This window comes from Amphiura filiformis, chromosome 14 (assembly GCF_039555335.1).
Source record: "Amphiura filiformis chromosome 14, Afil_fr2py, whole genome shotgun sequence".
Taxonomy (NCBI): domain Eukaryota; kingdom Metazoa; phylum Echinodermata; class Ophiuroidea; order Amphilepidida; family Amphiuridae; genus Amphiura; species Amphiura filiformis.
This window is the reverse complement of record NC_092641.1, coordinates 60,552,980-60,697,158: the sequence shown is the minus strand read 5'-3', so window position 1 is coordinate 60,697,158 and position 144,179 is coordinate 60,552,980. Positions and strand designations below refer to the sequence as shown.

Here is a 144,179-nt window from a genome sequence, read left to right as displayed (position 1 = left end):
TGAAACTTCTGAGGATAAATAAAATCAGCAAAAACCAGAGCAGTGGAAATGAATTCAACAATATTTTTGTTTTTTTAGATCCAATTGACGCTTTCATCTCCTAACTTAACCAAAATTTTGGTATCCGGTGAAAGCTTATATTTTTCTCTAATGACTGAAATTCTAGAACTGAAATTTGTTTCGTTTATGCAGTATGAACAAGAAACACAGAAGTTGTGTATATTCCTATGGGTTACTGCTATACACTGGAGCCATTTCACTCAAAACTTAGAATAAGAGTGTTTGGATGATGGGCCTCAAAGGTATATATTTTGTCGTCAAAATGCAGGGAAGAACTGTGGTTGTACATGCTTTTGAATAGGGATTTAGGGTTAGGGTTTAAATAACAAGAAACAAGTTATAGGCAAAATATTACATTCTTGAACATGAGAGGATGTACCTTCTGTTTACTGTTGCATCAGCATACTTTTCGTGAAATAACATGATTGTGCGACCGAACCTAGACCTTGCCTAGCGACGACCATATTCGAAGTGTGATTGGTCATTTCTCAAAAGCTGTGCTTGCTCCGTAAGCGTGTGGTCTTGCGTAGTACGCTGGGTGCAAATATATGTGCGCAGTGCGCACCCAAGTTGGTTCTCATGATTGAGAATTAGATATTTTACCGAGTGTAATGCTGGTTTTATACTTTCTGCCGCTTGCTGCTGAGCGGCGTGACGCTTCATCATGCTGCTTGCACTTTTCTGCAAGCGGAGCGGTATACCGCTGAGTGGCAGCGGCATGACTATGAAAGCCAATGTTGCCGCTCAGCACCGCTCCAAAATCGTATTTTGTTCTCATCGTCAGAGCGGCACCGCCCAAGTTGACTTGAATCAACAACTCCCAGCGGTGCTGCCGCCGCGGCAAAGCGGTGAAGTGATCGATATATCGGCTTCCCGCTGGTGCGACTGCGTAGTAAAACAAAATCATCTTCAGAGCGGCAAAGCGGCAGAAAAGTATGAAACCAGCATTAGAGATGTCAGCCTCTTACACACTATTGCAATATATTACTCCTATACTTTTACATTGTCTGCAAAATGGTCTATATTACATAGTTCTGAGGTAGAAAACATTGTGTTATATTTGGACCACCCACCTTTAATAATGAGTTTTGCCAAATAAACTAAACATATTATTAGTGCAGGGATAAATTAACTTTTCATAACTGGCTGTCTACCCATATCAATTACAGCAAATCATCCATGATTAATCACAACCACACCTAATAAAAATATTCACTAACGAGATCAAGTTAGAAGTATTACCCAAGTCATAAGCCTGTAGTATTATTAGCATTAATCCCTTGTGATATATATATTACTTCTGATATCTCATCATAATTGTTGGAATAATTTAGCTTCAAATCTGTGTTAGTAAAGTGCTAAATCATTACACATACCGTAGTTCTATATTGAGATTCCTTCAAAATACCTCATTAATGATATTATGAGCAAGGGGAAACATTAGAATGAGTTCATTATCTGCAGTGATAATGATAACATACATGTAATGCAACTGTTCAAACCCAGGGAAAAACTTTGAGAGAAGGAACACAACATCACCTCATGTAAGTTGTGCTATCTACTGCCATCTATTGTCCATCATAAAGTTACACACTACCTCCTTGATAACTCCCTCTTCTGTTTAGCAACCCATTTATAGGAAATGGTATTGGCTCTGTACATTGAAATATGATGAAATCCACAATTTTGACATTAAGAAAGTCAAAATTATTATTTTATACAAGAACATGTCCCTCATTCCTCAACACTTTCTTAACACAAACCCATTTCTTGAAAGCGGGACCACTGGCAACCCCACATCAAAATTATTGTGTCACTAGTACCACCTCATCCTGGATATCCCGAAACTGCACAAATGGGGTCCCCCAGCCTACTGTTAGGAAACCTAGGTATGTTTAATACAGGAATAGGATGTAGTACTTCCTCACAATATTCCGTTCTGTTTCATGTTCATAACTATTCTTATCAAAATTAGCAAGTTTAAACAACTTTCTAAAAATGTCTGTGCTGCAAGTCAAATATTCTGGCACTTATTTCCCTTAGCATGCTTACAGCTGGAAGTCCTTTAAGAACTACCTGTCACATTATCCAATTAGGAATAAATTAATACAAGTCATTGTGCAAAATATGTAGGCCTATAGTTAAAGGAAAACAGAGGAAGAGAATATAGGCCTTATAATGAATTGACAGGTCTACAGGGCATGGTATTGACTTGCATATTCTTGTTTTAATGGTTAAAAATTTGTGGATTTGAATAGAATAAAATTCTACATAGTGCCTAAAATTTTCCGGGAGGGCGAGTTAGCGCAGCGGTAGTTCCCTCGCTTTGCACCACTTTGCGGCCCAAGGACTCATGTGCATTTGGTTTATCCCGATTCCATGCTCGCTCTTGCAGGTTTTCTCCGGGATCTCCGGTTTCCTCCTGTATCGCAAAAATCGGTGATTAGTTGTTTGGTTATCAAAACTTCCTTCACCCAATGGAATTTGGGAGCTGCACAGATAATTGGTGGATGTTACAATCTAAATGCGGATAGGTGTGTGCCGCTCGGCAGCAACCTAGTTGATGCGATCTGATTGTGACGATTCACCATTGCAGCGAAATTACGGCGCTTTGAGTCCTCTAAGATCTGGAGAAAGGCGCTTTATAAATCCAAATCCAAATCCAAAATTTATTTATTATTATTTATTTATTAAAAAAGTTTGCTTGCTCTTAAAAGTCAAAAATGGAAGTTCACCAGCACAAAATGTGATGGTAAATAATGATTTCTAAGGTTTGTCAGGCTCATTTTTTTAAATATATTACAGTTGTGGTGAACAAATAAACAGGCAAAACACTTTGCCAATTATATGAACATTCAAATATTGAAAGAAAAAACTCACAAGTCCCCATTTGTTCATATTTTGGGGTTGGTCGAAAAGGGTAATACAATGATTTTTTAGGCAGATCATGACTTAAAAACTATTAACACGTCCCCATTGGCCAATCAGACATCGCTGTCTTTGGATGGGAGCAGTTGAGATTTCAAAAAGGGGCTAAGAAGCAGACTAGTAACATCACCATGTTGAATTTGAAATCAATCGGCAAAGTCATTAATTAAACTAGGCTTCCTATGACATAATATCAGTCTCCACAAACCAAAATGATTCCTTCACAATTAATCTCCATCACAATCACTTCTGACAGGTTTAACTTTGACTGACACTAGGATCCACTACATGCTCATCTATCAGGGGCACAGTTCTTTAACCCCAATACATTTGTACATTTATTGAATGACCTTTGACAATTTGGGTACAAAAACTCATACCCTGTATCTTGAAGTCAAACTTTGCACTATGATTAGGTAATTGAGGTTATTGGACTATGCCATTGGGATGAGGCTATTGTGGTCCATAGTGTGAGTGATACTGACACAGTAAATTTCTATGAATAGGTCATTTAGCTGTTGGTACCATCGATATATCGATATTAATCAATAAATCAATTATCCAATAATATTGATATCACAGACATCACTTCCTGAAGAAAATCAAAATATCTATATGTTGCCGATAATGGGTAAAAAGTTACAAAAAATTAGCGAAAAAGGACTGAAATTGAGCTCCGTAAGTCGCTGGAAGGTGGATGACGCATTTGTGAGTCCAAATGGTATAATGCTCCATAAGTAGCGGGAAGGTGGCTGGTGCATTTGTAAGTCCAAACGGCATGATGCATCCTGTTACATAGGCATGGCTTGAATTTATGGATGAATGTAGACGATAATTAGTAAAATTGGGAGGAAAATCAATTTATCAATTTGACCAATAAATCGATTTTCTGAAATCCTGACATCAACAGTCCTTACCTGTTGGTACAATGTATTCTGCAAGTTCAAGTTGTTGGTGTTATTGTTTTGCCTTTGGTGTCACTGACCTTTCTGTAAGAATTTGGGACATTTAAACCTGAAGAAATTTAAACATGATGCAGATCATTGGGGTACATTTTGATACCCACTGTTATAGGCTTACATGTCTATATCAAGTACTCAAAACAGGGTCATGTTCCAGAAATGAGTTCACAAGATCTGTCATGATGCATGACATAATACATCTTCATGTCTAAGAACATACTGACAGTATGCCATCAATTAAGTTTTAATTGTTTAATTTTAATAATGACAACTGAACAAGTGCATGTGTGCATCCCATTTGTCCCTCAGGATGTTACTAGTGCTGCAGTTACACAATTTATTGGCAATATGCCATTCTATGAGACCTATCCACATCTGTGGCCTATCCAAAAGAGTGAGAAGAGTGAAAATAACTCCCAAAAGAATGAAAATCACTAGTACAATGTAAGAGTGAAAGGTATGATTAACATTAAGAGAGTGCACTTATTCCCAGACATCTGCCTCACCTAATGCCTTTTTAAGGACAGTTCTTGTTTACATTGCTAGTGACCATCAAATCCCTCATCACTTTCTTCATCTCTCTTTCTTCTTCTCCCTGTAACCATTTTATACCAACCAGGCATCAGTAGGGTGATGATTGTTTTCATATTAGAGTATGGGTCATTTACACAAAGGACCAAGTTCAAGTATCGGTTTCTTGTCCAGTTTTGTTTTAAAAGGATTTGATCTGATTTGTAAAGAAAACAAATCTGCTGAGTTTCAAAGTGTTGACAAAATAAGGGATAATGGACAAGTTACTGACTCTCAAACTTTGGGTCTGCAAGAGATTGCCTAGATCATTCTTTTCTACAGTCACTCCAGGCCTATATGATGGTTGAGGTGTATAAGATGGCAGGGGTGTAGCAAGTGGGGACAGGGTGGACAAAGTCCATGGGCCCAAGGGTTCAGGGGCCCGAGCAAAGGCGAAAATGATAAGTGCTGATAAAGGAGATGCACTGCTCCTTGACCATGGGGGCCCGAGGCTCTTACTACGCCCCTGGAAGATGGCATGATGACTTAAAAGCGTATAGAGGTGCTATTTGAGCAAGGGATGCACAAGACTGACGGAAATGGAAGATCATGAAACAGCCTAGGTGAGGTGAGGTAAAGGACCTACCAAACTGAGTACTTGTCAACTTTGCTCCCAGGACAATAGCCAATACTGATTGCCCTACCTTTATTGACCTTTCCATGTTTGAAATGTAAAATTCTCAGCAAATAAATCTAGATCTAAATTTAATACACTGCAATTATTTGTGACACAAATCTAGCCATGTAAACATGGTAAACAAGTCCCAAACAACTTTGTTTCCACCCACTTCCATGTCACACAACAATTCATATTACACACATGGTCCATTCACATTAGCACATAAAAGGCTGACTGAAAGTAGTCTCAAAATTAGACAATGTTTATTTTCTTTCAATGTTTTTGTAATTTTAAAGGGGAAAACTTGTTTACTTGATCTTCCAATCTGTGCGCAAGACTGGTTGGTCGTTCAGATTTTTTCAAATTTCATGGCCAAAACATCGCCAATAGTCAACAAATGGGCAACATAACATCATAGGACTTCTTCTGATGAAGATGTAGATGTGCCACACATTAATATTCAAAGTTAGTTGAATTTGTTGTGTGGAAAGTCAGTTTTATGAAAACAGCCAAAACATTTTTGGAAATAGCCAAAATATGTTACAGATAAATAAGCCTATGCTATGCATAAATATTTGTGCTTTTCAATATAATTTAGAAGTTTGAAGAAACTGTTCTAAAACTTCTGAAAATGTTATAAAAAAAAACATTTTCTAGAATTTCCAATATTTGTGTCAGTGTTCTTTTGTACAGTAAAAAATTGTCCAAGATTTTCAAGATTAGGTTCAGTCAGGAAAGGACAAGCAAACATTTTACCACCTCTATTTCAGATCCAGCAGAAGTTCTGCAGCTTTCAAGTTGGACTAATAAAATTTGAAGTATTTTCATGATTTTTCCACCCCTGATACTGACGCAAAAGTGGGCATATTATTTCCGCCCACCACTATGCCCTTAATGCAAGGGTCGTCAGGGGTAGCAGGTGCTGGTTGCATTTCTAGTTTTGCATTCCAATCATATTGTGCACAAATTACTTGTTATCATCTAAATTTAGCTAATATCAGGAGAGATGATGATGAATTACGGATCATGGACTCTCAGTTTCTAATCTGAGAAAATCTTAGAACTGACCCTTAATACTGTTGTTACTCATTATGCATATTATTAAATACCTTGCATGATTTTTGTGTCAAATTTGGTATCAAATTGTTTCACAACTTTTTCAACATTACTAAAATTGTTGTCAAAAGCAGCTACAACGCTAAATGGGTTTCATATTTACCTAACACACATTTGGTGAATTTCAGGTATTTTAATCACTTAATCCTGTTATCTTGAAAATTGTATTCATTAAGGAATTATTGTTAATTTTAAATTAAATATTTATCAATAGTAGTATAATATTATTTTCAAGGTATGTAGCCATTGACCATAAAAAATGGTTCGCTTGTAAAGAAACCTGTCTTTATAAATTAGTAACATCAGTTTAGACCTATTTCTTTAGGTACAAAACGAAAAATAAAGAACACAACCTTCACTAAATATATGCTCAATAAAAAGATGAAGCCACATAAATATAATGTATATTAGGCCCTTTAAAATTGATTCTTAGTTTCCTGTTTCCCGCCGGCGTCCAAAGTAGAGAATTGCAAAATATTTAATTATTTAATTTATATTTTGGATTTTCTCTTTTAAAATAACTTTTAATGACTCCCATTTGCTACTTTCTGACTTTGATCATATCAACTATAATGAAGAAATAACAAAGAACATAACTGTACCATTACTTATGTATAAAATCAAACATGTGAGTTGTACTTGTAAAATAATTAAATGCATGTTTCCTGTCAAAACAGGTTGATGTAGGTTGCGGCAGCTTGTTTTAAAATAAAGAAAATAATAGATAATTAATAATTAAAAGCACCTCATCCCTTGTTTTCAACCATGAAACAGGAAACTATGAATCAATTGTAAAGGACCTTATGTAGGTCCCAACATGTTCATTTCAAAACCTACAACATACCAACAGCACTTGGCCCAGTAATCTCCTTTGTTGTTCATAACAACCAAATGCAAACACAATTCAACTCCAATCAAGCAACATTAAATACATGTACCCCAAATGACCTATACAACAACAAAATGAGACACAAATCTATTGCAAGCCAATCATGTCAAAAGTGACACTAACTCCCTCAAAGACTACCTTATGGGGAAGGAATTGTTTAGGAAATTTAAGCACAAAAATGCATGTTTTTTAATAGCACCAAGTACCATATTCATTCAAATAAGCGCCCAGGGCACTTAAAGTCATTTGGGTGGGCGCTTGTTTTTTACCTAGTGACCTAATCTTTTCGTAAGGGGCGTTTATTAGAGACACATTTACGTATGTTATAAAAGGGTCTTGAGACGTTCTAGTACCTTTTCTGATGCAGAAAATGTATCTGTCACTTCAACATTAATGGTACCCTTTAGAAAATTAGCAAATTGAAAATAAGCTGGGTGGGTGCTTATTGGGGCATGGGCGCATATTGGAACGAATACGGTAGTCTAAATTATAAAGTTCAAAGATAATGTAGATTCATTCTGTGGACAGACAATTGTAAACAATGTCTGGTTTATCACTCACAAAATATATCCCTTTTGGGGAAATATTCATCTGGGAACTTCAGAAATCGTTCAAAACACATTTATTAGCATGCACAGAGACATTGTACCAGTGAACATGCATTATGAAATTGAGACAAACAATCTGTCTTGTCATTTTATTACTACTAGTTCTAAATGAATTCCCATTGGAGTAAATTATTTTAAATAGAACTTATCAGGAAAAATGCCAAAACATAGAAATGTCTTGAGAGACAATGTAAGTTAATTCAATAAAGTGCAATGTTTCAGGCCAAGCACATGGAGGGGTTTAAAATATGCTAGAAGGCCCTATATCTGTAAATAGCTGCCAGGTGTCATGTCTGTACAATATAGGCCTACAATGCAGAAATTGACAAATGTCTAGAAGGCAGCTATAACAGATAGGACCTTCTCTCCCCTCCATTTCATTTAGATTCAAGTACAAAATTGGCATATTTGTGTAGTACAGACATCGCTCAATCTCCAGAGTCATTCCGCACAGATGAACAAGCCTGAAGAATTGGTATTTTCCACAGCTATTATATTCTTTAAAATGTAGCACTACTTTCAGACTCATAATAGTACACTATCCAGAGAAGCTGCATCAGTTTTGCATTCGGTCCAGTCCTTCGGGCTGGCCTAGCGGCCTCTCACTCCAGGTTCCTAGGGGGCCCGTAAAATAAAGAAAACATTTCTTAATGAGCCCATTAAAGCAAAGAAAGGAGACCTCAGAGGGCCCGTAAATAGGGGACCCCAACGTTCATTTACCCCCGGGCCCGCAATGGCTCTCGGCAGCACTGCAGGCCCCATACCCTTATAATCCACGAGAAAGGAAGTGGCTAAACCTCGATGCACCTCACTATTGGCGCTAGCATGCCTCTCCTCATGTAACACGCCTACTTTTTCGGGCACCACAATCCTGGAGATTTAGTTCTAATAGGACCCAATCCAAAGGAAGAAGGTGGGAAAGGGATATAAATGGGAAAATATATGGATAAAGATTATTAAGTTCATCAAATGTAGTTCAATTATGGGCATGGTTGTCTGGAGATGATTTAAAACTCTTCTGCAGACATAGGAAAACGAAGTTAAAATGTGTGTTCTGTCTGTGTCTCAATCATTCCAATACTATGTAATTGAGGCAGACAAACCATCTCATCACCTGTCACATTAAATAGATTTAACATCTATGGTCTGCTTGCTATGTTTCACTTGAATGTAACTTATTATTTTGTTCAAATTCTTTCATTGCCTGATGTTTTTTCCAGTGTAGTAACTGGATTCCTTGCCCCAATAATATACATAACTTTTGTTACTAGTGTGTTATTAGTTTTTGAGAAAAATGCAAAAATAGTCACAAATTTATCAAGGGGTGTAGTACCACCTTAGACTTAAGATAATTTATAAAATAAATTTCTTATTTCTGGGAGATGTTACAAATGACAAGAAGTAACTGGTTGGTGCTGTTCAAGTACACTTAACAAAACCCCTTCAATTCAACTTCAAAGCAGGTGGTGGATGACGGGCATTCCCTAAATTCAGTAAATTTTCATCGTCAACCGTGTAATTGAATGGGATTATTTTGAAATTTTAAAACGCTTGAAATATCACAAACAAATAGGCCTATGTTGATAAATAATACAAGCTAAAACCGTTGGGGTTCGATAATGAACCCCACAAAACTAACCGAGTATATGGAAAATGCCATACGGCCGGGCGGTTTCACGAGTTGTCGGCTCGATCATGTCATCCACCGCCTGCTTCAAAGATAGTTTTATTCTGTCCAGTAAATGTGCAATATCTGGGTCATTTGCCCAGGCCATTACAAAATATATTGCAACTGTTGCATGACTAAAATTATTTAAATTAGACCATTACATTGGCTCCCAAATGGAGCCAAGAAAATTACTTGGATGAGGCATTGATTAAAACTACATGTATCATGGACAAAATGGCTGTAATTTTGCTACTTTTGACTGGGGGAATCCATCCCATCCCCATGTCTGCCATTGGCACTATCACTGATTGTGTACCGTAATCTCCTTCACAACATTAACAGTGTATCATATGTGACATGTCATGTCAAAAGGAGACACTTTTGGGCAGGTTATCAATTTTGAGGTTTTTACATATCTTAAATATACAGATATTTTGCTCCACAACCCTGTTTTCCCCAATGAAATCGGACATTCCTAAGCGAAGATATTGAGTTTGTAAGTTATGGTATTATAAAATTGGAAATTGAGATATCGGCCTTTAAAAATACTATTGACAATGTTGAGAGTAGGAATTACATTGAAAAATGTCTCGAAAAATACAAGATGCCAGTTAAATCCTGGTCTGAAACTATCCGCAATATTTTTAACATTAATAACATCACAAATTCAAGCAACAAACCCAAATTGTGAAAAAATCACCCCGGCAGATTTTACGATCCTGCCTAAAAGTGTCTCCTTTTGACATGACACGTCACATATGTGCCAATATCAAGGTTCAATGACTTTGAAAACATCCTTCCAGTTCCCCTATCACACATCAGAGATAAATGCATGGATTTATCTCATCTTCAAATGCTTCCTTAGCTTAAGACAGACATCATTAGATTGCAGTCAGTTCTGTGCTAGTAGACTTCAAGCATGTATTTCAAGGAGCCAAATGTAAAATGTTTCTTGAAAATATTGTTGCCAATTTGACTATGTTGTTACCAATGGGGATTAGCAGTGTGTTAGCTAAGGAGGGGGATGGGAGGGAATACAAGTCTTTGTAGGTTTCCTCTTCCCAATGTGTGCACCTCTTCACTCTTTTCCCAACAATTATGTATGTATAATGTGTAATAATCCCTTTACAATGTACCAGTGGTGTAGCCATCACTTTTTCAGAGGGTGGGGGAAGACAGCTTTTAAGGGAGGCAAAGTTTGATGAAAATAAAATCTTAAATATCAGGGCACCCAGCATCATGCTTCAATAAAATCATGATAAAAAATTACATTGTAATGGGTATATGCTTTGAAAATACAAACAGAACAATATCCTTGTTGGAAAGCCCCTCCCCTCTTTCTTCCCTACACAGCGAGCAGTGAGTACACACATCGCCTACCAAGCCTACTCCGTGCGGGCACCAACAATTTTTGTTGGAGGGCATTGGGATGGCAAAGTGAATTGAAGAGCGTGGCAACTGGTAAAAATCTGAACATTTTTGACATAAAAAAAAAGTGAAAATCGCCCAGACGTTATTTTGAAGAGGAACATTAGGGGATTAGAACAAGATATGCATCCCCCAACACACTCCCACACACACCCCCACCCGGACACCACCACTCCTGTTTGAGTAGTCCCCTATACGTAATACACCTACCTTGTTGTTCTTATTGTAGCGATTCAGCTGATACACACACCATCCTCCTGGTATCTTGCCCAGTCTCGGATGAACCACACAAGTCGACATGATGCAGAGAAATTGTTTATAATATGATATTCCCGATAAATATGATCCAAAATATCACAAAATATTAATATCCACCATAAATAATCCACATTAGGCAAGAATGCATTGTCTAATTAGTAATTAGTCCAGGCGTTGATCCACACTGTACCCGTATTCTTCAGTTTTATTCCAGGAGATTCGAGAGACTAAGTAGTGAATGCTAGAAATTCAAATTGTGATCACAACAAAATCGTCTATTAGTGTATGCACTGCATTGGTATTACTTCCTTTAGAGCAGCATTGTACTGTAATGCAGACTTAGAATTCCTCAACTCAGCTTTCTGAACAGTTCCGAGCACACTTAGTCACTGCATGACTATTGCTTCATGGTCACTGCAAATGTCCATCTAAAAAGTAAACACACATTACTTGTGTCTTCTTTACAAGTGAGTTGTGATGCTACCAGTAACTTTCAAAAGCTCTCAGAGTCACAACAACCTCCAACAACTAAAATGAGCACACAGTAGTAAACTTCCTCCAGACCGGTGTTGAATTCCTCAAAATTATACCAGTGATACAGAGCTACCACCAAACTTAAGTCAGCATGTGGAACAGCCCACACAGCTATAAATAAAATCTCCCTAAGTACCGCCTCTGTTACCAAAAGTTACTCAACTAAAAACTAAAGTGAATATCCCACTCCTATGACTAAACTCCAGTTACAACAATGTCACACCAAAGTATAATTGGCCAGCATCTGGTCCACTTCAGATTCAAATGATGCATAGAATATCACAGTTTCTGTGTATCCTTACAATATATTATATCCAGATTACCACGCCTTATCTAATCTGTATTAAGCTGTATCAAAAAATCTCTTTTGGTATCAAATCCTCCCCAAACAGTGTCGGCTTAATAACCACTTCAACAAGATTAGTAATACAGTCATCATATTTACACTGCATCAAAGTCTGCTTTTAGTCACTTTTCACGGTTTGATTGAATTGCCCATAATACACAGTTTCATTATGACGCTTGTGTTAAAATGATTTTCAAAAAGCCGATGCAAGCTACGCTGCAGCAGTTATGAAAATCACTGACCTATACTAGCAACACTCTTATCAGATATTTATTTCCATAGATTAATAATCCCATCGAAGCGTGTTAACACTTGAGAAAACATTGTTTAATATGTCCCTGATAAAACTGTATCTCTTTTGCTGTGGATGATTTATAAATAAACTCTTTGGGTTGGTTTCTTGTAGCATGGCTAGTGATCAGGCTTCCTAAGCCATCATGTTTAAGCCCAATTAGTCCTATACCAGTGCATCCAATTACACATCGACATCACCTAGAAAGATAAGTCAATAAAATGAATCCACATTGGTAGGGCTACCTTGCAGACTTAGGGAGCCTGACCATTAGCCAAGCTCTGAGAAATCAGACCAATGAGTACATAAAACCATGTTGTGATCTTACAAAAACATCTCCATATAGTCTGCTCCTTTCGGCAAGGAGAAAAATCTTGAATGTTATCAGTCTTCATGAAAATGATGCATCCTCATAACATTCCGAACTTGGGAGTCTTTGTGACAAGGTTTCTGAATTTCAATTCAAAACCATACACAAGTAATGCGACCTCTTAAAAACATCTTCCAGTCTGAAGTCATGTTTACACAGTCGGACATAAGTGACTTATAACCGGTAATAAGTGACTTCAGTAACAGTGACATATTCTCGGTAATAAGTGACTTATGTCCGACCGATTGAACACGACTTGAGCTGCGTAGCATGGAAATCAATACAAATTACACACATTCAATTCCAATGCAACGTCCATGCTGTGATCTACAGAAAGAAATCATTCATCGCATTCTACTTAAATCCACTCCGATTTGCAGATCACTCTACCTTTCCGTTCCACTCTAGCGCTCCCCTTACTCCCCTATGGAAGAAGTAGACTAGACAAAGTGATTCCAAGCGAACAAAACTGTGTCCTGTTTGTGGAGGGTTCATCGGAAGCGATGAGACAATGCGGACAGCCCGCTCTCACTGCTAGGCAAGGATAATACACTAGCCTCAATTAGGGCACTATGGGTTATTACACACAAACAAAAACCAGTCATGTATCAAGGTTCAAATCTATAATTTACACCCTTTTAATTAAGCTCCAACAAAGTTTAGACACTTATTCCACTTAACCAAGCAATTAGGGTGTGTAGCAACAAACTTGAAAAACTCCAGAGATAACGGGTTAGGTCAAACTAATACTTTTATTTCTACCGAAAAAAAAAAAAATTTCAATAAAGATTCCGTTCAGCAATTTAGATGAGCAATTAACCTCCATTCAAACCTATTAAAATGTTTTCTAAAGTGAATTCAGAAAAACAGGTCAACAGTCATGATACAACAAAGTTAAAAGTCAATTCCATTATTATTGCATTCACAAGTTCATCTGAATTCAAAGAGTGGAACCTTCACTACAAAGACTTGATCGACTGATAAAAATGAGTGACTGTATAAAATGCAATCAAGATAGTAGTATCGTATTCCTAAATGAATGTTAAGAATAGAATCTATGCTTTCCCTATGAGCTCAGGTTCTTTTGCTTCTCTTGTGCCACGGTAAAACCAGAGCTGCCTAATTTGGAGCTTAATTGGTCAAACCTTCCCCAAACTATTCCAGTTCTTCAGACAAATTCCAATAAGAGCTATGAATAGAATACAGACTTTCACAACCAGCTCAAGTTCTTGCTGCAATCACAGGACACAGTTGATCCAATACAAAAGATGCACTGATCAAACCTCCCTTTAGAACTATTCCAGTAGGCCTTATGTAGCTCATCAAGCCACATTCCAATTAAAAAACTAAGAATAGAATGCTAGCTTTCAAAACAAGCTCATGTTTAATAAAGTTCTTGCTGCTATCACTGCACACAATTGCACAAAATAAGAAGCTAGAACATAGCCTATAGTATTCTACCACCACATCAACCAACTATTCCAACTCCTCTCAGATGAACAAAACACTATGATTGAAGAGATTCCAGGCTATGAATATAGTCCATGTTTTTCACAAGTTTCAAGTTCAAACTGAAGTGTTGCCAACTTGCAATATTAAACAATAGCTGCATAAATTTGCAGCTTAATTAAACTCCATCAAACCTTGTCCAGCTATTCCTGTCTCTCCATCCAATTAAACACCAAGAATAGGATCCAGGTTTCCCAATCAAGTTTCAAGTTCACCAGGTCTCCTCACATACAAACTGGTGCCAGAGAGGAAACTTGCATTACACATCACCTCCTCCTAGTTCCTCAATTGCATTTGAAGTTGAATGGTGATCAAAGTCGATGACTGATTAGTGGCAGGTTGACAGCGCCAATTGATGTTTGTTTGCCCGTAATGTAAATCCCTGGCTATTGGTTGTGATCCAGGACTTAACACCTACATAGGTGAAGAACAACTCATTGATCATAGAACCGCACTGGCAATGGGGTGTAGAAACTAAACCTATCTTCAACACAATTTATTCATTTGATGAAATATTTACTATCCCAATCCAAACAAAACCTACAATTGCCAATTAATCAAAACAATAAATCTGACACTGAGTGATTAGACAGACACCTTAAATAACGAGCTGGTATTATGCATCACGCATGGAGTGACTTTGTTAACAGACAAAAAAAAAACCAGACAAACTATTAAACACTGAAAATGAAAAGAACTGAAAAGAATATTAACTCCATTGAGACTGCCTTTTAAGGAGAGCGAGAGCAGTCACTCTCTACTGCACTCCTTAAATCTGATATACATTTGTAGGATAGTGATTTTTAGCTCTCCTTAGTTGACCATTCTTTCCTTACATTCTATTGTAAATGCTCTAAACAGCTCTCCTGGAAGGCTCCAGAAGAGCTATTTAATGCTCTCCTACAAATTCCAAAAGACAGTCCCTGCGGGGTTGGATTTTCTGATCTCAACAGACAGAATCCTTCTTTCCTCAAAATATTTGACGCACTTCAAACAGTGAATATGGCATTACTTGATAATGACAAAATAGCTGACCGATTGCATATTATTGGGAAGAACTGAATTCTGGGTGGATCAAAGAAAACGAACATACATGTAAGTTGTTGCAATTTTCCTAACATTCTGCCCAGCCATTTACTTCAATAATCCAGATTTTAAATTTATCCAAAATAGAAATATCACCAAGATTAAATTATTGTTAACCAAATTCTAATTCACATTCCAACTAAAATGGTAAAACATTTTATCAGATGTATAATGGCCAAATCAATGTATCCAAGCAAATAAGCTTCTAATGATGATTCCATCAAAATGATATCAAATTCACAATTGGCTAAATTTTCACCCATGATCAACCCCAGGATGTTCAACCAATGCATCCACTGGAAAACCAATTTATCACACAAAACTGCTCCAAGGCTTAGCATGTTGGTTCTTACATGAATACAGCATGTCACAGTGTTTTCTCCGAAACGAAGTAAACTTGTACTTTCCAAACGCGTGCATCATCTGAACGACATTATTTGTAACTGAGCTGAATAAATTTGACACTCGAAAATCCTCACTCTCGAAAATCCGCACTTGATACTCGAAAATCCTCACTCAATACTCGAAAATCCTCCCGGTGAAAATCCTCACTCGAAACTCGAAATCCTCACTCGAAACTTAAAATTCAAAACTCGAAAATCATCACTCAATCAATACTCAAAACTCCTCACTCAAAACTTGAAAATCCTCACTCGAAACTAGGAGATAAGCAACACAGGCTTGAATCATCCACACAACATTTTTACAATGCTACTGACTATGTTGTTGACTTCACTATGCTTCACCAGCTCTCAACACCGTCACTTAACTCAGTGAATTAGACGTGAACTTTTGAAAGTGTAAACCTACATTTGGTTTAATTCAGTTTGCAAAGTGACATACAGGTTATGTCAGCAGCCTAATGCATGCAAAAGGCAACAAAATTGACACAATGTGCAGATAGAATTGAAGATGTGAAGACCACTCTCCTACTTTAAGTTCAAATTTTCCTTTTAAATGCCAAGCAATCCCTGGATACAGCATTTCTGAAGTCACACAAACCATGATGATGTATGATTGAAGCTTGTAGCAGAACTCATAAATTGATGTCGAAGAAATATATTGCAATAGTCTATCACAGCATTCCAATTACAGTCGGATTGTTTTTGGAATTAGTCAAACTTAATTGCGATGAAAACATGTGAGGAATGGTCACACTATTCTGCATGTGCAATTATACAAACGCTACGGATCGCTTACTGTTACACAGACTGAATATATATCGGTAGATGTAGGAGTTGGGAGTCGGTTGACTTCATGCGAGGAGTTTGGGTAGTAATCAATAGCACCCCGGGAGTCCACCTCGAGGGGTCCTGACGATATTAGAACTTTGTATACGGTTTAGTGTTGATACAAATACGAACCACCAAGTTTACACCAAAAATTATAGGTAATACCAGACACGTACAATGTACTACAATCCATATAGTCTGCTGCTACAATGTATTGATGATGGCCTCATAAAAATAACTTTTCTGCTCAAAAACTAATAAAAGTACACTTTTTGTCAAAATTTGCATAAAATTTGAGAGCCTTTTATTTTGCTTTTCAAAAATGGAAAGAGCACATAAATTCAACTATCACAAGTTACCTCAAGAACATGCTAGTCCAGAACTCGACATGTTAGACATCAAAACAATGAAATAAATACACTCAAAATATGCAACACACAAAATAATGTCCTTCCAAAATTCCTCAGAAGTATCCAACAAGAGCGACTACAAAATCCATACAGAAAATCACCTCGTGTTATTTTCAAGACCGGCTGCAGGAAAGTGGCAAATAGTGAATTTACCTAATCCAATTTGTGTGCAAGTCCATATTTTATTTTCCCTTCTTTATTATTTTCTATAAATCTAACCAAATCCAATTTGTTTTGATTTTTTTCCTTTCACAGTACACCCAATCCAATAAGCCTGAACACTGAATTAATAGCAGTTTCAAATCGTACATAAAGGAAGCTGGTCTCGTATGCTGTACCTTATCAATCAGTTTCCTATCCAATCATTGGGCTATTCAATCTGAAATCCACACTACCCCTGTGGAAGATTTTGGAAACATGTTCCACAGAGGGAGTATGAATTTTAAATGGAATTAGCACTGTAGGAAGCTCCATTTGAAACTCACCCTCCCTCTGTGGAAGATGCAGTTTTGAATCTTTCTCAGAGGGTTTATGAAATTCAAATGGAGCTGCCTAATGTGCTAATTCCATTTAAAATTCATACTCCCTCTGAGGAGCATATTTCCAAAATCTTCGACAGGGGTAGTGTGGATTTCAACTGGAATAGCCCATTGCGATACAACCAATATTTGAGTCCAGTTTAAAGCCATTGATCTGAACAGGAATGTTGAAAGATAAAATCTATAGCATACCTTACTGATGCTAATCAGCTTATGAAAATGATATCAACGTCTTGACGAAGAAAATATATACAGTATACAAATATGGGATATGATATGACTAATGAGGACACTCCTCCAGGCAGATTATTTAATGTGTTATAGGATCAGGAACTTTGTCAACGTAAATAACAAGAGACACTGAGGATCTTCATATGGAAGGAAGACTTTGTGACTAATTGTTGTCGGCCAACTTCTGCAATTAGCAAAATGGACTGGAAATGACAAATCCATATTGGTAATGTAGATGTCTGTCTGCGTAACAAATGGGTTTACGACTTTACGCTCTACAGATGAGTGATAAAATGTTGTCAACTCTTGCGGGGGGGGGGGGACTTGACAATTAATTACCCAATGTCCAATAACATAGACACTGAGGATGTCAGCATGGAAGGAAGACTTTGTGACTAATTGTTGTCCATCTTCTGCAATTAGTGAAAAAGACTGGAAATGACAAATCCATCTTAAATGTGACGTGTCATGTCAAAAGGAGACACTTTTGGGCAGGATCGTAAATGGAGAAATAGCCAAAAAATCAGCCGGGGTGATTTTTTCCCAATTGGGTTTGTTGCGAATTTGTGATGTTATTAATGTTAAAAATATTATGTGATAGTTTCAGACCGGAATATAACTGGCGTCTTGTATTTTTTGAGACATTTTTTTTGTAATTCCCACTCTCAACATTGTCAATAATATTTTTAAAGGCCGATATCTCAATTTCCAATTTTATAATACCATAACTTACGAACTCAATATCTTCGCTTAGGAATGTTTGATTTCATTGGGGAAAACGGCGTTGTGGAGCAAAATATCTCTCTATTTAAGACATGTAAAAACCTCAGAATTGATAACCTGCCCAAAAGTGTCTCCTTTTGACATGACACGTCACAAATGTAGATGTCTGTTTTTGTAACAAATTATTATCTTTCATGGGTTTACTCCTTACAGACGGGTGATAAAATGTTGTCAACTCTTGGGGGAGGGGGACCTTGACAACTGATCACACAATGTCCAAAGACAGAGACAATGAGACTTTGTGACTATTAAATTGTTGTCAGCCATCTTCTGCAATTATCCGGATGTATGTTTTCATAACACATTTTAACTCATCTCTCATGGTTTACTCCCTACAGATGAGTGATAATATGTTGTCAACTCTTGGGGGGGACTTGACCATTGATCACCCAATGTCCAATAACATGAAGATAGCATGGGAGGAAGACTTTGTGACTTATTGTTGTACATCTTCTGCAATTAGCGAAAAATACTGGAAATGACAAATCTCCATCTTGTAGATGTCTGTCTCCATAACATATTATAACTCATCTCTCATGGTTTACTCCTTACAGCCCTACAGATGATACCTGATCAAATGTTGTCAACTCTTGGGGGACTTGATACAATTGATCATGACAGACACTAAGGATGTTAGCATGGAAGGAAGACCACAGTGACTGACTGTTGTACATGTACATCTTCTGCAATTAGCGAAAAAGACCAGAGATGGCAAATATCCATCCACTGTACTTGTGGATGTCGCCCTCATCTGTCACAGGTGATGCTACATTTTTGCAGAAAAGTACAAATCCCACAACTTAAAGTTAAAATGATCAGCCAATCCACTATTTTACAATGCATCGAGTGGAAGCATCTCTTCCAGGGTTCGATTTACTTTGAAAAACTTGCATAGTATGTAAAATATTGCTATATAAGCTGATATTTGTGTAGCAGGTTGTCCAAATTGGGGAGCATTTTGCTCCATGACAAGTTAAATCGAACCCTGATCTCTTCCCGGTATATATAACATGTAGATCTACATTTGCAGAAAAGTACAAATCCCACAACTTAAAGTTAAAATGATCAGCCAATCCACTATTTTACAATGCATCGAGTGGAAGCATCTCTTCCAGGGTTCGATTTACTTTGAAAAACTTGCATAGTATGTAAAATATTGCTATACAAGCTGATATTTGTGTAGCAGGTTGTCCAAATTGGGGAGCATTTTGCTCCATGACACAAGTTAAATCGAACCCTGATCTCTTCCCGGTATATATAACATGTAGATCTACAAGCTCATCACCAGCACTTGAAGCATTAGAATCTACTCAAGTTGTGTGAACAAGTGATACACTTGACCCCTTTTTACATCCCCCTGGTAAAAAGACCTTCAGTTCAATTCCCAAAGTGCAGGCACTCTAATTAGCCAGATTAGATTTTGTGGTAACTTCAATATGAATAAAACAAACTGATTTCCATTATAATGATCCCATCTGACACCATAAGAGCTAAATCCTTTGTCTCACATCTAGGCTGAAACTACACATTTCAAGTCCATAACCCGGGTCCATAACTAGGACTTCATTTAAAGATCTTGGATGATCTGCATCAGTGTTAATGGTAACAATGGTAACTGTATGTAAACTCAATTTCATTATTATTCCACACAAACTGACACCTGGGCATGATAACTAAACCTTTCTCTCCCATCTTGTTTGAAACTGTACAACTTTTCTAATAAACTACAACTCCACTTTTCACCCTGCCTAGCCAAGATTCAAAGCCAGGACTCATCTTTCACGATTCCCTGCTGCGATCCAACTGGTGTGTTTTATCCAATTCCAGTCAATTTGCTTGAGGCGTACATAGCTTTATTTTAACCATACAATCCCCCAATCAGGTCATAAGGCCATCTTTTACCACAGCAAGGATGGTGCCTCTATTAGATATTTCCATACAACATCCACTTTTTCAGACTGGGACTTGGAGACCATTGACTCACTTCTAGTGCATTATGTAAGCGCTTGATTAGCTCCTTCAGGGAGTTTTATTTTTAAACATTTCTTGCATATTTTCTCTTGGCATTTTGTGAATGTTGTTTACTGCATTTAGGCCTCATATCCCATGCTAAATTGGTAATTTGGGATGAGAAAACACCTCGGATGCAAATTATTTACAGAAATGTGATGCATCCACCAACTTCTGTTTGCATTAATTATTGTTTTCTTTTGTGTAACTTGTGTTAATTATTGTTAATCAATTTTCATTGCTTCTTTTGAAATTTTTTCTAAAATGTAGGCCTTTTTCTTTCTGCTTCATCTTTACCATTAACAGCAGTCTGTGACCCTCACAGACTAAAGGTCTGTTCATACTACGCCGCAATTGCAGTGCGGTGTGATGCTTTGCCGATATATCGATTACTTTTTGCCGCAACTCAACACAACGCATTTCTAAATTAAAATGTATTAGCAATGCAGTAGTTTGCAGTACGTCAACGCACCGCAAAGCAATTGTGGCGTAGTATGCAGGGCCGTCGCTAGAGGGGGGGGGGGGTGTGACACCCCCCCATACACAATTTTGTCGGCAAAATTTGACTGCCGTCGGCAAAACCATGTGACTGTCGGCAAATGTAGTCAAAGCTATGTGTGATTGTCGGCAAATTGTGAGCGCCATATAACAGATTAATGTGTTACGAAATTGTGTTGTTGTAACGTAATAGACATACTGTGAATGGTATAGTAGTTACTAGTTAAATACATTTTTTTGACTCTACCACCCCCCCACTTTTAAGATTTCTGAGCGCCGTCCTGCTTCTTTGAGCGATTTCCTACTAGTGGTCCAATGCCATTTGGTCCAGACCCATAGTCCTATCTCATTTGGCCCATGTCCCATTAAGTCCATGTCCCACTTGGTCCAATTCCCAAGATTTAGTCCACTTCATCCAATTTCCACTACGTCCAATTTCCACTTGATCCTGCAATTCCCACTTGGTCCATGTCCCATTTAGTCCATGCCCTACTTGTTCCATGATGCCCCACTTAATCCATGTCCCACTTAGTCCATGTCCCACTTAGTCCATGTTCTACTTGTACCATGTCCCTAGTCCATATCCCACTTGGTCCATGTTCCAATCCCAGCCAATGGGTGAAACCAAAGTTTATTGATGACCCTTTCATGAAAATCTGAAGGGGCCATTAGATGGGGCAGGTCAAGCACAAAGGCAAAACCGGGGGTCACTCCCATTCTGGCCTGTACACCATCCGCGATAATGAAAAGCAGCGTAAAAGGGTCGTTTTTGGTGGGTAGGCACGATCTGCAGCGTATCGCGTTTAGGGTGTCAAAAACACTGGAAAAAATGGTAGCAAATTTGCAATTCCGCGGAAATGAAAATTGCGGAAATGAAATTTAGGGTATGAAATTTGATGTTAGGCCAATTACAATTGATCCTTAGTTTCCTGTTTCCCTCGCGCGTCCAAAATCAAGAATGGACAAATATTTAATTATTTTATTTTTATTTAGGTATTTTCATCTTTTAATTGACTTTGTAATTATTTTTATTTGCTAATATCTGTTTTTGATCATCTCAACTTGATTATGAATATAAAACAAGAACATTGTAGGGTCCCCTACTAATATTACTGTTAAAAATCAATTATAAAGGTAAAATAATTAAATCCGTAGTCTTAGTCAAAATGATCAAATGGACTGTTGATAATAGCCACGACCACATTTTCAAAATAAAGAAAGTAATAGATAATTAATAATTAATAATTAAAAGTCGCCTCGTCCTTTATTTTCAAACTTGAAACAGGAAACTAAGAATTAATTGTGAAGGGCCTTAGGAATGAAATCCCTGTTTAGGGTGTCGTTTTAGCCAAGGGTTAAATCCTTGTTTAGGGTGCTTTTCAAAAGTTGATTATCGCGGATGGTGTACAGGCCACAATGGGAGTGACCCCCGGCAAAACCTGTGTCACCATGGTGTCGCATTGGTATAGAGTAGGCCAGTAGATTTGCAGGTAAGCTTGATAATTATGCTATAGAGCCTACTTGGTACATGTACTGTTGTTTTAAACTGATGCATTTCTTGTCTTTATTGATAATAATGTGACTGACCCCAAAGTAACATTGAAATTAAAATGTGTTCAGTTGAGAAATGTTCATCACCTAGGCCATAAGTGTAGGGACAGTTTTAATATGGTTATGTATAGGCCTATAGATCCCCTCCAAAGGGTAGGGTTGGTCAGTCTGATTATTTTTATTAGCAATTTCCAAAATTAGGGTACAAATGTAGGTATTCTTTTATACACTAAATTTTCCAGATTAGGATTGGTCTGATGAGGAAAATCAAACAACTTTTTATTTGGCCTTTTAATAGTGCTGTGTGCCCCTGGTTCTTGATGATGATTTGACAGATTCATGTCATTACCCTACTGCAGCCAACTTTCTTTGCCCCAATTTTCAACCACTAGGATCCACAACATGCTCATCTATCAGGGGCACAGTTCTTAAACCTCAATACATTTGTATATTCATTGAATGACCTTTGAAAATTTGGGGACAAAAACCCACACTCTGCAACTTGAGGTCAAATTTTGGGCTATGATTGTTTAATTGAGGTTATTGAATTATGGCATTGGAATGAGGCTATTGTAGTCCATAGTGATGTCCAACTGGATTTGTAGCAATATTAATAAGTCTGCTTCAATGAAATGACAGAACTGTAAACACAGAAACCAATTTGTTTGGATATTAGTAATACATGTAACAAATTTTGATAAGATTGAGAAAATAGTTTTGACATGTGAAAAATCCCCACAGGAAAAACACTGACAGATTGTAAACTCAGTACAAAATGTGAACCTGTTCACGCTGGAGGCAAAATGCAAAATAATTGGAAACTTTGGGCATCATTTTCCCCAAAGTTTGATTGAAATTTGAAAACAAGATTTGTGAAATTAGCCTTTCACATGAACTTTCTAAGCTAAGGTCAATAGTCTATATGAAATTCAACTGGGAATGCATTGTGGTACTCTGCAGCAAATTTACACATTTCACTTTTTTGGGCTGCAAATTTATATGATTTTGTCTCAGGGTGTAGCCAGTGTTTCCGAGGGTGGGTAAAGAGGGGGCAATGGGGGAGCCAACTTTTAAAGCCAAGGGTTTGACGAAAATGATCAAAAAGTCAAAAAAGGGCTAAAATCTTACAAATCAGGGCGGCCAGCATCCCACAGGGGGGAAAAGGGGGAAAAGACTTCTTTCAGGGGGGAAGCTGCCCCCTTCACACCAGCAATGCCACTGTTTTGTCTAGATTGTCCATTTATTTGGCTTCTCAACAGATTAAGGTGCTTGTTGCATTGTTTGCCAGCTTTTTATGCATTTTGTTGACTTAAAATTGTAGAATTCTGAAATTCATAGCTCTATTTTACCTCAAGGTGTGGAGTATGAGTTTTTGTACCCAACAACACATTCAAAGATCATTGCACAGACATGCACGTTTGAGACCCTTAAATGATGTCAGCTGACAGTTGATATGAGTTCCCTTTGATTTAGCGAGAAGCTCAATACAGATTTATGACAGCAATGATCAGATCAGTTTCCTTAACGAGGCAACGAGCCAACAACTGTGTGACTAAATTAATGAGGCCAGCAGCCAATATCTTGTCATAGAGGTTAACAAGGTTTATATGATTCATGGGATGGCTGGAAAGTGTTCAATGTTGTGTTTACATACAGTTTCAGATTGATGAGTGTTATAAAAGTTAACCATTTTTGTCATATATGCTAAGAACGATGAGTGCACGCCCGTAGCCAGGATTTACGGGGAGTTCCACTAAAAACTTAAAGTGAACCTTTTCAAAAAAGGATAATTTGACAAATTCCCCCAAAAAGACCTTTTGTGAATTTAAAAGAGCAGAATATTTTTTACAGAAATTTTTTTTTCAGATTAACATTTTAGGGAGTGTTTGGTGTGTCGCAGCCCCTAGCTACCGTTTTGCATGAGTTTATTTCTATAGTGGCGCTTTGATAAAATAAATATCTATGTCCAGTATACAAAGAGGACACTTTTTAGGGATTTGTGGGGCAAGGGAGGACACGTTGCAGTGGGCGCCGTCTTTAAGGGGCGCTGAATCAACCAAATCAGCGCTCAAATTGATTCTGTGCCTTCTCCAAGCAGTGAAAGGCAAAATTGAAGCATGCATTATTGCATTATAAGTCATTAAAACGACTTTTTTCATACTGAAATTTAACTTGATGATAACCCTTTAGTATTTGTACACATTTTTGCGTACCTCGCATGCAATTTGTTCTGGAATTATTGGGAGGGGGCACCATTCTGTATCCTTGTCCCGATGCACCACAACCCCTAGCTACGCCACTGCATAAAACCAACATCATTACCAGAGATGCATTTGCAGGATTTTAAGCCGAAAAAATTCCAAAAGTTTCTTAGTCCATCTAAATCAGATGAGAACTCCAATTTGACTACAAACATTACTTACTGTGTGTTTTTCAGTGGCGTTAACCACTGCAGCTAGCTTCTAACTTGACAACGTCATCAGGCCAAACTGGTGTATTTCCAAAATATTGTTTTCAAAATCTGCAAGATATTAAAGAAAACAACATGTCAGTAAAAGCTTTGAAATGCAAAATTTCATATTTAATACACAAAAACTATTATTCAGTGCCAATCTACATGATCTAATAACAAAAGGAAAATTACAAAATTAAAGAAGACTTGAATCATATTTTGTATGGTTGGTGGCATGTGGAATGGATACTGTTTGGGTTAGAGTTTTGGCACATTTTTAGCATCTTTTTTGTCCGGGGAGGCAATTTCTCTTTTAAAACCTTGGTTTAATTTTCCGCCAGACACAGATACTCTGCATCAATGATTTCTTGTAGACACTGTATTTAAAGCACAAACTTGCTAACTTTTCTGGAATTCAATCTGAATTTTCCTGTTCATCATCATCCTGCAGTGATGATGCATAAACTGAGATGCTCCTGAGATATAATAAAGCTCAACTTTCAAAGTGATAGTAGTACACTCAATTATCAGATCTGTCAAAGGCAATTGTATCCTATACATGTACATGTAGCTCAGAAATTGAATTGGGCAGGAAAATTATGGCACCCAATAATTTGCAGAGATCATAAAATTCGAGCTTTGTGTGCATCCATGAATCTGAGTATACATTTGCCTAATGCCAAGGCCCATTTAATAAGCCTTTTCGAAGTATGGCCTACACAAAAGGAGGGCAGTCTCCAATCTGGGTAAAACCCGGCAAATTCAAAAGACTTTACCCACTTCGTGCAGCCCCATCCTATTGTGTTCGCCAAAAAGGCTAACGCTAGACCCACTTGTGAAAGATGTTCCACAAGATAAGGAGACTTGAACATTATGCTACCTATGTTATGTTGAATTTGAAAACCAGATCAACATCATGAAAATACACTTCAAGATCATTTTTCCTATTTTACCTTTTCAATCATTTCTTTTTATACAAATACAGCAAAAATGTAATGGAATTTATCTCAAATCAAATCAAATTTCCCTAAGGCTACCTGTATCCACAGTGTTGCAAATTAAGGTGGACAAATTCGGTGAGGATTTATCCAATTATCGGTTTAAAAGAGGGTGGGATACCAATTAACCAATCACAGTACTACTGGCAAGGAATTTATGGCAAATTGTGGCACTGCACTCAAACTTTCAAAACTTTTGAAAAGTTGTGTGCTTGCTCCATCTGGTTCAGCCTACAGTTTGTCCACTCTGAAGTACACAGCCCGGTGGGTTCAGTTTGTATTTAAAGGTAGGACGTATGACCGTTCCAGGATTTGAAAATGACCCCTATTTCGCGGGGAATCGAGGACATTTGCAGCAATTTTACCCCCTATTTTGTGCAAAATCAAGGAGAATTTGCCCTCAAATACCTCCCCTATTTTTATCATTTTGAGGACGCATTTTCATTTCACCCCCTTATCACTAGGAATCAAGGACATTTTTCGGAAATAAATACCCCTATTTTACCATTTCAAGGACACTTTTGACTTTTCCCCCTATTTCACGGGGACATGAGGACAATAACGAAAACTGTAGCGGTAAAACGCGGATGAAAGTCCTAGAAATACACCCTATTTTTCATTTCAAGGACAATTTTGCTCCAAAACACCCCTAATTTGAAAAATCGCGAACAATTTTGTCCTCGAAAATTCCGCGGACATTTCTTGAAAAGTACCCCTAATTGGAACGATCATGCGTACACATTGTCAGTGAAGACTGAACCCACCGGGGTACACAGTGACAACGCACGCATATGCAGCACGTTAACAGTGCGTAGTGCTGCGTCTCTGCTGCAGGTATGCATGCCTTCGAAATCGGCACAATGTGTGCGTCTGCGTCAGTACTTTATACTTCAGAGTAGACTGACTGTAAGTGCATTTCCAAGGTTTTTATCATGAGTTTCAAGCAAAATACTTATGTCAAGATTTCAGATAGTGGTTCAAAGTTGTAAAACAAAGTGGTGCTGTAACCATGTTGCCATGGTTACCCTTAATTTCAAGTCTGAATAAAATATCTAAACTGAGCTTGACTACAATCCATTCAAATTAAATAGCATATTGCTAATTTATATGTTCACTTGAATTTTTCAAATCATATACTACTGCCACCATAGAATCTGAAGTCACTATGCTGCCACCTGAAAAATCTAGACAAAGTCATCTATGCAAATCATATAAATCTCGAGCTGGTTTACAATTTTTACCCTCAACCTCACTTTGCAAATATCACCTCTGTGATCAGCAATGGCAGAAATACTTTTTTTACACCGGCCTTTACAGAAGGCCACTTGATCTGAATATCTCAAATTATTTGCACCAATATCTGATGCTACGCAATTGCTAGGATTTGAAACTTATCAAATTTTAAAAACTCAAATGCCAGGGTCAGAATTTTGCCGAGAATCTGAGAATCGATTCTCGCAAAGATTCTTGTAAACAGATTTGCGTGAATCAAAGTTGATTTTTGCAAACTTTTGTAGTTTACACAGAAGTTGATTTGGAAGAATCAATGATTCTCACAAATTTATTCTTCAAGAATACTGTTTAATGAAATTCTAACCCTGAATGCTTATGAGATTCTCTTGGTCAGGCTGACGTCACATGGGGAAAAGCCTTGTAAATCCTGTGTGCGCATGTGCAGTACTCCCTTCCTCGAGCTGGTTGCTATGTGTGCGCTTGTGCAAAGGGGACAAAGAGGACAATGTTCCCGGATGTCTGACCAAGTGAATACACATGTACTGGCTTGCTCTATCCGTACTCCATGCTACACCAGACACAAAAAGAACCTTGTCAGTTATATTCATCCTTGCTGTTCAATAACTTGATAATTTTGGATTATTCTGAAATATGCATTTTGTTAATTGGACTTTGCTATCTCATTTGACACCCTGTTCGTGAAAAAGCGAACAGAATTGACCAAGATATGCGCCTCCAAAGCCTCAAACCCCAAAATCAAAAGTTGCATTTTCAACGATTTTCAATGGGAACGCATCGTTGTATTGCACACAAGCACCACGGGCCAATCTTTGTGTGTAACAGGCACAATTGAATCGTTAAAATTGCAACTTTTCATTTTGGGGTTTGAGAGTTTGAGGCGCATATCTTGGTCAATTCTTGCTCAATGTTCACGAACAGGGTGTCAAATGAGAAAGAAAAGTCCATTTAACAAAATGTATAACTGACAAGTTTCTTTTTGTGTCTGGTGTATATCATACCACAGATATTGGAACTGTGATCATACTATCACAACAAACCAGTACACATCCCAGCACTCTGTGACATCATGATGCATCACAGCACATGCTGGGCAATCGGAGTACGTCAGTGCTCGAAAATCATCAGGACATGTTGCGTTTCCCTTCATGTCCAACTGTGGTGCTGAAATATTAGTAATGTGATGAGTTTGTGGTAATTACAGAAACTCTGCAACAAGCACGCATAAGCGATACACAAGTATGAAAACTACTTGTTGATTTTCTAATTCTGATACGTATCCTGGAAGATATCTTATGTTTGTTTGTTTACTTGTTTGAATGATTCTAAACCAAGACATATGACAATCGTTTTTTCACATTATAGGCCATGGTTAAATTTACACAGAAAGTTTTTTGTTATGAAAAATGGTTGACAATCGCATCACCGCAACTGGCAGGCAGAGCGTCGGCACCGTGTGTACGTAATGCGCACTACAGCATTGCGCACATAGAGTTTGATCGGGGACGCACACCAGTCAATAGTTAGTTTCCATGACCGGGCATAGTTCATTTTGATGAAATTCTCCCAAATACAGGCCAAAGTTAAAACAATGCTCCCACTTTCAACCAATCAGATGACAGGAATCTATATGAGTTATATAAACCCTATAAAAAATAGCTCCTAATATGGGATCTATGATTTGTATAAACTCCTGAATACATGAATCATAGCAATCCTATTAGTGAAATGTAAGTAATAATGTTGAGTTGTCATTACTGGATTTAATTCAATTGGCTCAAAATTATCTCTAATACTTGTACTTTTTCAAATAAAAACTGCTTTAAAATCATCACCAGCATGCTTGCTCACATGTTAACTGTTAAAACATGAATTTTGAGAGGCCTATTATGTAAGTGAGATCTAGATACAGACATAATACCTCAAGCATAAATCCTAGAGGATGTACGCTTTAGCTTAAAAGCATTCATCACAACTGACAAATGAGTCAAGAGGCTGGTCTTACATGTAGTTATCATGCGATCCGATATGATGGTGGAATCTAGAACTGGCCCAGTTCCCTCCGATCGCAATGTCATAATTGCTAGTGTGGAGCGCAAAGTTAGAGCATCAGCGATTCAGCGTCTCTGGCTTGATACTTGACTAGTATGGTCATGGCTCTAAATTAGAGCTATAGGTGGAATCCAGCACTACTTTTCAGGTTTTGCCCCTTCAAGACACAGGGTTCAAAACTAGAGCTAATTGCGCATACACATATACGCGACCTTAGCAATAGCTAATTAACTAGGCCTATGGCTAATTAGCCCAGCTATCTAGCATGCATGCATGTATTAAGGCATATAAACAGCCAGCAGTAGTATAATATGCTGATTTTACTGAGAGGTCTTTTTTGAAATGCACTGTAATTTGAAATTGACCATAGGGACAATGGGAGCAAGGTTAATTTGTAAGCGCACCTATAGCATATGTGAGTTCAAAAGGTCCAGCAGTTTGGTGTAATTCATTGGAATATACATGAATAACTACAACAGAAGTTTGTAGTATCATATAATTAGACCAAGTAAAATAAAAACATGTTTCAAGTCCGGTTTTTGTAAAAAGGAGGAAGAGGGGCTTTGTTCTGAGGATATAGGCCGGCCCTCTCATTTTCATAAAACCTTCCAAAAGTGTTTCTTGTATATTAGCAAGGCTTAAGAAATATTTCTGCTTCCAAGATATATTTTTGAAAAGTTATAACTGAATAAATATATAATTGAAGAAACCTCAAAAGGAAGCGGGTGGGTACGTGAAACATGTTTATTTTTTTATTTGGCCTTATAATTATTAATTATATTACATAATTATTTTCCATAGTTGTGAAATCATTTTGTTAACCAAAAATTATTCAATATTCATGTAAATATTTCTGTGCAACTTTGGTCATGCGCTATTAGAGTGCGACTTCCTAAGGTATTTTTCTACATACCGAAGTAATATCTGCATGACCTTTGACCCCAATGACCTTGGACCCCAATGGATGAATACAATGTGTAATGTTATCATGCTATATTATAATTTGTGGAATGACTTAGCATTTTTAGTAACAGAACAGAAAATCAGCATCAGCCATAATGACCTTCATATGACCTTTGACCTCAAGGCTAATGCATGCGTCAAGTGACATCATCTTGCTGTGTAATTTGTGTAAGGAGTAGCAGTTTTAGGAAAAAATAACAGGAAATAACATTTTCGGCCATAATGACCTTTCCATAACCTTTGACCTTGAGTTGGTCACATGACATTTGTGCCACCAGCTATTGGTCCTGATGACCAAGTAACATTGTTGTACCATATATATTTGCGACAGCAGCAGCATTTTAGGGTATTTGGTCATATACCGAAGTATCCCTTAATGACCTTTGACCCCAATTCTGAACATTAACTTTTAGACACTGGGTATAGCTGATGCATGTACCCAAGTGCCATCATCGTGCTGTATAATTTGTGGAAGAAGTAGCATTTTTAGTGAAATCACGTTTTTGGCCATTGACAGGAAGTGGATGACCTTTGACCTGAAGTTGATCATGTTTCATTTGTCCCCCACCCAATGGTCCTAATGACCAACTATGGTCAACATGGCTCAAAGCATATGGCTACGGTGGCTCATTATAAGATTGACAGAAAGAAAGAAAGAAAGAAAGAAAGAAAGAAACAAAGAACTTGACAGAAACAGACCTTAGCAATTTTGCAAATTGCTAAGGAACAATTTTGCAAATTGCTAAGGAACAATTTTGCAAATTGCTAAGGAATAACCAGGAGTACTACTGTGCAATAATTGGCCCCAACGGTTGAAACTGAAAATGTATCTGGTTCCTTCGAACTTCACATCTAAAAGTTTATGATCAGGGTTAACTTTTTGTTGGAATTAATTTATCCTCTGCTAATCCCATTATGCTCTTGCCTTCCTTTCCCTTCTTTTCCTCCCTCATCTTTTCCTTTCTCCTCTCTTTCTCTTCCTGTCTCTCTCTCCCTCCTTCCGCTTTCATTTTCCCTTCCCTTCCCCTTCTCTTTCTCCCTCTCCTCCCTTTCCCTGTTTCCTCTCCTTCCCCTTCTCTTTCTCTCCCTCCTCCCCCTTTTTCTCTCTCTCTCCCTCTTCCCTTTTCTTTTCCCTCCTTTCCTCCCCTTTCCCTTCTCTTTCCTCTCTTCTGCCCCTTTTCCTTCTCTTTCTCCCTCTCCTTCCCTTTCTCTTCTTTTTCTGCCTCTCCTTCCCCTTCTTTCTCTCTTTTCTCCCCTTCTTCTTGTCCCCATTTTTCCGCTTCTCCGTCCCCATTTTAGGTGTCCTGCCCCCGAGCCAATACTTAAGTTGAGCTTAATGTCCAGACACAATTTACCCAGGCACACAAGTATAATACCATCAGTTTGTCAACTTATTGTAAATTACAAAGTCTCAAGATTATATGATCCATATGAACATGAAACACAGCAGCACCAACACACATCATTAAAGCTTTGTGAACAGCTGAAGATAGGAGACTGGTCTATATCACAAACAAATCAAATCAAAGAAATAAACAAGTATCAGAAGGTCCTGAGAATCAAAAGATCACTGAAGTTTACATTCCAACTGTCAGCCTCATCCCCAACATGCTACATTCCTTGTTAAAACTGACATGGGTATTACAAGTTCATTTTGATGCAATCAGATATCACACAAGATGTTTGGTGTGATCCTGCATTTCAATAGCAATATTATGTTTTATTTTGACATGACTGCATTTTGTCAATTAGATTGTTCAAATTGTACCTATTTGTCACAATGGCAGTGACATACCAATCAGTGTCAGAAAACCCTATTTTACTTTAGCAAAATACAATATGCCCAGCATCTGCCCTGATATTAAACACGAACCATCCGGGACTGGAACAATCTTCCAGAAGATCCAGCTGGGTACCTATCCCTCGACGCCTTCAAGTCAGTGGTGAGGGATCGTCCACAGAAGTAACTCTTCCTCTCATCTGGTTTTTACTTGCACTTGAAGGCCCTATAATATTTTGCACCAGTCTTCAGTTCCTGTCGTCTACGAGCCGACACATGCGTCACAAACGCAGTGCGTCTATAGTCGCACATGCGATGTTTGCATTTTAAAGGAAAAAGAACTAGAGCTAATTGCGCATACACATATACGCGACCTTAGCAATAGCTAATTAACTAGGCCTATGGCTAATTAGCCCAGCTAGCTATCTAGAATGTATGGATGTATTAAGGCATAAACAGCCAGCAGTAGTATAATATGCTGATTTTACTGAGAGGTCTTTTTTGAAATGCACTGTAATTTGAAATTGACCATAGGGACAATGGGAGCAAGGTTAATTTGTTAGCTCACCTATAGCATGTGAGTTCAAAAGGTCCAGCAGTTTGGTGTAATTCATTGGAATATACATGTATAACCAGAACAGGAGTTTGTAGTATCATATAATTAGGCCAAGTAAAATAAAAAACATGTTTCAAGTCCGGGTTTTGTAAAAAAGGAGGAAGAGGGGGCTTTTTATTTTATATTTTCATGGCAAAATCGGTATGAATACCCATAATTTAAGCTGTTTTAGCATACACAATAATGCCTGGAAAAAGGAGGAGGCCTCTTTTTATTTTTGTTCTGAGGATAAAGGCCGGCTCCTCTAATTTTCATAAAACCTTCCAAAAGTGTTTCTTGTATATTAGCAAGGCTATAGAAATATTTCTGCTTCTTAGATATATTTTTTTTAAAGTTATAACTGAATATGATTGAAGAAACCTCAAAAAAGGAAGCGGGTGGGTACATGAAACATGTTTATTTTTTTTATTTGGCCTTATAATTATTAATTATATTACATAATTATTTTCCATAGTTGTGAAATTATTTTGTTAACCAAAATTATTCAATATTCATGTAAATATTTCTGTGCAACTTTGGTCATGTGCTATTAGAGTGCGACTTTCTAAGGTATTTTTCTACATACCGGAAGTAATATCTGCATGACATTTGACCCCAATGACCTTTGACCCCAATGGATGAATACAATGTGTAATGTTATCATACTAAATTATAATTTGTGGAATGACTTAGCATTTTTAGTAACAAAACAGAAAATCACATCAGCCATAATTACCTTCGTATGACCTATGACCTCAAGGCTAATGCATGTGTCAAGTGACATCATCTTGCTGTGTAATTCGTGTAAGGAGTAGCAGTTTTAGTAAAAATAACAGGAAATAACATTTTCGGCCATAATGACCTTTCCATAACCTTTGACCTTGAGTTGGTCACGTGACATTTGTGCCACCAGCTATTGGTCCTGATGACCAAGTAACATTGTTGTACCATATATATTTGCGACAACAGCAGCATTTTATGGTATTTGGTCATATACCGGAAGTATCCCCTTAATGACCTTTGACCCCAATTCTGGACAATAACTTTTAGACACTGGGTATAGCTGATGCATGTACCCAAGTGCCATCATCGTGCTGTATAATTTGTGGAAGAAGTAGCATTTTAGTGAAATCACGTTTTTGGCCATTGACCGGAAGTGGATGACCTTTGACCTGAAGTTGACCATGTTTCATTTGTCCCCCCACCCAATGGTCCTAATGACCAACTTTGGTCAACATGGCTCAAAGCATATGGCTAGGGTTGCTCATTATAAGATTGACAGAAAGAAAGAAAGAAAGAAAGAAAGAAAGAAAGAAACAAAGAACTTGACAGAAACAGACCTTAGCAATTTTGCAAATTGCTAAGGAAGAAGAAGAAGAGTGGGTCAGCGCCTCATCGCAGTAGGGACACTTTGCAATTTGAAAGGTACTGCCATGCCAATTCTGGCCTTAAATTTGCTGTTGAGTTAAATGTATCATTTAGCGTCAACCATCCAGTAATGTATTTACCTAGCTGGGGGGTTTACACCCCCCAGCTAGGTATTGTAATCGTTCGGGTTCTTCCGCTGGCAACAAACCACTGTAATCTTCCCGGTTTCTTCCGCTGGCAACTAAGTGAAATTGCACATGTTTTTTACCTAGCTGGGGGGTTTACACCCTCCAGCTAGGTATTGTAATCGTTCGGGTTCTTCCGCTGGAAACAAACCATTACCCTTTGAGTATGAAACCCTGACTTGATGCTATGTAAGAATTATTTGACTTGTGAAGATATGGTTTGGCCTTTTTGAATCATTGTTTTTAGCTGCGGGTGTTAGCTGCGGGTAGATTTGTTTGTCGCATGGCTATGATACTTGGTGAGGGGAGGGCCTATACCGCCCCATACTGGAAAAAGAGTTTCATTCCGAAATTTGGGCAAATGAGGGAAATTGAGGAAGTTAAGGGAAATTGAAGAGAATTAAGGAAATTGGGATTTTTTTGAAGAGAATGAAGGAAATAGAAATTTTTGTTCTTTTTTTCCGAATTTTTTTTTTTTGAAATTGTTTTTTCCGAAAATTTTTTTTCGAAATTTTTTTTAGAAATTTTTTTTTCGAAATTTTTTTTTTGAATTTTTTTTTTTCCGAAATTTTTTTTTTTTAATTTTTTTTTTTTGAAATTTTTTTTCCGAAATTTTTTTTTTGAAATTTTTTTGTTCGAAAATTTTTTTTTTTTTCCTAATTTTTTTTTTTTTCCCAAATTTTTTTTTTTTCAAATTTTTTTCCGAAATTTTTTTTTTTCCGAATTTTTTTTTCCCAATTTTTTTTATCAAACTCAGTGACAATAAACTTGATGAGAAGAGTAACATTTTGGAATATTTTGCATGGATCAGGTCAAAGGTCAGCTGGGGTCAAATCTTCGAATTTCAATATCTGGACATCTGTAAGGGTACGGGGCTCAATCTCGGCGACAACCTCATGACCAGGGGAACATGTTGGAACATTTTTCAGGGGGCAGGTCAAAGGTCAGCTGGGGTCAAATCTACGAATTTCAATACTGGACATCTGAAAGTGTTCGGGGCTCAATCTCGGTGACAACCTCATGACCTGTGGAACATATTGGAACATTTTGCACGGGTCAGCTCAAAAGACATCATTCTGGGGCCAAATCTTAGAATTATGTTATCTGGACATCTGTAAGAGGTACAGGGCTCAAACTCGGTGACAACTCATGACCAGGGGTGAATTATGGAACATCTTGCAGGGGTCTGGTCAAAGGTCATCTGGGTCAAATCTTAGAATTGCATTTTCTGGACATCTGTGAGGAGTAACGGACTCAAAACTCGGTGACAACAAGCCTCATGACAGGGGAACATTTTTGGAACATTTTGCAGGGGTCAGATACCTCCACAACACCAACATGCCCCAGCTAGGTTTGTGGTCTATGACCACCATTTGCCTCTAGTTCAAATTCAAACCCGACACCTTCAGGCCAAAGCCACAGATATGTCACTGTCTGTTTCATATATAGATCCAAAGAGGAAATCCCAAGTTTGAAACAGTTATGCTCAAGGAAATAGAACCACAAATGGTGTAAAAATAGTCAATTCTGTCTAAATATTACCCTATGACTAGTACAATCATGCTGTGATGTTTGTTTTATTCAATTATTAAAAACACACACACATACATAAAAGACAAACATTTAATAGTTCAATTCATTAGCAAACATATTAATCATCATACAGTTAAATTAACAGTTTACATACAGTTGAACTACACCTTGACAGGTTCAGGCTGTTTAAAAGGGAGATTACTTGTAATTCAAACCCTCATCTACAAGTTTAAAGGACTTCCCTCAAAAACCAGCACTATACATCATTACATGTAGTATTTAAATAGACACACGCCAAAACGTTATTATTTAACCCTAACCTGACTGAAACGACACTAAGTTTACTATGAAAACCACTGCGCAAGCATGCATTCAAACGTGATGCAATGACGCAATCAGCCTAAGTCATATATATATACCCACAGAATCGCTGGCCCGGCCAGCAAGGCAGCAAAACCCCCATGCCTACAGGCCAGTGATCTTTTGTGTGGCATGCGAAGGGTCCGAGGTTCGTATGTTCATCTTCTCTCCTTTTTCTTTCTTCTTTCCCTTTCAACAGCAAAAAAACCCATGGGTTTGGTTAGGGACACGCCGAGTTGTTCCACATGAAAAAAATGGAATCTATATACTCTCTATACATAATACACTTGAATATATTTGAATGTAATTTATGTTTATTTTAAAGTCACTTGTGTGATCCTGCAAATACAAAGTCCAAAATCTACATTGCCATTAATTTCATTTCAAATTTTGATGCATACCCCAGGTTTGAGACACCCATCAGACATATTGCTCATACATCACAGACTCAATATTGCATGATAGCACCCTGTCATACCAACACGTCCCTCATGACCCCACCATGCCCCACAAAAGTCAAAAGGTCGTCACGGATGCCAAATTATGTTTGAATCTACAAAACATGGACTTGACATCGAAGATACAGGTAGGTATGTCCCTACATGAGTCATAGGATAGGAATGAGTGAAAAATGGGTGTCAAAACTGAATGGTAACAAGACCATTGGGATATATGGATGCCTTGGGACATATCAATAATACTGACAGACAGACAGAAAGACAGACAGTTAAAAATAAACATAAAATATGATAGGATCTATACAGGTTAGGGTGTGAGTCATGTATGCCCTAGAACTAGAATCCGGCCTAGAATGGTATCCCAACATTCTAGCTCTGTTGCTCTCAGAATACCATCAAGCAGGCATGAGAATACACTTTCATGAAAAAATCTGGAAATTGTTTTTAAAAAGCTGGAAAAGTGCATAAAATTTGACTAAAAATACCTACAAATCAGGGTCAGAATTTCGGCGTGAATCAGACAATCGATTCTCGCAAAGATTCTCATAAACAGATTAGCGTGAATCCAAGTTGATTCCCAAGAGAAGTTGATTTTGAGAATCAAATGATTCCGCAAATTTATTATGTGTGAAATGAAATTCTGACCCTGCAAATGGACTAAAAATAATTAAAATTGTGGGAATTTTGACATCACAAAAGTCTGGTTCCACTTCCAGTTCTGATCAAGGTAAAAACACCAGACACAAACTACCAGTCAGTCTGCTGGTACATGAATGTAATGTTGTGGGGAAATACTCGAGATCAACAGGCAGACAGACACACTTGGCATAGATGGGTTAGTTTTGGCGTGCCGTGGCTGCTCCTACCCGGGGGGGCTGAAGAGAATTCAATTTCGCCGCCCCTTCCTTAACAGCCCGAAAAGGTTGACCAAATGTTTTTTTATACTTTTTCAAATTTTTTCCGCCCTTTTTTCTTTGCTAATTCTTTTTGCTGCCCCTTCTTCTTCTGCAGCCCCTTCGTTTTAGACGCCCCCTGCTTTTACCCCGGGGGGCTCGTGCCCCCAAAGCCTCCAAAAAATATGCGCATGTTAATACACACCTGTTGAGTCAAGTAATGGCGAAACTATTTCAGATCTTGGTCATCATCAACTATTCCTTCCCCTCTCATATGAAGAAACAGGTAGCATTATGGTGATGTCTTATGAATGGCATGTGCACAAACAAGACGTCAATGACACTGTGAGTGATCAGGTGTATCACACAATATGTAAATAAACTAAACAGGTAGATGGAGTCACCTATTCCAACCACAGGAACCACTAGAGCAACTTGGGGTAGCCATGACATCACTTTCAACTCTTGGAGACCTGCTTGCCTGGTTTTAATCTCATGTTTTGATACTTGACAAACAAATAAGGGCTCCAAAAACATCAGCTCATAATTTTAATACAGAAGCCACAAGTTGGTTGCTTCAAAACCTAATACCCACATCCCACTGCTTTAATATCCCATTCTACATGTACCGGCTCAGCTTCTGAGACAAATGAGTCCTAAATAAAGTTATAATCTTCAAACCATGACCTACCCTCTCTGAGGTGTTCTAAACAGGTCAGTGAATTGACTGGATGGTGATCCCAGAACTCTTGCAATCAGAGGACTTGCCCCATGATCATAAGAAGGGGCAGTCACAGGCACAGCCCAAGCAACACCGGTGCTCCAAATTTAGGAGGGATCAATTTGCACATTAATTTTAAAATGTTTATTGTTCAACCTTGTTGTCTATATTCCCTGCAGTCAGCGTTGAATGTAGCTGGCATCGTGGAGCAAAATGCTACTCAATTTTGATTATTTATAGACTTAAACAGTGAAGTGTGTAAATGTAACAAATATCAAGTAGTGCAAGCTGATAATGCTATGCATAAAAAATTTCTTACATCCAATGCTGCCTCCAGTATGAACATATAATTGTGGCTCATGAAGTATTGAGGCCCTCTATTTCAGTTTCAAAAGAGATGGCAGCAAGCATATTACAGTTTGTTGAATGATGCAAAAAAAATAAAATGAAATGAAATAAGAACAAAAATAAATTAACTCACCCCACAATTTTGAAGTAAAACAATGTTTGAAGTTTTCAACATTTGAAAATAACTTCAATGAAAACTTGGAACACAAACAGGATTTCAGAAAAAGGCTGCAGATTATTGATGTGGGAGTTTGTTATCCATGCTATAAATATTATGAAACCATAATAATACTAGATGAATATTTGTACACATGAGTCACTGTAGTATTTTATTGACTGACAAACCTCAAATTATCATAATTATGATGGAAAAATGAAAGGGATAGCCCACACAAAGACTTCCCAAAACAAGTTGAAGTGGGCTAGGCTATTTACATTTAGATAATCAGTGGCCAATTGACTTTAAGCCTATACATTGGTAAACACAGCATTCATATTATACTGCTTCATTTTACCAGGCAGACATGGTATTGTTGTTCAAAGCCACCAAACTATAGATTTTCAATATCTAAATCAATATATTGTTGAAAAATAACACTTTGGTGTTTAACATAATTATCATACTCTTTGAAAACTTGCTTGATTTATATTGTTGTTTAAATGAGTTATGTAGAAGCCTACATTTTACAAAAGTGTTGTTGTTCCAGCCCTCTTTACAACATAACTCAAGAACCACAGGACCTACAAAAGTAATATCTGTGATATTTGAATTCGCTTGCTATGAAATGATCAATGTAATTTTTGCCAAAGCTCACTATCATTCACAAGATGCTGCGAACTACCAAATCACAGCAGTTTAAAATAGTTGCTAATCTTTAAAAAAAAGTGACTCTCCCAACATGACTTTTTACTGCTTTGTGTATGTAGTTTGTTTGGCTTATAATTGGCAAAAAATAAAATTATTTGGTTTTTGTTACTGCACATGCAAATAAAGTTCCAACTTACGCTCACATAAATTCACAAAGTGCACGTCAGTCACACATTTCGCAAAGCAACTAGTATAATAGGTGCTGTTTGTAAAAATATTTTGCTGCGAACTACCAAATCACAGCAGTTTAAAATAGTTGCTAATCTTTAAAAAAAAGTGACTCTCCCAACATGACTTTTTACTGCTTTGTGTATGTAGTTTGTTTGGCTTATAATTGGCAAAAAATAAAATTATTTGGTTTTTGTTACTGCACATTCAAATAAAGTTCCAACTTACGCTCACATAAATTCACAAAGTGCACGTCAGTCACACATTTCGCAAAGCAACTAGTATAATAGGTGCTGTTTGTAAAAATATTTTTGCCTATAGGCTAGTTTGATCATTACCGCAAATACACATGTAAGAAACTGCATAACTTTTCTGAACAGTTCAAATTGTTAAAAAACTATGCCGTGAAAATATCACGCTTCAGTCAGTGTCAGTTGTACCCCCATTGAGATCATATGATTCTTTTTAAATATAGACAGGTAAGAAATAGATGCACAGATGGTAATTACACAAAGCTTGTAGCCATTCATCAAGAAAGACATCACCACCTTGCACCATCTCCTTTTCGTTCTTTACTACTCCTCATCATGCATCATCATCATCACCACGCATCATCACTGATACCAAACGCACTCCTGCCGACAGCCAGGACATGATGATGAATCTTCACAGTTTAGTAGCTATTAAATGACAACACACTCATAAATATTCATAACAATTAGCCTGATTAGTGACTGCATGAAGTCAATCTGTGAGCAGATTGGAAAGGATGGTGTGATTTGTTTTCATCATACATACAAATGTACAATATATATAAGAGTGTTTGTATAATTTGAAAATGCAGGTTATTGCTATCATGTCAACAACTGGCCTGGCCTAATTCCTCAATAAATATATATTTCAAAAGTTTGCCCAAAAAAGGAAAAAATACATTAAAAAAAAGAGGAAGAAGATTTTAAAGGTTATAACAATATGATGTAAGAATCTGTGTAAAAACACAGGCATGAAAAATGTTAACTTCGTGTAATCTCAGAATCAGGAATATGAACAAAATTTCTAACAAAAATATAATTCCCTGGGAACAATTCTCACAAATTCTTCCTATATAACTTGCTTTATAAATTTTCTTCTCAAATTGCAAATGCATGAATGAAAATAGCCTCCCAGAAAAAAAGCTTCAGATTTTTAGTCATCACCTAAAAGAAATCAAATCTGGATTAGTGGTTAAAACTCACTGATGTTTTTCTAATTCCGTAAAGGTAACTTAGTGGTCATGGTGGTGAACTACATGTAGGGGCCTATGTACTGTAGTGTGGAGGCAGGCAGCTGAGCAACAAATTCACTTGATGATGTGTGACAAGATGAAGACAATCTATGTTGATGCAATCTAGCCCAAGTGCATGTAGATTGTAAAATCATCAAATCTGAGATGATTCAGTATTAAGGGTATAATGGTAACCAGATTCATCATGCTTTAACTATCTATCTTTAAGACACAAAATACCCATATTCTTTAGACATTTGCAGAGATCTTTCAATGCATTTTTCATCTACATGCATAGGCCTATATCCCAATTAAAACCATTACAAATATAATTATATGTTAAATTGCAACAAAAGTTACCATTTGTGTGAATATTTTGAATATGCAGATTGTATCAGTATTAGGAGATGGACATTTCAACATCATGAATATGGGAACAAAAATCACAAACTTCTCCGATAACATCCCCAATTTCGAAGGTCTAGATTGATATCAAGAACTACAGAATTACAGCATTCCTGAATTATTTCAACTATTATACTTATTCAATTATTGTTGTAAAAATTGAAAAATATCTCTCCATAAAACATAAATATTATGTGAACCGTACTGTGCTCGGACCTCCTCTGTACTTGGTACTAGCAAGGAAAGGGTTATGGGAAAAAAAAAAAAAAAAAAATAATGACATGAACATGTAAACTTTATAATTTGTCATGCACATGGTATAGAGTGTTGGCAGAATGTCTCCCAGTCTTGCATATGCTACTCCCACAGATGTAATTTCATACTCAATTTAGTTGGTTTTGGATAAGAAAACATAAGACAGTTATTATTTTGTGCTCCATTTAGAATATGTACCGAAAGTACAATTTTACCAACCCATGAAATGCACACCCACACCTACTATAAACCACACACAAGGGGTAAAGGTATTTTATGAGTTGCGAGTTGCGAAAGTACGAGTTGCGAGTTCTGAGATGCGAGTTGAAAATCTCTGCGAGTTTGCGAGTTGAAATTTGCGAGTTGCCAAGGGCAGTTGCGAGTTGATTTGCGAGTTGGTATTTGTGAGTTGCCAAGGGTAGTTGCGAGTTGATTTGCGAGTTGCCATTTGCGAGTTGAAATTTTGCGAGTTGCGAGTTGAAATTTGCGAGTTGTGAGTTTACATTTGCGAGGTCTTCCGAGTTGCTAATTTGTCAAATTTGTACAGAAATTGTTTTACCCCCTATTGGAACTAGACCTTCATTGCCTGTGCTCTAGTTGTATGCACAACGTTGGACATTACATTGAGAGTTAAAAATACGACCATCATCTATGATTCCCTGCTCAAAGCATACCTCAAGCTCAACCACATTATAGTGTTTGATTATTTTCAATTATATAATGAGATGTAGTGGGGTATCAAATTTTCCAGACAAAGGAATAGAAAAGTTCAAGCATGTGCTACTGTAAACATTGCTTAAATTGATCTGACTAATGTGATGTCAATTCCAAACAGTTTTTTTTCTCAAAATTAGACAAAATATAAATGTTCACCAGTTTTGTTATAAAAGAGAGCAGTCCTGAGAGAGTAGTGAGCTTTTTAAACAGAGGAGAAACAATATCAACACACTCACAAATATGTGAACTAAAGATTCATTTTGATCATGTTGATAGGTGACCTGACTCTATACAAAATATCGGAGTCGGAGATTGATTGCATTAACTGTTATCACTTCAAATTATTTTTTATGAATGGATGTCCTATTGAATTCCTCATCTGTTTAAACAACACCTCTGAACTCGATCCAGCCACCTGAAAATCTAGGTGAAATGTGAACACAGAAAATACATTACAATCAGTTATAACATGTATTTAGCAGGTAGCACAAAGGTTTCATACTGTTACATGTATGTACAATGTAGGATGGGGTATGTGTTACGTATATCATACATGTACATGTGCACCTGTGCAGTCAGGGCCAGATTTACCGATTTAACACATGCACACATTGTAGCTGTGTACACTAAAAAAAACCCAAATTTTAATAAATAAAAATAAATAAATGTTGGTGATTTAATGTGTGCTTCAGCTAGGCATGACCTAATTATTAGCACACTTCAACAATTCCGCTAACATTAGGATATATTAGAATATTTTCGCTTCACCAAGTGCGCAACTGATGCGCAGGTACTGTCAGTGACTTAGATTGTGATTACCCCAGCAGCTCCCCATTTTACACCTGGGTGGAGTAAAGCAATTGGGAATTAAGCTATCTTGTTCAACGACGCAACCCACTGGCCTCAGTGTGGCTTGAACCCGCAACCTTTCGATTATGATGCTCTCACCCGAGGCATGGGGCCACCGTGCTTCCCATACACTAATAGGATTGGTTCAAATTTATCTCTATTTGGAGTCTTTGATATTATGTTCATAACTTTTCATTTTGAACATGGACTCGGACTGAGTCAGGACTTGAGCCGGACTGCAGTTCATATAGTTTACTGGACTCAGACTTGGCACCCTGGTCTGGAGTCCGGACAAAAGGACTCGGACTTGGCTCGACTCAGACGAGGTAGACTGGGCATAAGTCTAGGTAATTTATAACCTGTTTGTGCAAATGTGAGAGAATCAATGATGCATGACACCACTACACTAGAGCTCTTTCCTGTTATAGGCCTATTATATAGGCTATATAGCACAGGCTCTGTGCTGTACTCTGATACCTATGATGATCCAAGATATATTCCACCAATACTAGCCCTTGCTATAAGGTCGGTGCTCGCTTCACTCACAAACAAGATGAACGCAACCCAGCTTGATAGTATACTACTAAAGCAACAGAGCCCGAAAGTAGTGCTACACAATGTGTACTTGTAAAACATCACCACAAAGTCACCTGCAACTTTAACGTTAAAGATATCGGCCTATCAGACATGTATCACAAGGAGAAATATTTTCAAAGCAACTGTCAATACACTCAATTGCATGTAGTCTTTAATTAAATGCCCATTGTGAACAACACTCGCAAATCATCTCGAAACTCTTCTTAGCAACTCGCAAAATTTTAACTCACAACTCGCAAAATTTTAACTCGCAACTCGCAAATGTCAACTCGCAACTCGCAAACCAACTCGCAACTTCCTTTGACAACTCGCAAATTTGAACTCGCAACTCGCAAATTTAACTCGCATCTCGCAACTCGCAAATCTAACTCGCAACTCGCATCTCGCAACTCGCACTCGCAACTCACAACTCGCAACTCGCACTCGCAACTCGCAACTCGCACATTATCCACACCCCACACAAGTTACATCTCCACGGACTTAAAGTCAGGGAGAATGGTTCTATAAATTTAATATCAAAAGGTAACTGCATCAGGTATGAAATAGATGCAGAGTTTTATGACTATTAAAAATGCACATGAAAGTTGAAACACAGTCTGTACAGCACAAGGGTAGACTTTCTTTCATTTCTTTCACCTTGCTAGAATCGATTTGACAGAATTTATGAGAACCTTTACATTCTCCTCCCCCACCCCCCCATAGTGTAGGCTCAAAATATCTACTAGAATCTCTTCAGATTCAAGAAAATCAGTTATACAATGTAATACATGGTAGAATATCTGCGAGAATGGATTCTTGCAAATTCTTTAGGCACTGTAACTTGAGAAAGAAGTAAGAATTTCAAAAGAAAGTATAATGCCATAAAATCAAGAGTTACCGGTACTTATTTGGTCAAAAAAATTGACCATTTTGCCCTTAATTTGAGTGTGTGTGTTTCAAAGGTTTAGAAGCAGGATGTCAAAATTGCTCATTCCTATTGGAATTGCAGGCTTTACCAAAGCAAGCCACACATTTTAAGATTCCACTATGGTGCACTACAATGTGTGATGAAAACCAAAATGGAGCTTATTTCCATAACTTTTTGATGTGAACTGTTATACTTTCTAATCCAATTGAACTTTACCAAGTGAATTTAAGATTTTTCATCATCAGCAATGATGATGGTGATGAATGGGTGCATTTTGCTTCTCCTGCCATATATTTTGTGATCACCTGCCTGTGAGACAGGTGAATCAATGGATGGGGACACTTGCTTCTCTCTTTTTACCAACTGAATCAATAGAGATATTTTGATGCACCATTTATCTATTTTATCCAACACCCGGAATCCAACACCATACATTTTGCTATCAAGAGTGAAAATAAGAGAGCTTGAACCAGGAGCCACTTGGAGTGAGCCAGGGGCCACTTTGGATGAACCAGGGGCCTCTTAATGAAAATAGCACCTGGTTCAACAAATTTAAGTAGGATCCAGGGGCAATTTCCAATTACCAAGAGGCCAATAAAAATAAAGATGTGCAGGCTGGATTAGTTAGATAAGCACTACTTTGCTTTGAATTTGATATATTTGGTTCACTACTCAGGGGGCCAGTTTCATGAGAAAAGTGTCCCCTGGTCAACTAAAATTACGATGGGACCAGGGGCCATTTCAGAGTTTCTGGGGCCAAACGGCTCCCGTCTCCCACGTAATTTCACCCTTGTTTGCTATAGGGACCTATTTGTCTCTTTAAAGATCTGAAGTTATTCATTTCATTTAGGCCTACTATATGAAATCACAGATATTGGAATGTGTTCCAATATCTGTGATGAAATCTTTCTTCTTTAAATTAGCACTATTTGTGGCTCTCTCTGGGTTAGTTCATGAGGGCCACAAACCCATATGGCTTCTTCATATAGCTTCCTACAACTTGTCAAAAATCAAACTAGGCTTTCAACTGTCACTAGAGGGGGCTATGACTGTTTTTTTTACTGCTGAGCTATAATACTGCAACAGTCCCAGAGCTGTCAAATTAAGTTCAATGCACTGCAACAGTTGACATAAAAATAATATTCATTATCAAAATAGAATATTGCTGATCTATTTTATTGGTGCACACATATAATGTTGATATTTATCACAATTTTTTATGAAGTTAAGTTGTTTATAATCTCGGTGCGGTTACCCCCACAAACAAGGCGTAACACATGATCATTCTAGAAACTTAAATGACACCTATGTCGAGCACTTTCAAGGACAAATTGACAAAAATATTCATTGCGCAAAAGCAAGGACATGGGTTTAAAATCGGACAGAAAACTGGCAGAAAACAGGAAAAATCAGCCAGAAACATTGAATTTTACAAGCAAAGGGAAGTTTAGGGGCAAGGCAACTGTGCCATTATGGGATCATTCTGAGGAGTAACACTGCAAGTGAGTGGGGCACCAGTAGCATTTGCTGTCAGTGCAGTCGGTTAATTTCTACCCTGTTATCTATATTAGTTGAATTAATAAAATATACTTTATAACTATTACAATTCTGAACAGTCTGCAGCCAACAATCCATTCACATTCCAAACAAATCCCTGCATGTTATATCACAACATGACACTCCGCAAAAACCAGCATTGCTTCCCAATGTCCATCTTCATCTCTTATTCCATAATTTTGGTCTAATTAGTCTTTCCTACAGCACACATTCAGACAATAAAAACAAAGGGGACAAAAATAGACAATATAAGATTACAAGCAGCTCTCTGGTATTTGTTATCAGAAAGCATGAGTTATTTCTACCCGCTATGATACCTCTAATTGTACCCTTGTGATCATCATTTCTATCACTCAAATCCACCCCTGTCACAGTTCAATCTCTACATAAACCTGTATGCTCATCTGTTGAACTTTGTCTCTTCTTTGTACTGAAACTCATACTTCATACCTTTGAGGTCAATTTTGCAAGTGTGCTTTTAAGTATAGGTCCATGAACTATGCAACGAAAGTGATGTTATTATCATCCAGCAATGATAAGGCTAATTGTACCTCTCCGAACATCTGTCATATTCGCCACAAGATATGGAATTTACATTTGCCCAGTCTCGTTATCGGTATCATTCTGACATTTTGTCCTGCGATGTCGTCTCCCTGGTGATCATGTGGTCTCCTTGACGATACAAGTTGTCTTGTAGGGTTTCACTTTTGAGATGGATATGATAGAGAGGTTGATAAATAAATCTTCAAGTTTATGTACAGGATGATATGATATGATATGGGAGTATTGGATGTCTATGCATTATCATCTTTGTTGTCATAACTGTGATAATTACAGTGCTATCTTCTACTGAACTCGCTGATATGCTTATTATTTATTTGTAATCTTTGGACTTCTCTCGCTCTATTTTCTGCAATGGTGGTGCCATCGGGCGGGGGTGGAATTTCCCCAGTCACAACTCTAGCCCCCACACCCTGTTTCCTCCAGTAAAAACCCAAAATTGAGAAAATTTCTACTTTTTGCAGCAATTTTGCACAAAATTTCTTGATTTTGCCCCCTCCCCCCCCCCTCTGAATTCACTTTTCCCCCAAGTGCCACCCCCCAGAAAAATTCCTGGCATCACCACTGATTTTCTGTCTATCTATCTGTGTGTCCATCTGTCTGTTACTTTCTGTCTGTGTGTCTTGGTGTCTGTCTCTCTCGCTCTTTGTCTAAATGTGTTTGTTGCGCTTCTCTCTTATTTTTTTCCTCCAATAATAGTTAATACAGTACTGATAACTTCATTTCAAAGAGCGTATACATGTATTTTGTACTATTGTGATACTCAATTGAATATTTGCAACATTTACAAGTTCAGCAAAAATTATTGTAATAACTCATACAGTACAAGCTAAAAACATCTTCCCAACCAGAACTAGTGAAACAAAACCGAAAAGAAAAAAGTACCTTTTTATTTTTTCCAACTTGAATCCACAAAGTGCGCATGCAGATACTGTAAAAGTGGAAATTTTTACGCTACATTTATTTTTGCACGTTTCGCGTTCCAAGCTGCTGTCGCGAAAATAACAACGCGCGAATATATTCCTTTGGTGCATAGGTCAATGTAAGAAAACTTAGAATCGTGAATTTAAAAACAAGGGAAACAGTTCAAAATTTGCAAAGCACGAAAAATTAATCTCGCGAAAATTTACAGTATTTTATCAGTGCTGCTGTAAAGCAGATTTGTACTAAGCATGCATGCATGTATGCATGAAGATGAGCAAATTGAGATGAATTTAGGAATTGGGGCAAGGAGGATAATGACAGGGCTTATGGGACTCGTCATTTACATAATTCTGTGTTCAATTACCTGTGAGCATGGCAAAACTTCACATCCTATTTACCTCAGTTCAAATCAACTCATGGTTCATCTTATTGCTGCATAAGCATGCACTACAGTATGTTCAATATCCACGTAATTTTGTGAGAAGATTCCTTGCAGCTTGTTCAATTCCTTCGAATTTGATCGCTCTTTTTTTAGAATTCAATTTCCATAATTGATACAAGAAAGAAATGAAGAGACCATTGGACAATTGCTATCAGAACATGTGACATGTTACTGTTCAATTTTGACCTTCCTTGTATGCAAAAGCATGCATATTTTACAGGCCTTGAAAAAATTGGCAATACAGCTAAGTTGGCGAGAAATTTACATCTCTTGGGAAAAAAAATCACATTTTTCAGGCATGATGCATAAACCCCACAGTCCCCACACACCTACTTGTATAGACCTGCATATGAGGACCTACAACTTTTACATATATCTAACGAGGACCTTGCAAACCCAAAGATAAGCTCCAAGCCGTGGACCCACTGGACTTTTTTTACTATAGAACCATTACCTAATAATTTTACACCAGCAAACTAGACATGGGTTAGGCCTATACATTTTTACATTGTTCACAATGTGGAAGTGGCAATGACTGGTTACAGTCCTGGTTGTCCCTGCTTGGTGTGAAAAACCAGGGATCCCTGGAAAAACACACAATAATGTCCCCCAATGGATGGGAAAATCTACCCCCGTCCCTCACGCACACACCCCAGCACCGCAGAGGCTAAGCACACACACCCTCACGTGTAATCGCCTCCAAACATGGAAACCGTTTTTAGGACTATGCAAACGCTGCCGTCTGAATCCGTGCTTAATTGACATACCAAGGGCGTTTTCCAACATTTTTGTGTGCATTTTGTGTCATTACCTAGCAACTGCGGACGTTTTTATCTCACAAACGATAGAAGACATATTTCGCAAATACATTACACACATGCAAATGCATTCGTTTGCAGACCTCCTTGAACAGAGGACTGTCAACCATTGCAGAGAAGTAAACGGTATAAATGTGAAAAACAAGTGTGTGTCCTCGTTTGCTGGCAAACACCTACGCACCCCGGCTCACTATTTGCTGTTGTTAACTTGCTCACCATCATTTCAATACAATAAAGTTAAACTTGCAATAATAGCATGGCTAAATTTAACAACTACATACCCAGGCAAGTCACAGCCATGTTACAGCTTGCTGAAGGTGTTTACAACTCAAGTATTGCCTACGGGCTAGAATCAAGTTCGTAGAACAAGATTAATGTACACGTAGCTTGCACTTTCATTCTGAACATTGCGTACAATTTGAGAGGACTAATAGAAAACAGCCAAATGAATGCAGGCAAGGTACCCTGTTCTCATAAGGGAGTGCATTTACATTCATCACACATTTCTTCATTACTTTTCTCCTTTGATGACTACGGGGACGACTGCCCTAGATCAAGTTTACCACGATATGACACTCACTTAATTGCGTTAGAAAGCCGATTGCATCTATATGGGCTGTAAGTGGTGCCATGAAAGGGTTTTGCTTGGAATCTTTCTAAAGGATAGACATGGGAAGTTGAGCTAGAATGATAATCCTGGTTTGTGACACTATACTGTGTATACCATATTGGGAGAGAGATAGAATGTGAGATACCAATATAGGGGAATGTAAAGACAGCTCTACAGCCAAGGGAAAGAAGAGAAAAACAGACAGACAGACAGACAGACTGATAGACGAATAGATTTATTCAAAGACAGGGGGGAGAAAGCTATGGAGAAAGAGAATGAGAGAAGGATGAAAACAAAGAGATGAAATGAGAGGAGAGATACAATTCCAGGAGCCAAGAGAGAGAATTCAGAAAGACAGATGGGAAAGAAACAAAGAAAGAGAGAATGAGAGTGAGGATGAAAGGAAGCGATGGGAATGCGAGGAGATATACACTCACAGGAGACTAAGCGTAAGAGAGAAAAAGAGAAACAGACTGACAGACACCCCCACCCACCCAGATAGACAGACAGGCACCCCAACAGACGGAGAACAAGACAATGAGAGAAAGAGATGTCTCAGTCCACAAACTGGGCTAGTTCCAACATCGTACATGTTTTAAAGTTGTCAACACTCACGCCAGGTATGAGAACAGGAGACAGTTCACTGCAAAGGTGAATGCCTCCTTACACATCACACCTTGTGTACAGATGATAAGACCTTTCTCTCTGTGATATAAAATCGCCTTGTGTCTAGCTGACCACAGTCTATAAATAATATATACATCAATATTGCTGTCAAATAAAGATGCGTCTTGACACTCGCTTTTAGTAGTGTCAGAAAAGTTCACTGATCAACTTGAAAACCTCCCCATCTCCTCTATCTTCATCCTCTCTATCCTCATCCTCATCATTGTCTAGAGACCGGATGACCTTTTTACATATTAACACCTCGGTAACTAGCTTCATCTCAGAGCATCCCTGGATGAATAAAGGATACTATTATGCTGAAACACAAGTATATACATTGTATATTTGATGAGCTGATGATACTTTGACTTGTCTTTAAAAGTATGAAATTTTTGGTAACTTTAATTTATACACATACCTCAAAAGAGACATTTTGCAGTTGCATGAAAACAGAGTTACTCAAGTTCGAGACCCTGATGTGGCTTCAAAAATAGCATCAAATTTCTGCATAATTCTTTTCAAATTTCAAACTGTATCCAAACAATTAAATGTTCCAATTTTTCAAAACCCCAGTTTATGTACAGGCTCTTCTTGTAGGCTTATGTTTTGGTTTCTTTTTGGAGGGAGGGCATGGTGATGCAGCAGTTGAAGACTTTGACTCCTAATTGCGAGGTAACTTGAGGTCATGGGTTTGAATCCCCTCGGCGTCAATGTGTTGTGCACTTAGGCAAGGCTCTTCACCAGTATTTGCCTCACCAAACCCCAGTGTACAAATGGCTACCCGCTTTAATCAATGCTGAGAAGGGGAACAGACTCGATGCTTGCTATAGTGTAGTGAGCATGGTGGCCGAGCGGAACGGGCTCCGACTCATATTGGAAGGTTGCGGGTTAGAGCCTCAGCGATACCATCGTGTTGCGCCCTTGAGTAAGGTACTTTATCTCGATTACTCCTCTCCACCCAGGTGTATAAATGGGTACCGGCATTCTTAAATGCTGGGAAGGTAACAGACTCGCTGTAGAGGTGTAGCGATCCCCCTATAGCAACATTACAGTCTGGTCCAATCGCCAATGAAAGAGAGATGGGCACTCCGATCACTGTTTATACAGGATCGTCTCCTTTACCTTTACCTTTAGTGATCCCCCACAGCGACAGGAGTTTGGCCAATAGCTTCAAAAGAGAGATGGACACTTCGGCCTGTCAATATCCACTTATTTACATTTATATTACTTTTTTTTTCTTCTACGAAAACGATAACCCTCCAACTGCACAGCACTGATATGGCCTTATTTATATCTACACGTAGCTCCAATACGACCCAGCTCCTCCAAGAACATACAACATACTATAGATACATAGTGCCTTCAAATCCTTGCTGCACCTCGCACCTTTAATTCCCAATAACACAACGATAACAAACCCAGATAGCACTATTACATTGTATAAATCTCTCAGAAACTTTACCTGGAGTAAGGAAATTAAATTGTTTGTTATGCCGAGTTAGGTAAAGAGCAAAGGCTGTATGTATGCAAGACATCGCCAGTAGCCAGGAAAGATATCTTACCCTTCCCAGAATCCTTTGCAACATGATATATCACCTCATTTCATCAATGAGTCATGACACTTCTATTATATTGTACATGTTCCATTTGTTTTCATGACTGCCTGAACATGGGTCAATTAAGGTCATGAAATAAACATAATTTCAAAATTTGCTAGATTTGGATGTACTGTGTTCATTAAGGTACCTTTTGTAGCTACCGGCCCATGTTGCACTGGATAGCAAATCAGTACAGAAAATTGAAATGAAAGCAGTGCATTGTGGGAAGTCTCAGATATCTTCTCTGGCCCGTAGCACGATGTGGATTAGGTAGATGTCGTGAGGTATATCACACCTTGAGAGGATTTGGGGGGTTCATGCTCTGTCAAATATTAAGCTGTGTCTACCATAGAATGCTCATCTGTATAAACACGGTACATCACGTATGTTGCTTGGTACAGAACGGTTCAATGTAGCACCAACAACGTTTGACACAAATGAGGAAATTAAATTGTTTCTAATGACGAGTTTGCATAAAGAGTATTGTTTGCACACAATATGTAGCCTCAAGCATGTGTACTGATGTTGACATCTACAGCGGGTTTGCAACAATTTTTGATAGGCTAAAGTAAAGGTAATTATAATACAGATGCATGTGTGGAGATGGAGCAGATGCCTTTCAAGAAGCCCAAAATCATATCTCTTGGCCATTTTTATAGTCGCGTTTCCAAGAAAACACCCAATTGGGCCACCAACATGTACTAATAGAGTCTGATATAACGGGTTTTCCCTCCAACTGTGTAATGGGGAACAATATTTACAGGATGGAATACATATGAATAATGTATCTGCAGGGCCTGAAGTAATTAAATTCAGACCAAAAAAACCACTATCAGTGATAAAATAATTCAGATCGGATCGGGCAGAATTTGCCATTTACAAAAGCTGGCTACACCACTCCTGACGTTTATTACATGCACGCAAGCCTCAAAATAAGCAGATCTGGACCAGGAGCCACACATTTGGAAAAAGCAGCTCCTGGTGCTGTGATTAATATCTAGTGAACCAGGAGCCATTTTTAAAGAGCTAAGAGTCATTTAAATTTCAATTGTACACATTAAAATACAAAACCTGCTTTAACTACCACTCTCTATTTTTATTTTTTTTAATGTAGAGCCTGGTTCATATGATTTTGGTGTGGACCAGGAGCCAAAATGTTATGACCATTCAGTAAATGGCTCCTGTGTGCCTGCTTATTTTGAAGCTTGCATGCACGACATATCAGCCTGGCCTTGCAAAAAAAACCTAACTTATAGTCATACACATGTAGTCCAAGGAGTTGAGGTTGTGGACCTTACGCATCTTTACCTGTGACTGAATTCTACAGTGCATAAACCCTAATCATTTCCTCACATCCTCTTCGACCCAATCAACGTATACTGGAGGCTATATTGTATATCGATGCCTTGCATCACGATATCCTTCGGAACCTCGTTGAGTAAACTTATCATAATAAACAATTTCATTTCCTCGTTTATGCGGCAAATGTTTTGTGATGTACTCTACAGTGTGACAAATTATGTGTTATTCTTTGTTTGTAAAAGACAGGTTCAATTTGCAATTACTTTTGAAAATGTGAGGCACAGACTTACACATCTCAGAATGCTGCAGTGTGCTCTTCTTTTGGCATACTAAACATTGCATTACAAGCGAGAGTGTGACACAGCGGTTATGCAGAAGGTACTCCCCTCTGTTGCATGAGGTCCCGCGTTCAATCCGCCAGTCAAATTGAGAAATTGGCCCAGAGAAAATTGTGAAAAAGTAAAGAAATTAATAAGATTTATTGAATTTTTAACAAAATTGCCCAATTGTCCCAGGCTCATTTTTAAGGCTGAAATCATTAGAAGGAACACTGACTAACTGGGAGCGGTGGGAGGGAATGGGAGAGATTGCTTAAAATCAGACTTCCACTCTCCCCACGAACCATGAGAATGTTGGATCCTTTGGTTGGAAATATATTTGAAGATAAAAGAGCCGGCGTGTATTCAACACCTTAGTGAATATGTCATACCTTACTTAGTTACTGGTTCACACTTGGTTTGCACACCTGTTAGCACCCCATTGACTTTGTGTTGTGATCATTTTGATTGTGGTTCGAAACACAGATAGTGTGAACCAGTTACCTGGCAACGATCAATTTTGACGTCAAAATCGACATGTAGTGATGGCGTGGAACTGCACTCCATCACCTCAAAAGTCCAGGTCTAAAGAACATAATAAATTACAGATGTTTTCTCAACATGGTTACCTGGAGTAGTATGTACAGTCTCTGTATGTACTGCTGTAGTCAGATATTTCACCAATCTCAGTGCTCCTTCGCTTCAAGCTATTTGAGAGGCATCACATTTTGTGAACGGGCTAGTTCTAACCTGGAGAAGACTCATAATGTTCACGACCTCTCATGGATGAACTTGCTCCTTTTTGTAACACCAATCATGCAACAAAAATGTAATTTACGAATTTTACTTACCAATAAAATATCCTAGAAAATGGTCCAGTATATTATAGATCCAGTATAAAGTACTTCAGCAAACACCACACAGTTAACACAGTAACATATTATTCTCCATATGCTTATATAATGATATAGATCCGTAAATAATGTAGCACCGTTTATGCTATATAATATTCCTAAGTGTCAGCTTGCTACAGGCATCAAGCGTCAAGCAAATATTATTCCAGGTTTCCGGTATTATTTTCTCTTACAGATTAAGTCAAGTTGATCCCATCACAGTCTGAAAAGATACAAGGTAAAATTATACTGTTATAAACAAGTCACACAATAGACAAGTTAGCATTGGACTTCTAGGCAGTTCACTGTCCTCTTTATGTAATACTCAGGGTTGCCAAAAGATTTTAGTCCGAATCGCGGGTCAAATAATCGAAAAGTCGCCCAATTTTTCTCTTTACCATTGGTTTCTATGGGGCAGGAAACTATCGGAAGTCGCGGGAGCCAATGTTGAAAAGTCGCCCAAATTTTTTCTTTTAAAACCATTGGTTTCTGTGGGACAGGAAATTGTCAAAAGTCGTGGGAAAAATCTTCAAAAGTCGCCCAATTGGGCTACCAAACGCGGGGTTTGGCAACCATGGCTGGTATGTTGTATCAAACTGAAGTGTAGGTGCAAGTATGAGGTCCTTGCTGGGATTAAGCTCTATTGTGATGCTAGTACCAGCTTAAATATTAGAATAGAAATACCAGAGAACATTCAAACAATGGCCTATTATAGTATGAAGGGCTAATATAACAGATACAAATAGCCAAACAATGGAATACAATAACATTCTGGTGGCAGAATTAGTAGAAAACAAATGACCTTACTGATGAACACAAAAGTTTACACTTTCACTGATCTTGAACTTTTTGATCAACCAACTGCGCTTATAATGTAGCACAGAGCTTTAGATATATGTTTTCTGTGGCTGAGACCTAATATGAGTAGATTTATTTCAATGCATTGGAATAGGAATTGAATTTGATTTTGGCCTTTTTTTTCATTTCAATTCACTTCGAAATGTTTATTTTTTCATTTCAATTCAATGCATTGAATCGAAATGGTTTTTTTTTTTGTTCATTTCAATTCAATTCATTGAAACGAAAATGCATACAACATGAATTTTGATTCTGCCATTACACCAGTATTGTCAGCTTATCAGTTACAATAAACTTTCTCCCTAAACTGCTTTTAGCCAAATGCCCGGACGTAAAATGTATCAGTGTTGGTAATAAGAATTGAATTCAAATGCTGTGAATTAGAACTGAAATTGGTTAGCAGTTAATTTCAATGCATTGAATTGAAATTGAATCAAAATAATTTAAACCAGAAGAATTGAATTGAAATTGCATCATAAAATATGAATTGAATCTGAATTGAATTGAAATTCATTTTCTGAATCGAAATAACACTACTCATGAGCTGTATTAAAAAAAAAAAAAAAAAAAAGCGCAGTGATTTATAGTGCGCTACGCTTTGGCACAACGCCTAGAGCGTTGATCCACAAGCCTCAGCACACTTTACATGGATCTTGTGTTACAACTAAATTTCATTGCAATTTTAAACTTCACAGGAATGGGCTGATTGAACATCAAGTTTAAATATTTCAAATGAGTGTAGCTAACAGCAGCATCTTTAACCATGTGATTTGAATTCTGAAGCAGGGCCTTTGTTTTCATTCATCATGCCATTTCTGGAGAAGCATTAAAATATGACAAGAACTGCACAAAATGAAATGCTGATGGGCAAGTTGTGAAGCATTGCAATCGCAACTGGACCGAAGGGCAAAAGGAAAGCATGAGCCTTAAGGTTAGCCACTATTTTAAACTGTTGCAAGTTCGTAGCATCTTGCGAATGGTAGTGAGCTTTGGCAAAAATTGCATTGATCATTTCATAGCGAGTGGGTAGAAGAATTCAAATATCACAGATATACTTTTTGTAGGTGCTGTGGTTCTTGAGGTATGTTGTAAAGAGGGCTGAAACAACAAAACTTTTGTAAAACATACATAATAACTCATTTACAACAATAAATCAAGCAAGTTTTCAAAGTATATGATTTTTCGAATGAACTTTTGCAAAACATCAAAGTGTTATTTTTCAATAATAATATATTAATTTAGATAAAAAAAATCAATTTTTTTTTACTGCTTCGACCAACAATACCTCTTCTACCCTTAATAATTCTTGCATTCCCTGTAGAAAAAAACCCCAAAATGTTACACAAATAACAGTTTTTATGTGATTCAATTCTCTCATTTGCACCCATTGAACCCGGCAATCCTGGGCTAGCAACACACCATCTACCCACTTTTCCCAACGAAATCTTGCAGCTTAGACCTCATGATCATGGTTATTTGCACAATGTCAATAATAGAGTAATTAGGATACATAACATTTCCTGTATTACTCCTGCATTACATATGGATTCACACATCTAGTGAATCTACATACAATATTGCAGACACACATCCCACAAGTCTCCGCAAAAATGTGTGTAATGTCTAGTCCACAAACATGCAGACACACACATCCCTGAAGTATCAGCAAACTATGTGTAATGTCACACTATATAACACTTCTTCTACTCAAGGCATTAGCCAGAGAGACCTGTGTCTTTAGGGTGTCCAAAATGGTTAAAAATACCTTATTCTACAAGATCAGGGTGTCCGCTACCTATTCACTCCATTTATAAAAATCAGAATTTTAGGGTGTCCAAATTGAAAACAGGGCGTCCAAATGACACCTGGACACCCCTCTGGCTAATGCCTTGCTTCTACTTCCATGGCCTGCTTGAATAGCAGAGATGTCTGCAGTCTCCCCCCCATTAAACACTAAGTGTCATCTTACAAAAGAAACATTTCCTGAATGTTTTGATATTGCTGTAAATAGATGGCCTACAGGCTGCAGGCAGACAGTCAGACAAGATAAGACAATGGTCCCACTAGCATACAATTATGGGCATATTGGGACAGATAACAGCAAGAGAGATCCACATCAGACCTGTGTAGTCTTACAGGAATGCAAAGTTGAACCTTGTGCTGTTGTGCACTTGCAAAACAAATGCAGGACTGGACTGGTAGAGCAAAGTCTGTAGAGACAGGTCTCAAAATAAGTTGGGCCCCTGAGCAAAATGTGCACTGGCTCCTGGGTTTCTTGGATGTCCTCAAATTTTTATACGCAACCTGCCTATCAACTTCATAAGACCGGGAATGCAGGAGAATAAAAGCGAGGTGATGCGAGGTGCCCAGTCACTAGGATCCAAAACATTCTCATCTATTAGTGCACAGTTCTTTAACCCCAATCTGTACATTCATTGAATGACCTTTGAAAATTCAAAAAAATACAAAAACTCATCCTCGGCAACTTGAGGTCAAATTTTGCACTATGATTGTTTAATTGAGGTTATTGGACTATGCCATTGGGATGAGGCCATTGTGGTCCATAGTCAGTAAGAACAAGATCTTAGAGAGTAATGGGTGACAGATAAGAGGAGAGAGCGGAGAGCAAGTGTCAAGTTAAGTCCTATTGAAGTAGACCAAAGAAATAATTGATATTGTCTGGTCTCTGTCATAGTGCCTTAATCCATGAAAGGAAAGTTTCCTGTACATGACTACAGAAATATTGCCGCAGAAACTTATGACTAAAATCAATGATGTCTAATACAGGAACACCTAAGACAATGTTAGGATTATTACTGCATTATACTTGTCACAGCAATTCATTTCAAGAAGTTACATGTTCATAATTAAAGGAGTATTTCGTGATCCTAGCATCCTCTATTTATGTCATTTTTCATTAGATATCCACGAAAAAAACCTATTCCCAAAATTTCAGTTGATTACGATTTTGCGTTCGCGAGTTATGCATGATTATGTGTATTACACTGCTCCATAGATAATGCATTGTAATTTTGTTCTGGTGCACCAGAATGAAATTCAAATTTCACGATATCTTTGCTAAACGAATTAATATGCAAGAAATATTTTGTACATAAACATTATGTAGCCAGATATTTCCAGTGATATAAAAATCTCAACTTTTTTTGAGAAAAGTGGGGGGATGAGGCTGTGGATCACGAAATACCCTTTAAGTTTAGAATACCTTTTTCTTGTAGTTCAATACAAGAGGCCCTGAACCGTTTTCTACACAGCATGCCTATCAACTTCGTAAAAATCACCTGGAAGGCCCATTTACTGTACACAAACAAGCTACCACCAAAGTGCTAAGCTCATTGTATTCTTTAGTTTTTTGATGAATAAAAAATGATGAAAGAAATACTAGTAATATTTTTTTTCTTTGTACAAACAGTAAAAGCTACCAAAAGTGAAACAAAATGAGGCACATGAAAATCCTGGGACTTGAGCTCAGGGGGTATAATCTGCATCAATTCTCCTCAAATATCGCATATTCAATTTTTCTGAGGCACATTACTACAAACAAGCACCTGCGGCCATGCGTCTTGAACTCGCCACCCAAATAAGGTGGAGGTGTTGCGCTTCTCTCTTGAAATTTACTGTAACGTTACAACCATATATAAACAACACTTTTTGTTTTGGTTTTTAGCTTAAACTCCCTTCTCAGTGCTGTGTAAAATTCATGATCTAAATTTACAGGATACTGGAGAAGGGTCTTACAAAGTATGCATTTTCTGAAGGGATGGAAAGTTCAAATATGATGAGAACTCATTAGAGGTGAAAAAAATTTGGCTTGAAAGATGAAAGTGAAAAAAGTGAAAAAGTTCATTTTTATATGACATTTTGCACCTGGACAACTTGTAAATAATGTCATATTTGGATTCCTTGTGCATTTTCCTTTCAGGAAATGTAAACTTTTGATGGGGTGAGGTGCATGTAAAATATCATGTTGATTTCAAGCTTGAAAGATGTACATGTAAATATGCTCAAAAAGGTTGCACTACACATGGCCGTATATCAGTTAAAAAGGTTTCACGACACAATGGCCGTATATCAGCCAAAAAAGCAACTTTGGCTTTGGCCTCATTTTCAGAATACAACATCTAAGGCCTTGATATGGTCTGTGGTTATTAGTACATTACAATTAATATCATGTAAAAATTAGAAATTTTGGGGAAAAATGAGGAGTCAAATCAAATGAGTTGAATTGTCAAATGACTAGAATATAATGCACTTACCATCAACATGTACACCTAGGATTCGAGCCCACAACCTTGAGTTTATAGTCCAGTTCCCAGCCCACTGTTCCTAGCCCACTACAAGCACCACTGCACTACTAACCAGAACCATAAGAACTGATTCAGTTCAGTCCTGTCCTAGCTTCTAAACTGCTATCAAATATTGGTCTGCATGCGATTTGCATGACTTGGCTCAAATAACATATCTCAGTCTGAATGTTCAACTGCAAGCAAATATCCGCTAGACCTAAATGGCTAAATCAGACACGTAATGCATGTACACACCGTTGCTCACTGAAGCTCATTGTTTCTTAGCCGTATTCACATGACTAAATTAACCTTAAGATTTTCTTGATTCAATATTTATGGGATGGGAGCATGAATACAGCTTAACCCTAACACAGCCCATGGTTTTTTTGCTATCAGAAGGGAAAGAAGGAACAAAAAAGGGTAGAAGATGAACAAAGAGGTCACTTGGTAAACCATGATTCGAACCTTAGACCTCACGCATGCCAAGCACACTCAATTTATACGATGATAGCATCCTAGCATCACATGGGATGGACGGTTGGTGCACATTGGTTTTCCTTGTACGATATTGTAAGATTTTTTGTGGTTAGATATCAGTAATCGTGTGGACACAACTTTGGACTATTCAGGAATTCCCTCCAAGCAGAGTAGGAAGGACATGGGTACATTACTGATGCTAACTTTAGCCATTCATTGTATGGTTTTAATCTAAAAATAACCAATCAAGTGTCAGCAGCTATCACTCTACAGTGTCTGATGACTTTTCACTTTGATTTTAATCAACCTTCTTCATATAACCCAGATTTGATTTTGCATAAGGCAAAAAAAAAGGTTTGTCTCAAAGCTCACGAGTGGTTTGAAAACAAATGTGAAATGCAATTTTTTTTTTTTTTCCCCACTTTTTTATGGTATTTTGAGAAAAAAAGTCTGATTTTCCCCGAATTTTTCCGGGAAAAACTAAATGAAAAAAAAATCTGCATTTCTTTTTTTGTCAAATTGCGCGATTTTACAAATGCGCGCGCAAGCTTTGAGACAACCTTTTTTTTTGCCTAACCTATGCTCCAGTACTACAATTACAACAGGCCTGGAAAAATGTGGAAGGTGGGAAGCTCCTTACCAGGAAATTTGGAAGTTTGGAGGGAAATTAAGGTCCTTAAACAAAGAAATACATAGGAATTTGGAGGGAAATTTGTCTTTTTGAAGGGAAATTTTGATCATCTTCCAGGGAATTTTTTTATTTTTCCAGCCCTGCAATTACAATACACATCTCAGGGCTTCGTTGGGCGTGTCTGCATACATTGTTCAAGCTGGTAAAGGTGTCCTCGTAAGTAAACCATGCAGACAATGCAGATGTATTGTAGACGCATCAGTGTTAAATTATAGGGAGAGTACGCCTCAGTATACAATGTAGTTAGAATTACGCTGATGCATGAGGTCCCATGTTCGAACCTGAATTTAATTGGCAACATATAGGCCTATAAATTAAATTCCGCTCTCCCGTGGTGCAATTAGAGCTGGGTTATAATACAAACCATGAGACAATGCTGTCCTTAGGAAGGAACGTTAAGCCGTTGGTCATATCGGTGATATTAACAACGGTAAAACATGATTGAATCCCTAAATTACAGCCCTAGCATGCTCCCATAAAGAATTCAGTACAGTTACACTGGCTGCGCATTTATAGAAGTCACATTTAAACATGATTTTAAATGATTCAACTGTACCACATGGAGAATTAAGTGGGCCATGAACATTTTGGGCCAAGTTAAATTGGTCATCATACAACTTATGTCCTATGGGATCTGGCAGCAATAGCAATAACATAAACAACTGATTTCCCCTGTTTGTTGCCAATAAGATTTTCTAGACTAGAAAATTGTAGGAAATACTATTTAGGCCTAAATACTTCAGAGAAAGAATTTGGAATCTTGTCACCAAAATCCTTTATGCACTGTATTACTATTAGGGTCTAATGCCCTTGTTCTTAATTTCATTGAGATGAAATGTTGTCTTTTTACGATAATCTCAAAACAAGTCCAATCAGCTTTAATTCCACTGATTACATTCCACTTATATCACAATGCATAACCCAACTGTACCCTTGGCCTAAGAAAATCATAGGATCCAAATCACGATGTTAGCTAGCAACCTGTCCACCTGTCATTTTGGACATGCCGTTTTATCCTGGGACAGGCAAGATTAATGCCTGTGTGACATATGCTTGAAATTCTAAAAATGATGCTTGAATAAGTTCTGTGAACTCAAAACAAGACCAAACAAATAAATCAAATCAAGACTTATGGCAATATCGTTTTGAACTGACTGAGCCCCAGAAAGGGCAGAGGTCAGGGACAGGTAGGCCTAGGCCTATATATGTTTCCAGGGTCAAATTTTGGACAGGCAGTTTTAGTAAAAAAAACCAATGGGCACTTGTCAAATCCTAGCTAAGACCCTGATCCAAATGCTGCATTTCACAGTTTCACAGCATAATAAATGCTCATGATTTTCGAACATCTGCAGCAAACATCAGAAGATGAGTCTTTCTTCTGCATGATATGATATTGTCAAACTATCAGACTCATGTCTACAATGCAACCCTATGCATCACATCATCTGCCGCTGTTCTCAAGTAATTATAAGATTCAGTAATATTATTTACACAGCAACCAAAATATTCAACCCACAGGAAAAGTACACATCAATTTGTGTTTGTGACATTGTCATGGTAACTGCACAGTGCATTGCACTATAAAATAAAAACTTTTTGACTTTGTGAACTCTGTAATTGTATTCTACTCATACTTCAATCAGTGAAAGTTGTTACTAGCTCCCTGGTTCAATTGCTTGTTATTCTTTCTCAGGGATTACAATATTTTAGGGCAGATTTTAAGGATTAAGAGCAAGAAGGTATTAACTGCAATAGCTGCCAGATGAGATATGTTTAGATGCGTACAATATAGAATGCAGAAATCGTTTAATGTCTATATGGCAGCTATTGCAGATAGTGCCTTCTGGTACTAAACCCTGGATTTGTCAATCACTCTTCTAAATGTGGCCACAGAATCTCACAAGTTTATCCTAAGGACAAAATCCAGTAGTGAACCAGTATATGAACTTTGCATCCTCTTAGTCTATTTTGGGTATCAAAACTCATCCCTACAAACCTAAGGTCAAATGTCAGACTGACACTAGTAACAATGTCAAATATAGGTCAATGAACCAAGACATTTGAAATGATATTAAATATATTTGACACCCAATGAATACACCAAATTACCCACAGGAAGTTGAAGGCTTTTTATATCAATACAATGCCATTTTAATAAGGATTTTTATTCTTATATTTTCCTTTATGGCCTATTGAATGAACATTGTTTTCATATCCTAAGTTTGTTATAAAAAGCAATTGTTACATTGAAGGTCGTGAAAGTTATGAGTCACAATTTTGTTCAAGTGTCTTTTCATTTTAAAATTAACGTATACTGCATAGTACTGAATTATCTTGCAATATTTCAGTTGTCACATTTAGTCTGATATACTTATATGTAGATTCAATTTTGATGAAGTCATTTTGATATTAAATTATTACGATTCATGGACACACAAACTGTATCAATTTTTGTAAGCAAAATTAAATAGGCAAATCTAATAGCAAATTTTCGTACATCATCACAATTATGAAGCATACATCTGAAAAAGATTAACTGTGGAAGTGAATGATTTGGTGCTAAATTTATTTTGCACTTTTTCAAGCCATTAGAAAATTAGCAAAAAGTAAAACTTGTGCAAATTATAATGTTCTTTTATGTATCAATAGATCTATTTTTCCTTAAAAGAAGCAGTTCAAAATCGACACACTGCAAAAGATGACCACATTGAGATCTTATCATCCTCCACTTGGTTTTAGGGAAGACCAGGCAGTCCTCTCAAAATGTAAACAAAGTGTTCTTCTCTGCCACAAACCAGGTGGTGGCCGCATTGCATTCTCTAAATTCAGTAAATTTTCATCGTCAACCGTGTAGGACGAATGGAATTATTTTGAAATTTTAAAACGCTTGAAATATCACAAACAAATAGGCCTATGTTGATAAATAATATAAATACAAGCTAAAACCGTTGGGGTTCGATAATGAACCCCACAAAACTAACCGAGTATATTGGAAAATGCCATACGGCCGGGCGGTTTCACAAGTTGCCGGCTCGATCATGTCATCCGCCGCCTGCCACAAACTGTAGTGCGAACACAAAATGTACATCTTGTCTGTCACAGAGCTTTCCCAATTTTGAGAAACTGTAGTGAGAACACAAAATGTACATCTTGTCTGTCACAGAGCTTTCCCAATTTTGAGAAACTGTAGTGAGAACACAAAATGTACATCTTGTCTGTCACAGAGCTTTCCCAATTTTGAGAAACTGTAGTGAGAACACAAAATGTACATCTTGTCTGTCACAGAGCTTTCCCAATTTTGAGAAACTGTAGTGAGAACACAAAATGTACATCTTGTCTGTCACAGAGCTTTCCCAATTTTGAGAAACTGTAGTGAGAACACAAAATGTACAATTTCATGGACATTTTTGCACCAGGTAATTATATGTTTATTCAGGTGAATGGTTGGGAAAATTAGATGAAGTCTACAGCCGGAGGACAAATACCTACTCATTTGCCTGCCATGTTTCATATTATTTTATCCCATCAAGGGTAGCCCGTACAGACGCTTAATTTTCACAAAATGTAATGTTTTGAATCTTTCACGGTGACACGTTAAGCAAGAATTCATATAGAAATTTTGCAATGTTTTAGGGTCATGTCCAGCAGCTTTACTTAAGAACTTGAAAAATCAGCAAAATAATGTTTCTGCAAAAATGTGAAAGTATGAAAAATCAGAAAAATTACCCTTGCAAAAATTGGTATTTCGGTTAGCCTAAGTAGTGCAGTATATCATCTAGCGGACCAGTTTCAAATGTCGGATCTGTTCCATCTTGTTAAATGCTGTATCGGTGTTACTCTTAGCTCTTGAAATTGAAAATAATTGTAACATTAAAACTGACATGCTCATACATGTATATTTGGTAGAGATGTAGACCATATAAAATATTAATTTAGCTATGTTATTATCAACATGACAGGGTTATATTTTACTGAGACTAACATTGCCGAACATATTAGTATTAAAATACATACAAAAAGAACTTTTCTATGTATTGTAAATGGAAATGTATGTATGTAAATGGAAATGTATGTATGTAAATGGAAATGACCTGATTATGAAAATCACATTGATCCATCTTCAAAGCATCCAATATGCCTGAAGAGATCTCTCTTTGTGCCACCAGTGTTACCATGGTTTTATCTGGAAAAAGAATCCTCTCCTCCAAGGAAGAGGGACACATGACACCCCACCTTAGTAAAGCTCATCTTCTTGTGAACACCAAATTAGAAACTATTGTTCACATTGTCACCTGTTGGGTAGCTTCACCCTTCCATTCCAATCAACTGCCAAGTTCTTGAAAACCAACTGAACACAGTTACTGTGTCCCCTTGACTACAAGAAAACTCTGCCAAAATTGGATTGATATTCAACAAAATGGGCTATCTTGGCAGATGAATAAGCCCATAGGTACAATACATATTGTAAACCAATTGTGCTCAATCAATGCAATTTTAGCTCAAAATTACTACCTCCTGAAACCATTTACCCCTTCCCTAACCTTAACCATGTGTTTCAATACTCCAGGGCACTACAAGGGAAAGGAAGTGGTTCTGTTATGGTTCAATACCAGTCCCCCACCTGAGAATATACACTGGTATTGAAAAACATCGAAAATCTGCCCTTTTTAATGGGAAAATTCACAAAAGATCCACTATTTTCAGTACAAATATAGAAATTGGTCCTATTTACACAATTGTCACAGATCCTAGACAGAACTAGGGTCTATGGAATCATCCAAATCAAGAGTTGGTAATTTGCATGAAGAGTAAAGGCCGGGGCACTCACATGTTAAGGTGGTACGGGTATGTGCGGCGCTCAAGGGTCCTTTTTCAGGCTCTCCGGCAGTTCCTTAAGCCCCACATTTGGATCTGCTCCAGTTCTTTGAGCCTCAAACTCTGACAATTGTAGCTCTTTAAGCTCAAATTTGGAAATAATTTAGAAATTTTTAGCTCAACAGCCTATAATTTGACCCTAATTTCAGTTCTTTCAAGCCCCTATTTTGCCCGAAAATCAGTTCTTAGTTCCCAAAGTTCGGCGCTCCGCGCCGCACACCCCTACCAAAATTTAAGTTGAGTGCCCCCCCGGGAGTAAAGGCAAAGAAGCTTCCCACATTTACAGTACCATCCAAGGGAACGTTAACTTGCCTGCTTTTGGCACAGTCAACATCACCTGGTCCAAATTCCACAATCCACATTGTAACTCCCGGCACTGCAACACCTTCACATGTTCAAAATTGATCAAAACTAACATTTTAGTATCCACAGTACTTACGTTATCAATCATGGTTATTATACTATCCCAATTTATATAGTGGCACTACTCTCCAAGTTTAATATCCAAGATGTATAATTGCAGTAATGACCGTGAACGAGAAAAGAATAAACATTATGACTAATGTGATATTTTAGTCCATTGGTTAAACTGTCCCTTCCTGGTCAGAAGACTCCATAACAAAATGCTAATCTTGGCCGTAATTCTGCGGTTTCCCCCAACTTTCATTTGCCCCCATAACAGGAATCAAATTATGACCTTGTTTGTACAGACTGTGGCCATATGAAAGGGAACAATATATGGTATGGATTCTGGCTATATGAAGGGGACAAAGAGGGGTCATTTCAGGGTAACTTAACAGGTCCCTGGTTTTGTTGAAAAGACTTTGGTCTATGGTTGCATTGGCCAGTAATGATTTTCATCCATTTTTTAAACACACATCAACAGTACAATGTCAAAGCATGTTTTCTCATTAAAATTCATTCAGAAGATCCTATATCTGCTGTAATCTATTCATAAACCTCAATAATACAGGGACTGCCTTTTGAGAGGAGCTAGAGCTATCGCTCTTCTACAGCTCCTCTTAAGTTGCATTTGCAAGAGTGATTAATAGCTCCTCTTAATAACTCATTAAATTCTTTATGCTTAAAATGCCAACAAGTGCAAACAGCTCTTCTAAAGCTCTTCTTGAAGAAACCAGAAGAGCATTTTACAGCTCTTAACATGATTTTCAAAAGGCAGTCCCTGTATACGCGATATGCGATCCAATAATTTTTATTTATTTGCCAAAACGCAAATGCTGAACGCGGTTACTACTTACTAATAATCGAAAGTAACCTCCGCACACCCCCTGTTGTGCTTCAAACAAATTGCAAGAGCGCTGGCTGCCGTATTTGGATTACGTGCTACCATATTTGCACAGATTAGTCCCAAACAAAAATGTTTGGTCGACTCATAACCGGTGCGATCTTACCTTTCCGATGTTGATTAAGATACTTCTTGCATCGATCCCGAGATGCGGAAAACCAATAGTCATTTTGTCCCACATAAATGAATAAATAACAAAACCCCGATCCCCGGTGGACTCACCCAAAAGGTGACGCTACACCATATGATCGCCCCTTATCCGACTTGGGATCCCCTACCGGACCAAACTTGTAGGGGTGGCGGGGTCGGGATAATCAACATCGGAAAGGTAAGATCGCATCGGTTATGAGTCTACCAAACATTTTTGTTTGGGACTAGACTCAGTACACCGGTCGATCTTACCGCTTCCGATGTTGATTAAGATACTTCTTGCATCAACATCTGAAAGATCGATCTAGCAAGTAACCGACGGATGGAGGTACAAGATTGGTCAGCATCTGATCAGGGATCGGGAGCGGTAACGATGGTTTTCGCGAGGTCAGAAATATTTTCCCCAACGGTCGGGAAAACAAAAAGACCACGCGATCACAGACATAAACCTCCTTACTTAATAAGTTTGGTGGTTAAGAATAGCGACACTGGTTCTTACCATGCTGAGTATTCTGTATAGTCTGAAAACCTGGTACCGTACACCACCGTATTATGATCGCCGAACAATGTCCCGGTAAACCTCCCGCCTGCCTCTGATTACTAACGAACGGAAGTATCGTAGAGAAGGGCGAAGGTGGCTTCCGGGACACCGCCTGCTAGATCTCCTCAAGGGACAACCGAACGGTATACCCAAGATGATGAGATAGCTCGTGTCGAGTGGGTCGTGGGGACGCGAAACCTTCGCGATCCCCGGACCCCACCAACACCTGGACCAGCCATTGCGACAGCGGCTGGACCGAAAGGCTCTGTAAGGGTGATGCATGCGGTCGTGAGCCCCTCGCACGGCTTGTGTTCGGCAGAAATAGTGCTGCAGCGCCTTATCGGACACCCCAGCCTATCTTTGGCTTCAGCGAACCTTGCCCAACCCTGGGGATTGGAGAGGGACGAATGTCGGTATGCACCGCGCCCGCTCGAGTCACGAGAACAGAGCGCCGAAACAGTGTCGTTCCAGTGTTTGTGAACACGGAAGCTAACCTCGAGACCGTGTGCAACTCAGCACCGCCGTCCCGAAGCCAACGCCAAACCGGAAAGCCATCTTGAGAGTTACGTATTTAAGCGCCGCTTTTGACGGAAGGTCAAAAGGGTGACCCTTAAAGTAATCTAAGACTGTGTTGGGATCCCTTAGGAGGATCACTTTCCTTTTGGTAGACACTCGCTGAACATACCGTCGAGGCGTAGACTAATAAGGTAACCATCGGTTATGATAGTCGACCCGCCTCGAAACCTCGGTGAATGGAGAGGACAGCTGACTTATAGCTGGCCCCAGTGGCCCGCTGAAGTCTTGCTTGGAACTTTTCTGTCTGAAACTCCGGAACTAGCAGCACAGAGGCTCTGAAGCGGAGAGCTATTTGTCTCATTGCACCAAGCGTAGTATGGAGCCAGACTCTGGCTATACGCACGGAGGGTAGACTTCCGCCTAGCCCCCGGCGATGAGAAAAACAGCTTCTGATGAAAAGTATCCCTCCGCTGCGCGTTCCTGGTAAGGGCCATGCAGCTAACTGCAGGTGCTCTAGTGATAGACTGGTACCTCCGCTCCGGGCATCCGGAGTAGATCTGGTACCTCGTGGAGTGCCAGCGGCCTTGCCGCTAGCAGAATGACAATGCAGTCTTCCCACCCGATCTTGGTCACCACCCTCATGAGTAGTGAGATCGGAGGGACTGCATAAGCTGTCATCCTCCCCAGTCTATGGACAGAGCGCCCACGGTGAATGCTTGGGGGTCCGCGACCCTTGAGCAGTACACCGGCAGTGGATGATTGCGATGAGATGCGAACAGATCTTTCGAGGGTGGTACATCCCTTGAAGATCGCTCTGAGCGACCTGCGGAGCAAGGGACCATTCTGCTGGTCCCGACACCCTTCCTCGTGACAGATTGTGCGCGAGGATGCTGGTGACGCCCGCGATGTGTATCGCTCTCATCGTAATCTGCCTGAACTTGCACCACCCTATCAGGTGTCGTGCATGCAGGCTCAATCGTGGTGGCCCGGAGTCCCCTTGTCTGTTGGGGTAGGCTACCACGGTTGTGTTATCCGTCAGGACAACGGTATGTGATTCCACGATCACCTCCTCGTGAGCGAGGGAGGTTGATGTGAAACTCTGTCTCTATGGCCCCCATAGGCCCGAGACGGAGTCTCCGTGGATGTGGACCCCCAGCCCCGCTTTTGACGCTATGGTCGTCACTACGTGACATACCGGGGGCGCCGGAAACCTGACACCCTGGGTCAAATTGGGCTGATGGGTCCACCACCAGAGTTCTCTCGCGCGATCTCCGACAACGGAACCGCGAGGGATATTGGTGACGACTGGGCCTGCAAGCAGGCTAGAAGGTGTAGTTGGGTAAGCCTAACGTAGAAACGGCAGTACAGCACGAGGTCTACCATACTGGCCATTAGGCCTACCACCTTCATCCATGCCACAGCGGGTTTTGCCCGAGACTCGCCAAGAGTCAGGCACACCGCACCATGTTCGTCACCCGCCGGGTGAGAGCACCGCGAACCCCTCCGTGAGGGTGATCTGGGCCCCTACAAATAGTGGTGTTCTGCGTCGGGACCACGCTGGACTTTTTTGAGCTGATCAAAAATCCAGGGTCCGCACCCACGGACTATCAACCCCATGAGACCCGTAGTCTTCAGTGGAGTGCGTCCCAGATATGAGCCAAACGTCCAGGTAGCAACTGATGTTGACACCCCTGTGCTTCAGGTAATACGCTGCCACCGCTCTGACCAAGAGTGTTAAACACCCTGGGAGAGATGGACAGGCGGATGGCCGGTATCAAAACTGGTAATTTTGATCCTGTACCTAGAAGCGCAGATGCCTCCGATCTTGAGAGGCGATTGGCATATGCAGATAGGCGTCCGAGAGATCTAGCGATGTTGTTCCCATGCCCCTGATGGGGCAGGCTAGCACCGAGGCGAGAGTCCCCATTCTGAACCTCTTGGGCCTGAAGAACGTGTTCAACAGCCTGCGGTTCCGGATGGGGCTCCCGTCGCCGGTCTTCCTTGGAGCCAATGGCTCCAAGATCACCCGTAGAACGGGGGTAGACCGGGACAATCGCCCGCTTCGTGAGAAGCTGTGTGATCCCTGTCAGTAGTGCCCGACGCTGGGGGCCGTCTGACGGCACTACTGTGGACCTCTGAAATGTGCAGACGAATGTGGGGAGACTGGGTTGCCAGTCTGTAACCCCCACTCACCACTGACCATACCCAGGCGCTCAAAGAGATGGTTTCCCACCTCTGGGTGAAAGCCATAAGCGGTCGTCCACTGGGAGATCCCCTGTGGAAAACCGCTGAGCCCCCAGGAATGCTCTGCCTAGCTTCCCTTGGAAGAGCGCTTGCTCTTCTTCGGGCTTGCCAGCTGTTCCTGTGCTACCCTTGCGCCTCCCAGAAATGGGTGCTGCAGAGGTAGTGGGCCCGGGTACTGTTGGTGGTGCACGGCCTGCTGAAGTCGGAGCTCCTACCCATGGTAAGGGCAGTTTCCGACCTCTTCAGAGTGCTCCCGTTGGTAGCTTCTTTGCACGGTCCTCCACCGTAGCGCAGAAGCATCCAAAGAGAAAAAGGACCCTGCCTTTCCATCGCTGAGCGATTGGAGTGGCAGGCCCCTCCCCCCCGGCGCTGAGTGGACACCCTATGGGCTAGGCCCATGGAGCTCTCGTTGAGGCTAGCTGTTAGCACCGCTAATAGGCTCACCTCGCGGAAGAGCTCAGATGCTGTCTGAGCGTGATACGCTTGACGACATCTGGGTCCCTCTCGGATCCCCTCAGGTAGGTCCCGTGGTCCTCCCGCGTTACACGCAGAGGAAGCGTGCAAGCACACGGCGTCATAGCTCTACTGAGCTCGACAGCCCCACGATATCTACCCGTGAGGTTTGCCGGGAATGAGAGTGCAGGCATCCCCTGTGAGGAAGCAGCAGCTGAGCATCCTACTGAAAGGATCCCTGGTCCTCCTCCATGGACTCCCCCTTAGGGGGTGTCCGGAGGAAGATCAGTGCTGTTGCTCCCCTCAAGGGGCAGCGGGGAAGGAGATTGTAGTGATGTCACTACCGGACTCAGCTTCCGACTCCTTTCCCTCGCCCACAGTATCCGTATCATGCTCCGCTGATGACGGTAACTGAGGACGGGCATCTGAAAGCGGGTAAGAAGGCATAACCACTGTGTGGCTCGCCGACTACCTGCCAGCAGAAGAGGGAGTACTCCCGCAAGACCCTGAGGTATCCGCCATGGCACCACTGGGTCCGCGATGCTCTCGCAGCCGTCCCTAGCGCTAGCAGCACGGGCCTACCCTGATCAAGATCTGGGTTAGCCCCATGCCGGCTGGCCCGGTCAACAGCTGATGTTGGTACTGCGTGGCCATCGCTAGGCGACACTTGCCACGGTGCTAGGCCGTGGAAGAAACACCCTGCGGCGGGTACCACGGGGCATACCCAGCCGGCAGCTGACCCTGAAAGGATCCGCCACCAGGGGAACCCCATGGTACTGCAGTACCAGCACCGCCTCCCCCCTTGTTGCCACAGAGACTGTGGCGACTAAGGCGGTGCTGCGGTACCGGTGCGGTATCAGCGTGGGTACCCGTGAGGGTTCCCAACTGTGGACCGCTGTACCTCGCCACACCGCGTTCCCTGTTTGGGGATCAAGCTGTGTGCTGGCGTGGTACCGGCGCGGTACTAGCGTAGGTGCCCGTGAGGGCTCCCGGCTGTGTCCCACTGTATCCATGCCTCACTGCGTTCCCCGCAAGGGGATCAAGCCGTGTGTATGGGTACCCCGCATACCGGCCGTCCCTTGGCTAGAGGGAGCTTGCCTAGTACCACGGGTAGCTGAGCGCGCATACCCGCGGTCAAGCACCTCGCCACCTGAAAAGGCGGCGGCAGTAACTGGAGCTATAACCTGTTGATTTGACAGTGATCGATCAAGAGAGGGTAATTGACCCATTGACGGTAATGGATCACCCACGCTCCGCTGGCTCTCGAGGACGTAAGTGGGTTGTTGATCAGCTAGGCTGTTCAAGCTACTTACTGTACCCTCTAGAGCTTCGCCAAGGTCGCTGTGTGTGGCGGACCACTCACGGCAGCTATGGGCGGGTGCATAGCGGCTACCACTGAAGTCAAGCCGTAGCTCGCCTTTGTAGCTGCCACCGAATGCACCTGGGTCGCTGTCCCGTGAGAGACTGCGAGCCCAACCCCTGAATAATCGCCAGCCAGTCCCTGTGGACAGCCAGCAGCTATTCTAGGGCCCAGGGTATCACTCGGCGGTCCCGCCATGGAACGCTGCTGCCGTGTGACAACCCCAGTTGGTTCTGCTAAGACTACACCCACAGCGTTAGTCGCGGTATCGTCTCTGCTGTACCCATGCATGCTGGGGTTCAACCCAGGCAAGCCCGGGGTACCCTTGCATGCTGCCCGTCGCTGGCTACTACTGTGGCTGTTTGAGCCCGTAGATATGCCTGCAACAGACGGGTGTCCTCCTGCTAAAAACCCGTGAGGATTTTCGCTAGAGGACTGGTATCCTCCTGCTACAAAACCCGCTAGGGTTTTCGCTGGTGGTTACCGCTCTGCTGCCTGCTACTTTGCTCCGACGTATAGTCAGTGCTTTCGCTGGCTGCTGAGCCTTTGGACGCTTAGCAGTCCCGAAGGAACCGCCTGCTTGTCCGGGGACCGGAGCCCCTTAAGCAGACCTGCCATGACCCATAGGGGCTGTCACAGCAGAATCTACCGTGATCGACTGGTATCCTCCTGCTGCAAAACCCGCTAGGGTTTCCGCTGGTGGTTACCGCTCTGCTGCCTGCTACTTTGCTCCGACGTATAGTCAGTGCTTTCGCTGGCTGCTGAGCCTTTGGACGCGCTTAGCAGTCCTCGAAGGAACCGCTTGCTTGTCCGGGGACCGGAGCCCCTTAAGCAGACCTGCCATGACCCATAGGGGCTGTCACAGCAGAATCCACCGTGTCGACCTTACCAGTGCCCTTGGTAGATTTCTTCTTCGTCTTATGGCGATGACGGAGCCTATCCCAATCGCTCAAGCTGGAACTCGGAGAGTCCTAAGCAAAAGAAAGACATCTAGAAGATCGTGAGCACTCCTGTGGGTGAAACAGAGCGGGTGTGGGTCCCGCTCCGTCACCAGGGAAGGGCAAGCCCGACAGGGCCGAGGCGGCGAGGAGAAAGGGAGGGGGCACTACCCCCCAACACGCGACTCAAGCCCAGTAAGCAAACCTGAGCACGGAGGCTGGTCGCTAACGTTAGTGGTAAAGTAAGGACTGGCTAACTTTATTACTAAAATGTCAGACGGGTCCCTACCAATCCCCACCGTATGAATATCTGATTAACTCGTCTTTATTGGACGGTAATGAAGACATAACGATAGAGTAATCACCCTAACATAGCAACAATAACCTACCGTACATGAAATACAATGTGTATGTACAAACATCTATTGTAACTTACAGGCTGCAATTGGTTGTTTTACGTGGGAAACAAAATGAATGGCGCCAACGAAAGCGGCCATTTTGAATTGCTCGTGTGTCCCGTACACAAACGGAGGCACGATATGTAGCTAAGTTTTGGATCGTTTTTTGTCACTTTTTCGCCAGAAAATGCCGTCAAAACTATCCTCAGCCGAACAATACCGGTTTGGTTTTACCTAAGGTGTGAAACTACAACCGTATATCTCGACTTGGTCGAGAAATTGATACACAGTGCTATGAACAATCGATAGGCACGTCTGTGTCAGTCGTAGCCCAAGGAGGATAAGGTCCGCGTATATGCTATGACGTCACCTTTTGGGTGAGTCCACCGGGGATCGGGGTTTTTGTTATTTATTCATTTATGTGGGACAAAATGACTATTGGTTTTTCCGCATCTCGGGATCGATGCAAGAAGTATCTTAATCAACATCGGAAACGGTAAGATCGACCGGTGTACTGAGTCTTGTACTTCTGTTATTGGTCATCCTGTTTTAGCCTGATCGATTTTTGGAAAGGGAAAAATTGTGTGTTTATTTTGTAAAGTAAAGAGATGAAAGTGACGGTTATGAATGAGGTTAATAACTTTGCATCGGTAATATGTCGGGCATTGTAAAAAATCTAAAAATTTTGCTTTGGAACTCGGAATATTCCTCGCAACCCCTCGGGATATTCCTTGGTTCCATTAGTATCTTTGATTTTTCACATACAAATACATGTTTACAGCAATATGTGATCTAAGCAATGATGGAACTGGTTTACTTCATCTGTGTCCCTGGTTTACTTCATGTGTTGAGGTGCACATCTGATGCAAATGCAGATTAATTTCCCATTCAATTTTAAAATCAATTTATCTAACTTTTGACAATCCTGTTAAAATTTGCAGCTCTTTTGAACGAAGAAAAATATTTACTCTAGATTTTATTACAAAACTGTAAATTGTGTGGCACTAGCTTTTAGTGTTAACAAATAGGTAGTGTTAAGTTAATTTGTATGTGTCTTTCTAAAATCATTTCAAGTTCTAGCACGCCTTGAAGAAGAGTTTGCTTATTAGAGGAATCACATCTTACACTTCCCATTATGCATTTCTTCCATTTCAATTTTCTGTACTGATTTGCTTTGCTATCTAGTTCAACATGAGTCAAATAGTGATGACAATGAACCTCAATGAACAGAGCACATCCAGAGGTCTATTTCACTAAACTTTTAACCCTTCGAAACTCAAGTAATTGTTCATAGTTACGAATACCTAATGCTAGACGTAACTTTAGGAAGGGTCCATGTAGTAAATCCATATTACTTACAAAGGATGTCATTCGTAAGTTTAGTGAAATGGAACTTACGACTCGTTGTGAGTTACAAATGATTCCAAGACTTACAAAGCTTCGCAAAGTTTAGTGAAATGGACCCCAGCTCTTGCAAAATGTGTTAATTTCATGACTCATGTTTAGTCTAATAATCGCAACAAGAAAACAAATGGAACACTGTACAAAGTAGGCCTACTGTAAGTGCCATTTGATGAAATGGATGATGTTGCAAAGGATTCTGGGATGGGTAAGATATCTTCTCTGGCTGAATCCTATTCAACTGGTATGACAAACAATCCCATTACACAGATTTGATTTTTAAGCGCAAACATAAGTGGAAATTTGTACTGTGATTTAGGCTGTTCATTCAGCCATGTTTTTACTAGGCTCAATCTCATTACTGATAACTGCATTAATGCAAACATCTATCTTACTAGTGCAATTGTCACACATGATTACTGGCTTGCATTTTGTACAAATTTCTTTCTATAAAGAAATCTAAATTTGTATGAACAAATTAAGTCATTAGTGCACAATGTAATGATAAATTTGTTTCCATAAAAAACAATCATGCATGCTGCAGGACATACGGAAGTAGGAAACACATACAGAAATCAACTAAAATTGAGTACAAGTAAAACTTTGTGCACACATATGAGATTTTCACTAAATATATAATTTATTCAAAGTTTTACATATTCTACAGTATCTTGGTCCAATTTCAAATTCTGATTGCGCAACTTGAGTACCGGGGTAAGACATTTTTGGTACTGGGAACACAGATAATGGTTGGCACTGGACTTCAATATCAAGTAGTGTTGCTGATTACTATATCATTACACCACATACAAATGTACATATTGCTAAACCCATCCTTGTAACCTAACCTAGTCCAACTTTTTCAGACCTAAGCCATCCTAATCTAGCCTAACCCAACCAAACCTAGCATAACACAACCGTATTAAAAACCTAGCCTAAACTGACCTAGAGTAAACCAATTGAACCTTATCTAACCTAATCCAGCCTAACCTAACCATATCTAACATAGCCCAACCTAACCTAGCATAACACTACCTTTTACCCTAACCCACCCTAAACCAACTGAACCTTATCTGAACTAATCCAGCCTAACCTAACCTAGCATAACACAACCATATTTAATCTAATCTAGCCTAAACTGACCTAGCCTAGTTGTTGCCACCACAACCTGTGGTCACCAAACCAAGGAGCGCACTTATCAAAGAGGAGTAAAACATTATCCATAAAACTTTCTAGGATCTCTGGGTAATAAACCCTAGAAATCAAATGTCAATCTCATTGCCGCTAGCTATTGTAATTAACGTTTTTACACCAACATACAAACATTGCAACACTTACCATAATTATATACATAGGCCTATATAATACACCATGCACTTATCCAAAAACAGCCTGTCACCTTCATCACACTCAAGCTTACAAATGTACACAAAAAATTATAGCCCAATTTTCCAGCACACAGATGCTAAAAATAACAACATTGTATGCAAACGTCACTGTACAATGACATGGTTAGCTCGTTCCTGTACATTTGGATCGCAACTCACCCACATGCAAAAAAAACAAACAAATGAGCTTGCACTTTTAATGACAAAATAATAATCATCCTACGTTCCTAATAAGTTGTGTTCACATTGTCGGACGTACGCCCGGCTGAACTTTTGTTCGGCGCAAAGTTGGTAGGAGTAGCGGTAGGTGCTGCCAGGAGTAGTTGCAGTGTGAACGATGGTCAGTATAAGTTCCGCTAGGCGTACGTCCGACGATTTACTCCTGACAAAAGTCAGGAGTAGCTAGCTGGGTGTAACCTCCGCCAGGCGTAACTCCTGGCACCTGGTGTAAGTTTGACTTTTGCAGGTCGGAACTAATGCAGGCGTCACTCTGCAGCCTGGACCCACCCTCCTCAGGTCATCACCTTTCTTCACCTGAGCCAATTATTTGTAACGTCAGGATTTCACCATCACTTCACATACTTTACAAAAAGCAAAGGCAAAGCATCACTCTTATCAGCAAATGTGTTAGTCCAGGCTTCACCCTTTGAAATATTTCCATAGGTGAGGCTTCACTTTTGTGAACCAACTATCATTGGGGATTTATAGGAAGCATGGCGATAGGTAGTGGATACGATGTCACATCACCAGAAAACACAAATTACTAGTCAAAGCTTCACACCTTTCATGATTTGTAATAGGTAAAGCTTCACCCAATGAAGAACAAAGAACGTCAGGACTTCACTACAAAAACAAATAGGTCAGGGTCAGGCTTAGGCGTCTAATAGACGTCTATATTTGGTGACCTCTGAGGAGGGTGGGTCCAGGATGCAGAGTGATGCTTGCATAAGACATTACATATCGCATGTTTGAAAAAGGTCACAGAAACACCGGGTAGCCGATGTTTATGCCGACCAGAAGTGAATGCTTGGTGGAACTGGTCAGCGTAGTGCTAGGAGTAGGCTAGGTGTGGACATGCAGTAGGAGTAGAAAAAATATTTGTGGAATTTTTATCAAAGTTAGCGTAAGTTTACGCCGGGTGTAACTCAAAATGTGAACACGACTAGAGAAGGAAGACAAGTTCGCTATGTATTCATCAAATCAACAGACTACTGTTTGACTATTTCAAGTTTGCTTAGAATTTATTTTTTGACTTTTGTGAATTTGCAGTCAAGGGGATTCCATCTATTTTTAGGTATTTTGAAATCCTGGCAGGCTACATTAAAACAGTGGCGTAGCCAGGATTTTTTTCAGAAAGGGCAAGCTGACATTACATTAAGGGGGAAAAATTTGATAAAAGTAGTCAATAATAGTCAAAAAGGCTACAACCAGCATCCCATAACTTTAAAATGTGTTATAATTCTATGATTTCATTTGACGATGATTTAAATAATTCAACTCAGTGGTTTACGCTATGTATGCTAAACAGTTCATTTTCCATTCAATTTGCAGTGATGGTGCAAAGCCACGTGTTAAACAAGGCCTATAGGAAGTGTTGGTAACCGCAAAGGAAACAATTCAGCCTAATTTACTTATCATTACATGGTACAGGATTATCACACATATAGGTTGGGACTTCCCTGACAAGCAACAGGATTAAAGGAAGTCTCTGGCAATCACAACATTATGCTTTATATGTAAGAAAAATAATTATCAAGCACAAATCACATGGTTTTATTTAAAACAAACTCATACTCATAGTGACCATAAAACGAATAAAAACATCGGTCTCTCAACACGCGATATTCAAAATTCCTGGGCTGCATAATGTTTATGTAAAAAAAATTCTTGCAGATTAATTCATTTAGCAAAGATATTGTCAAATTAGAATTACATTCTGGTGTGCCAGAACGTAATTCAACACAGTGGCCTGTGGAGCAATGTAATTTATGTACTACATATAATCATGCATAAATCGCAAACAGAAAATCGGAATAAACTGAAATTTTGGGAATTAGCTTTTTCCATGGATATCTACTGAAAAAATGTCACAAAAAGAGAATGCTAGGAACATGAAATACTCCATTAAAATTCCAGCATCAAATTTTGTGCATTGTCACAAAACAAATTTATCAAAAATAAACTTGATCAACTCTATAAACACAAATTCTGCGAATTCATCACCTCATGATAATTATGTTTCAAAACAGTACTTGTGCTTGTGACAGACTATCACTGTCACAGCTATCTCCATTTCCTCATCATGCTCATTAAGTGACAACTGATCCTCCCCAAATCAACTCCTCATATGAACTAGTACAACAGGAATAGGAAGAGGATCCGCTAATGGAGGGAGGATCTGGGTCACTTGAGGTATATGTACCCTGATAACCGCAAACACTTTATAGCAATATCACCATCACAAACAATCTCTGATATATATTTTACAATGGAAGATGAGTAAGCTTCGATATGGAATGACTTCCACAAGAGGTATAATTGATGGTTAAGAGCTTTTCCAGAATCATTAGTAGACTACTAAATGAACTCAGGTCAAAAATTATGACCATCTTGCATTTTTAGGAATGAATAATTCAAATCAGTCCCAAACTTCATTTAAAATCATGCTTAAAGCATGGACTTCTTCTACAGTCCATGGTTATTAAAGCCACTTTAACATCTTACAATGTAAGATTGTTTGATTTCCAGGAAAATATGACATCTAAGTTTGAAATGAAGTTCAATGTCATTTTGAGAGATCAATGAATGACTAATTATCTCAAGAGCAAAATATAGTATGGAAACAGCACCTCTGGAATCATGGGAGAGGTAGAACCTGTTCAGGTCCCTGAGATGGCGATGCCCTGAACAACGAACTTGAAGTCTTAGCAGAGGCACACTGTGGCGACAGTATATGTGTGAAGCCCACCACCTCCGCACAGAGTGTAGCACCTCAAGATTGCTTGTGGATAGGGTAGTGGTAGAGCCTGTATGTTGATGCGGCTGCAGCCAGGGTGACCAGGTCGCCCCGTCAATCCAAAACACTGTCAGTCCGAACCATCGCTAGTCCGAATTTTTAGGGTAAGGGTTAGGTTAGGGTTAAGGTTAGGTTTAGGTTTAGGGTTAAGGTTAGGGTTAAGGTTAGGGTTAGGGTTAGGATTAGGGTTAGGTAAGCTTAAAATTCGGACTAGCAGTGGATCGGACTGACTGGGTTTCGTACTGACAGGGTGTACCCCTGCAGCCGGGATTGCCATACCAAATCTTTCTCGATCACACTTAGGTTAGGTTTTACTATTGGAATTAGGGTTAGTAATGTGGTATTAAAGCATTTGAGATTAGGAGACTTTCCGTCGTTTTATCTTTTCAGTTTCTGTTTCCGTATCCGTAATAGTTTTTGTAAGTCATTGTTATTCTGAAGTGGTAGTCTCCCAGGTATGACCAATCTTTTATTCTAGCCTTTTGTTAGTTACTGAAAATTTGAAGCTCGTGAATTTCAGTTTTCGTTTTGGTAAGTTATATTGATTTTTTACATAAAACCTTGAGATGTGCGGTTGGGTGCCAATCTAGACAAAAGAAGAGTCTAAATTTTACGGTCCTAAATTCGCGGTAAATTGCGGCTTCAATTGACTTGTGTTTGGTGTATATGCACTTACGCCTAGACGTAAGTGCCTCGTAAAAAAGTCTTGCATTGAAATATATACTAACCATGTTGCCAAGTTATAAGCAAAAGTCTTTCATATTGGTGATGAAACGAAAGCGCCTAAAATATCCCAATGAGGCGCGTACAAGTGGTGATTTGGTAATCATGTTTTATATTGAAATGCAATACAAAAGAATTTGCATTGGAGCAAAGATAATGTATTCTATTCATGGCAAGCTAATCCGATAATTGGTTGGGCCTATATGCAAGACTCGGGTTTATTTTAAATGTTTATTTTTGCAGAGCTTATTTTCAGTCATGGATCATACTGATAAATTTCATGAGGGGGAGGGAGGGAGGGAGGAGATACTTAAGTTGAGACTGAACAAGCGAGAGTGGGGGGGTGAGGAAGAAAGAGAGGAGAGGGAGAGACGGAAATACTAGAAAGAGAAGAACTCGAGAGGAGAGAGTAGGGACAGGGGGACGGGAGGGAGTGGGGAGACTGATCATGGGGGGCAGGATGAAGCAAAATAGGGAGATAGACATTGATACGAGGGAAGGGCGACACTGTGGCCCTGCACAAGTGCATTGGGGTGCGATATGCTCATAAGCGGGCCTTTTGTGATTTTAGGGCTTATTTGCAACGCTTTTTACAGAAAAAAAGTGGACTTTGTCATTCGGATTGGCATGCATTTTGTCAAATCAATGTAGATCAATTTACCAAGAGGGCGCTAGGCCATTAAAACACTGGTGTTAACATAATTTTTTTCTCTCCCGATTTTATTGACATAAGCAATCACCTCTATTGAAATAAGCTGATTGGTACTTCAGAGTTAACAATGAAATCAGATTACAGTAACTTACTGAATGCCTTGCGTTTTCGTATCTGAACAAAAGACTTACGGAAACTGAAAAGATAAAAAGACCCTTTGGATCAGAACATAAGATAGATTGTTGATGTTGAGATTCAGATTTGGAACCCAATTTACATTAGAATTTTAGGGTGGTGTCCCGTAATTCTCAAGTTACTTCGACTAAACATGGGCGTATTACTTTTTGAGCTCCCAGAGGAGTAGTTTGGTATTTTGTCCCATTGGAACATGTCAGCGACCTCCGGTTAACTTACATCGCCTATTTGTGCCTTTCTAAAAGATATAATCCCTCCAAATTTCAAATGCCACAATGCCAAATATAGGCATATAAATTCATATAGAAAACGATATCATTATGATTCCAACAACAAAAAAGTGCACCACACCACACATGGCATATAACATGAACTGTACTCAACAGGGTATCTATACTGCACCCTGCAGTAAACAGTACAAAGGTTAAAGAAACTCGTATCTGGCACGTTTTGTCCACACCACAAACAAAAACCAGAAAAGCCTGCCAAAGTTTTTATTCTTGTACATGCCTTTTCTATAATATTTACCCATATTGGGCTATTCCAGTTGAATTCCATACACCCCCTATGGAAGACATGACCTTAGTCTTCCACACAAGGAGTGTGAATTTCAAATGGGGTTACCTGAATGGGTGACTCCATTTGAAATCTACATCCCCAATGTGGGAAATTAAGGTCATGTCTTCCATCTAGGGTGTATGTATATCAACTGGAACTGCCCATTCTTACTGCAAACTTCTGCACTGAATGGGTCTATACAAAAGCTTGTACAAATCAGTGTTAAGGAAAATTTCCGGTTATTCTGGACCACTGATCAACCAGTGTGAAAGGTAGACAATTCTGGACCACTGATCAACCAGTGTGAAAGGTAGACTATTCTGGACCACTGATCGACCACTTGTGTAAAGTAGACCACTGCTTCAAGCTAGACGACAAGTTTCTACTATTACTGTAAAAACGGAAATTTTCATGCGATTTAATTTTTGTGCTTTGCTAATCTTTAACTGTTTTACTTGTTTTTAAATTTATGCTTTTCTCGTTTCCCATAGAACGAGAAAAGCACAAAAATATATGTAGCATGAAAATTTCCACTTTTACAGTCATTTGCGGTTTGGCATGAACAACCATGGTAAATGGCTCAAATGCTGAATAATCTCCATTAACCCTAACCGCCTAGGGGCTTTTTGGCGACGGGAAGGGAAAGAAGGAAAGAATTAAAGAGAGAAAAGAAGGAAAGAAGTTGTTTGGTCTGGGTGGGATTCGAACCCGAGACCCCTCGCATGCCAAGCACTCGGTCAGCGACACTCTGCCACGGGTCTTGGGCTTCGCTGGCCAGCGAAACTGCGTGCCTATATATCACTTAGGGCGATTGCGTCATCACACCACGTGGGATGCATGCACACGAACAGCGCATATATCAAGTAGTATTTTGTAGTATTCAGGAGCGTTAGGGTTAAGGAAGCCTATACTGAGTTTCGATAGTGGTAACCTAACCCTAACCGCCTAGGGGCTTTTTTTTGGCGACGGGAGGGGAAAGAAGGAAAGAATAAAGAGAGAAAAGAAGGAAAGAAGTTGTTTGCTCTGGCTGGCATTCGAACCCGCTCCCCCGCGCATGCCACGCACGCGGGCGGCGACACTTTGCCACGGGTCTTGGGCTTCACTGGCCAGCGAAACCGTGCCTATATATCACTTAGGGCGATAGCGTCATCACACCACGTGGGATGCATGCACGAACAGCGCATATATCAAGTAGTATTTTGTAGTATTCAGGAGCGTTAGGGTTAATGTTTTCAAGTTAATATTATGTTATCAATCATTTTAAATTCCCTGCATAACACAACTACATAAAATATATATAATGTTCCATTTGCAGACACACTGCTTGACTGCAAAAGCATTAAAGCAAGGTAAATTTACAAAATGCTCTTTCAAATCAATTAATTCCAGGAATAATATTACTAGGCATTTATTTTGTAAAATTGTACTCCTTCTATATCCATGTACAATAAACATGATCAAACCATAGACAGTAGAAGATGCTTTTCCATGCACTGTCTATGACAAAACATAAGGTACTTTATTCAAGAGTACTTTATTACCTAATGGCAACAATTTTGCAGGACTCTTAATTTTGTGAATTTAGAAATGCAAAAAACTTCAATCATTTTTTTTTTAAATCTCTGGTTTATCTGCCTTTGCATGTCATGTTTCCATTGTAATTTTTGTGTTAAATTTTGCTAGTGGTATGCGATTTGTGGTTCTTCTTTTCCCTGCAAAACATGATCAATTTAGGGACCGTTCACAAACACTTGTTGGGGGGCCTGATGCAAAAAAATTTAATCACAAACATTTTTCGGGGGCCCCCCTTTACAGACCTCAAAAATTTCAGGGCCCCCCCTTTTGCACATGAAAATTATGGGTCAATCCCATAGAAAAGCATATAAACTGAATTTTCCCAGGAAAATTTGTGGTCATTTTTTTCAGCCCCCCCCTTAGGAGGGTCAAAACATTTTCAGGGCCCCCTTTTTGCATCAGGCCCCCCTAACAAGTGTTTGTGAACGGTCCCTTATAGGTATTTTTAAGTTTGTGAATCTGAGTTCCACAGTAAATTAAACAAAATAAAGCAAGTCTCATGAAAGAAGAAGAATGTAATTTGTTTGAAGTGGACAATAGTTACTTGTGAAAAAAAAAATCCAACTTTCTGTTTAAACTAGAGCGATAACCGCACCATAGCTGAACCATGTGGCTTTGGCAGTATATTGTGGTAGGCCTATACCACTGTCACCCGGAGTCTGTAATGGACATAATCTCGAAATGCTAAGAAGGTATGACCACCAGTGGTGTTAATGAAAGAGGAAAAGTAAAGAATTTAAAATAAACTAGAGCAACTGTGCCCTTTGCAACGGCACGAGGTAAGTTAGGTTTGCAACGGCACAAGGTAAGTTAGGCAGATGACTGTGACGATCTGATCAAGCAGCAATACTGTGCAGGATAGTATTAATTTTAATAAGACTGCTTCATTAATTGCCATTTTAATATACCTTGATCGTGAGAAGCTGGCATTTTGAAAACTTGACTTTTGACCTCTGTATGACCCCCTTAATGACCTTAAATGAATTTTAAAATATTTAAAACATGTTAAGAATGTCATAAGGATCATTGCATTTAAATTTCAGGTCAATTGAAGCATTTTGAAAACTTTACCTTTGACCCCTTTATTGCCCCTTAATGACTTTAAATGAATTTTAAAATATTTTCAACATGTTTAGAATGTCATAAGGATCATTGCGTTTAAATTTCAGCTCAATCGAGCATTTTGGAAAACTTGACCTTTGACCCCTTTATGACCCCTTAATGGCCTTAAATGAATCTTAAAATATTTTTTAAATGTTTAGAATGTCATAAGGATCATTGCATTTAAATTTCAGCTCAATTGGAGCATTTTGAGAACCTTGATCTTTGACCCCTTTATGACCCCTTAATGACCTTAAATAAATTTTTAAATCTTTAAAACATGTTTAGAATGTCACAAGGATCATTGCATTTAAATTTAAGCTCAATCGGAGCATTTTCAGTTAAAATGACCTTTTTGACCTCTGTGACCCCTGGATGACCTCCGACGTTTGGAAATATTTTTATTATATTCTTTATGTTTTCCTCTTTCATATGACACCACTCATGGGGTCATACCTTCGTGGCATTTAGAGATATGTCCATTTCAGACCAAATGGTTAGTCAGTAACTTAGTAAGCTAGTAAGTAAGCTAGTAAGTAAGCTAGTAAGTAAGCTAGTAAGTAAGCTAGTAACATTCACTCTTATAGGCTGATACCATTTCATGGTTCAGCAAAAATTGTCAACATCATGTTACCTTAGCTTTGTCATCGCCAGCAATAATGGTGGTATTCCTCCTAGATGTATGTCGTTTCCCATCAACACAATACAATATATCCAACATGAGCCAAATACGTACTTTGCAGAATCCTCTCTACAATCGATTTGTCTCCCGCATGTTACTTATATAACTCCTTCGATAAACTCCAATTGCTTTGGTCTGAAGCGCTTTTTAAATCCAGAAGGTTTATAACACCTTGCACTCACTTGCGGTATGAATTAAGTCCGTTTTGGTACTGCTGCACTCTGAAGTTAACTGCTGGTATAGTACCAGATATTATGCAAAATACTCTTAAAAATGGTTACTTTTAAACAATAAGTGAGAAGACGAAAACCACCAATATTTTCTCTATATTGACTAATTGAGATCCACTAGAAAGAAACTGTGTGTACGCTCATACTTCCTGTGTGATGTGAAAACAGAAGCCCAGAAGCCAACAACACAAATAGTCCCAAACAGAAATGTTTGGTAGACTCATATCCGGTGCGATCTTACCTTGCCGATGTTGATTAAGATACTTCTTGCATCGATCCCGAGATGCGGAAAAACCAATAGTCATTTTGTCCCACATAAATGAATAAATAACAAAACCCCCGATCCCCGGTGGACTCACCCAAAAGGTGACGTCACACCATATGATAAATCCCTTATCCGACTTGGGATCCCCTACCGGACCAAACTTGTAGGGGTGGCGGGGTCGGGATAATCAACATCGAAAGGTAAGATCGCACCGGTTATGAGTCTACCAAACATTTCTGTTTGGGACTAGACTCAGTACACCGGTCGATCTTACCGCTTCGATGTTGATTAAGATACTTCTTGCATCAACATCTGAAAGATCGATCTAGCAAGTAACCGACGGATGGAGGTACAAGATTGGTCAGCATCTGATCAGGGATCGAGCGGTAACGATGGTTTTCGCGAGGTCAGAAAATATTTTCCCCAACGGTCGGGAAACAAAAAGACCACGCGATCACAGACATAAACCTCCTTACTTAATAAGTTTGGTGGTTAAGAATAGCGACACTGGTTCTTACCATGCTGAGTATTCTGTATAGTCTGAAAACCTGGTACCCGTACACCACCGTATTATGATCGCCCGAACAATGTCCCGGTAAACCTCCCGCCCCGTCTCTGATTACTAACGTAAACGGAAGTATCGTAGAGAAGGGCGCAGGTGGCTTCCGGGACACCGCCTGCTAGATCTCCTCAAGGGACAACCGAACGGTATACCCAAGATGATGAGATAGCTCGTGTCGAGTGGGTCGTGGGACGCGAAACCTTCGCGATTCCCCGGACCCCACCAACACCTGGACCAGCCATTGCGACAGCGGCTGGACCGAAAGGCTCTGTAAGGGTGATGAATGCGGTCGTGAGTCCTCGCAAGGCTTGTGTTCGGAAGAAATAGTGCTGCAGCGCCTTATCGGACACCCCAGCCTATCTTTGGCTTCAGCCGAACCTTGCCCAACCCTGGGGATTGGAGAGGGACGAATGTCGGTATGCACCGCGCCGTTCAGTAGTCACGAGAACAGAGCGCCGAAACAGTGTCGCTCCAGTGTTTGTGAACACGGAAGCTAACCTCGAGACCGTGTCCCGAAGCCAACGCCAAACCGGAAAGCCATCTTGAGAGTTACGTATTTAAGCGCCGCTTTTGGACGGAAGGTCAAAGGGTGACCCTTAAAGTAATCTAAGACTGTGTTGGGATCCCTTAGGAGGATCACTTTCCTTTTTGGTAGACACTCGTTGAACATACCGTCGAGGCGTAGACTAATAAGGTAACCATCGGCTATGATAGTCGACCCGTCTCGAAACCTCGGTGAATGGAGAGGACAGCTGACTTATAGCTGGCCCCAGTGGCCCGCTGAAGTCTTGCTTGGAACTTTTCTGTCAGAAACTCCGGAACTAGCAGCACAGAGGCTCTAGCGGGAGAGCTATTTGTCTCATTGCACCAAGCGTAGTATGGAGCCAGACTCTGGCTATACGCACGGAGGGTAGACTTCCGTCAGCCCGGCGATGCGAGAAAACAGCTTCTGATGAAAAGTATCCCTCCGCTGCGTGTTCCTGGTAAGGGCCATGCAGCTAACTGCAGGTGCTCTAGTGATAGACTGGTACCTCCGCTCCGCCATCCGGAGTAGATCTGGTACTGGGAGTGCCAGCTGCCTTGCCGCTAGCAGAATGACAATGCAGTCTTCCCACCCGATCTTGGCCACCACCCTCATGAGTAGTGAGATCGGAGGGACTGCATAAGCTGTCATCCTCCCCAGTCTATGGACAGAGCGCCCACGGTGAATGCTTGGGGTCCGCGACCCTTGAGCAGTACACCGGCAGTGGATGATTGCGATGAGATGCGAACAGATCTTTCGAGGGGTGGTACATCCCTTGAAGATCGTCTGAGCGACCTCGCATGGAGCAAGGGACCATTCTGCTGGTCCCGACACCCTTCCTCGTGACAGATTGTGCGCGAGGATGCTGGTGACGCCAGCGATGTGTATCGCTCTCATCGTAATCTGCCTGAACTTGCACCACCCTATCAGGTGTCGTGCATGCAGGCTCAATCGTGGTGGCCCGGAGTCCCCTTGTCTGTTGGGGTAGGCTACCACGGTTGTGTTATCCGTCAGGACAACGGTATGTGATTCCACGATCACCTCCTCGTAAGCGAGGGAGGTTGATGTGAAACTCTGTCTCTATGGCCCCATAGGCCCGAGACGGAGTCTCCGTGGATGTGGACCCCCAGCCCCGCTTTTGACGCTATGGTCGTCACTACGTGACATACCGGGGTGCAGGAAACCTGACACCCTGGGTCAAATTGGGCTGATGGGTCCACCACCAGAGTTCCTCTCGCGCGATCTCCGACAACGGAACCGCGAGGGATATTGGTGACGACTGGGCCTGCAAGCAGGCTAGAAGGTGTAGTTGGGTAAGCCTAACGTAGAAACGGCAGTACAGTACGAGGTCTACCATACTGGCCATTAGGCCTACCACCTTCATCCATGCCACAGCGGGTTTTGCCCGAGACTCGGCCAAGAGTCAGGCACACCGCACCATGTTCGTCACCCGCTCGGGTGAGAGCACCGCGAACCCCTCCGTGAGGGTGATCTGGGCCCCTACAAATAGTGGTGTTGCGTCGGGACCACGCTGGACTTTTTGAGCTGATCAAAAATCCAGGGTCCCGCACCCACGGACTATCAACCCCATGAGACCCGTAGTCTTCAGTGGAGTGCGTCCGTATATGAGCCAAACGTCCAGGTAGCAACTGATGTTGACACCCTGTGCTTCAGGTGCGCTGCCACCGCTCTGACCAAGAGTGTTAAACACCCTGGGAGAGATGGACAGGCGGATGGCGGTATCAAAACTGGTAATTTTGATCCTGTACCTAGAAGCGCAGATGCCTCCGATCTTGAGAGGTGATTGGCATATGCAGATAGGCGTCCGAGAGATCTAGCGATGCTGTTCCCATGCCCCTGATGGGGCAGGCTAGCACCGAGGCGAGAGTCCCCATTCTGAACCTCTTGGGCCTGAAGAACGTGTTCAACAGCCTGCGGTTCCGGATGGGGCTCCCGTCGCCGGTCTTCCTTGGAGCCAATGGCTCCAAGATCACCCGTGAGAACGGGGGTAGACCGACAATCGCCCGCTTCGTGAGAAGCTGTGTGATCCCTGTCAGTAGTGCCCGACGCTGGGGGCCGTCTGACGGCACTACTGTGGACCTCTGAAATGTGCAGACGAATGTGGGGAGACTGGGTTGCCAGTCTGTAACCCCCACTCACCACTGACCATACCCAGGCGCTCAAAGAGATGGTTTCCCACCTCTGGGTGAAAGCCATAAGCGGTCGCCCACTGGGAGATCCCCTGTGGAAAAACCGCTGAGCCCCCAGGAATGCTCTGTCTAGCTTCCCTTGGAAGAGCGCTTGCTCTTCTTCGGGGCTTGCCAGCTGTTCCTGTGCTACCCTTGCGCCTCCCAGAAATGGGTGCTGCAGAGGTAGTGGGCTCGGGTACTGTTGGTGGTGCACGGCCTGCTGAAGTCGGAGCTCCTACCCATGGTAAGGGCAGTTTCCGACCTCTTCAGAGTGCTCTCGTTGGTAGCTTCTTTGCACGGTCCTCCACCGTAGCGCAGAAGCATCCAAAGAGAAAAGGACCCTGCCTTTCCATCGCGTTGAGCGATTGGAGTGGCAGGCCCCTCCCGGGCGCTGAGTGGACACCCTATGGGCTAGGCCCATGGAGCTCTCGTTGAGGCTAGCTGTTAGCACCGCTAATAGGCTCACCTTGCGGAAGAGCTCAGATGTTGTCTGAGCGTGATACGCTTGACGACATCTGGGTCCCTCTCGGATCCCCTCAGGTAGGTCCCGTGGTCCTCCCGCGTTACACGCAGAGGAAGCGTGCAAGCACGCGGCGCCATAGCTCTACTGAGCTCGACAGCCCCACGATATCTACCCGTGAGGTTTGCCGGGAATGAGAGTGCAGGCGCCCCCTGTGAGGAAGCAGCAGCTGAGCATCCTACTGAAAGGATCCCTGGTCCTCCTCCATGGACTCCCCTTAGGGGTGTCCGGAGGAAGATCAGTGCTGTTGCTCCCCTCAGCGGGCAGCGGGGAAGGAGATTGTAGTGATGTCACTACCGGACTCAGCTTCCGACTCCTTTCCCTCGCCCACAGTATCCGTGATCATGCTCCGATGATGACGGTAACTGAGGACGGGCATCTGAAAGCGGGTAAGAAGGCATAACCACTGTGTGGCTCGCCGACTACCTGCCAGCAGAAGAGGGAGTACTCCCCGCAAGACCCTGAGGTATCCGCCATGGCACCACTGGGTCCGATGCTCTCGCAGCCGTCGTCCTAGCGCTAGCAGCACGGGCCTACCCTGATCAAGATCTGGGTTAGTCCCATGCCGGCTGGCCTGGTCAACAGCTGATGTTGGTACTGCGTGGCCATCGCTAGGGCGACACTTGCCACGGTGCTGGGCCGTGGAAGAAACACCCTGCGGCGGGTACCACGTGCATACCCAGCCGGCAGCTGACCCTGAAAGGATCCGCCACCAGGGTAACCCTATGGTACTGCAGTACCAGCACCGCCTCCCCTTGTTGCCACAGAGACTGTGGCGACTAAGGCGGGTGCCGCGGTACCGGTGCGGTATCAGCGTGGGTACCGTGAGGGTTCCCAACTGTGGACCGCTGTACCCTCGCCACACCGCGTTCCCTGTTTGGGGGATCAAGCTGTGTGCTGGCGTGGTACCGGCGCGGTACTAGCATGGGTACCCGTGAGGGTTCCCGGTTGTGTACCGCTGTATGCGTGGTTCCAGCGTAGGTGCCCGTGAGGGCTCCCGGCTGTGTACCACTGTACCCATGCCTCACTGCGTTCCCCGCAAGGGATCAAGCCGTGTGTATGGGTACCCGCTATACCGGCTGTCCCTTGGCTAGAGGGAGCTTGCCTAGTACCACGGGTAGCTGAGCGCAGATACCCCGATCAATCACCTCGCCACCTGAATAGGCAGCGTCAATCAATGGAGCTATGCCCTGTTGATTTGACAGTGATCGATCAAGAGAGGGTAATTGACCCATTGACGGTAATGGATCACCTACGCTCCGCTGGTTCTCGAGGACATAAGTGGGTTGTTGATCAGCTAGGCTGTTCAAGCTACTTACTGTACCCTCTAGAGCTTCGCCAAGGTCGCTGTGTGTGGCGGACCACTCACGGCAGCTATGGGCGGGTGCATAGCGGCTACCACTGAAGTCAAGCCGTAGCTCGCCTTTGTAGCTGCCACCGAATGCACCTGGGTCGCTGTCCCGTGAGAGACTGCGAGCCCAACCCCTGAATAATCGCCAGCCAGTCCCTGTGGACAGCCAGCAGCTATTCTAGGGCCCAGGGTATCACTCGGCGGTCCCGCCATGGAACGCTGCCGTGTGACAACCCCAGTTGGTTCTGCTAAGACTACACCCACAGCGTTAGCCGCGGTATCGTCTCTGCTGAACCCATGCATGCTAGGGTTCAACCCAGGCAAGCCCGGGTACCCTTGCATGCTGCCCGTCGCTGGCTACTACTGTGGCTGTTTGAGCCCGTAGATATGCCTGCAACAGACGGGTGTCCTCCTGCTAAAAACCCGTGAGGATTTTCGCTAGAGGACTGGTATCCTCCTGCTACAAAACCCGCTAGGGTTTTCGCTGGTGGTTACCGCTCTGCTGCCTGCTACTTTGCTCCGACGTATAGTCAGTGCTTTCGCTGGCTGCTGAGCCTTTGGACGCCGCTTAGCAGTCCCGAAGGAACCGCCTGCTTGTCCGGGGACCGGAGCCCCTTAAGCAGACCTGCCATGACCCATAGGGGCTGTCACAGCAGAATCTACCGTGTCGACTGGTATCCTCCTGCTGCAAAACCCGCTAGGGTTTTCGCTGGTGGTTACCGCTCTGCTGCCTGCTACTTTGCTCCGGACGTATAGTCAGTGCTTTCGCTGGCTGCTGAGCCTTTGGACGCGCTTAGCAGTCCCGAAGGAACCGCCTGCTTGTCCGGGGACCGGAGCCCCTTAAGCAGACCTGCCATGACCCATAGGGGCTGTCACAGCAGAATCCACCGTGTCGACCTTACCAGTGCCCTTGGTAGATTTCTTCTTCGTCTTATGGCGATGACGGAGCCTATCCCAATCGTCAAGCTGGAACTCGGAGAGTCCTAAGCAAAAGAAAGACATCTAGAAGATCGTGAGCACTCCTGTGGGTGAAACAGAGCGGGTGTGGGTCCCGCTCCGTCACCAGGGAAGGGCAAGCCCGACAGGGCCGAGGCGAAGCGAGGAGAAAGGGAGGGGGCACTACCCCCCCAACACGCCGACTCAAGCCCAGTAAGCAAACCTGAGCACGGAGGCTGGTCGCTAACGTTAGTGGTAAAGTAAGGACTGGCTAACTTTATTACTAAAATGTCAGACGGGTCCCTACCAATCCCCACCGTATGAATATCTGATTAACTCGTCTTTATTGGACGGTAATGAAGACATAACGATAGAGTAATCACCCTAACATAGCAACAATAACCTACCGTACATGAAATACAATGTGTATGTACAAACATCTATTGTAACTTACAGGCTGCAATGGTTGTTTTACGTGGGAAACAAAATGAATGGCGTCAACGAAGCGGCCATTTTGAATTGCTCGTGTCCCGTGATACAAACGGAGGCACGATATGTAGCTAAGTTTTGGATCGCTTTTTTGTCACTTTTTCGCCAGAAAATGCCGTCAAAACTATCCTCAGCCGAACAATACCGGTTTGGTTTTACCTAAGGTGTGAAACTACAACCGTATATCTCGCCTTGGTCGAGAAATTGATACACAGTGCTATGAACAATCGATAGGCACGCCTGTGTCAGTCGGAGACCAAGGAGGATAAGGACGATCATATGGTGTGACGTCACCTTTTGGGTGAGTCCACCGGGGATCGGGGTTTTTGTTATTTATTCATTTATGTGGGACAAAATGACTATTGGTTTTTCCGCATCTCGGGATCGATGCAAGAAGTATCTTAATCAACATCGGAAGCGGTAAGATCGACCCGTGTACTGAGTCTTTGTTTTTGCTCAGCACAAACAACACTTTCCAGTTTGCAGTCAGATTTCGTAGAATTCTAAATCCACTGAAAAAAGTATTCAAATGTAGAAAATGAGATGTTCCACACCAATATATCTCTCCACACTAAACAGTTTTCTGCACAATTGTAACTTTCAAATATTACTATCCATTTCTATCACGATTGTGACAAAAGAAGCAAAACCGTTATTTGTTGCAGCTCAACAGTCACCACACCATTGGCGCAAGACTGTAAGTTCAAGTTGGTCTTTTAAAATCCACTAGAACCCATCAAATTATTCCTCCAATTGTCATGATTACATGCCAACTAAAACAAATCTCACAAATTGTATTTAATCCAGCACAACACCCTGTCACTTTCCAGCACACATGGAACACAAGTTACACAACTGATTCTGAGGCAAACTCTACTCAATTCATTAGTTCCTACACACAATGAGCTATTTGATCTGAATGCATGGCTAAGTGATGAAACGTTATCTCACGCTGGGTGCGATTCAAGCATGTGGGTTGCTTGATCGACATGACATGTTTGCTGTGCGTTATTGAGTTACTTATGTCAGTCTATTTTTAAAAAATGGACTTTGTTTTAATCATTTTAAGTGATGGACAACTCAATATTTTGTAAACATTTGATACAATGTTGCTAACATACACAACCGGTAGTCATCATTTCCATATCTAATTTCCAAAATGTGGACTGCTTTCCCAAAACTTTTGGGGTTATTTTGAACAGTTTAATATGAAAAAGTGGTCCCTTTTGTTCTTTCTAATTTGGACCTTCTTTTTTTTATTAAAGGATAATATATTTTCCCTAAAAAGTGGCCCTTTTTGTCGATGGGGGATGCATCATTTCCTCGCATCATCTTGCTACATGGCTGTCTTCTAGTTTTGTATCCTCTTCTGACCAAACCAAACTCCCGTCCAGCACGTCTGTTTTGATTACTTGGCGCAGGCCGGCGGACAGCGCCAAGTAAACCATGCAGACGCATCATTGTTAAATAGTGTTGGAACAACTGTGAAGCATGATTGAATCCCTAAATTTATTAAAAATGCTGATTCAAAAACAATATAGATGACCCAAATATTTAGTTCACTAACCTTTTCTTCTTCAGAAATGAGGTAGAGTTGTAAATAGCTCTCCTGAAGGTCCAAAGGAGAGATTTAGAAGTGCTGATCCAATGATCTGGAAAAAATAAAGATCAAATAATGAGCGAAAACAAGTGTGGGCAACTGTAGGGATGCAATTTCTCTTGCTCATAAAGACAGACTTAGAATGATTGGAGCAACATTTTTGAAAAGGAGCTAAAAATCACTCTCACATACAGACCTTTATGGATAATTGTAGCTCAGAAGAGCAATCACGCATGCTCTCTTTGATAGACAGACCTAGATTTCCTGGATACAAGGTTGCTCTTGGATTTAGCAGTCTCCTCCATCATGACTGTGATGAAGTACCAACATTATTCCACCCCCTATGCAGAGGCGTGTCCAGGATCTGTTCCAGCAGGGAGCTCAGAGGGGCTTTCAGAGTTATGCGGGGGGCAGCAGGGGGTTCAGCCCCAAAGCCCCCCCACCCCCTGGACATGCCACTGCTATGGAAGACATGAATTTCAAATGGTGGGTACCTGAATGGGTGATTCCATTTTAAATTCACACCCCTATGTGGGGGATTAAGGTCATGTATCCATATGAGGTATGTATGGATACCAACTGAAATCGCCCATTATCAACACTAAACCACATCTTAAAACACACAGGAAGCCCCACCAGAGTAGTTCTTCTGGGGTGAACCAAACCTGCCTGGTTATCAAATTAATCAGTAACAAGGTTATCTCTGAATTTGACAGGTGCTAATTGATGCAATAACATTAAAACATCAATTAGCACCTGTCAAATTCAGAGATAACCTTTTCAGTGATTAATTTGATAAACAAGCAGGTTTTGGTTTACCCCATAAGAACTGCTCTGGTGGGGCTTCCCCTTTAAGGACAATTACAACAAAATTAACAAAGGACTAAAAGCAAACCATAGTTTTGTGCAACATGTCACCATCATTGTGATAGAATGACAGATAAATGACAGGTTCCTTTACTATCTATGGTCAAACAATTAACATTGTTTTCCTATAATCCTTTAGCTTCTGTACACAATCTTTGCCCCTGAGCTCTGATGTAGCTTACAGCACTATGGACCACAATGTCCTCATCCCAATGCCATAGTTCTATAACCTCAATTAAACACTGGTAGTGCAAAATTTGACCTCAAGTTGCAGAGTATGAGTTTTTGTACCCAAAGGTCATTCAATGAATGTACACATGTATTGGAGTTAAAGAACTGTGCCCTGATAAATGAACATGTTAATATCTCAAATAAAAGTCAAGTACCAACAGGAAGAATAGAAATATTTGCATAAGAATTAATTACTGATTGGAACTATTTGCACCAGAGCAGTTCAAATACTAAGATCTTCAGAACCAGACCATATGTACCTAGTTGGAAATTGTTTAATCTGTTATTTGGTAGGGAGGGCCAACACTGTCAACACAGACGAGTTTGAATTTGAAGATTTTGAGTCAATTTTCAAAATTTTGCTACACGTACATCAAACAGAAACATCATATAGAATTCAAAACAATCTCTATGACAGACATATTCATACACAATTTTGCCCCACATAAAGAATGACAAGTCATAATTGATATGTGAAAAGGTTGATAATCAAATCATTTATGAAAATCAAATCCATCAGATCATTTCTATAACATTCAAAATCAACATTTATTTCACTCAGCGATTAGGCCATATTGTGCACCAGCAAAACGAGTCATTAGGCCTTTCAAATAAAATTTTTTAAAGGCATGAGGTAAATTTTAATTATTAATTACTTATTACTTTCTTTATTTTGAAACAGAGTGGTCACAGCCCAATATAAACAGTACATTTTGACACTGCAGGTTTAAGGGGGTACTACACCCCTGCATGGTAAATATGTGACATTTTTGCATTTTTCTAATATAATAACACACTGGTAACAAAAGTTATGTATATTATTGGGGCAAGGAATCTGAATATTACACTGAAATTTCAGTGATTCAAGACAAGCGGTTTAGTATATGATAGGAAATGAGGTACATCCTATTTGTACCTTATTTCTTATCATAAATAACGAATTGCTTGTCTTGGGTCACTGAAATTACAGTGTAGTAATTGGATTCCTTGCCCCTATAATATACATAACTTTTGTTACCATAGTGTTATTAGTTTTTGAGAAAAATGCAAAAATAGACACAAATTTATCGAGGGGTGTAGTAGGCCTACCCCCTTAAGCATATGGTCATTTTCACGGTAAAGGGTGTAACTTTGGATTTTTAACATTTTAATCCGTAGTGTTCTAATAAAGCCACAGAATTCCATGATTTTTGGCCACATAAGTCATCTAGTTAGCATCTACCTTGGGTAGCATAATCAGCTTTGGGAGTTACTGCATTCAGTTTTAGCAGGTTTAAATGTACTTAATATTGCCATTTTGAAAAACTATAAAACTAAAACTAAAAATAACTCCAATTTCTGTGAAACTTGGCTGGGAGGTTCCTTTCATCAAGTAGTATTTGTACATGAAGTTAGACATTCAAATTATTTTAGGAACCCAATTAAAACTTAAAAAATATGTATCAGGTTTGGAAATTTCCATTGTAAATGACACTTGATGTTAAAAATTTTCAAAACTGCAATTACAAACATAGCAAAACATGGTATAAAATTTAACTTATATCTGTTGACTTACTTTGGAATGGGATTTCACATGTATTCCAGCTTTCATGTCATAATTTTCTGAGGTTATGTAAAATACATTTTTTCTTAGATTTTAACCAAAATGTTATGGAAATGTCAATTTTTTTATTAGAAATCAAAAGGTTTAAGCCTTGAAACATTTTACTGGAATTTAAGTTGCTTCTATGCATGATTTCAGTAAACAGAAACATATTTAAGTGGTTTGAAATTTTGACCCTAAAAATCAAAAGTTACACCCTTTACTGTGAAAATGACCATATTGCAATTATGGTTAATTTTATACATAATAATGCTTGGTGTTCTTTGTTTGTTCAGCATCATAGTTAGGATGATCAAAGTAATTTTATGTAATTTAAATGTCATTTTGTAACAGAGAAAATGTCAAATGAAAAGCAAACAATTAAATATTTTGCAATTCTTCATTTTGGATACGGGAGGGAAACAGTACTCTCAAAATCAATTGTGAAGGGCCTTAGTTGAACAAAATTAATTTCCATTTCCCCACTAAAATTGTTGCTAATTGGTAAGTAATGCTGAAAAGCTATTCAAGTTTAATTTCAGACATAATTATTTTCATAATTGTCAAAGACAATACAATACAAAAGAAATTGAACACTTCTCACAATCAACATCAAATGAGTGATTTTATCCCATTACATCACACATTCCTCGCATCATCTTACATCCAAATATTCACTTTCAAAACAATGATCTACAAAATTAGCTTGTCTTCCGTAAGCAAACTGTGAAATTGGCTCTTCATCATCCGCCAGCTAAACCATAAATACAACATCAAACAATAAACACAACAACTGTGCTTACAGTCATCCAACACACACCGTCATCAAGAAGCTGTTGGGATAGTGCAAGAGTGGCGTATATGCAACGGAAAGGAAAAGCTGCCTTACGTAATTTGTGAGATGTGACCGTGTGAATACCTTGCTGTTCACCTTTTAAGTAAATCCCATAAGCCTTTGCGGGTCGACCTCTGATGCTGTCACGCCGATGCGCACAGTGTTACTGCGCACCGCACAGCTTTCAAAATGTATAGTGATGATCTTCATTATTAAAACAATGTGCACATCAGATGACGATATCTTAGGTTTATCCACGAAGGATTATGGGATTTTCCGAAACGATGAATACACAGACAGTACCATCTGGAAATTGGGCATCATCATTAAGGGCCAATTACATAAACCACATGGCCTATGTTTCAAAGCAAAGTCATGACATTACATCAAAGGCACAACAGAGCCATGCTAGATTTGTTGGGCATGGGCGATAGAACAGAACAATTATCCTTTAAATAAATATGCCAGAATTCTGCCTACTAACCGCAAACAACACAATCTGATGCGCCATATTGACCTACATACACTTGTATACTCGTAAAATGACCTCTGAATATATTGGGTACAAAAACTCATCCCCAATAGTATGAGGTCAGGTCACTGATGAATGATGTCATTGAACCATGCCCCATAAGATGATATAGTGGTAACACTAGGATCCACAACATGCTCATCTATCTATTGAATGACCTTTGAAAATTTGGGTACAAAAAACTCATACTACGAAACTTGAGGTCAAATTTTGCACTATGATTGTTTAATTGAGTTTATTAAACTATGCCATTGGGATGTGACTATAATTGTGGTCCATAGTTCTTACTGACATTCAAGCCATGGCTCAGAATATGGGAAGCTCATTGCCAGGAAATGTTGGTGTTTGGAGGGAAATTCTGGTATTTGGAGGGAAATTGCATCTTTTTTGTATATATATATCAAAACATGCTATAAATTGTGGGAAATTTAGCTTGCTTCCCGGAAAAATTAACATTTTTTCAAGCCCTGATTCAAGCATTTTACACAAGGCAGCTATCCCTTCCTAGCATCACCATATTTTTCTTGCAATTGTAATGACAAAAACTACAGACAAAAGAAAGCGTTATCTGTGACGATGCTGACGATGAGACAGAAACGTGACACTCGACACCATCAGTGCCGTCTATGCAGGGCATCTCTCTACGGGGATCGCGTCTGGTATGCGAGGAGTCAGCCGACAACATTAAGCATCATCATCAACATCATCATAGTCAAACCAGTTAGGATGACTTCTGAATCCCAATCATATTTTACACATGTATTACGTATGTACCTATATGTGTGCAACACAAAGAATTACAAATCACATGCTAAGATTGCGAATCACAGCAAGAGAAACGTCTAGGAATGTTGTCTTGGTCTTTTGGTTTATGTTGCAGCTCCAGAACTTTTGCTTTTCTGATGATAACATGGTAATAATTTCTAGCTTTCTTGCTCTTGGCAGGTTCACTTTTCAAACCTTCGGATAGGTTATTTAACTTTATATTTAGACCTAGTAGTAACTTTTTCAATTTTCAGAAGTATTTGTCTGCAGAAAAAATACTATCCATTTTTCATTTCACATAGGCCTATTGTAGGCATATTGTTCCTTTTTATACATAGCATGTACATCATGCCTATATTCAGCTCAAATTAAGATTACAACCTGAGCTAAGTTAGACTAACTGTATTTCTATTATTAAATGAAGCTTGCCCTGGAAAACAAAATTATTCCCATCCATACACATGTGCATGCCCAGGCTAGTGACATACATTGAATTTGAATCTCATTACTAGCGAAGTATGTGTTTCATTGTCTCAACCTACAATAAATTAATTCAAATGTTGCTTTGTATAATCTACTAAATAACACCCATCCCTCAATTAGTTTTACTTCAACATGCAGTCCAATCAGTTTCTGCACTAAAATAATAAGCTGACTACAAAGGAATGAAATCACTAGTCAATTGGCTAGACTTTGAATTGCAATGATTTTCTGTTTCTCAGTTGCTGATTCTACGATATCGCATAATTGCTGCGATGATTTGCATCATTTAACAGGGCTTGAAAAAATAAATGTTAATTTCTTGGGAAGCAAGCTAAATTTCCCACAATTTATAGCATGTTTTTATATACAAAAAAACTCCCTTCAAATACCAGAATTTCCCTCCAAACACCAGCATTTCCTTGGAAGGAGCTTCCCAAATTCCCCACTTTTTCGAGCCATGTGGCACATCAATAGCATTCAATTCAAACAAATTAAAAACTGCTCTTTTTCATCAAACATGCTTCCATTGTTCACAAACAGTACTGAAAATGGGATAATGATAATTGTATTTAGTCATCTATATACATCAGAAAATTTCAAAAACGTTCTAACAATTTTACCACTAACAGCCCTCCGACGACAAATGACAACCAAATGAACTACCGTACTCTTAATCAAACACAAGTCCATGTGAGCAAAGAATCATCAATCCCCCAGTGGTTAACTGATCCACAAAGCCCGAGCTCGCTCCCTGACAAAGTCTGAAACTTACCGCCATTGATAATTGATTGCGTAGCGCACACAACAATATACTAGACCAAATTGCATGTGATTTATTCCAGGCAGACAACCATTACAAAAGATGAAGTCATTGACTCCCACAATATGAATTGTCATCTTTGCAGAGTTTGATTTTAATAGTATACAATTTTTTTGTGTTTCAGTGGTTTGATAGAATTTGTTATAACTGAGTGAACATAGCGTGAATATTTGACAAATTACGAATCATGTCAATCACTTTACAGTCTAATATTGTAAGTAAAGCCTGCTATAAATACTCAATTTTGGAGGCCAAAACACGAAAACAAACATCTTGATTTTCTAAAATACGCAAAAAAATTGTTTGTGTTGTGTTTTGTTTTGTTTTTTTGTTAATTTGTTCTTTTTTTTATACGGATTTGACAAGTCCCTGGACCTAGTGTGGCACAGGCATGGACAAATGTTAATTCCCCAGGAATATAGACAAATTTCCCTCCAACATATCAGAATTTCCCACCATTTCTTAAGGGGGTACTACACCCCTGGCCAATTTTGTGCCTATTTTTGCATTTTTCTCAAAAATTATAGCGCATTGGTGACAAGTAAGATATGCATATTATAGGGGCAAGGGCTACAACTACTGCACTGAAAATTCAGCAACTCAAGGCAAGTAGTTATTGATTTATTGATCAAATATTGGGTTTCCCTCATTTTTGACTGTAACTCCACAACTGTTGTCTGTGCTGAAATAAAATTTCCAGTGCAGTAGTTGTAGTCCTTGCCCCTATAATATAAATATCTTACTTGTCACCAATGCTTTATAATTTCTGAGAAAAATGCAAAAATAGGCACAAAATTGGGCAGGGGTGTAGTACCACCTTAAGTGTATTTCTTCATCCAATAAATCATTTAATTTTCATCCAGATTACCAAATTTCCAAGGAATTAGATTCCTTCCTTCCACATATTTTCCAGGCCTGGTGCTGCGATAGTTATAAATTTTTTTTAAATTGGAAAAAAAATTACCCAAAATATTTTTGTATCCAAAAACACATTTACAGCCAAAATATGTGATTGCCCTGCAAATGCACAATTTGCGTACTTGTAGCAGCCATAAAAGCACAGAATAGGTTTTCTTCCAAAATTGCGCACATTTTTAATGTTTACATACAACCTGGAATAAATCACTGCATTTTTTTCAAGCTTGCATAAAAATTCCCCAACCAAGTATGATCCAAGAATATTAGCGCTTTAATCCCAATTTAGAAATCTATTAGTTTTATAATGTACAAAACATTTTCCATTAAATTCTCTAACATTATAAAACCTAACATATCAAGTAAACAGGAAGCTTCCAAAGAAAGCTCAGAGCTGCAAATCAGATAAAAAAGATAAAACTCTGAAGTTAAATTTCCTTTTGTGTATTTAGTACATTGTATATTATGTACACTGTATTCTTTTCAACCATACATGATGTAATAACAATGTACAGCCAAGTGATTATTTTGGCAAGGATTTTCTGTCCTAAACCTAGATTTCACAAATCTTCTCACTTTAGACTAAATATTACAATACAAGGCAGAAAAGAATAAGGTTATAGGCCTATGTGGTGGAAATGGTTACCCAATTGGTTTATTATTTCTAGCATCAACAACATGTTCAATCACATACCTAGCTGCAGTTTGTGGCCGCCATGTGCATATATGGGGGGGGGGACTTTGGAGTGCAAACACCCTGGGTAAAAGCAGGATGCAGCAAAGGTTGCAACAGTAGAATAAGGGATGGCAATAAGAATTTTAGTAAAAAAATGTGGAAAAAAATGTTAAAAAATTGAGACACAAATGGAATTATACATAACAAAAAAAATAGGTTGCTAATTGATAAAGTTGTGGGATTCTAGTTGTTTGGTAAAAATAGATTTTGGACATCAAATTTGCAAGTTGCTGTATGTACGCTTAATTGCATGCACTGTACAAATTGGACTATTATCTTTGTCAAAGAACCAAATGTAGCTACAATCTACGAAAAAAGTCCTTGGAACGCTTGGTACACTCTGTAGAAATTCCGTGCAGAATCTCATATGATCATGGAAATGACGTATGTTTTGCCTGGGAACAAGCATGACATCTACAACAATGATTTATCCTTTCCCTCTCCCCATCAATCAATGTTGGAACACATTGGGAAACCGCTGAAGACTTTGGTATTTCTCAACATTGCACACGGGAGAGGGGGTGACAGTTTACCGTTATTTACACGCAAGCGTTCCAAGACTTTTTTCGTTGATTGTAGGCCTAAAGGTTATGCACACAAACATTATGTAGTTTCAGATGGTATAAAAATCTCAACATTTTTGGAGTAAGTAGGGAGATGAGGCTATGGATCACAAGGTGCCCCTTAAGTTCACCGGTGAAAATTTGTCAATAAAATGTTAGAGCCCTTCGGCAAAAAGTCGTTCAGGTATTATCAGCCCCACAAAACATAAACGGTGGCACAATGTGTTGTCATAGCTGCTTTTATGTAAGCATAGAATACTGTTCCCAGCAGATTCTAAGGATGTCAGCCAAGTATCCAACAAATTTGTACCTTGTGTTTCCATGGTTACCAATTAGTCAAGGTCAAGACGCAGCTTGATCTTCATGTTTCCAGCAGGGGGGGCCGGCCAAGATTGGCTCAATTTTGACGTTGTCATTGGTTTTACACGTAAACACTAAAATGTCTCAAATTATTCCAAAACTGTACGTATGTTATTAAGCACTATTTTATCAGTCTAAATCCGTTGAGGTTCGCCAGTGAACCTCATTGTAAGTACTGTTTTTTTGATTTTTTTTGTATGAATAATGCACGATATGTTACGATATAGGCCTATACTGAAAATTTCCCCCACGTATATCAATGAGTTTACGTAGTGTAGTGGTTACGAATCTCGACTCCCACGCACAGGGTCCCGAGATCGAGTCCCATCTCCGGCGATGATTAAAAATTTTTCTTCTTCTTTTTTCTTTGAATTTAAAATTATTTATTTTCATGTGAAAATGTATATATTGCACTGGGAAATATATTTTGTGCATTTTTTTCTGTAATGGGGCCACCCAGCCAATAGAGCTAAGAACGGATCTTGGCTCCGGGAAAAAATAATTGCGTCCATCGTGCAGGCAGTGTTGCCGTCATATTGTCTGTTTTGTTTACGCTTTTGGCTGTTGCCACATTGAATAATGTAGTCCACCATCGTCTGGTTTCCAGCTGGATCTTTTAACAGGCCAATGTCACTTACAGCATGACCTTTGTAAGATTGGGCACAAACTCATTCTCTGTATGTGAGATGGAATGTTGAGCTTGCATTGCTGTTCAATGGAGAGGATTGAATTTAGGCATGAGACATGGTGTTATCTCCTATATCTGCAACTTCAGGTGAGAAAACATGTGAACTTGTGTCTTGGCCATGTTGGTAGCTCAAATAAACATCTTGGAATTTGCATTGCACAACATGCATGGGAAAGTTATGCATTGAAGGACAGCATTGAATTCTAATGATCTTCTCAAGAAGCTGGATTCAAGTTTAGCCAATTAGCTATCCATGTTCACAGAGGGAATGAAAATGGTTGCATTTTACATCTTCCTATCAAAAGGATTAACCCTTAAACAGGCTACATTGCAACCAAATGGATCTACTAGTACATGTACCAATATCAGTATAACAAGTGGATGGGAAGGGGTGCAGTCTCACCCCCCCCCCCCTCCAGTTGAAAAAGTATAAAAAAAAGTCCCAAATAACCCCAATTTGCAAGCATAAAAAAAGGTGCACTTTTCACAAAATTACCCCCCCCCCCGCTTAGGAAAAAAGGAACATTTTTTCAAAATCTACACACCCCAAAAATCCTGCCTATAGGCCTGGACCATCGTAACACTACTTCAATGGTCTATGACAGAACCTATACACTAAATAAAAGCATGAATCTTTAAATTAATAACAACTATTATTCACATAAGCTACCTTTAAGGGGGTACTACACCCATTGCATTTTTGCATTTTTTTGCATTTTGTGAAGAAATGAGAAAAAGAAATTGGACAAAGTGGTATGCAAAATGAAGGGGCAAATCTTCTCGTTCAATTGGTGGCATCAGTATCAATGATGCGTACATGCTTCTAATGGTATAAGCCAAAAAGTGGTACATCAATGATGTTTTAAATTCACTTCATTTTGGAAAGCTTACTATCAACGGATTTCGTTAAAATTTTGGATATGTGTTGCTAACACATTAGGGAAATAATGTTGATATGTAAAATGGGAATAAGTGGTCCCTGATTTCTTTTATGACTTCATGAACTTGGTGCTCCACAACTATCAAAAAACGAACCGGTTAAAATGCTTCTATTTTCAATGTTGAGCTATATTTTGTATTTTGAAGTTGCCACACTATGTCACTGAAACTTAATTAAGCCATATGGTCGCATGTCATAAGGTGGTCCATTTTGCGTTACAGGCCAAAAACTTACCAAAAATGATTTTTGGATATTTTGGAGGTTTTGACCCCTTTTATTAATCAACATGACTTTTGAAGAAAAAATATGTTCCGTTTTTGCGAAAACGGACAGTTTCCGCCTAATTAATGTACAGGATTCAATGTAAATTTGAAACTTTAAATGCATTTTTCTCATTTTCGACTATTATCAGAGCAATTTACATTGCATATCATTGAAATAGAGGATTTGGAATCTTTTGCCTCAGAATATGTTCCAAACATGATTGTGAACATCTTGGGAGTCAATAAATGACTCTTTCATTAAAAGGCGTCTTGTATTACAGGGTGCGTAAAAAGTACGTAAAATTAATAAATTATTTTTTTGAATTTTTAAGGACAACTTGTTAACACTTCAACCTACACAATTTTGAATGCAAATTTTGAATTTGGCAGCAAATTTCACCCCAGAAAATGTATACTTTTAGCATAGTAGGGCGACTAATAAGCATGCTATGGCAAAATGCTGTTTCTTCAAATTCGATATTAGAAAACAATAGAATACATAAGGAATTACAAGAGCATTCCATGCAAATCCGTGTACTACTTTACAAGTAGTGATACTGAAAATGTTTTAATGTTTCAGAACAATACTCTGATGTGTTACTCACAATTAAATACTTAAAACAGTCCCTTACTATGTATTGTTTAAAAGATATTCATTGCAAAACATGTCTGGGTATGACAGAAAATAACATTCCCATTCACTCAGCACACTCAACCTCCTCCTGACCCACCTGCTCCTGACCCACCTGCTCCTCCACCCCCGCAATTTCAAATGTAAACTGCTGCCATTTTTTTGTTGAAACTTCGGTTTCATTGACATTTTCCACAATTTTTACCCCATCCTTCAGCTTTAAAATGAGACCTCAACTAGCTCAATAGGACAAGGGGTTGTTGCAGTATAACATTTTTCGTTCCGCCCCATTTGGAAAAATGTAACACCTCCCCCTTTTTAGGGTACGAACTTGTGACATGCGACCATAGGTAACAGGTTACCACAACCACACTACAGCAATGTTGAAAAAGATTGTATTTTTTGTCACCTATACCACCATATTAGGTAGTTTTCCGTAAGCTGCATTTTTGTGATTTTGGTAACTATTTTATATTTATTTGCCCAATCCATCTCAACTAGGCAATCTAAATTGTACTCACCATTTACATCCCAAGGTATTTTAGTATATCCACCTCACACATTTCCATTATATATCCAGTAACAGACAAAATATCAAAATTGATGCCTCATTATGACATGTATGATATCACAGACTATCACATGTATTCAAAATTGATGCCTGAATTTGCCCTGAACCAATTGACCTATAACCTGACCTTTGATGACCTTATAGCCTTTTTTAATCTCTTTTCCTAACAACACATTATAGAAGATACATACATGGTGTAGTATTAAATTGTCTATGTGGAAGAGATTAGGCCTATTTAATTTATTCAGTGTTATAATCAGTGAGTACATTTCTATAGATAGTATAACAAAGGATTTAATGTATTCTATTCATGTATTCTACTTGGACATGTTCAATAGAATAAATTATGGTTTGTTATGAAACACACACCTCAGTTACCAGGATACAGTAAACAAACAAATATATAGGGCTAAAATGATGTTCTAAAATGGTTTAAAACCACTTTGTATGTAGAGATATTTTATAAGTTCAGGACATGAGATGATGAACATATTTATATACTTCATAAATTTGCAACAAAAAAAAAGAAGATGGGTACTGATGAAAATCAGGGTATTATATCGCCTTAAAACATTAAAACCCATCACCACACTCCACCACAGCGATACTACTTAAATACACAACCAAAATGGCACATATTTTCTTGTATCACAGAAGATTCCAAGCATCTTTTCACATTTACAAGCACCCTTCAGATCCCTAGGTTAAGAAGTAGACGAGTCGTAATTATGCGCACCTACTTGAAAAACGTTCTCGTTTTTTTAAAGCGCTAGTTGAGTGCATCAGTACAAAAATGTTCAACTTCAGTCAACAAAACTCAAATTCGATATTGATAGCAAAATGTATGTCACCGGGTAATACGGTTATTTAAAACTACTATTCTACAAAATTGTGGATGGAAAAAACAAAAAATATGAGTTTCCAAAAAAACACTGGAGGTGTATGTAAACAAAGTCGGACAATGCGATCTGCAGCTTGCAATCTAGTGTTTCTGTAATATTAACTATATCTGATGCTTTTTCAAAATGTTGAAATGGCATATCGTTACCTACCCATTCTACACCTTTGAAAAAAGATACTCAAGAGCCAGAAGAGAGATCAACCCATCCCAGATTCCTCATTTCAAAGCTCCCACATCCTCAGCATGCAAAGGCTTAATATTATGCAACCTTTTTGCGCTTCAAGTACCTACCATGCCTACTGCAAAAATAACAACATGAATACTTTGGACTGTCTTTTATAACAATCACATTAAGTGCTGTATAATTTATGCTCTTCTGGCCTCCTGCAATTTAGAAAAGATTGAGGAGCTTTTTTGCAATTGCAATGTAAAAATAGTCCGACGAGTAGGACCTGTTTTTTTCTTAGTTTACCTAAAAGGTCCTACTCGTCGGATTATGTAAAAACAACCAAAGCAGTCCAAAATGCCAAACAACAAAAAATTTATCCTACAAAAAAAGTCCACTTTTAACTTTAAAACAGATTCTGGTTATTTTCTATAATAATATTTTAGGCTTAAAAATGTCCAAAGTTTTTCCCCAAAAATTTCCCTTTGAGAACATCAAAAATAACTATCAGAGGTTGCAATTTGTAAAGACCAGAGAACAAAATGTGCCCACTAGAAATGAACCACAAATTGACAATTCCATTTATATTTCATACCATTACATAATCAGATTGCAATAATAATTTGTGCATTTGTGCATAAACCGGTCATTTCTTCTTAGTGGATCACTTGGAATGAAACAGCTGACTGCCAGTAGTCGTGTTCACATTTTGAGTTACACCCTGCATAAACTTACGCTAACATTGATAAAAATTCCACAAATATTTTCGCTACTCCTACCGCGTGTCCCCACCTAGCCTACTCCTTGCACTACGCCGACCAGTTCCACCAAGCATTCACTTCTGGTCGGTGTAAACATCGGCTACCACTTCCGGTGTTTCTGGGACCTTTTTCAACCACGCAATATGTGTCCATCCATATCAAAACGATGCACTTGTCGGCTGCTACATGTGTCTCATTTCACATACTAGCTGGAAATAAATACCAGACTCGAAGTGGAAATCACTTCTAATCATCCCTACTAGTCACATTGTTTTGGAATATTTTTGTATTCCTAAACCATGTGATTTGGGGATGATTTGAAATGACCTCCACTTGAGATGAGTCTAGTGATGTGGTCGGCACCGATTTTTATTGTCGACATGTCGATATAATTCGTATACCGACGTCGACAGTGTGTCGACATAAAAAAAATTCTAAAAAAAAAAAAAAAAAATTTTTTTTTAATTTTCAAAAAATATTTTGGCCAGAAAATCAAGTTATAGGCCCAAACTGACTTGTTATTCAAGGTTGAAACCAGAGAAATACTGCTACTCAAAAAAAAAAAAATGCCAATTTTTTTTACAAAGTTGAAAAAGTTGTACATTTTAATTACTTTTGTTTTTATTGAACAGCTAGCAATGCATACTAATTCAATGGGTCCCTGACTGTTCAATAGAAGCAAAGGTAATCAAAATGTACAAGTTCATCCAACTTTGTAAAAAAAAATTGGCATTTTTTTTTTTTTTTTTAAGTTTTTCTCTGGTTTCCAACCTTGAATAACAAGTCAGTTTGGGCCTATTACTTGCTTTTTTTGCCAAATATATTTTTTGAAAACAAAAAAAAAAAAAAAAAAAAAAAAAATTTTTTTTTTTGTCGACATGATTTTTTGATGTCGACATGTCGGCATACGTGCCGACGTCGACATTATGTCGACATAAGGCATGTCGACCACATCACTAGATGAGTCTGGTATTTATTCCTAGCTATTATGTGAAATGAGACACATGTAGCAGCTGACAAGTGCATCGTTTTGATATGGACGGACACATATGTAATGTCTTAGTTCCAACCAACAAATGGTCAAACTTACACCAGGTGCCAGGAGTAGCAGCAGCCAGCATTCACATTGCAACTTACGCCTGGTGGAGGTTACACCCAGCTCGCTACTCCTGACTTTTGTCAGGAGTAAATCGTCGAAACGTACGCCTGGCGGAACTTACGCTGACCATTGTTCACACTGCCATTACTCCTGGCAGCGCCTACTGCTAGTCTGCTAAGTTCCGCCGAGCGTACGTCCGACAATGTGAACACAACTAGTGACTGATTCTCATCCCCATCAATCTTACCACACATGAATGATGACAACCAATATCTTATCTTACTACATACCCTTTCCCTGCCAGTATCATAATATTTCATATTCTCTGATTTCCTAACCATATTTGGAAGTTACAAGAAATCTATACACAGGCATGGATAACAAAAAAAACTTTCTCACTTTTCTTTCCTCATTTGGGAGAGAGAAGACTTTTCATTTGAAATAACAAACTTCAAATAAGCTGATAGCCAAAGCACAGGGAATAGTAACTAGGCGAGTTAAAAAAAAAAAAAGCGAGTTAAAGAAAGGCGAGTTAAAAAGGGGTCACTTTTTAATCTCTGCAGGGGGTAACTCGCCATTCTAACTCGCTTTTCATCTAACTCTCCCATTTTTAACTCGCCATTTTACCTGTCCCCCAAAGCACAGGTGTACAGGAGAAGCCAGGTAAATTAGCTCAAAGTTGATCTAATCATCATCATCATCATCTTGCTATAATAAGCTGCTCCATCATCAGAAGACAGATGGAGCAAAACAAATGATGTAAATTCAGTGATGCAGCATGCTGTAATTTAACAAATAATATCTACTTTATATTCTTCAATTGCTCCGTATCTGCACCATCTAAAGGATGCAAAAGGTCAATGGCCAAAGATTCAAATTCAAACAGATTTGTACAAATTTGCTACTTTAGAATTTTAAAAAACAAAACAAATTTAGACTGCTGAAATTGTATCTTGATGTAGAAATTCACTGTATTTTAAAAAAGGTTTTCTAAATACCAGTCTGTTAGTGATGACACTGTAATAACATACTACCAAAGAAACAAAAACAACACACACACACTAAAAATGTGTTTATAAACAAAACACTGCAATATTCGCCTGCAAGTAATTTCAGAGAGGGAATAAACTCAGCTTGATTTGTTGCTTTTGTCTTGTCTCTGAATTACCTTTATTTTATCATATTGCTTATTTATTTTGTCTTATTTTTTCAAATTTTTGGGTTAAATTTTTTACATCTTCAATATTTTTCCTACACACTATTTTATAATACAGCAAGCACCTCATCAGCTTGTAAAGTGTGAGGCAGTGGCGTAGCATCATAGGGGCTTGTGCCCTCCCATCAGGCCCGGTGCCCCCAGGCCCAATCATGGAACCCCCCCCCCCCCCCGGATAAAGTTTGACACTACACCACTGGTATAAGGACTTGTGCAGTTTGAAAACAAATAATTTCTCCTTTAAAATCGTCTTATTTGGATTATTATCAATACTTGGGCCTCTCAAGTCAGCGGACAAGAAGTCGACTGAATGAATGAATTCCCATGAGCTCAGCTAAATTGTCATCATATTTTCATTTCACGCATCCACACTTCCTTGACATGTTCAATTTTTCCGCACAATGTTTTCTCAATATAAAATTTATGAAACAAGAAAATTTGCAATCTAATCAAGCTTACTTAGGTACTTGCTAAAATTTTTACTATCATTATTGTGAGTCAAGTCTCTGACTCTTTAGCTGAATTTATACTCGAACACTGAGCGATTGTGATGCACCGCTTTTGGTGATAGCGATGCCACAAAAATACATTTTTAGAAAATCCATTGCTTGCTGTCAATAATTATTGCTTTGAATTAATTCATCACCGAAAGTTAATAATCGAGAAAGGTAAATTAATTAGCAAAATAATTCAGATACAGGTTGTAAATGATTGGTTGATGCATTCATGTGTCAAGCAATATCGCACAAAAGTTGAGATTTCTTCAACTCCCAAAAGCGATGTTGTTTTTGCCTCAGCGACTGGTATCGATTGATAGCCATAAAGCCCGGTCCTGACTCCACATCGCAGCGCGATGCGATGCTGTGATGCTATAAAAACTGTAATCTGAGCCAGGTTTTTACGAGCTCAGCGGTGGAAATTTCGGTCTGGCGATGGAGTTGAACAATGTTCAACTTTTTCGCATCGCGCCATGCGATATCACAGCCGTGCACGCTTCTGATTGGCTGCTGGAAAATCAAGGTCGGTAGAATGACCTTAAAGGAGATGCAGACCCACATGCTTTTAAAACATCGCGCGATGAAATTAAAATGTACATTTTAATTTCATCGCGCGATGCTGCTATGTTTCAAAAGCATCGCATCGCGCTGCGAAGTGGAGTCAGGATCGGGCTTAAGGCAATAGAGACTGAGTCTGAAGGAGCGTTACAACTTGTTTGGATGTCAAATCTAAAATGGTTTTCAATTATTTTGCTGATCTATTTAAAAGAAATAATAAGTTACACATGTGACATTATCAATAAGAAATTCATGCTAATAAAGCTATATCAGATGACTCAGATCTATTTAGTATTTCTTACAAAGCATACTCTAAAATGGTTTTAATTATATCATATATATTGCTGATTTATTAATTGTGCTACAATTGTGATATAACAAGTAACACATGTGACATTATCAATAAGAAATCCATGCTAATGAAGATATCAGATGACTCAGAATAGTATTTCTAACAAATCATACACACAACAATATGAATATTTTTTCACTGAGCTAAAAACAATAATCAATTTTGACACACACTGGAAATCAATATCGAACCGATCAATTTTGAAATTTCCTATCAGAAAGTTTTCATTTCCTATGACATGAACTGCCCCAGATGTTCTATTGCCAACACTCACTATGGACCACAATGGCCTCATCCCAAAGGCATAGTTCAATAACCCCCATTTAAACAATCATAGTGTAAAATTTGACCTCAAGTTGCAGAGTATAGGTTTTTGTACCCAAATTTTCAAAGGTCATTCAATGAATGTACAAATGTATTGGGGTTAAAGAACTGTGCCCGGGTAGATGAGCATGTTGTGGATCCTAGTGACTACAAAAGTCAAAATGTTCAAACAAAGTTAGTCAGTATTTTCTGTTTCTTTATCAGTGAATTTAACATCCAGGTGAGGGTTCAGTTCCATAATTTAAAAACCATTATTTCAACCATAATTGCCTTTCTAATTCAAATCTGCTTCATTATTCTATGCAGATGGCACAGAATTAATTCAAAAGATTTGTCCTCCAGAACAACGACTTGTGATTTATGACCATGATAACTAAAATGGACAAGGAAATGAAAATACTGTAAAATAATATTTTTATCAGATTAATTTTGTGATTCAAAAAGAATCATTTTTTTTGGCATGTTATTTTCGCAAAAAGTTGCACTATTTCCTTAAAGGCCTGTAGAAAAAATAAATATCTATTTGCGAGCATAAAATTTGTGAACTTTTCGTGCACACAAACATTTCACGCTTCGCACAATACATGTAAACCTATATATATTATGAATGATGTACAATGTATAAAATTTTGGCAAGCTAAAGTTACATTTGGCTCCATAAAAATTCTTCAATACATAGTATTGATCTACAAATCCTCAAATTGTGTCCAGAGAGCTATATGACTGCTCAGCAAGAATACTTACTTACCATAGTCACTAGTCAGTGGCAGACTTCCAATATTTCCACGTATCATAAAATGAAAATACTAGTATTGACTGCAAAATTGTTCATTTGATTTCATTCCACTCGATAATGATAATAGTCTATAAGTTTATTTCCAATCACTAGGAAGTAAACAGTCATCCTATGCACATTGCACAACACATCTATCCCACTAAATGCATGAAATGGGAATGCAAGATTCACCCACACATCTTGTAAGAGGATTAAAGAGCATGGCAAATTAATCACTGATAATTAATTATGATAGCAAACTCTTCAGATTATCTAGGTCATCTTATCATCAAAACAAACCTGCTTGGAATGGAAGCAAGTTATTTTCAGGATTCGCACATACCTGTACATGGTGCATTCCTAACAATGACAAACGCAGGCCTGGTTGAGGATGTTGTAGTTTCACCACATCTCAGAAGATTAACAAGTATGACAAATTAATCAACACTAATCAATTATGATGCTAAGCTCTCCAAGATGCATACAGATCACAGTCAAAATCAAAGCAAACCGTTGAAAGTCAAGTTTATTTCCAGTAACTATGTGACAGTGATGTATCGTACCCTTTTACATGTTCTAGTATGGCATGCACAAAACAGCCCAGGTTGAGTTGTAGAGAAAAAACATGCATCACCATATATCCCGTAAGAAGATTAACGTGTATGACAAATTAATCAATGGCAATTAATTAAGATGCAAAGCTCACCAAGATATAAATAGTTCACCATCAAAATCAAAACAAACCTGTTTACTGATGCTCTCTACTCCAAGTGGTACTTGATGATGATGATGCATGTTAGTCGTACTAAGTCACACACACATCAATAACCAATCATGGCATGTGCGGATCAGATGCACTGAAATGGTAATGGTATCTTCTGATGTCGCTATGGTTTCATATGAACCTACAATTAAACAGTAATGTTGTCTATTATGGTGACACATATTTTTAATAAAAATGCTTGAAAGTCAAGCAATCACCTCACTGGGAATAAAATTTGGTCACGGCTTCATTGTTTGTTTCTTTGTTTTGTTATTTATTTGCTTGAATGCAGGTCTATCTGTACTATATAGCCTATTCACTATTTTCATAGTTTTGTCAGAACTTAATTGATTCACCTGCTCCTTAGGCCTGAGGCCAAAATGAAAATATGCACCTCGATTTTGCAAAACATCAAAAACCATGTGATTTCCCATCAAAAACACACAATCTAAAACAAATTTGATAATAATTTTGTAATGAATGAAATCACCAAAAATTACAATTTTGTATCCAAAAGAGGCAGATATATGTAACTTGTGTTCACTGCACAATCTAAAAATGCATTGGTTTTGTACATATTTTAATAATATATTCTGCAGTGAACACAAGTTTTTTAGATTTTTCCCCAAATGTCAAAAAGCAAATTTGGAGCTAAAATATGTGATTTGTGCCGGAAATAACGTGTTTATAGCAGCCCTACTTTAGCTCTAGATCTTCTTCACCATTCATTATCTTTCAATTCCATCTGCTGTTCCACTTTTCTCTTCAAAACAAATTAATCACAATGTCACCTGTCCCAAATGATAACATGTACTGCATGTCAGTACATCACAGATGTCAACAATGGATGACTCTTTGTTTTAAAATCAATTGAATTGCACTTCATTTCATTTCGTGAATGAGAAAGCAAGTACGGTATTACAGTTAGGCCAAGAACAAAATTGTTTGTTTGCCTTTTCCCAAACGACCAAAAAAATCACAACAATCTTGGGTCGCATATTTTTATAACCTCAAAAAATTAGTAATTTTTGCAAAAAAATCATTAAAAACAATTTATTGATCTAAGATATTTTTGAGCATTTTGACAACCCAAACTATGTTTCCATGACTGTTCTCATTTTTCTTTGTTTGTGTTTTGTTTTTATCCGCTGTTTACATCATATTAAAAAAAATATTATTTTTTTTCATGAAAAGGCAAACAATTTTTTATCTTGGCCTTATTTTTGACTTTTAATTCAGCAAAAGGCTGCATGTCCTTGTTCAGTTAATCTCTTTGCTATTGACTTTCCCCATTTGACAACAGATTTGTGTGTTGCGGTACTAACATTTATTTAGATTTTATAATTCAACTTTAGCTCTGTCTTTCATACTGTGTAAACTGCAAATATTTCAAAATAATATGTATTGTGATGTTGAACTGAAAGCAAATAAGAGTTCAATAATCAACTGTGACTTTGCTTTGCTTAGGCTATCTATAGGCCCACATCAAACAGTGATTCACCTGCTGTCTTTAGCTGATAGCAAATATATACTGCTATGACCCCAAAGTTGACTGAGTTGTATAGAAACAGGCCTCACATTAAAAGAACAATTTACTGATATTGAAACATTAGTTTCTATGTCTGTCTATCTGCTTTTGTTTACTGTGCCAAATGACACATTACTGATTTTAACTATCAAAACGAGGACAAACTTGCAATGGGGGACATCATTCTCTTTCAATTCATAGCTGCAATGGATTGCTTATAATAGCTTAAAATTACATCTGATGCTATGCACCCAATAGACGAATATACGAAAGGTCCACAGTTTGCTGCAGTTTGAACAGCTGTGTCCATGAAGAGTGAAAGTTAATACGTTTGTATTTCAGGGTGAGCCGGGGTGGGGTGGTGGGTGTGTGTGGGGTGGTGGTGGAGGAGTGGAGGTCTACAAGTCTAAGTAGACATGTCTGCAGACTGATATGTGTTTTATTCTTGTACAATTATTATACTGATCATGCTGATGACAGGTCCATACTTACAATTTAGAAAACAGACACCCCCATCACTTTATTTGACAATCAAAACCACCTTATTTTAGCTAATTGCAAATACAGAAAAGCACTTCCCATTATTGGCAAAGATGTTCATATTATACTCCATTACTATACTAACTAGGAATAATTTTGTTTTCAGATACAATTTCATACAGGAAAAGCCACAAGTTCTATTTTAAAATCAAAATTTATACAGAAAACAGTTACTCACCAAATACTCTATTTTTAAACCTCGGGGTGAAACAATCTAAATCCAAAGCAAAATAAACTGTAGTAATCACATGTTGTCAGATCCTACCGCTTGCTCCCATTGTTTGTGCAATTACAAATCGGGTAACAGTAACTAATTTTCCACAAAAGCAATCACTCCGAATCTCTAGCTACTAGAACAACACATGGTAGTGTCAAAGAGCGTATAAAACATGAATCATGCATTACACTATGGACCACAATGGCCTCATCCCAATGGCTTAGTTCAATAACCTCAATTTAACAATCATAGTGCAAAAGTTGACCTCAATTTGCAGAGTATGAGTTTTTGTACTCAAATTTTCAAAGGTCATTCAATGAATGTAGCGTTAGGATCTGCGACATGACAATCTCTAGGACACAGTTCCTTAACCCCAATAAGATTCTACATGCACAGAATGACCTTTGGATGTGTTGGGTACACAAACTCATGTTCTACAACTTAAGGTCAAAATTGAAGCATTGCATGTTTAATAGGGTTCATTGAGCTTTGCCATTGATAATGATATTATTGTGGCTGAAGTGATGAATCTTTATTTATTTTTTAAACAAAATCCTATTAACCCTTTATTGGGTTTGCATGGCTGCTACTACAATAGCAATTAATATGCATGATAAATTAATGTAGACTAACAGACTTGTTGTCAAATTAGTTACAGTTCAACATTTAAAAGCAAGAGATCACACAATACCATCATAAATACACAGTTCATTACACACAGGTGTGAACTCACACTAAATATACATTGCTACTGTGTCTTGGGTACTGAAACTCATCCCCATAACGGTCAAATTTCATTTTAACTGATGTATTTAGCAATAACGATTGAACTGCGTATATGGGTTGAGAGTATTTTAGCTCAAAGGGACAAAACCACATGTTTTAATGACCACCTTATAATTAACAAATTTGTTGGGTTTTTCTTAATTAGTAGCCTAGTAATTATCAACCTAACCTGCCCTGTGGGGTCAAGGCTCAGATTCTGAAAGTTAAGCTGTAAATAGCTTAATTAGTAGAGCTGGTAATTGGTGTGATTTAGTGATAAGATTGGACTTTGCTGCAGCTGGATTATTTCATCAAAATGTTAGTTTTCCAGTGTCTATTTCATTCAGGTATCCCAAAATCAATGGGAATACCAGTAGCCATAACAACTTGTAAAATTCACACAAAATAATCACACCTTTGATTTATATGACTGGAAACATTTGTAGACTGTAGTCCAAAAATAGAAATTTTGAAGGCAAATTTTGCCAGTTGGTGAGACACATTTTGGCATCTGGAAGAGCTTTTGGGGGAAAACATATATAGCGTGTTTCTATTGGGGCCATTATCCAGAAAAAAACCGGCTAAGAGATTAACTGTGCCCAATAGAATCTGAACTTCTCCGCTATTCTCCGGATAATAGCGGCGAGAGTTTTCCGGGGAATTTATCCTACTTTTAGTAGGATAATGGCGGAGAAATTATCCGGGTAACGCCAATGTATACTGACATCGTTCCGACAGACTGCGCTTACAGGAGAGAAACTGGAAATTGACACGGTCACATGATCGTAACATGTGTTCTGTTTTGTTTACCATTTCATCAGCTGTGTGTGTTTGGAGCTGAGCTGACGAATACGACGTATACGACGTACAACTTTCGTACAGAGTAAAAAATATTTTAAACATTGTTAAAAGAGGCATAAATTGAGGAATAGATTATTAATGAATCAGAAATCATGGCTGAAATCCTCTTTTCGTGTGGACAACTGAGGAATAGGCCTAAGGGCCCGAGAAGGTTTCAGCATGTTCAGTGATTGCAGCGCGGTGTAGAGTGTGTGTACTCCTATAGGCCCGGCATACAACTTCAATAATTATGATAATACAACATGTTTTGTAATTTCTAGGCTAGGCTAATATTTTCTGTGTATTACATGGACAGATTTATCTTCCAAGATTCATTTAAAGGTAGAATTAACATGTTAAAATTCCCATTAAAAGTGAACAAGTTACGATCGCCATCGTCAACCATCAAGACTTACAATGACCTGAGATATGACCTTTCTCCGGCAAAGTCATGAAGTGTGACGATCGGGCCATGGCTGCTTGCATTTTCCGGATAACAGTCCCCAATAGAAATTGACCGTTAGCCGTCATTCTCCGCTATTATCCGGTGAACAATTTCACTGGAAAAATTCCGGATGCTTAATAGAAACACGCTAATAAAGAATACTTTTAAGAACTTGTGGAAAATATTGCCACTTTAGTGTGAAATCTTCATGGGAAATAAACTGGGTTTTTTTTCTAGGTGAAGTAAATTGTTTCTTGATTGAAAAAGAAAACATGGGAGTTTTAATACAAAGGCAACAAGTGGTCAAGACATATTTTCATAAAACTACAACCTAAATTGCTTTTTGAGTTCTATAGCGACAACTTGTTCATTCTCATTTCTCAACCAATTTCATCATCTTGTGACCCCCCACCTGATTGACCAAAATGATACATTTGTTGCAAACAATAAAATTTTGAGATGTACTGCTAAAAATAATAAGTTGTATTATGTATTGATAGCATTTATATGACTGTGTGTGCATGTCAAGGGTGAAAATAAATGGGAGACGGGAGCCGTTTAGCCCCCAGAAACCCTGTAATGGCCCCTGGTCCAATTTAAATTTAAGCTGACCAAGGGGACACTTTTCTTCAGAAACTGGCCCCTGGTCACTACACCCAAAAATTCAATTCCATAGCCATTAATGCATGATGAACATATTCAGAACAAATATTGGCCCCTTGTTGATTAGAAGTGGCCCCTGGTTGTTCCATGTTGAATGAAGTGAACCAGGGGCCAATTTGTGTAAAAAGGAGCCCCTGCAGGTTCATCATTTGTTATTTTCACCCTTGGTGCGTGTACACTGTTTTGCAGTTAAATTGAATGTTCACAAGTCCAAGTCATTGTCAGCTTCCAATGTTTGAAATTCCAACATCTACCTGATCAGCTATTAATAAAATGAAGCACATTACACAGAATATCACATTATAAACACTTCACGTCTCTCCAGCAATTGAATATCAACTCAAACACGTAACTTCATCTCTGTTTTCCTCCGCCCAAGAGCGACGTGAAAGAAACCGGAATATCGGCAGGCATGAATTCACAATCAATCCAAACTTTTCATGTTTTTGAAGTTGGGGAAAAAGAGGCAATTCAAATTCAAGTCACAAAAACATGTAACATGCTGACATCTGGAATGCTACTGTGAATGATATTGATAATGTTCCAATTAATGTCGCAGCCTGCAGAAATGGAGTATAATTACAGTAATTCTGTGCAAGAAGTACTAAATATTTTGTTTACCATGCGTTTTATACAAAAGTATAGCCTAGAGAAATAGGAATATTTTGATGATGATAGAGAATACGGAATGGTGGAAATGGTGAAAAACATCTTCTTATAATATAAGTGTGACCTCAAAATAGAGTAACTTTGAGATTGAGGGTGAACAATGAACATATTCCTTACCAAAACAAAAACTCACTTTTATTTGAGAATAAGCCCTCAATAAGGTATGTCACCAAAGGAGTACTCCTAGGGCTTGAAATAAGCAGGAGCAAGGGGAAAATTTACCCCTGCTAAAAGACAAAATGCCCCTAGTTCTGAAACAGAACTGTGTGTATTTGTATAGGCCAGGGGCAATATTTACACAAAAACACCCAAAATTGCTCCTGATTCTGAAATCCTTATTTCAAGCCCTGAGTACTCCCATGCAAAAGGCATACAGGAATGTGCCGCTCCAATGGGTCGCTCTCTTGCAAAAATTCCTTAGACATGTGTCCGTTTTTACATAAAACCCTTAGACATAACAAACATATAACGGGTCATAAGTAAAATCAAATATTCTGTTCTGTTTGAGAACTGAATAACATGTAGGCCTATATCATGCCCTCGTGTAACCATGGTAACCACATACATGCAACTGGCTTCAAAAACTACAATATTCCGTTAAATTGGTCTAAATTTCAAAAGAAATCCTTTGAGTTAGACATGCATGGGTCTATATTTTTGAGAAAATCCAAATAAGATTAAATGACTGAATTTCATGCCTAAGTTTAGTCCCAAACAAAAATGTTTGGTAGACTCATAACCGGTGCGATCTTACCTTTCCGATGTTGATTAAGATACTTCTTGCATCGATCCCGAGATGCGGAAAAACCAATAGTCATTTTGTCCCACATAAATGAATAAATAACAAAACCCCCGATCCCCGGTGGACTCACCCAAAAGGTGACGTCACACCATATGATCGCCCCTTATCCGACTTGGGATCCCCTACTCGGACCAAACTTGTAGGGGTGGCGGGGTCGGGATAATCAACATCGGAAAGGTAAGATCGCACCGGTTATGAGTCTACCAAACATTTTGTTTGGGACTAGACTCAGTACACCGGTCGATCTTACCGCTTCCGATGTTGATTAAGATACTTCTTGCATCAACATCTGAAAGATCGATCTAGCAAGTAACCGACGGATGGAGGTACAAGATTGGTCAGCATCTGATCAGGGATCGGGAGCGGTAACGATGGTTTTCAGCGAGGTCAGAAATATTTTCCCCAACGGTCGGGAAAACAAAAAGACCACGCGATCACAGACATAAACCTCCTTACTTAATAAGTTTGGTGGCTAAGAATAGCGACACTGGTTCTTACCATGCTGAGTATTCTGTATAGTCTGAAAACCTGGTACCCGACACCACCGTATTATGATCGCCGAACAATGTCGGTAAACCTCCCGCCCGCCTCTGATTACTAACGTAAACGGAAGTATCGTGAGAGAAGGGCGAAGGTGGCTTCCGGGACACCGCCTGCTAGATCTCCTCAAGGGACAACCGAACGGTATACCCAAGATGATGAGATAGCTCGTGTCGAGTGGGTCGTGGGACGCGAAACCTTCGCGATCCCCGGACCCCACCAACACCTGGACCAGCCATTGCGACAGCGGCTGGACCGAAAGGCTCTGTAAGGGTGATGAATGCGGTCGTGAGTCCCTCGCAAGGCTTGTGTTCGGAAGAAATAGTGCTGCAGCGCCTTATCGGACACCCCAGCCTATCTTTGGCTTCAGCCGAACCTTGCCCAACCCTGGGGATTGGAGAGGGACGAATGTCGGTATGCACCGCGCCCGTTCGTAGTCACGAGAACAGAGCGCCGAAACAGTGTCGCTCCAGTGTTTGTGAACAGAATATCACATTATAAACACTTCACGTCTCTCCAGCAATTGAATATCAACTCAAACACGTAACTTCATCTCTGTTTTCCTCCGCCCAAGAGCGACGTGAAAGAAACCGGAATATCGGCAGGCATGAATTCACAATCAATCCAAACTTTTCATGTTTTTGAAGTTGGGGAAAAGAGGCAATTCAAATTCAAGTCACAAAAACATGTAACATGCTGACATCTGGAATGCTACTGTGAATGATATTGATAATGTTCCAATTAATGTCGCAGCCTGCAGAAATGGAGTATAATTACAGTAATTCTGTGCAAGAAGTACTAAATATTTTGTTTACCATGCGTTTTATACAAAAGTATAGCCTAGAGAAATAGGAATATTTTGATGATGATAGAGAATACGGAATGGTGGAAATGGTGAATAACATCTTCTTATAATATAAGTGTGACCTCAAAATAGAGTAACTTTGAGATTGAGGGTGAACAATGAACATATTCCTTACCAAAACAAAAACTCACTTTTATTTGAGAATAAGCCCTCAATAAGGTATGTCACCAAAGGAGTACTCCTAGGGCTTGAAATAAGCAGGAGCAAGGGAAAATTTACCCCTGCTAAAAGACAAAATGCCCTAGTTCTGAAACAGAACTGTGTGTATTTGTATAGGCCAGGGGCAATATTTACACAAAAACACCCAAAATTGCTCCTGATTCTGAAATCCTTATTTCAAGCCCTGAGTACTCCCATGCAAAAGGCATACAGGAATGTGCCGCTCCAATGGGTCGCTCTCTTGCAAAAATTCCTTAGACATGTGTCCGTTTTTTACATAAAACCCTTAGACATAACAAACATATAACGGGTCATAAGTAAAATCAAATATTCTGTTCTGTTTGAGAACTGAATAACATGTAGGCCTATATCATGCCCTCGTGTAACCATGGTAACCACATACATGCAACTGGCTTCAAAAACTACAATATTCCGTTAAATTGGTCTAAATTTCAAAAGAAATCCTTTGAGTTAGACATGCATGGGTCTATATTTTTGAGAAAATCCAAATAAGATTAAATGACTGAATTTCATGCCTAAGTTTAGTCCCAAACAAAAATGTTTGGTAGACTCATAACCGGTGCGATCTTACCTTTCCGATGTTGATTAAGATACTTCTTGCATCGATCCCGAGATGCGGAAAAACCAATAGTCATTTTGTCCCACATAAATGAATAAATAACAAAAACCCCGATCCCCGGTGGACTCACCCAAAAGGTGACGTCACACCATATGATCGTCCCTTATCCGACTTGGGATCCCCTACTCGGACCAAACTTGTAGGGGTGGCGGGGTCCGGGATAATCAACATCGGAAAGGTAAGATCGCACCGGTTATGAGTCTACCAAACATTTTTGTTTGGGACTAGACTCAGTACACCGGTCGATCTTACCGCTTCCGATGTTGATTAAGATACTTCTTGCATCAACATCTGAAAGATCGATCTAGCAAGTAACCGACGGATGGAGGTACAAGATTGGTCAGCATCTGATCAGGGATCGGGAGCGGTAACGATGGTTTTCGCGAGGTCAGAAATATTTTCCCCAACGGTCGGGAAAACAAAAAGACCACGCGATCACAGACATCAACCTCCTTACTTAATAAGTTTGGTGGCTAAGAATAGCGACACTGGTTCTTACCATGCTGAGTATTCTGTATAGTCTGAAAACCTGGTACCCGACACCACCGTATTATGATCGCCGAACAATGTCCCGGTAAACCTCCCGCCCGCCTCTGATTACTAACGTAAACGGAAGTATCGTAGAGAAGGGCGAAGGTGGCTTCCGGGACACCGCCTGCTAGATCTCCTCAAGGGACAACCGAACGGTATACCCAAGATGATGAGATAGCTCGTGTCGAGTGGGTCGTGGGACGCGAAACCTTCGCGATCCCCCGGACCCCACCAACACCTGGACCAGCCATTGCGACAGCGGCTGGACCGAAAGGCTCTGTAAGGGTGATGAATGCGGTCGTGAGTCCCTCGCAAGGCTTATGTTCGGAAGAAATAGTGCTGCAGCGCCTTATCGGACACCCCAGCCTATCTTTGGCTTCAGCCGAACCTTGCCCAACCCTGGGGATTGGAGAGGACGAATGTCGGTATGCACCGCGCCCGCTCGTAATCACGAGAACAGAGCGCCGAAACAGTGTCGCTCCAGTGTTTGTGAACACGGAAGCTAACCTCGAGACCGTGTGCCACTCAGCACCGCCGTCCCGAAGCCAACTCCAAACCGGAAAGCCATCTTGAGAGTTACGTATTTAAGCGTCGCTTTTGACGGAAGGTCAAAAGGGTGACCCTTAAAGTAATCCAAGACTGTGTTGGGATCCCTTAGGAGGATCACTTTCCTTTTTGGTAGACACTCGTTGAACATACCGTCGAGGCGTAGACTAATAAGGTAACCATCGGTTATGATAGTCGACCTGTCTCGAAACCTCGGTGAATGGAGAGGACAGCTGACTTATAGCTGGCCCCAGTGGCCCGCTGAAGTCTTGCTTGGAACTTTTCTGTCAGAAACTCCGGAACTAGCAGCACAGAGGCTCTAGCGGGAGAGCTATTTGTCTCATTGCACCAAGCGTAGTATGGAGCCAGACTCTGGCTATACGCACGGAGGGTAGACTTCCGCCTAGCCCGGCGATGAGAAAAACAGCTTCTGATGAAAAGTATCCCTCCGCTGCGTGTTCCCTGGTAAGGGCCATGCAGCTAACTGCCGGTGCTCTAGTGATAGACTGGGTACCTCCGCTCCGGGCATCCGGAGTAGATCTGGTACCTCGGGGAGTGCCAGCGGCCTTGCCGCTAGCAGAATGACAATGCAGTCTTCCCACCCGATCTTGGTCACCACCCTCATGAGTAGTGAGATCGGAGGGACTGCATAAGCTGTCATCCTCCCCAGTCTATGGACAGAGCGCCCACGGTGAATGCTTGGGGTCCGCGACCCTTGAGCAGTACACCGGCAGTGGATGATTGCGATGAGATGCGAACAGATCTTTCGAGAGGTGGTACATCCCCTTGAAGCTCGTCTGAGCGAGCTGCGGAGCAAGGGACCATTCTGCTGGTCCCGACACCCTTCCTCGTGACAGATTGTGCGCGAGGATGCTGGTGACGCCCGCGATGTGTATCGCTCTCATCGTAATCTGCCTGAACTTGCACCACCCTATCAGGTGTCGTGCATGCAGGCTCAATCGTGGTGGCCCGGAGTCCCCTTGTCTGTTGGGGTAGGCTACCACGGTTGTGTTATCCGTCAGGACAACGGTATGTGATTCCACGATCACCTCCTCGTGAGCGAGGGAGGTTGATGTGAAACTCTGTCTCTATGGCCCCCATAGGCCCGAGACGGAGTCTCGTGGATGTGGACCCCCAGCCCCGCTTTTGACGCTATGGTCGTCACCACGTGACATACCGGGGTGCAGGAAACCTGACACCCTGGGTCAAATTGGGCTGATGGGTCCACCACCAGAGTTCTCTCGCCGATCTCCGACAACGGAACCGCGAGGGATATTGGTGACGACTGGGCCTGCAAGCAGGCTAGAAGGTGTAGTTGGGTAAGCCTAACGAGAAACGGCAGTACAGTACGAGGTCTACCATACTGGCCATTAGGCCTACCACCTTCATCCATGCCACAGCGGGTTTTGCCCGAGACTCGGCCAAGAGTCAGGCACACCGCACCATGTTCGCCACCCGCCGGGTGAGAGCACGCGAACCCCTCCGTGAGGGTGATCTGGGCCCCTACAAATAGTGGTGTTTATGCGTCGGGACCACGCTGGACTTTTTTTGAGCTGATCACAAAAAAAATCCAGGGTCCCGCACCCTACGGACTATCAACCCCATGAGACCCGTAGTCTTCAGTGGAGTGCGTCCGTATATGAGCCAAACGTCCAGGTAGCAACTGATGTTGACACCCCTGTGCTTCAGGTACGCTGCCACCGCTTCTGACCAAGAGTGTTAAACACCCTGGGAGAGATGGACAGGTCGGATGGCGGTATCAAAACTGGTAATTTTGATCCTGTACCTAGAAGCGCAGATGCCTCCGATCTTGAGAGGCGATTGGCATATGCAGATAGGCGTCCGAGAGATCTAGCGATGCTGTTCCCATGCCCCTGATGGGGCAGGCTAGCACCGAGGCGAGAGTCCCCATTCTGAACCTCTTGGGCCTGAAGAACGTGTTCAACAGCCTGCGGTTCCGGATGGGGCTCCTGTCGCCAGTCTTCCTTGGAGCCAATGGCTCCAAGATCACCCAGAGAACGGGGGTAGACCGGGACAATCGCCCGCTTCGTGAGAAGCTGTGTGATCCCTGTCAGTAGTGCCCGACGCTGGGGGCCGTCTGACGGCACTACTGTGGACCTCTGAAATGTGCAGACGAATGTGGGGAGACTGGGTTGCCAGTCTGTAACCCCCACTCACCACTGACCATACCCAGGCGCTCAAAGAGATGGTTTCCCACCTCTGGGTGAAAGCCATAAGCGGTCGTCCACTGGGAGATCCCCCTGTGGAAAACCGCTGAGCCCCCCAGAGCGCTTGCTCTTCTTCGGGGCTTGCCAGCTGTTCCTGTGCTACCCTTGCGCCTCCCAGAAATGGGTGCTACAGAGGTAGTGGGCTCGGGTACTGTTGGTGGTGCACGGCCTGCTGAAGTCGGAGCTCCTACCCATGGTAAGGGCAGTTTCCGACTTCTTCAGAGTGCTCCTGCTGGTAACTTCTTTGCACGGTCCTCCACCGTAGCGCAGAAGCATCCAAGAGAAAAAGGACCCTGCCTTTCCATCGCGGAGAGCGATTGGAGTGGCAGGCCCCTCCCCCCCGGCGCTGAGTGGACACCCTATGGGCTAGGCCCATGGAGCTCTCGTTGAGGCTAGCTGTTAGCACCGCTAATAGGCTCACCTCATGGAAGAGCTCAGATGTTGTCTGAGCGTGATACGCTTGACGACATCTGGGTCCTCTCGGATCCCCTCAGGTAGGTCCGTGGTCCTCCGCGCTACATCGCAGAGGAAGCGTGCAAGCACGCGGCGCCATAGCTCTACTGAGCTCGACAGCCCCACGATATCTACCCGTGAGGTTTGCCGGAATGAGAGTGCAGGCGCCCCTGTGAGGAAGCAGCAGCTGAGCATCCTACTGAAAGGATTCCCTGGTCCTCCTCCATGGACTCCCCCATAGCGGGTGTCCGGAGGAAGATCAGTGCTGTTGCTCCCCTCGGGGCAGCGGGGAAGGAGATTGTAGTGATGTCACTACCGGACTCAGCTTCCGACTCTTTCCTCGCCCACAGTATCCGTGATCATGCTCCGATGATGACGGTAACTGAGGACGGGCATCTGAAAGCGGGTAAGAAGGCATAACCACTGTGTGGCTCGCCGACTACCTGCCAGCAGAAGAGGGAGTACTCCCGCAAGACCCTGAGGTATCCGCCATGGCACCACTGGGTCCGCATGCTCTCGCAGCCGTCGCCCTAGCGCTTAGCAGCACGGGCCTACCCTGATCAAGATCTGGGTTAGCCCCATGCCGGCTGGCCTGGTCAACAGCTGATGTTGGTACTGCGTGGCCATCGCTGGCGACACTTGCCACGGTGCTAGGCCGTGGAAGAAACACCCTGCGGCGGGTACCACGGGGCATACCCAGCCGGCAGCTGACCCTGAAAGGATCCGCCACCAGGGTAACCCCATGGTACTGCAGTACCAGCACCGCCTCCCCCCCCCCTTGTTGCCACAGAGACTGTGGCGACTAAGGCGGTGCTGCGGTACCGGTGCGGTATCAGCGTGGGTACCCTTGAGGGTTCCCAACTGTGGACCGCTGTACCCTCGCCACACCGCGTTCCCTGTTTGGGGATCAAGCTGTGTGCTGGCGTGGTACCGGCGCTGGTACTAGCATGGGTACCCGTGAGGGTTCCCGGCTGTGTACCGCTGTATGCGTGGTTCCAGCGTAGGTGCCCGTGAGGGCTCCCGGCTGTGTACCACTGTACCCATGCCTCACCGCGTTCCCCGCAAGGGGATCAAGCTGCAGTGTATGGGTACCCGCCATACCGGCTGTCCCTTGGCTAGAGGGAGCTTGCCTAGTACCACGGGTAGCTGAGCGTGCATACCCCCAATCAATCACCTCGCCACCTGAATAGGCAGCGTCAATCAATGGAGCTATGCCCTGTTATGTTGATTTGACAGTGATCGATCAAGAGAGGGTAATTGACCCATTGACGATAATGGATCACCCACGCTCCGCTGGCTCTCGAGGACATAAGTGGGTTGTTGATCAGCTAGGCTGTTCAAGCTACTTACTGTACCTTCTAGAGCTTCGCCCAAGGTCGCTGTGTGTGGCGGACCACTCACGGCAGCTATGGGCGGGTGCATAGCGGCTACCACTGAAGTCAAGCCGTAGCTCGCCTTTGTAGCTGCCGAATGCACCTGGGTCGCTGTCCCGTGAGAGACTGCGAGCCCAACCCCTGAATAATCGCCAGCCAGTCCCTGTGGACAGCCAGCAGCTATTCTAGGGCCCAGGGTATCACTCGGCGGTCCCGCCATGGAACGCTGCCGTGTGACAACCCCAGTTGGTTCTGCTAAGACTACCCCCACAGCGTTAGCCGCGGTATCGTCTCTGCGGACCCCATGCATGCTAGGGTTCAACCCAGGCAAGCCCGGGGTACCCTTGCATGTTGCCCGTCGCTGGCTACTACTGTGGCTGTTTGAGCCCGTAGATATGCCTGCAACAGACGGGTGTCCTCCTGCTAAAACCCGTGAGGATTTTTGGCTAGAGGACTGGTATCCTCCTGCTACAAAACCCGCTAGGGTTTTCGCTGGTGGTTACCGCTCTGCTGCCTGCTACTTTGCTCCGACGTATAGTCAGTGCTTTCGCTGGCTGCTGAGCCTTTGGACGCGCTTAGCAGTCCCGAAGGAACCGCCTGCTTGTCCGGGACCGGAGCCCCTTAAGCAGACCTGCCATGACCCATAGGGGCTGTCACAGCAGAATCTACCGTGATCGACTGGTATCCTCCTGCTGCAAAACCCGCTAGGGTTTTCGCTGGTGGTTACCGCTCTGCTGCCTGCTACTTTGCTCCGACGTATAGTCAGTGCTTTCGCTGGCTGCTGAGCCTTTGGACGCGCTTAGCAGTCCTCGAAGGAACCGCCTGCTTGTCCGGGGACCGGAGCCCCTTAAGCAGACCTGCCATGACCCATAGGGGCTGTCACAGCAGAATCCACCGTGATCGACCTTACCAGTGCCCTTGGTAGATTTCTTCTTCGTCTCATGGCGATGATGGAGCCTATCCCAATCGTCAAGCTGGAACTCGGAGAGTCCTAAGCAAAAGAAAGACATCTAGAAGATCGTGAGCACTCCCTGAGGGTGAAACAGAGCGGGTGTGGGTCCCGCTCCGTCACCAGGGAAGGGCAAGCCCGACAGGGCCGAGGCGAAGCGAGGAGAAAAGGGAGGGGGGCACTACCCCCCCCCCCCAACACGCGACTCAAGCCCAGTAAGCAAACCTGAGCACGGAGGCTGGTCGCTAACGTTAGTGGTAAAGTAAGGACTGGCTAACTTTATTACTAAAATGTCAGACGGGTCCCTACCAATCCCCACCGTATGAATATCTGATTAACTCGTCTTATCGGACGGTAATGAAGACATAACGATAGAGTAATCACCCTAACATAGCAACAATAACCTACCGTACATGAAATACAATGTGTATGTACAAACATCTATTGTAACTTACAGGCTGCAATGGTTGTTTTACGTGGGAAACAAAATGAATGGCGCCAACGAAAGCGGCCATTTTGAATTGCTCGTGTCCCGTATACAAACGGAGGCACGATATGTAGCTAAGTTTTGGATCGTTTTTGTCACTTTTTCGCCAGAAAATGCCGTCAAAACTATCCTCAACCCGAACAATACCGGTTTGGTTTTACCTAAGGTGTGAAACTACAACCGTATATCACGCCTTGGTCCAGAAATTGATACACAGTGCTATGAACAATCGATAGGCACGTCTGTGTCAGTCGGAGACCAAGGAGGATAAGGGACGATCATATGGTGTGACGTCACCTTTTGGGTGAGTCCACCGGGGATCGGGGTTTTTGTTATTTATTCATTTATGTGGGACAAAATGACTATTGGTTTTTCCGCATCTCGGATCGATGCAAGAAGTATCTTAATCAACATCGGAAACGGTAAGATCGACCGGTGTACTGAGTCTAATACTAGCATTTGAAAAAATGAAAATTACTGCTTTTCATTTGGCCGAGAAAATTAATTTTACATTGAAAAGGTGTAAACCGTGTAACTCAAAATTTTGATCATTTCAACACCTTTGATCGTTGTATTGCCTCATTAAATGACTGAGTGAGCTTGTAAAACAATAGCCACTGGTTGACTAGGCCCCCCGTGTAGAGTTCTGAGTGATTACAGAACAATGCACCTTCAAATGAGTATGCGTACATCTCAAATTATTTTACCAGTGTTCTTCATCATTCCAACTATTTGAATGAGATTACATCAGCTAACCTTTACAGCATAAATAATGTTCCTACGATTCTACCCTTGACTCCACCATGTAATGAGTAATCAGGCTTTCAGGTTGAATGCAAAAACAGATGTATGTGTGAAATGAACCTAATTTCAATGACACAGATCTAAAGATTATTAGAAATTGATGGTCATATCATTTTCATTTCAATGACAATGAGTAGCAACTGCCATGGTCAAGTTGTAATTGCTGAGAAACTGACCAGCAGGGCATACTTTGTAGTCTTTTTATTTTATTTTTTCGGTTTTGTAGACTTGTCCCTGGACCTAGACCTAAATGCTAGGATCATTCATGGTTGAACTAAAAAAAAAAAAAATTAAGATGTTTTGTATTTTTAATATGAAAATTGATACTTTGTATTCATGTCATACTCTATTAATGATATCAAAATGCATTCAAATTCAATGCATTTTGAAATCATTAATAGAGTATGACATGAATACAAATTATCAATTTTCATATTAAAAATACAAAACATAATTAATTTTTTTTTTTTTTTTTTTTTTAGGTCAACCATGAATGATCCTAGCATTTAGGTCTAGGTCCAGGACACTACAAACCGGAAAAAAAAAAAAAAAAAAAAAAAAAATTTAATTTCGGGTACCCGGTACCGCCCAAAAATAACGGGTACCGGGCACAAAATTACCCGAAAATCCCAACCCTACTCATCTCCATTGCACCTTTCGCGCAGTGATTTGGTGTAATGCGCCCTTAAACATGTATCAGTTCCATCAAAGAGTTTGATGATTTTACACTATGAATTTACAGAAGGCTGACATACTATTACTAGGGAAAAGTCCGGTTCAGACTCCACATCGCAGTGCGATGCAATGCTTTTAAAACTGAAATCTGAGCCAGGCTTTTACGAGCTCAGCAGTGAAAATTCTCATCGCACAAATTTGTTGCGATGGGAGTTGAACTTTGTTCAAAAATGAAACAAACAATTGATATATACTTATCATAATTATGAAAATAGATCAAGTTGAACACTCAAGTTTGAGATGTTTGAAATGAGCATGCTAAAAATAAAGCAAGCCTGTGGCAACCCCTAGAATCAACAATAAACACCTGATTCAAGACTTAATCAAGAGTACCTACTATCCAAGTCTCTCACGAGTAATCAAAATACCATCGTGAGATCACTCTATATCATAACATTATGAATTATGAACTGTTATTTTCATTACCCAGTTCTAAGATAAGAATATGTGCAGGTGGGTTCATTGAACGGCTTCAACAAACATGTCGTAATATTGAGGAGGATGATGATTAAATTTACTTAATTTTTGTGTATTTTTTAATTTGCGAGGACCTCGATGTTACAAATTTGAATTAAATATATAAGTATAAACAATTCTTGTTGTACACATACAGCTATCATCCTGAAACAAGAAATGCCTTTAAAAAAGACAATGCCATCATTGCCATGGATAAAGATCATGTTTCATAATTTTGCATTGATACGTGCCTGATATGAAAAATAATTGTAGTTTAAAAAAAACTTTCAATGGAAACTAGTATGGGCAATTTTCATTTCACAATTTTGTAAAAAGTTTAAAACAAATCAATAAGGAACTTAGGAACAGATATGCAAGTTTCATCTAAAACAAGTGGTCAGAAAGGAAGCAGCCATACTTCTACTGCAATACAAACTACACATATGGGCAATTCCAAGCAAAAGTGGACATGACTCAAAAAAATGAAATTGCCAATATATATTTCAACTTTTATATTATTCCAAACAGATGTAAGGTTCAAGTTATAAACTTTTTTCGCATTTTTCTAACATTTTTTTTTTTTTTTAAAGTTTCTTTGGAGGGTGTATTTTAAGTGAAAAACTCCTGTTCAACTTAGATATTTTCCAAGTGGGCCTATTTTATTAAACATGGGCACTTTTCTTTTAAATTTGATACATTTTATATCTCTGAAATATGGTCTTCAAGAAACATCCAACACATTTTAAATAATCCCCCACTAATTTTTTTCTTTCATTGCGTTTTCATAGCACTAAATATGGCGTAGCACGAGTTACCGAAAGATGCATTTTTTTATATATTTTCAAAATGTTGGCAATTTAATTGATGCCACTTATTATTTTCCTTCTACTAGTAGTGCCTTGAGTAAAAATAAGAAATTAATATACAAAACACTATCCGTCACATAATAATGACCCATTAAAAACTGTAGCACGAGTTACCAGTAGCACGAGTTACCGATGTAGCACGAGTTACCATAGCCCACTTCCCCTGTACCAGCAAAGGTAATGCAAAATCTACCACTTGGCAGCAATAGAGGATCTCCCAACTACATGAATATGCATTTATATCATGTGACCATGGTATTGGTAACTAATTTTTTTCTTTCATTGTGTTTTCATAGCACTAAATATGGCGTAGCAAGAGTTACCGAAAGATGCATTTTTTTATATATTTTCAAAATGTTGGCAATTTAATTGATGCCACTTATTATTTTCCTTCTACTAGTAGTGCCTTGAGTAAAAATAAGAAATTAATATACAAAACACTTTCCATCACATAATAATGACCCATTAAAAACTGTAGCACGAGTTACCACTCGCACGAGTTACCGATGTAGCACGAGTTACCATAGCCCACTTCCCCTGTACCAGCAAAGGTAATGCAAAATCTACCACTTGGCAGCAATAGAGGATCTCCCAACTACATGAATATGCATTTATATGTGACCATGATATTGGTAACAGCTTTCTAGCAGCAGTGTAGCCAGTGTGGGGGGGGGGGCAGCCTGCCCCATGACAAACTAGAATTATGCAGTTTGTAATTAAGGTGCCCTATACACACACACACACAAGTGTGTAAATAACAAAGGTTTGTAAATAAAAAATAATATGCAATATGCAAATAAGCTCATTAATATTCATAAATATGCAAATAACATGACACAAAATTATACAGCACATCAGGCCACCATATATCCAACCAAACCAAGTTTGAAGTTGATTGGTTATTGTGTTTATAATGCTGCAAAGTGGATTAATGAAAATGTAGGCAAAATTTGTAAGCTCATTAATATTCATAAATATGCAAATAACATAACACAAAACTACACAGCACATCAAGCCACCATTATTCTATCACCATACCGGTACCAAATTTGTAGTTATTGTGTTGGAGCTGTACAGTGGATTAATGAATTTGCTTCCGCCCGGACAGCCAAACAAAGAAAGAAACAAACAAACAACCAGGCAACCACACATGTGTGGGGGCCAAAAATTAAAGAGAAAAGTGACCTCCTGTCGCAGGAAAATTAAAGTAAAAATATGGAAGGCAAAGATAGAGATAAGATTCAAGGAGCCAGTTTCCACCCCGATCATGTGCCAAAATAGTGTAAATTTATTTATACCAAATTTTTGCACACACCAATAAAGTCCTTTTTTTAAGCTCAAAGACTTTACATTGTACAGTCTCTCTAAAAAAAACCATGCTATTTAACATATATCCCACTATCAATACCTGGTCAAAATGATGCAACCAAAATGTTTAGCCCTCCACCCCCTAGGATCTAGCCTAAGAACCAATCAATTAATATGGGCCTCATGGAAGAACAGAGGATACCTTAAAACATCCACTGAATGAGTAACCGAGGCAAAAGAAGAAATAAAACAAACAAAATAGATACTGGAAATCCTGAGATTAACAGCCACAGTGACATTGTTGATACTGAGATTTGTATAGTTCTGAGATTTGTATTGGAAATTGGTTTGTTGTTGATGCTCAATTTCCAGCTTAGTGAAGTGATTGAAATCGGGCAAACTGTAGAGTATTTGCACCAAGCAGGAAATGGTCTCAACCAAAAGATGACCAAACATTCTTTAAAAAAGCGCAATGTCACTTTAACTCAGAAAGCAATTTTTTAAAAACTTACAGAGCAAATAACCATGAACATTACAAGTTTTGTGAGGGAATTTAGAGTCAAATAACATGGAAGTAAAAGTTTTATCAATTGTTGACTGTTCAATTTAACTGTTTAAATTTAAGCCCTAGAATAAAATATCCAAACATGATCAAGCAAGGCGTATGTAAGGCTGGGATGTTTGTATGTAATGTGTGTGGTACATTGTATGCTGGTACATACACTGAATAGTGTTATTTGTACATAGATGGATTATTTGGGGGGTTATTTGTACATAGGTTGAGTTATTTGATCATTACACCACTTGTTGAGGAATTGTTATCAAAAAAAATTGACATTTAGATGAACAATACCATTTTATATATGGCGGACAAACTGTAGCACGAGTTACCGTGAGTACGAGTTACCATGTTTTTTGCCAGTCAATGTAAAACTATGAGGGGCACAACTTTTTAAGGTATACCAAAACAAACCTTATCATAGCAATTACTTATCATATAATCAATAAGGCTTTAGTGTTTTTTGTTTTAGCACACCATCAAAATAAAAATGAGTGATTTTTAAGCATGTCCTCTGCTCAGAAAGCACGAAGTTACCGATTTTACAGCTGTCCCATACATACAAAAGTTGATATCCTGAATTAGCAATACTATGAGGATCTAGCCTTGAATGTTGGGTATTAAAATACAAAAATACAGATTCCAATCAAATCAATTTAAAAGCTGGAGCACAAAGTATGCAAAAGGACACCCAAAAAGTGTAGCACGAGTTACCGTAGAATTGATAAATCAAAAGTATTGACGACACATTAGATTTAATTGATTATCTACTTTATTACTTCCTTTATAATCAATTACTAAGTCGATATTAAATTGCAGTGACTGACATCTGCTATCAGCTAGCAATAACATTATGCAAGAAAATTAGGCACTTGTATGCATCCAGACTTTATTTGTGTTTGGAAATGTGGAAACTGGAAGTGGTGTGTGTGGCAAATATACCTCAAAATAATAGTGGGCCCCTTCTCTGGTAGCACCTGCAGAGTTTCCCAATTTGTACAATGTATTCCTAACCCCAACAACGGACATTGGTTTTTGCTATCGGAAGTTAAAGAAGAAACAAAAAAGGAGAGAAGATGAACAAAGAAGTCACTTGGTGGTACCCCCTGCATTTGAACCTTAGACCCCTCGCATGCCAAGCACACGATCCCCAGTCGGTAGCCACAGGGGTTGGGCTGGCATTATTTTAAAATAAATTATTTTTCATATTTAAAAGTCCTCAAAGTAAAATTATAAATCTACTGATATGTACTTCATGTATAATTATAAATGTAGCTGGAAGGAAAAGCTGATTGATCATTTGAAAATGTTGACCTTTCGTATTGAAGATACACATTTTTCCCAACAAGACCTAAAGGGTTTTTTTTATCTTCATGTATTTAAATTATTATCAAAACAAAGAAATCACAGAAAGTCACAAGAAATCACATGGAAAAAACAAAAAAAGCAGCATACAAAAAAGATTACAGTGGTACAACTAAAACATTAAATACAAGTAAAAAACAAGATCCACATTGTGCATGGGAAGACCTAAAGTTGAGCCACATTGGTTGATTTAAATAGCGATAATAGGCCTAATAGGGCAAATATGGTTGGAGAGAAAACAAATTTTAAAAGTCTTAATTTATTTTTTAAATCCGATTTCAATGTTTTTAAATCGGATTTTTATAAAAAGTCAGTGTACAACATGTATAGTAACCCTGGGTGCTTATTATACAAAGGATGCTCATTAGGAAAAATAGGGGCCCTAAAATATAATGTACATAAATTGTACATACATGTAGGGCCTATTAAATGGGTAATTGGGCGTAATCCAAATTTTCCTATCCTTTGAGCTGGAAATTTCCAATTGCTAAGCCTGAACAGGCTTTGTGAATAAGTTCTGATGTCATAGATTAGTGTGTCCACATCATGTGATAAGATGTACAGCACTTGCTATAACAGTGCATTTACTATAAACAATAAACATGTTCATTGCGCTTACAAAATAAGAACTTACACAACATGGACTTACGCTACAAGAAATAAAACTACAAAAAATAAAAAAATATAGAAAAACAAAAATACAACTAGAATTTTGCGGTTCTCGACTTGCTCGGTTCTCGATGCAAATGTTTTATAAATCGCATCCCCAACACTCACAGCCCTCCTAAAATGATTTTAAAATGATGTCTTTCCAAATAAAATAAAAACAAACTGAAAATTTGATGATATCCAGCAGCAAGTCAGGCGAACACAACTGGAACAGAAATGATGGCACCAAAACTCACCATCAGCATCGGAGCGACATAATGGGCCTGCCAAAAAGACCACAAACTTGAAAGAAACTCACACTTCTAGATTTATACCTACATTTGATCAATATTCAGGGTAAACCCCTGTATTCATACCGGAGTTCAGCAGGCGTCATGGTTACCGAAGCACAACTAATGGATCTGTTGACCGAGCTGAGACACACGCTGTGGTAGGCGACTATTTCAAAAGAGACCAAACCACATGGTGTGTGTGAACAAACTCCAAATTTATCTCAGCTTATCCCTGTTCAGTTGGTTTATTACTAATTTGGAAACTTTACAAATTTGGTTTTTCGGGTACCCGTCTACCCGATCACCCGCTCGAAAAAATACTTTGGGTACCCTGAGAATGCCAGGCTTAATACCAGGAGATCCAGACACTTACATGAGTTCCATAACATATTTCTAAACTACCGAGTTTTAATACCATCGGTAGTAACGACAGTATTAAAATTCCTACATACACTTCTCATCATTTTTCTATATCCAAAACAAAAAGTACCATTTTGATCTTTTTTAAAAACTGCGGTTTTGCCCTAGACCAGTATTACCTCAGTACTACCACTCTGCCAGCAGTCACTCAAGTCTTTATTTGTCAATAGTAAATTGCCTAGTCATGCATGCACTTGTATGTTTACTTACTCTTTCAAAACAGAAAAACAATAAAACAAACAATAAAGGGAACGGAATCACAAGTTCACAAGAAAACCCACACATTGAAATATCTTGAGTTAATTGTACCATACACACAGTGCTCACATGCATTGGGTTATTGGTACGTAGCAATAAGCCCTTTCGCAATTTTGGAAATATCAGACTGCGCATCAACATCCGGGTCATTTTGCAAGATGAAAACCAAACCTCCTCCATTGACGATGCATGTTCTGTTTTTAGCCGCTGTCATGCATCTCTATCGTCTCATATATAACACATGCGATATCATTATTTTTTTGAAAAACAACTCGGCTTTGCCTCGTTGTTTTACTTAATTTTACTAATGATAGATGTACTCCAGCTGCTAAAAACAATACCTTTATTCTCTAAAATTACATAGCAATTTATGAGGACGAAAGCAAAATGTTTTGATCGTTCACAAAAAGCTAAAATAATGGTCGCCAGGACAAGTACTTTTTAGACTAAACTTGCCCGACCGGGCAACATGAAAAAAGGCAATTTGTCACAGCCTGGCCATTCCTAATATTGTTTTAAAATTCTCTCCAGAAGTTAGGATGAGCTAGACTACACTTTTTGAGGAGTTCGCCGATTTATTGCTAATACAAAATTAGTGGCGATCATTTCAGTCCTAATTCCAATCATTTTACACAAAGAATGTGTTCAAAATTTAATGCACCAATTATGATTTCTTTAATCGTCACGTGCATGCATGAGGAGAGACCAGTAGGTTTATGCCGTATTTCCTCAAATAGTCGCTCCCAGGGGCATTGCATTTTCCAAAAGGGGGCATTTATTAGGTCATTTTTAAAATGATAATTCCCATTAATTAAAAAACTCACGCTGAATTGACGAACTATGAACTTAGGAACGATGACTTCCGCTTCACTTAAGGTTAGCCGAGAGTTTTTCATGCGCTTGATTTCAGAGGGCGTAAGTTCATAACAGAAACAGCCATGCAGAAAATGAACAAGCGGACCGGGACGTAGGCCTACTTACAATAGAATATCGATCCACGGTCAAGACATGAAAAGGCTATGAAACTTGGCTTAGCTCGTGCCCGGAGCTCGGATGCCGGGGGTGGCACAAGCCATTTTCGCAATTTTCACAAGGATTTTATAAATTTTAAAATTGATTGGGGGCACTTCGTCAAGCTACGCCCTTGAAAATGTGTTGATTTTGAATTTATAGCCTTGATATCTTTGATGAAATCAATGCTGCTATTCCCCTGATTACAATGTAAGGGTAGGCAATAACAACAATATCAAAAAGCAATTATTTGTAAATCGAATTTGGGATGAAAATCAACAAGACAGACTTAGCAGGCCTACAAAGTGAAAAACAATCAATCACGATTCACTGCACTCAGCGAATCAATCAAATAAAACTAAAAAGAAAGGAGCAAGAAAGAATAAAGAAATAGTGAAAAAGAGAAAAAAAAAAAAAGAAAAAAAAGAAAAGAAAAAAAAAAAAAGAAAGAAAAGAAAGAAAAGAAAAAAAAAGAAATGATAAAAGAAAGGGAGAAAGAAAAGAGGAAAGAAAGGAAGTAAAAATGAGAAAAGAGAAAAAAGAAGAAAATTCAGCCACACGGAGACTCGAACCCACAAAAATAGTTCATATTAGATTCCCAGTCCAACGCTCTATCCACTCGCCACAGATCAACTTACACAAATTGACTGTTCTCAAAGCGGATGATATAACTATAATTGGATGCAATTACATATGATTACAATCTCGTCCGCATTATGGCTCTTAGAATAAACACGCATGTCGGCGCTGAAATTTTGAACGAACTGATGGAGGAAAACCTCGTTTTTTGCAAAACTAGCTTCAATTTGGAGTGAAAATCAAATGGAATAGCAATTGGCAGAATGTTGAGAAATAATGTAGGTATTCAGATGTCTAAATTAACGTCTCGTAATCAAGATATCGATAATTTCACAAACCAGCTTTTTCTCAAGCAAATTCTCCAAAATTTCCCCCAAAGCGGGCTTTTAAAATTTAATCGGTACTGTATTTGGTTCTTCCCCATGGCAACATTATTTCTTTGATCGATTTGTAATACAATACTGAAAAAAAAGAAGAAAACAATCGCCGGTGTGGATTTATACGGAGCGCACATTTGAAAAAAAAACCTCATGGAGCGTGTTTTTGATCTTGTGAACATGGTGGGTAAAAATGCTTTAAACGAAGGATTTTAAAATTTATTCTAATAATTTGTATATAACACACACAGAAATGTTAAGCTACATCCAATGCACCAACATTTCACTCGCTGCGATATTTGATTACTGAGAAAACTCTGTTTTAGAGAACAACTTTATACGTCTTTTATACATTTTTTATACGTCTCTTTGTGTAACCTTAACGGGTTTACGACCAGATTTTAGCAAAATTACTGACGCCATGTTGGCAGGCATGTGTGCAAACTTACTATGTACCGGTACACAAGATAGCATGGAAATATCAGCATTTTTGAAACATCTTGGTTGAAAATAGTGGTGGGGATGGGGATGTTTAATTAAAGGAGGCGAAAGGACATGTCAGTGGAAACGAAGTGAAGAAGACAAGTTTGGAGTGTTTGTCTGGATGTTTTCAATATTTCTTCTAGTAACCTAAGACACACAATTTTTTACTTTGTGGATACTGTCCAACACCAGTTCGGGGGCACTCGTAATAACCGGACGTCTCTGATTTCAAAGACGGGTCAGTGATTTCACATACGGGGGTCTGTGATATCACATACGTCAAGCTTTGTTGACAGCATGGCACTCGATGCAGCACATCGGAATGAAGCTGAGTGTATGAGAATAAGCTTTCCTATGTTTAGCAAATATGGTCATTTTCACGGTAAAGGGTATAACTTTGGATTTTTAACATTTTAATCCGTAGTATTCTAATAAAGCCACAGAATTCCATGATTTTTGGCCACATAAGTCATCTAGTTAGCAGCTACCTTGGGTAGCATAATCAGCTTTGGGAGTTACTGCGTTCAGTTTTAGCAGGCTTAAATGTACCTAATATTGCCATTTTGAAAAACTATAAAAACAGTAACATTTTGTAAAACCCTGTGTTTTCTTCAAATAGTTCATGGATAATTTATCTTATCCTGAAAGTACAGTCATATGTTCAGTAAACACTGCCACATTAGATTTAATTGTGAACAGCCCTGTATTTTTGAGAACCGGACTTGATATTTGTCGTTTCGAGGCTTCATTTTCCGTTAACAATTGTTAACAAACTTTGTGGGTGTAGCTTTGGTTCATAATTCTTGGTTATTTCTTCACTTCTTCTTGATTCATAACAGTTGTTATCTTAACTTGAAATGGGTAACAAAAATTAGTCGATTTGCAAGCTTTTAAAATTTTTATAAAATCTTGACTTCAAAGAGCCGTTTTCCGTTAACTTTTTGAAGCCTCCGAAACAAACTGTTCAGCAAGCTTGTGCAAATATAAATAAAAGAGCTCATCCAATCTATTTATCAAAATGTAGCAAAGTAGATCCTCAAGTCACATGTTTTTAAATCGTGGATATATATATCACCGTTTGAAAATGGGACCCAATACAAACTTTCCGTTAACAATTGAAGCCTCCGAAACAAATGAAGCCTCCGAAACAACAATAAGATTAATTATCATCTATGCATATCTAAATTGGTGTGTTTCATACTGATACCTGCATTGTAATTATTACTTGATATGTGCAGAATGTCATAAATTATAAAAAAAAATTGACATTATGGTTAATGTTTGAAAAATATACTGATATCCAAAAAAGCCTGTTTCGGAGGCTTCACATGCAAAAAACACCACACTTAACAAATGGGTGAAAAAATTAACATGTGATAAATCTACAATATCTGCCGCATAGAATCATTGAATCAATACACACAAGAAAATAACAGCTTAGATGATCCCAACACTGCTGTTTTCAAAAAAACTACTTCTACAATGTTTAACAATTGCTAACATGAAGCCTCCGAAACAAAAAAAATGACTTGCTGTGATAATTTAATTTTTGTCACAACTGAAATTCAATACTTAGAAGCAAAGCATGAAAATTGGTAATTGTGATATTTTTTACCTATTTTTTTATGTCAACTTGTAGTAGTTAGCCAAATATTTTACTTTTATGATCACCTGTGTTGTTAACTGAAGCCTCCGAAACACAAATCGCTTGAATTGCCAATTCTAAAAAATAACTCCAATTTCTGTGAAACTTGGCTGGGAGGTTCCTTTCATCAAGTAGTATTTGTACATGAAGTTAGACATTCAAATTATTTTAGGAACCCAATTAAAACTTAAAAAATGTGTTTCAGGTTTGGAAATTTCCATTGTAAATGACACTTGATGTTAAAAATTTTCAAAACTGCAATTACAAACATAGCAAAACATGGTATAAAATTTAACTTATATCTGTTGACTTACTTTGGAATGGGATTTCACATGTATTACAGCTTTCATGTCATAGTTTTCTGACGTTATGTAAAATACATTTTTTCTTAGATTTTAACCAAAATGTTATGGAAATGTCAATTTTTTATTAGAAATCAAAAGGTTTAAGCCTTGAAACATTATTTTACTGGAATTTAAGTTGCTTCTATGCATGATTTCAGTAAACAGAAACATATTTAAGTGGTTTGAAATTTTGACCCTAAAATCAAAAGTTACACCCTTTACTGTGAAAATGACCATATCTATCTGTGCAAATTCTGACAAATGGTCCCAGAACACACTTAGATTGCAATGGCCAAAATCCAATTTTTTAAAGTAAAAAAATCCCAATTTTACTATCCAATTCATGAATTGGATAGTAAAATTAGCAGGCACTCACCATGCTCAACTTGGGCTAGCTACAACCCTGATAAGGCCTATACACAAAATTATTCCCACTGCGCTGGCACGTTCATCAAAATTACTTATATCGTTTGCGACTGGGTTTTGAAACTAGGGAGTATGTGATTTATGAGACGTCTCTGAAATATGATACTGTTATGTGACACGACGCTTCAAGAGTATTTGATATCAGAGACGTCTTTGAATTAGCAGTGCCCCGAACTGACACTATTCGCTGATCGCACGATCATATCAAAACAAGATTCTATCCATAAAGTGTGTGTCGTGCTGTGTGCATGCATTTGCTGGGAGAACCTCGTTTGGGTAGCAAGATGGCGGTTTCCGTGCAAAGGGCGAATACCCAGTCTAGGCACGTCATACGTCCATGTACATGACGTGCCCAGCCAATCTCCAAAGTACAATAGTAACGATATAAGATGGATTGGTTGCATTATGACCTGTCAATTTATCTAATTGTAGTTGTACATAACATACAAAGTCACTAACTTCAACTTGCACTACTGACAAAATAAACCGATCCTTCAGAATAACTACATGGCAATTTCATGGAATCCTGTGACTGAGAATCGCTAATTTGACAAAGTTACGTCAGATAGGGTTCAGTAAATCACATGTGGGCGAACATGCTGCTGAATTTATACCACTCGATCACTTTTGCAGAAAAGCGATTCCAACGCATGATCAGTGGTGCCGACTACTGCACATGTATGGCATCGGGACATGACATACAAAATTCCGATGTGCGCCATTTTTGTGCCTATTTTTGCATTTTTCTCAAAAATTATAGCGCATTGGTGACAAGTAAGATCCATGTATGTTTATTATAGGGACAAGGACTACAACTACTGCACTGGATATTTTATTTCAGCACAGACAACAGTTGTCGAGTTACAGTCAAAAATGAGGAAAACCAATATTTGATCAATAAATCAATTTATAACCGTACTTGCCTTGAATTGCTGAATTTTCAGTGCCCGAAAAGCGAAGTACGGTACCGGTAGGCGTAATAACCTGAATCCTGATTGGTCTAAAAAAATACTTGGACAAATGATTGCCAGCCAGGCAGCGTGTTCAATTCTTACAATCACCATGAGGTTTAGCATTTAGCATGTTTAGAGAGGTGATTTTTCAGTGGTAATGCAGCAGCAGCGATCGAGTTTAAATTCAGTTTTGACAAAGTTTTACAAACAGATGTGAGGACAATACAACATTGAATATAAACAATTACAACTTGTTTTAAAGTTGTTTATGACTTGCATCAGGCATGTCAGATGGATTTTACGGGCAAGGTAAGATTTTATTCTCATTTTTCTTCAAAGATGATAGCAATGACCAAAAACACATTTACACAATAACAGTATCCTTAATCCGCATGTCCGAGCGAGCACGTACGCTGTACCGCATTGCAGCATGCAGCGACTTCAGATTCAGATGACCACATCATGACCTGATGCCATGTGACATGAGAAAACACAGCCATAATGCATGATTTTTAGGGCAACTTCTTCTTTCGGTGTAGTGCCAACTTTATTCTGTCGGTTCGTGTCACGTCACTTCCGGTTGATGATGCGACTCAAATTTGAGTGAAAACAAGTCCTGGTTCGATTTTTTGTTGATGATTTCTGTCTACCTAGAGTCAGGCCAAACACTTGTGCTGAAAGCCAAATTGGTCACTTACATGTATCGCCCACTGTTGAAAATGTGACATCTACACCAATTAGTCCCCGAAATGGTCTATTTTTAGCCGACCTCAATTCCGAAACATTTAGTGATAGATAAAAATGCGATCCCCAACCCTTTGGTTACCTTTGGACGAATTCGTAGAAATCTCCGCGGAGTCTCCGTGTCTGAAATTCCCCAGTACAAACATAAAATGAAGCATTTCTCAATCCCAGTGATGAATACTATATCCGCGTATCACGCATCGCTGTTCAGCCAGCAGCCATTCATACATGCATTATAGGCCTATCTCTGACCCCTGACAGCTTGATACTGACGTCATATCTGAGGTGACCAGGGGGCAGGAGCTACCATTTTGGTCAACTGAACTCGACTCGTGTGTTCTTTTTGTTGACATAAATCGAACAAAATTGTCAATAACGGGTAATAGTAGGATTTGAATTTTTTATTAATGAAGTTACTTGTACGTATGTATGTAGTTTTGAGGAATGACTAAATTGTTTTTGGAAACTTAGATGTTTGTTTCAACTGCGTATTGCTGTATGGAACCAGACATAATTTCTGTCATTATTGGTGTTGTTTATATTTAGATCGCAAGTTTCTGAGTTTTATAGTGGAAGTTACTTACTTGATTTATCGTTTTATATAATGACAAACCGACAATTAAATTCCATGGTCGAATGTTGGTTTTTTCGTAATTGATGATGTTGTCACTCCAGTCTGGAGTGACAATATGAATATCAATAGTCACAGCCGGTTTCGCATGTCGTTGATTACAAACCGTGTGAGCCACGTGAAATTTGGGCCCAAGACTAGAAGCTGGACCGACAGAATAGTTGAAGGATGGGGCTTCTTACATTTTACAATATTTTTATTAATTATAATCAGCTATGTTTTTTGCAGTTGGGTCGGCAAGCATGCAAGCTCAACTTTCATGACTTTCCCTCAATCAAGGCAGCTGTGCACAAGGTACGTGTATACCGACCGACGAAAGCCGGTTATTTACCACAACAAAAGACATCACCAAAATACATTCAAACTTTACTTACCTATGTATTCCTGATGTAGGAGATTAAAATGCGTATAATAGAGGGACCTCCAGTACGATTGGGGGTAAATACCGTTGATTTCAGCAATAATCCGTAGATATTTGAATATGTTTACCTTCGCTGAGATGCAACAATCGCATGATCGTGACCAATCCATCAACTTTTCAACATCAATAAAGTTTCTAGTTAATAAATTCTAAATTTCCCTATTCAAAAAAATATATCTACAATTTTTTTTTAATTATTAAAATTGCACAGACAGAGATAACACATATATTTTAGTTTAGAAATTGCTCAAAATTAATTTAGTCCTCAATAACTGGTTCTCAAAATGCATGAAACATTTAAAAATATATGAAATAAAAACAGTCCTCAATCAATTACAATCCGCCCAAAAAGTATTTGGGTGTATTTAGTTTCCGGTCACTGCTGTTCAAACAAACGACCTATGAAAAGAGAACGCCGTTGGATTTACGTGCTAATAGGCCCAATTGGGTGGAAAGATAATAAAAGTTCAGTGCGTGACTTTTGTTGTGGTTTGCGGTTCGTTTCGGCTGAAATGGGGGCGACATTTCATTTTTATGTAAAACTCAGGCCTGGTAAAACTTCCCATAAAACTTCATAAAAATTAGTGACTTCTAAAAGTAAATTTTTACTTTTTTGGCTTCCTATACTCACGCAATGACTCCATTATCATGCGAAATATCATTAAAAAATATGCTGATTGTTATTTGTTACCATAATAAATAATATTAATAGTGCGGAAAGTTTGACTTTTAATATAAAAGAAGACAAAGTGACATTTTTTATGCCGACGCCGGAATTAGGCCTACTGGGAAATACTTGTAAATATTTTTTTTTAATTACTAGTAATAGGCCTACCTTGTCTACTAGGCCTACTGGCAATATGGGTTTGTTCATATTTTTTAATTACCCAAAACAGTTTTTCTTAATTTCTTGTCAAATAATTCTAGAACATTTTTATAAAATTCCACTCAGAAAAACCAGGATAATATATTTTTCAAGAATCGGGATCCGGGATCCGGTTCTAAATCATTATAGAATCTTTCTTTTTCCTACCTAGCGTATTTAATGGTGAGTATTATTATGCCCAAAGTGAATTATATATTTTTCTTGAAAGTTGGTACATGAATGCTTATCATAACATGTTCTGAGTATTATGAGTGCTCAAGGGAAGGGGTATAGGAGCTTATAGGCCTACTATG

The 144,179-nt window shown here is 39.7% G+C and overlaps 1 long non-coding RNA gene across 1 annotated transcript; it reads right to left on the bottom strand.

The window, feature by feature from the left end:
* Positions 1-24,921: 24,921 nt before the first annotated feature.
* LOC140169103 (uncharacterized) lies at positions 24,922-143,090 on the bottom strand. The gene is made up of 4 exons (XR_011861355.1): positions 142,954-143,090; positions 93,208-93,292; positions 54,132-54,396; positions 24,922-25,019 (listed from the first exon to the last, which is right to left on the bottom strand). It is a non-coding gene; the product is annotated as an uncharacterized lncRNA (long non-coding RNA).
* Positions 143,091-144,179: the final 1,089 nt, after the last annotated feature.